At 42.5% G+C, this 141426-nt stretch overlaps 28 protein-coding genes across 28 annotated transcripts in view; 19 read left to right on the forward strand and 9 right to left on the reverse strand.

Moving 5' to 3' along the window:
* Positions 1-409: 409 nt before the first annotated feature.
* VFPPC_12558 (reverse transcriptase) lies at positions 410-2260 on the reverse strand (the record flags this gene model as incomplete). The annotated part of the gene is made up of 1 exon (XM_022428838.1): positions 410-2260. The coding sequence occupies one exon, from the start codon at positions 2258-2260 to the stop codon at positions 410-412; it is 1851 nt and encodes a 616-aa protein (XP_022283971.1).
* A 513-nt stretch (positions 2261-2773) lies between these two features.
* VFPPC_18341 (reverse transcriptase) lies at positions 2774-5458 on the forward strand (the record flags this gene model as incomplete). The annotated part of the gene is made up of 3 exons (XM_022429965.1): positions 2774-4605; positions 4662-4957; positions 5403-5458. 3 exons carry the CDS (start codon positions 2774-2776, stop codon positions 5456-5458), a joined length of 2184 nt encoding a protein of 727 aa, XP_022285021.1.
* A 3948-nt stretch (positions 5459-9406) lies between these two features.
* VFPPC_11880 (hypothetical protein) lies at positions 9407-10092 on the forward strand (the record flags this gene model as incomplete). The annotated part of the gene is made up of 2 exons (XM_022428792.1): positions 9407-9464; positions 9548-10092. 2 exons carry the CDS (start codon positions 9407-9409, stop codon positions 10090-10092), a joined length of 603 nt encoding a protein of 200 aa, XP_022283987.1.
* Positions 10093-13957: 3865 nt separating this feature from the next.
* Positions 13958-14812, forward strand: VFPPC_18342 (transposase-like protein; the record flags this gene model as incomplete). The annotated part of the gene is made up of 1 exon (XM_022429966.1): positions 13958-14812. One exon carries the CDS (start codon positions 13958-13960, stop codon positions 14810-14812), a length of 855 nt encoding a protein of 284 aa, XP_022285022.1.
* Positions 14813-14835: 23 nt separating this feature from the next.
* Positions 14836-15285, forward strand: VFPPC_18343 (transposase-like protein; the record flags this gene model as incomplete). Its single annotated transcript, XM_022429967.1, has 1 exon — positions 14836-15285. One exon carries the CDS (start codon positions 14836-14838, stop codon positions 15283-15285), a length of 450 nt encoding a protein of 149 aa, XP_022285023.1.
* A 9938-nt stretch (positions 15286-25223) lies between these two features.
* Positions 25224-25454, reverse strand: VFPPC_16938 (hypothetical protein; the record flags this gene model as incomplete). Its single annotated transcript, XM_018294690.1, has 1 exon — positions 25224-25454. One exon carries the CDS (start codon positions 25452-25454, stop codon positions 25224-25226), a length of 231 nt encoding a protein of 76 aa, XP_018136783.1.
* Positions 25455-26209: 755 nt separating this feature from the next.
* On the forward strand, positions 26210-26764 carry VFPPC_10900 (hypothetical protein; the record flags this gene model as incomplete). The annotated part of the gene is made up of 2 exons (XM_018289196.1): positions 26210-26214; positions 26296-26764. 2 exons carry the CDS (start codon positions 26210-26212, stop codon positions 26762-26764), a joined length of 474 nt encoding a protein of 157 aa, XP_018136784.1.
* Positions 26765-27512: 748 nt separating this feature from the next.
* On the forward strand, positions 27513-28331 carry VFPPC_10901 (hypothetical protein; the record flags this gene model as incomplete). Its single annotated transcript, XM_018289197.1, has 1 exon — positions 27513-28331. One exon carries the CDS (start codon positions 27513-27515, stop codon positions 28329-28331), a length of 819 nt encoding a protein of 272 aa, XP_018136785.1.
* A 1117-nt stretch (positions 28332-29448) lies between these two features.
* VFPPC_14846 (hypothetical protein) lies at positions 29449-29871 on the forward strand (the record flags this gene model as incomplete). Its single annotated transcript, XM_018292614.1, has 2 exons — positions 29449-29549; positions 29607-29871. 2 exons carry the CDS (start codon positions 29449-29451, stop codon positions 29869-29871), a joined length of 366 nt encoding a protein of 121 aa, XP_018136786.1.
* A 3466-nt stretch (positions 29872-33337) lies between these two features.
* VFPPC_18344 (hypothetical protein) lies at positions 33338-33636 on the reverse strand (the record flags this gene model as incomplete). The annotated part of the gene is made up of 2 exons (XM_022429968.1): positions 33338-33395; positions 33443-33636. 2 exons carry the CDS (start codon positions 33634-33636, stop codon positions 33338-33340), a joined length of 252 nt encoding a protein of 83 aa, XP_022285024.1.
* A 533-nt stretch (positions 33637-34169) lies between these two features.
* Positions 34170-35161, forward strand: VFPPC_10903 (ankyrin repeats (many copies) domain-containing protein; the record flags this gene model as incomplete). Its single annotated transcript, XM_018289198.1, has 3 exons — positions 34170-34418; positions 34540-35100; positions 35156-35161. The coding sequence occupies 3 exons, from the start codon at positions 34170-34172 to the stop codon at positions 35159-35161; spliced, it is 816 nt and encodes a 271-aa protein (XP_018136787.1).
* A 4018-nt stretch (positions 35162-39179) lies between these two features.
* Positions 39180-39974, reverse strand: VFPPC_10904 (hypothetical protein; the record flags this gene model as incomplete). Its single annotated transcript, XM_018289199.1, has 1 exon — positions 39180-39974. The coding sequence occupies one exon, from the start codon at positions 39972-39974 to the stop codon at positions 39180-39182; it is 795 nt and encodes a 264-aa protein (XP_018136788.1).
* A 356-nt stretch (positions 39975-40330) lies between these two features.
* VFPPC_10905 (transcription factor Zn, C2H2) lies at positions 40331-42696 on the forward strand (the record flags this gene model as incomplete). Its single annotated transcript, XM_018289200.1, has 2 exons — positions 40331-40778; positions 40850-42696. The coding sequence occupies 2 exons, from the start codon at positions 40331-40333 to the stop codon at positions 42694-42696; spliced, it is 2295 nt and encodes a 764-aa protein (XP_018136789.1).
* A 4308-nt stretch (positions 42697-47004) lies between these two features.
* VFPPC_10906 (hypothetical protein) lies at positions 47005-47346 on the reverse strand (the record flags this gene model as incomplete). The annotated part of the gene is made up of 1 exon (XM_018289201.1): positions 47005-47346. One exon carries the CDS (start codon positions 47344-47346, stop codon positions 47005-47007), a length of 342 nt encoding a protein of 113 aa, XP_018136790.1.
* A 1814-nt stretch (positions 47347-49160) lies between these two features.
* On the forward strand, positions 49161-49554 carry VFPPC_16939 (hypothetical protein; the record flags this gene model as incomplete). The annotated part of the gene is made up of 2 exons (XM_018294691.1): positions 49161-49240; positions 49281-49554. 2 exons carry the CDS (start codon positions 49161-49163, stop codon positions 49552-49554), a joined length of 354 nt encoding a protein of 117 aa, XP_018136791.1.
* Positions 49555-51412: 1858 nt separating this feature from the next.
* On the reverse strand, positions 51413-52540 carry VFPPC_14847 (hypothetical protein; the record flags this gene model as incomplete). Its single annotated transcript, XM_018292615.2, has 3 exons — positions 51413-51914; positions 51971-52188; positions 52301-52540. The coding sequence occupies 3 exons, from the start codon at positions 52538-52540 to the stop codon at positions 51413-51415; spliced, it is 960 nt and encodes a 319-aa protein (XP_018136792.2).
* Positions 52541-57233: 4693 nt separating this feature from the next.
* On the forward strand, positions 57234-58253 carry VFPPC_10908 (hypothetical protein; the record flags this gene model as incomplete). Its single annotated transcript, XM_018289202.2, has 2 exons — positions 57234-57330; positions 57385-58253. 2 exons carry the CDS (start codon positions 57234-57236, stop codon positions 58251-58253), a joined length of 966 nt encoding a protein of 321 aa, XP_018136793.2.
* A 1671-nt stretch (positions 58254-59924) lies between these two features.
* VFPPC_10910 (chromate transport protein) lies at positions 59925-61576 on the forward strand (the record flags this gene model as incomplete). The annotated part of the gene is made up of 4 exons (XM_018289204.2): positions 59925-60455; positions 60516-60640; positions 60733-61234; positions 61301-61576. 4 exons carry the CDS (start codon positions 59925-59927, stop codon positions 61574-61576), a joined length of 1434 nt encoding a protein of 477 aa, XP_018136795.2.
* Positions 61577-61657: 81 nt separating this feature from the next.
* On the reverse strand, positions 61658-72389 carry VFPPC_16940 (LysM domain-containing protein; the record flags this gene model as incomplete). The annotated part of the gene is made up of 17 exons (XM_018294692.2): positions 61658-61851; positions 61909-61989; positions 67195-68450; positions 68509-68927; positions 69019-69131; positions 69188-69409; positions 69481-69652; positions 69714-69773; positions 69842-69957; positions 70030-70572; positions 70631-70699; positions 70791-70950; positions 71032-71145; positions 71210-71267; positions 71337-71455; positions 71519-72213; positions 72308-72389. The coding sequence occupies 17 exons, from the start codon at positions 72387-72389 to the stop codon at positions 61658-61660; spliced, it is 4473 nt and encodes a 1490-aa protein (XP_018136796.2).
* Positions 72390-73405: 1016 nt separating this feature from the next.
* On the forward strand, positions 73406-74398 carry VFPPC_10912 (hypothetical protein; the record flags this gene model as incomplete). The annotated part of the gene is made up of 1 exon (XM_018289205.1): positions 73406-74398. One exon carries the CDS (start codon positions 73406-73408, stop codon positions 74396-74398), a length of 993 nt encoding a protein of 330 aa, XP_018136797.1.
* A 426-nt stretch (positions 74399-74824) lies between these two features.
* On the forward strand, positions 74825-75778 carry VFPPC_14848 (hypothetical protein; the record flags this gene model as incomplete). The annotated part of the gene is made up of 1 exon (XM_018292616.1): positions 74825-75778. One exon carries the CDS (start codon positions 74825-74827, stop codon positions 75776-75778), a length of 954 nt encoding a protein of 317 aa, XP_018136798.1.
* Positions 75779-80434: 4656 nt separating this feature from the next.
* VFPPC_10913 (GLEYA domain-containing protein) lies at positions 80435-81049 on the forward strand (the record flags this gene model as incomplete). Its single annotated transcript, XM_018289206.1, has 1 exon — positions 80435-81049. The coding sequence occupies one exon, from the start codon at positions 80435-80437 to the stop codon at positions 81047-81049; it is 615 nt and encodes a 204-aa protein (XP_018136799.1).
* Positions 81050-86133: 5084 nt separating this feature from the next.
* Positions 86134-87762, forward strand: VFPPC_10914 (exonuclease III; the record flags this gene model as incomplete). Its single annotated transcript, XM_018289207.1, has 1 exon — positions 86134-87762. The coding sequence occupies one exon, from the start codon at positions 86134-86136 to the stop codon at positions 87760-87762; it is 1629 nt and encodes a 542-aa protein (XP_018136800.1).
* Positions 87763-94641: 6879 nt separating this feature from the next.
* VFPPC_14849 (hypothetical protein) lies at positions 94642-95027 on the forward strand (the record flags this gene model as incomplete). Its single annotated transcript, XM_018292617.1, has 2 exons — positions 94642-94916; positions 94991-95027. The coding sequence occupies 2 exons, from the start codon at positions 94642-94644 to the stop codon at positions 95025-95027; spliced, it is 312 nt and encodes a 103-aa protein (XP_018136801.1).
* Positions 95028-121695: 26668 nt separating this feature from the next.
* On the reverse strand, positions 121696-131583 carry VFPPC_14850 (hypothetical protein; the record flags this gene model as incomplete). The annotated part of the gene is made up of 2 exons (XM_022428936.1): positions 121696-121700; positions 131181-131583. The coding sequence occupies 2 exons, from the start codon at positions 131581-131583 to the stop codon at positions 121696-121698; spliced, it is 408 nt and encodes a 135-aa protein (XP_022283972.1).
* A 1000-nt stretch (positions 131584-132583) lies between these two features.
* VFPPC_10916 (subtilase family domain-containing protein) lies at positions 132584-135432 on the forward strand (the record flags this gene model as incomplete). The annotated part of the gene is made up of 5 exons (XM_018289208.1): positions 132584-132700; positions 132755-134095; positions 134153-134310; positions 134370-134727; positions 134779-135432. 5 exons carry the CDS (start codon positions 132584-132586, stop codon positions 135430-135432), a joined length of 2628 nt encoding a protein of 875 aa, XP_018136803.1.
* Positions 135433-137961: 2529 nt separating this feature from the next.
* On the forward strand, positions 137962-139887 carry VFPPC_10918 (cytochrome P450; the record flags this gene model as incomplete). Its single annotated transcript, XM_018289209.1, has 6 exons — positions 137962-138225; positions 138297-138422; positions 138486-138570; positions 138634-138702; positions 138774-139358; positions 139415-139887. 6 exons carry the CDS (start codon positions 137962-137964, stop codon positions 139885-139887), a joined length of 1602 nt encoding a protein of 533 aa, XP_018136804.1.
* A 236-nt stretch (positions 139888-140123) lies between these two features.
* The window catches only part of VFPPC_10919 (transferase family protein), a gene marked incomplete at both ends in the record, with an annotated part of 1646 nt that continues 343 nt past the window's right edge, over positions 140124-141426 (reverse strand). Inside the window, 3 exons of the mRNA XM_018289210.1 lie at positions 140124-140795; positions 140838-141116; positions 141179-141426. The exon at positions 141179-141426 is cut by the window's right edge and continues 343 nt beyond it. Coding sequence (XP_018136805.1) covers positions 140124-140795; positions 140838-141116; positions 141179-141426 — 1199 coding nt within the window. The remainder of the gene's footprint in view (positions 140796-140837; positions 141117-141178) is intronic.

Consider the following 141426-nt stretch of genomic DNA (forward strand, 5'->3'; position numbering starts at 1 on the left):
CCATGGCTATCGCTTGTAGCTCCGCTGTGTATGGATTCTGGTCGTCTCGCGACCCGAAAGTGACTGAATAGCGGGCCAGCACTTCTTGCTCGCCGTTAGTTCTCGTGTCTCGTACGCAGCCTCCCATGCCAACCATGCCTCGCCTCTGCGAAGAGCAGGTAGCGATCAGGATGCCGTGCGCCCTCACCGCCGCTTCAGTCGCTACGTCGTGATCTGCGTCCCAGAGCACCTGGATGCGTTCTTCCCACGGCGCCACCGTGTACTCCCTAATAACTTCCAGCTTTTGACCTGTTGCTTCCCCATATACCTGCGCCATCTTCTGCATGGGTGATGTGAATCGTCGGCATGTGTAAGGGGCTGCGCCGCTGTTTGTTCAACATCAGGGTGCCGTATGATTGTCTATCTAAAGCTAGGGAGAAAGAAAGGAGAAGAGCAAGCTCGAGGCTCGCCTCGAGCTTGCACAGTTAAGTTGCAGTGGCAACTTAGGCGAAATTAATCCAATTACACAACCGACCGTCTGCACGGCGCCAAAGCTCCGGGCCCGGCAGAGCCGGGTCCACAGCATCGGGCATAGCCCGTGACAGCATGCTCTGGTTCTCAACCTGGCGAGAGGATGCGCTCGTGGGAGAGTGCGCGTGTTGACCCAGAACTTGGCCACTGCCCGAGCGTGCCGCTCGACGACCGGTTCAATATTCGCCTCTGCTTCCGCTACGGCTGTCGACACCGTCCGGAATGCCCCGGTTACCGCCTGTGCCCCTAGCATTTGTGCTCGATTCAGCCAGTATACTTCTCTTACTCCGCAGGAGTGTGTCCAGACAGCCGAGGCGTAATCCATGGCAGGCGCTACGGTGGCGGTGAAAAGCTGTCTGGCTGCGCGCGGTGATAATCCATGAAGTCTCTTCAGATGCATGGCAGCCGTCAAACCCTTTGCGGCTGCCCTGGCCATATGTTCTTTGTACCGTAACCTCGCATCCAGTACCACTCCAAGCACCTTGGTGCTCTCCTGAGGCTGGATAGTCTTCCCCTTAACCACAAATGGCGGCTCGCTAGACCGCTCAGCAATTCGCGTGAAGTGAATGATGTCCGTCTTGTCGCTCTCGAACGTAGCCCCGCTCCGTCTCTCCCATTCAAGAGCGCGATCTATAATTGCCTGGATGGCCTCCCGGTTCGCCTCCGCCGTCCATCCCGTTACCCAGGCCGAGTAGTCATCCACAAACGCAATTGAACCACCTGACGTGCTGATCGTGGTTTGTACTAGGTCTGCATTGAAGAAGAGAAAGAGAATCGGTGATAGAGGGGATCCCTGAGGGAGGCCAGCTTGCGGGAGCTCTTGCTGAGTGGAGCAATGTCCATTGACCACAATGCTGGCGGTCCGCTCGGAGCAGAACGCGTCTATCCACCTCACCAGTTCTTCCGGCAGTCCCCTTGTCGCAAGCCTCTGTAGCAGTCTGTCTTTAAACACTCCGTTGTACGCACCTTTGACGTCGAAACTGACGAGACTGAGAACCTTGCCCATTCTCCATGCCCTGTATATATTCTCTTGCAGGAGCACGAGTGCTTGCTCTGCCGAACGTCTCTTCCTGGCCCCAAAATGGTTTGCTGGCAGCAAGCCATACGTTTCCACAGCGTATGATATCCGCTCCGCTATCACGGCCTCCAAGATCTTACCCAGCGTTGACAGTAACGATATTGGCCGCCAAGTCCTGGCTGCGGTGTAGTCATCCCTGTTCGGTTTCTTTAGTGGGATGATCTTTGCACTCCTCCACTGCCTCGGCAGGTCACCATCCTTGACAGACAGCCGGAACAGGTGCAGCACTCGCTCCTTGACGACTGGCCATAGCTGTTTCCAGACCATTGCCGGTAATCCGTCAACGCCTGGAGCCTTCCATGGCTTGGCTGCCATGACCTTCCTTTCCACCTCTTCCATGGTTAGTTCTGGCATCGACACCGGTGCTCGGTGCGGTCTGACTTGTTGTTCATCATCAATGTCATCTGGTAGGGGTGGGAAGAAGGCGCCGAGCAACTCTCCCATCTGCTCCTGCTTGTCCCTCGTTACCGTACCATCCTGTCTCTTCAGTGGGGGGATCTTGTCATCCGCGTCTCCCGTCCCTGCCTTGAGGTACTTGGCCGCCTTCCAAATGTTGCAGTCTTCTGCCAGAAAATCATCCCAATGCTGCCGCTTCTGCCCGCAGACGGCGTCGTGATACTCCTTGCTTGCCTCTTTCGCCCGCCTTTCTAGATCTGATGCTGGTTGGCCCATCCGTCTCTGCGACCTGGCCTGATTCCGCCAGAAAGTGTAGACCTGCCGTAGCCTAGTCAAGTCTGTCGTCCACCATCTCTAGTTGGAAGCTCTGAGCTAAGAACAAGTGTGTTTCTATTCTCTATCTATGAGGAGAACACAACTACTTATAGTTGTGATATCCCCTCCATCTGCCTAATGCCATACAGCGCTACTGACTGCCTGCCTGGCAGGCAGTCTCCCAGTGGCGCTCCTGCCTACAGGCAGATATACGTGATCATGGGATTCAACTAACGCTGGTGGACAAAGGACTTAACACGCCTTCGTCAGATTTACACGTTCTGGCGAAACCAAGCAAGAACACAACGGCGAACAGGTAGGGCAAGTCCCGACCTGGAAGTTCGAGCTAAAGACGCATCCAAAGAATACCACGATGGGATTCGGAAACAGAAGAAAGCTCACTGGGAGGGATTCCTGGCAGAAGATGCCAATATTTGGAAGGCGGCCAGGTACCTCCAAGCAGGCAAGGACACCATGGAGGACAAGGTGCCACCGTTGAGGAAGGAAGACGGATCGATAGCTAAAGAAAATACAGAACAGGCCCAGGAGCTGCTTGAAACCTTTTTCCCGCCACTGCCAGCACGGATTGATGCAGAAGATCGACGACCGCAACGCGACGCCCTGTCAATGCCAGACCTCACGCTGGAAGAAGTTGAGGAGAAGGTACTGGCGGCGAAACCTTGGAAGGCTCCAGGTGAGGATGGTTTGCCGGCCATGGTGTGGAAGCGCCTGTGGCCAGTAGTGAAGCATCGAGTTTGGACTCTTTTCGACCGCTCGCTCCGAGATAGCGTGGTACCGCATCAGTGGAGGAGTGCCAAGATCATCCCGCTCAAGAAGTCAGACAATGGAGACTACACGGTAGCGAAAGCCTGGCGACCAATATCTCTCCTGTCAACACTAGGCAAAATAATGGAAGCAGTTGTGGCGGAACGGATCTCATACGCGGTTGAGACCAGCGGGCTCCTGCCCGCGAACCACTTCGGAGCGAGGAAGAGACGATCAGCTGAACAAGCGCTCTTGCTGCTTCAGGAACATATATACAAGGCATGGAGGGCTGGCAAGGTGCTCAGCCTCATAAGCTTTGACGTGAAAGGCGCTTACAACGGAGTGTGCAAAGAACGGCTGCTGCAAAGGATGTTGGCAAGAGGCATACCAGTCGGTCTGGTCAGATGGACGGACGCCTTCTGTTCCGGCAGGACAGCTTGCGTGGTAGTAAATGGGCACACGTCGGAACGAAGAGAGTTGTCTCAGTCCGGTCTGCCTCAGGGATCACCACTTTCGCCGATCTTGTTCCTGTTCTTCAACGCAGACTTGGTGCAAAGAAAAATCAACGCTAATGGTGGCTCGATCGCCTTTGTGGACGATTATACGGCTTGGGTGACCGGGCCAACGGCAGAGGATAACCGGGTTGGCATTCAATCAGTCATTGGTGATGCCCTCAAATGGGAGGCACGCAGCGGCGCAACATTTGAAGCAGACAAGACGGCAGTAATTCATTTCACAAGGACTGCTGCTCGGTCCAGTGACGAACCATATCTGATCAAAGGAAAGGAAGTAAACCCACAAAATAGTGTAAAGATCTTGGGGGTAACAATGGACGCAAACCTGCGGTACAAAGAACACATGACTAGAGCAGCTGCCAAAGGCCTCACGGCTGCCATGGGTCTGAGAAGATTGAAGATGCTTTCACCTCGAACGGCTAGACAACTCTTTATGTCGACAGTCGCACCTGTTATGGACTACGCGTCGAATGTGTGGATGCACTCCTGCGGTGCGCAGGAACTGGCATGGCTAAATAGAGTGCAGATGGTGGGTGCACAGGCGATTACAGGAGCTTTCAGCAAAGTGGCCACAGCAGTGGCCGAAGCAGAGGCCAGTATTCAAACAGTGCAGGAGCGACACACTCAAGCAGCAACAAGGCTCTGGGTCAACGTTTGCACACTTCCGCAGACACATCCACTGACAAGATCGAAATACAAAGCTAAACGGCGTTTTGTGTCGCCAATGCAGAAAATCGCCATAACGATGGCAAAGACCAACACGGAACGCTTGGAGACAATCCACGAGTATACTATACCACCTTGGAGTGATCGCATACCCGTAGTGGGCGAGCATTATGACTATGTGGAAACAGACCAGGCACCAAACGACGTGGAAGGTATCATCATCGCCACTGCCTCCTCGCAAAAAGGTGACACAGTGGGAATGGGAGGTGTTGTGCGTGACACAACGATCAATAGTGCTGGCGAGGTGCTGGCTAGCTACTCCGTCACCATCGGAACACGGAACTGGCAGCCATTGCGATGGTGCTTAAATGCATGCCTGCAGGGCTCCATCGTCGGGATCTGACTGTCATGACAAGCAACCGATCGGCACTACAAGTTATCCGACGACCACGGCAACAATCCGGCCAGTGCACTATACGCCAGATATACGAACGTACCCAGTATCTTCAAAGGAGAGGCTGCTCTGTTTCACTCATGTGGGTGCCGGCGGAGAACGAAGATTTTACACTAAAAGCGCTCGCCAAGGCAGCAGCGAAGAGAGCGGCAATGTGTGGTGAGACACCAGATGAACGACCATACCAAGCTAGGTCGACAAAGCTACGACTGGCCAAAGTGGCCCAACAGCAACTAGGAGAGCTCCCGGAGGGAGTGGGTAAGTACTCGAAACGAGTTGATGCTGCACTTCCGGGTAGGCACACACGAGCATTGTACGACCAGCTGGAGAGAAGAGAATCGGACATTCTGGTGCAATTACGTACCGGCATGGCAAGACTGAATGGCTTCCTCCATAGAATCGGGGTGGTGGAATCAGACTTATGCGAATGTGGCAAAGCACCTGAAACAATGGAACACTTTCTGTTTCGATGCAGAAGGGTGGACAGCGCAACGGGAGATCTTCCTCGATTGCTCATCGGGGAAGATAGGGAATCTCTCATATTTCTTGGGAGGGAAAGCACCGTCTGATGATGACAAGTGGAAGCCGGCCACACGAGCAGTGAAGGCAGTGATCAAATTCGCAATGGCAACGGGAAGACTCGCTCGAGAGCAGCGGCCATAGGACTAGGGAACCTACATGCAACCATACTAACAATAAACAGCCTCGACATTGGCGGACCGTGCTTCAGCTGCTGAGGATAGGACGCTGAACACTTGAGGAATTGGCCTTCAAGCAGGCCTGTCAAGGATCATACAAGCGATGAGGCGGAACCAAGCTGTGTAAGAGAAAACGTGGGGCTTGAGGTGTCATGTATCAAATGTATTGAACCGTATAATAGCTTTCCGACCTGGCCCTCTAGGGTTCTCCCTCCGGGCGTAATAAAATCTGTATCTGTATTGGCCGCCGACGAGATCCATAGGCTTATGGAATCAAGCCAAGCATCCAAGAAGATGCTGCCACCTTGCACAGGCTCCATGAAAGCACAATATGGCTTGCCTTGTGCCCACAGACTCTTGGAGTTAGCTAGTCAAGATGAGCCACTGAAGAAGGAAGACTTGGATCCATTTTGGCATATCAAACCCATCGCGAGAAATTCACGATCCTCTTCTTCAAATACAACGTCCTCCAATGGGAGTACCTAAGGGTCGGCCACGAAACAACGAGCCATTTGGCAACGAACGCGCAATCCCAGAACAACCACTTGCTCCTCAATGCTCCACACGAAGTGGTGTCCAGAGCTCAGCGCGTTGAAATTACTGTCAATTCGAACTGGGACCAACTCTTGACGAGGAAGATGCAGCAGACTCACCAGACCAACAACCACGACGAAAAAGGAGAAAGACTGCCGTTTCAGTAACAACTCGAGTTACCCGTCAGCAGGCAAAGACTCAGAAACAAGGGTATATCACAACTAAGCAGCATAATATTCTAAAAGTGGAAAATGATATGGAAGTAACAAATCCGCTGCTTACAATAAGGAAGGGAATCGAAAAGGTTGGTGACAGTATTACAGTTGCGTTGGATTAGGACGTAACTTTGGGAGAAGGAGCAGGGAAGGTAGCTCAACACTGTACTTTAGGTTAGGAATGGTCTCATATTTTATTTTCCATGACTGTGGACGCACTAGTTATTGGATATATTCGCAACGATTTGCCCAGTTGGCCGATGACGGAGCGCACTGTGGCTGAATGTGGGGGGTGCGTACGAATTGAGAGTTGGATGCGTATCAATAGAGACTGTCTTGAGAAGGACGTTGGAGTTGATATGGTGAATACATATTTGTTGCTGATTTTCGGGGTACTGGTTCTCCAATGCTGCCTTCATCTGCTTGTCAAAGTCCGTGATGATCACGTCAGGTGACTGGATATCATGCCTTGCAGTCAGCTGCCTAATTCCTTCAGCGAGGAACTGGGAACCTTCTCGTCTCTCATTATCAATCAAGCCAAAAGCGGCATTATACACAGACTTAAAACAGGTCTGACCGGTTCCCTGGAAGACAGGAAGCTTGAATCGATTCGTGCTGTACGTCTTATCAAAGCTTAATACTTCCGGAAATCGTTTCCACATGCGAAGACAGTATGGAAAGGTCCAGATCAGGCCAACAACTCGATCTGGCTCTATCTCTGACCACTTGACGAAATATGGAATGCTTCTCTCATCGAAGAGCTTAATCAAGGCTGCTGTTGGGCCTAAGCCCCCGGGCTTCTCGCGGCACAGGACTGCCCTAGCGTTGTATATGTCCTTTCTGGTGTAGACTGAATGAGGATGTTTGTCTTTCACTATCCCACGTGCATCGCGGGCCCGTATCCCAACTCGCCGGCTGGTAGCTTCAATCGTTGCCTTGACAGTGTCAGTCAACCGTCGATGAATTGGATGTGCTGAGAGGCTCAGGCTTCGACAGTGGTTGTGTTGGCTGTGTTTGGGATCAGCAAACTCGCGCAGAGTCCACATATAACTGTTCTGTTCTAAGGCTTCCCCGATCACCTTCCACTTGCAACCGCACTTGCGAAAGCGTTTCTTGCGAAGACCTGTACCTCTTGGCGGCCGCGGCTGGCCGTATCGGTCACATTCGAAAACATATCAGGTCTTCCGCACACTGCTCCCTGAGCCATTGCGCCTGACCACACCAAATCCGTTTTCCTTTGCAAATTCATTGACTTGAGTTTGAAGAGCCTCAATTGATAAAGCCGCGGGGCCGGGAATCGGCGGATTGGGAATAGGCAAGGGTTGACCATGACTGCTCGAGCCCGTGTCAGATACATCACTGCGCTCCTCATGCTCTGGCAAAGCTCGTCTCGGTCGGGATGACAGAGATGAAGATGAGCGCGAAGAGGATGGACTGTTTCGGTCCACTTGCGGCGAACTAGGTACTTGGCTATGCTTAGACAACTCGACAGCTAGCGAGGAGTCGAACTTTGCTTGCTCCCTGGCATATTCCAGGGCAGATTCAAAACTAGCTTTGGCTTGTGTACAGCCACCAGCTCCCTCCATCTGCACTTGCTCGCGAAGTCGCTTTCTTTCTAGCTTGTCTGGACTTGGAATAGCTGTGATGTATAAACGTCGCACGCCGTGGCCAGAGTGGCGCATCTATTATTATCAATCATTGTGACCAAGACAATGAATTGGAATGATTGATTATTAAGCAATGTCATAATGATAATGATCATTGAGCAGAACAAAATATAATGATAATGATTGAAAGGTAGTAATGAACGGAACTTCCCGTCCAACAAACTTACGTCTCCGTTGCCCTGTGAATAAGGCAAGTGTTTCTGGTCGCCCACGACTAGAGCTATCAACAACTTATCGTAGTATTTCGACTGGAAAGGGGGCAAAACAAGAGGATATCTTCTCGAACTGCTAGGTATCGTTCAGTTCACCAAGCATGTTTGCTTTTTACGGGAACGGCTATGCTCAATCAGGGAAACAGGATCCACTCTGCCTATCATTTCATTAAGTTTCATTTCATTGACCTTCTTTCAATGCAATGATCATTATTTAGGGTACGTATCAATGAAATGATTGACAATGATACGTATCAATCATTGAGTTTCATTTCAATCATTATTAATGAATGATGCGCCACTCTGGCCGTGGCCGGAAACAGTCATCTAAAAGTATTGGGCACTGTCTCAATTCCCAATAAGGTTCATCAATACCGCGGTTGCCGAGTGGCTTGGGAAGACTGCTGAAAAAGCTCTCTGGCGATGTTGCAAAAATGTTATATAAAGCATTGTTGTCGCCGGCGCCGTAATGTAGCTCAGGGTCGAATGTGTCTTGAAGTTGGCAGTTGGGCGGCTTGGACTTGTCAAGATCCATTTGCTTCTCCTTGTGTCGGTGAATGTGACTATGGTTCCCTGCATTCTTACGATACATTACTCGGTTAAGTTCAAGAGTCTTATTTGAAATTTAAGTCTGGTTACATGCGTATCTTTCGGCTCAGTGACCCTGTGCAGAACCTGGCATCCACTGGAATCATACTTATTGGAACGCATCGACTACCAAACTTGGAACATCAGCCACACGGCCCCCGTAAGACGGCCCCGTAGCAAAGTGGTTCGGCCCGCATAGTAATTGCCATATATTAATAGGGCTGCCGTACAGCATCTTGCATTGTTTGTGCCATGGGAGGCATTTCTGCCCGTATCTACTGGGGATATCAATGACATTTGGAACCACCAAAAGAAGGGATTGCAGCAAAGGCTTTTATTTCTCTATAGTTATAGATGACTAACTACCTATCTATTTTAGGGGTGCCTGAACCCTAGCCACTGACGGTACTGAATCCCTGAAATAGCGCAAGATGTGAAACGAGTGGCTCGCCAATCGCATCTAGTGGCATCAAGAGGCAGGGTAACTTAAGCAACAGGTCGTGGCTTACTGTGTTAACCACGCCGCAGCCTGCACTACGGCCCAGTATTTTGTCGGGAAACGCCATTTCCGACATGGCAAGTACGAACTGCGTGGAGCAGGTTGTGTTCCTTGCTATAGTTTATATACCGGTACAGATACCACGTCGAACAATCCTGTTCCTCTTCCCGAATATTGCCTAACCTCTGGATCGACAATGACGAGCTTGCAGACTGTCATTGTTAGTATCAAAGCAAGGAACGACCAGAAAGTGCCATTCAGCTCGGAGATAAATTCATTTTCGATTCTCTGAAGATGTCTCAACCACCCTCAGGCCTTGCAGGAGTTGCAGCCAATGTCCCAAAGGGCAAAGGTCAGACTATCGGCCACTCTACCAACCCGCCACTGCAGCCTGCCCAGCCAGTTTTGATGGATCCTAACCGGTATCTGATGCAGGTATCCGACGCGTCTCTGCATCATCTCCAGCTCCGTTAGCTCGTAAGCGAATCCATGACCGAGAGGCTCAAAGGGCCACCCGCAAGAGAACCAGAGAATATATGGACCGGCTACAGCGCGAAGTGGATGAGCTCAGAAGCAAAAGCTGTGCCGGAGCAAGCATGCGCAACACGACCCTTGAACGGCTTTCTCAGCGTAACAGGGATCTCGAGAATGAGCTGGCTGAGCTCAAAATGAGGTTGTCATCTGCCAGTCCTCGACCCGGCAGACCGTTCGAGATTGTGGCAGGCATCCACATCACTTCTCACGCTCACCGATGCCACAGGATGTTTGCAAATGGGCTCTCGCTTCGCTATAATGGAGCGAAAACTGGAGTAAGCGCTTTCGAAGGTTTAAGAAGACCTCCACCAGAGGAGCGCAACAACGTTGCTGGAAGTGAATATGCAAACCAGCGTGGCTTTGAGCCACCTAGCAGAGGAATTTGGGCCACAATATGCCTTGATTATCCTTCACACTTCCAACCATTACCAGCAAAGTTTGTTTGATACTTGATGGAGGTCTTCAATGTTACGAATCGGGGCGAAGGTTGGCTCCCAGTAAAGCAGGACGTTTCCGAAGCTCCTCGTTACTGGCGACAGGGCAAGTAAACCTTTGTCTGGAATGAAGCCGGCCTGCTTCCTAGCATCTCGACTGTCTCGGCGTTTATAGCAGGCGTTAAATGATTCGAAATATCTGCTAAACTGTGAAAATCTCTCTATACTCAGCTCTTCCAGCGAAGTCCCTCAAATTCAAAGTGTTCCAAAATGAGTAATTCGTCTACTCACCCCCTCCTTCCCCCGCATGGATCATGTACTCCCTTCCGACTCCACATGTTCAAGAACCTGACGAGCACCGGGTATTTCATGTTTACAGTTCCATTACCACACTAATGAATGCTCCAGGTGTGTGCGCTGATCGGCATTTCCGTGTTGTTGTCCGTGAACATTGTCGTACCGGAAATCTCAGCCGATGGTGATAGACTGTTAAATGCGGATGCATTGCTAGGTCCACTGACCTGCTGATATGTCCATGGACCAGGAAGTGCCGATACCGCAGGACCGGGAAACTGGAGGCGTTTTTCGACATGGTATAACTCTTGGAACGGTGTCCACGACATGACAGCATTTTTAAATGTTAGACAAGTTCGAAGGTAGACAATCTCAGCGGTCAATGCTTGGTTTCTCAAGGTCAATTCTTTTACCGCTTGGTCACTGGCAGTTTGCGATTCCAGCTCTCTGACCGCGGATTCAAGTTGTGCGATATGTTGCTTGGTTCTCTGACGAGCCGCGCGCTGGGCTATTCGATCCCGAGCTCGTTTGCGTTCTAACTTATCCGGAGTTAATTTAGCGGTCCGGCGAGATTCTTGCGGAAGATTAGCAACAAATGAGCCTTGCACACCGTTTCATTATACAAAATCAGGGTGAGCGCAAAAGCATTGTTACAGAGTTGCAAATTCTTACTTTTACGCTGAGGAGTGCAGCTTGCTGGCGTAGGTGACATGCTGAGGGAATGCCAGGAAGTAATATCTGTGGTTTGTTCAAAGACATGCATATCTCTCTTTGTCGTTGTTGTTTTACGTCCGCAATCACTTTGGAGCTACGGGTACGACTTAACCCAACCATGATATCCATCTGGTTCAAGGACAACATTTATCACCAAGCTATGGGTCAGGCTTTCTATCCATACTCGTATGGAATAAGGTATTCCATACAAAAGTATTCCATACACTTAATCCATACTCCATATCGCTCGCTAGTATTCCATACGTATGGAATACAGGAGAAAGTGGGTCCATGCAAATTCTCCTGGGCAATTTCAAGGGCTAGAATGTCTTCCTTCGCAGGCCAGGCGGTCCAACTCATTTTGGCCGCATGAACGGCCTACCATGGTCGCCTCCAGCCATTTTTGGTGGACCAGACTGTCCAGGTTGAGCTGGTAGACAACCTGAACCGCCTGGACCACCTTGCCACGAAATCAGTGTAGACGATCAAATGATAAGGCGGCAAACCCTGACAACTGGCTCACCGTGGAATATATGACGTCATTGTTTTGTATTCCATACGTATGGAATACTTTCCATACAAGGTATATTCCATATTCCATATTCCATACGGGTCTGTATGGAGTATGGAGTATGGATAGAAAGCCTGCTATGGGTGTCGCAGGTAGGAAAAAGGAACAAGCAAGGGCGGCCCAGGGTTAGCTCAGTAACCATTTGTTGTATCGAGACGGTAACTATCAAACGCTAATGCGGCACCTATGGCTCCAGCACGAGACTGAGATACCTACGTGCCTGGCCATGCCGGTGACTAGTTGAGATAAGGACAAGCCTACCGCACCATGGCGGGCAGCGGCGTGGATTGTCCCGAGATGGATGGGAGACCATCGCGAGTACAGGGAAATCGCAGTTCAACTCTTCGCTTCAGCAAATCAAAGGTCCTGTCCTTGAGGCCTGCAGTGCAGCTTTGTTGCCAGGCCGCTCTTGCCTTCGTCGCCAGATACTCCTAACCACGCTCTCCAATATACGGAGTTGCATCAATGCATCGATTCAAGCCACTACATATTATGCTAGCGAGACGTCACATTGCCTTAAACAGAGTGGCGGCGCAGATCGTTTGACGTTTTAGTCCTTGCCTCAACACGCGATGCTACTTCAGTCAAATTGTTCCACTCTAGGGATGCCAAGTGGTGGGTCAAAACGTGTCAACATTTTGGGGCTGAGTGTTCCCACTAGTGACCTCTGCTGAGCACCCCGATTCGGTCCTTTGTCCATTGCTCTACCTTGTGTGGTGACTCGTGTTGTGCATGTTTCGGGAGGTAATTTAGTTTCAATGTTTGAGTTGTCTGGCGTCACGTACATACCCCTCTGCGGTACATCATGTCATAAATGCGTCATTCCGAACAGGCTGCCTGTCTCATGCCAAGATAATCAGGGGTGGCTTCTTGGTACCTTGTGGACGATTACGTTGTAGAGTACCGGTATTACGCTGCAGATGACAGGCAGATACTTACTAGGTCTTGCATCCATCAAAGCTCGCCATTCCCGTGCAATCCTCGCCTCTTCGCCTGGCAAACATTGTTCGCCTCTTTCAAGGGCAAGTGCAGCATGGCTTTGGGAAGAATGTAAATTTTTGACTATGAGTGAACTTGGTGTGCCTTTTTGTACTATGAAGGCAGATATTGTTACATTATGAGAGTCATAGTTAGCCAAATTTAATATCGTGGCGCACAGGCAATTACTGATGATGAATTCATTGTTGTTCTTGTTCGTTTTCCTTCTCTTGGCAGATGGGTTCACGTCATTTATCTGAGTTCAGAAGCATAACTACCAGCCTTCTGATAAAATTCCAGGTGGTTGGCCAGCCTCTCATCTCCTGATATCTATGATTTTATGACATCTAGCAATTACTCCAAGTCTGCTTGTTCAATTAACAGAGGCAGTTTTATCCGACAGATATATGCCTATATTCTGCTTTGTTGGGCCATTGATGAAACCCAATAGTTTCAACGCATTAGGTGTCCCAGTTCGTACTCGCCTGTTAGTGATGCCACAAGGCTTGACCCCAGCCAGGGACCCCGGTGGGGGGGGAACACAGGATACGTTGTGGCTGTGATTCCGCGGACTTCTGTGGCTCCGCTCCATGAAATATTGACAGCTGGCTGTTGTGGGGAACCTTCGCGATACCTGGCAAGGCACCTACCTGCCCTTTGAGGCATGACCATCGTACAACCGTGGATCACTCACGTTTCGGTGGGTTCGGCGGTTGCCCCACTTCTAGGGCGTTCAATCAGCATGGCCAGCCCTGGCACGTGGCTGGAGCGGAACTGGACCCTCGTCTTCCGACTTTTTGAGTATTTGATTCGGCATAGTAGCCGAATTACCTGTTTCATCGTACGGATCCTAATTCGGTTCAACCAAATAATATGACGGAGAGGCGGGTAAATATGAATTCAGCGCCACAGCCGGTTCAACAAGACCTTCTCCAGTTATTGAGAGTGCTCGAGAAATGGTGGTCATATCGGGACTCGGTGTGGCCACACACAGGGGAATAGCAAGCGGTAAGGTCCAGTGTGGCTAACAGACAGACCGTCTGACAGACCGATTGAGTCCGTCTGGCAGACCGCAGACCGACAGACCGGCCATTCTCGTCAGACCGTCAGACCGGCGAGGCCAGTCGGTCTGGGGTGGTCTGAGTCGGTCTGGGTGTTGTGCCTAATTGGGCAATTGTCTCAGTGCCACCACCACTGGCCAGCTCGGCCGTGGAAATATATATGCTCAAACTGACGCGTCTACGCACTGACGCGTCTGCACTTGCAGGAAACTATTGCAAAATGAATGTCGTGCTCCGTACATTACGTTGATACCGAATTATGATATCTTCTAGCAGAGCGTCGAGCCCCGTGTCATCTACACCCCAGTCTCTTGTGTTCGATCTACCTCAGACTCCGACCAGTACCACCCCAGAGGCTGCAGCAGACGATACATCCCAATGCGAGTTCCATATTGACTGGGGGAACATATGGCACTGCGGTAGAAGACTCATTGGCGCCAAAAAGAGACCGCGTCACAGACGGGTTGTCGGCACGAATATGAAAGAGTCCTGGATATATCGACATGGAGCCAATTTAGAGCACGGGGGAGTACGCTACTGGCTTTGCAGGCTCTGCCACGAAAAAAGGAGTTATTCGACGGCTTTGTACGCCTCCTCTGGGACAGCTCATGCCGCGAGACACCTAGTCCGTCAGCACCAGATCGTTGAATTTGGTGACAGGAGTCCATGCTTGGCGACTCCGTTCACCATAGCGGCCAAATCCGCGTCCTCTTCTGTACGCCCTTTGCCGCGACAGACTAGTCTAGGCTTTCAGCTCGCCTCCCACTTTGACGAAAGGTCATGGAAATCTCGTTTCGTGGACTGGGTCATCCTAGAGGATGTCACCTTCCGACAAGCATCAAGCGAGCGGCTACGGTGGTTGATTACGAACGGCGGGGAGGTTGCGAGTCAGCTACTTCCCGAGCATCACACAACAGTTTGTTCGTGGATCCGTCAAGCCTTCGAATCTCGGCGGCAGATTATCTTTAATCTCGTCAAGGACGCAAAGAGTTGCGTCCACCTTAGCTTTGATCTCTGGACTGCTTCCAACGGGTTCCACTACATTGGCGTTCTTGGCCACTTTGTGGATAGCCAGGGCAAAAACGTGATGTCCTTCTTGGACTGCCGCGCCTAGTTGGGCCACACTCTGGTGAGAATATGGCCTCGTATATCAAGGAGGTAATCGAGAAATACGAAATAGGTTCCAAACTCGGATATTTCATGCTTGATAATGCCGAAAGTAACGACACTTGCCTAGAGACGCTTGCGAGGTGGTTCCCAATGGACACGAGCCGGCGTCGACTGCGTTGCGTAGGCCACATTATCAATCTGGTTGTCCGCGCTGTCATCTTTGGGTCAAACGTCAGTAAGTTCGAGGCGGAGCTTCGTGGGGCTACGGACGAATTTAGTTTCGAGATTTGGGCCAGGAAGGGGGCTATCGGCAGACTCCACAACCTTTCCACCTATATCCGACGGACGGACCAGCGACGACAGGTGCTTCGGCGTTTACAGACCGAGCTCGCCGGGGACGACGCAATATTTACATTGGAGATTGTTGTTGATGGCAAGACACGCTGGAACTCCATTTACGATATATCATCGCCCTAACCCTAACCCTAACCCTAACCCTAACCCTAACCCTAACCCTAACCCTAACCCTAACCCTAACCCTAACCCTAACCCTAACCCTAACCCAAAAATTTTATAATACTATATAGGACTATCTTATATTTAAGCAAAATATATACTTATCTATATAAACTAGCAATTTATAATTATAAAATTATTAGCTATAGAGCTATAATTAGCTTTAGTATATTAAAAAAATATATATATAACCCTAAGATATAACCTATTCTGCTAGCTCTTATTATTCTTATATATATAGCATACCTCTTACCTTTTACCTTTTATTTAATAACTAAGTAGCTACTCTTTATATTTAAGCTAGACTAACTAAATTAGTAGGAAATTAACTTAAATATACTAGTGCTAATACTATCTATTAATAGCTACCTATAACTACTATATTTAATGTTTATAGCTAGATATTACGTCTAATCTCTATAAGGGTTTTAGGCGCTTAGATACGCATTAATAATATTCTTATATTTATATCTATCTTATATTGCCTAGCTAGCAATAGAACTCTACTATTTATTATACTTTATTTAGGCTATAAATGTTTAAAATTTAGTGATAATAGCATAAAAAGTAATAGTAATAGTAGCTAGAGCTAAGGCAGAATATCCTATAATAATATAGTTAATACTGCTAGACTTAGCTTGCAACTAGGAGAATATATTAGAAGATTAATATATTTATTATAGTTTTCTGCTGCTAGTTTAATAAGTTATTTTATCTTATTAGTCTACCTAGCTATATTTTCTATAAAGGCTAGATAATTACTAAGTGCTATCTAGTACTACCTTATAGCCTATTTTATAACTTACTTATTAATTGCTTCTACTAACTCTACTGCTACTTCTTTACTATTAAGTGCTAGATTTCCTACTACTTCTAGCACTATTATAATATAACTATAGAAGTATTACATTAAGGTAGATATTATAATTCCCTTCTTACCTTAGCATAGATCTACTATATTTATACTCTACTAAGAATAAAATATTAGTCTAATAAAGGTAGAGATAATATTAAGAAGTCTAATCTAAAACTCCTATATAAAATGCTCTATATAGGCTATATTAGTTACTACTACTCTCCCTATAGGCTCTTTTATTAAAGTCTCTCCTATGCCTTCCTTTAGATTCTTAGTTTTCTGTATTACTAGAAGGATATCTAGGTAATTCTTAGCCTCTAGTTATATTAACTTACTAATCCTATTACGTGTAAAATTAAGAACCTTTCTTTCTAGCAAGATAGATCTTTTCTCTATAGTTTTTATATTTCTACTAGGTAAAGCACCTAGATATACTAGTATAGTTACTAGATCTTCTTATAAAAGTAGCTTATTCTTCTTATTTTAACTGTAAAGCACAGTTAGCTGCTAGTTAAGCTATAGCATAATATGCTCTAGCACTCTTATTATTATATAGCTATTACTCTTTCCTATCTTTAGAAGTTTACTAATATCTATAAAGGAGATCTTAAACTTATTCTTAATTAGAAACTAGTAAATATTATGATAGCTATAGTTAGGAACCCCCTTAAGGAGACCTTTCTGCTAATATATTACTATCTTAACTTAGCTAGAATTATCCTATAGCTTCTTTTGCTTTATTATATAAAAGAATTTACATATTTTCTTATCTATTAGTATACCTTTATTGCTTTTTTTATCTGGTAGCAGCTTTACTAGTATGCTCTAGTTAGTCTTACCTATATTATTTATATAGTAGTCTTCTAGTAGAGCATTAAGAGTCTCTAAAGCTTAGTTTAAGGTGTAAAATTAGTACTAGATATATTATTAGAAATTATTAAGCTAACTAAATATCTTTATAAGACTCCCTATAGAATCCTAACTGCTAGGAGTAATATATATTAATATATATTATTAATCTAATAACTAGCTATCTACTCCTAAGTTAATATGTTAAATATATCTCTTCTAACTGCTATCTTATACTATTATAAGATTATTAGTTACTACTAGTTATTATCCCACAATATAAGCATATAGCTAATTAGGAATTATAGTATATCTCTTAGCTCTAGGATATCTAGTATGTAGCCTTTATCCTTTACTTTCTTCCCACTTAGTAAAGATTTATCTTACTAAGTTACTAACTTAAACTATCTCTATATTTAGCTATAGCTATCTAGTAATAATAATTTATAATAGTTTACCTATAATTATATAATTAGAGAATATAGCATTAAATCTATAAAGCAAAAAAAGGACTATTAGTGCCTATATATAATATTTCTTACCCTAGGTTGCTATTCTAGTAAGACTAACCTTTATTATATATTTTGTAGATCTACTAGAGCGCTTTTGCTAGTAAACCCTCCTGCTATCTAAGTTCTTTAAGAGCAGCTATATAATGCTACTCTACCTATAACTAGAGCTACTTCTTACTATTAACTTGCTCCTACTTATTAAATAAGAGCAGCTAGTTATTAAGTAACTCTTTAAACTCCCTAAATTAGCTAGCTCTCTGCTCCTTTATTCTCTAGATAGAATTAGGCTTTCTAGCTATAAAAAGATAATTATTATAAGATATATGCTTTAAGGCTTTATTCTTAAATATAGCATATAGGTTTTATATATGCTATAAGTTAATTAATCTATTCTTACTAACCTTCTATTTTATTATAAGAACCTTAATTAGGATTTAGGCTATAGTAAGTAGGTATAGTCTAGCTTTTTATTGTGCTAACTCTATCTCCTATATAGCGCTAGTGCTTTCTAACTATTAGTTTGTATATCCTACCTTTATTAATAGGTTTTAGGGTCTCTTTCTAAGCTATTTACTTATAGGCTTTATAGAATATTTTATGGTAAACTAGAAGCTAACTTAGCTATATTTAGTGAAAGAAAAGGATGCTTTACTTAAGTAGCAGACAGGCAGACAAGCAGATAGGTACTTATATAATAAAGGTTCCCCTATAGAGACTATAGCTAGAGGACTAGGCGCGTATAGCACAGGCTAGTCTAAGATTTTTACCCCTAGGAGCAAAAATTAGTAGGGGACTAAAGCTAAATTAGCAGCTTAGTCTTGCTATATCTCTATATATTATTTACACACTTAAGAATTTGTGTAAGTCTTATATTATATCTATATAGTAAGGTAATTAGGAAATAATAATAATAAAATAATAATAATTAATTAAACTTATTAAAATAGACCTTAGATGTATAGTTTAGAGGGGTTCTCCTGCTCCTGCCCTTTAGCTTATAATTTTACCCCTAGGGGTAAAAAATAGGTAGGAAACCATAAGTAAGACTAATAACCTTACGGCAAGTTTTACCCCTAGGAGCAAAACTCTAGGTGTGGTATGGTATATATGGTATATTCTAGCTCTAACCCGCAAGCTAAGGTCCGGAAAACGCTTTACTATTATTATGCATCCTCTAGCATAAAGTACCTTAGCATAATATTTAGCTATCTTATTTGGGAATAGCTGGTGATATGCCTTAAGTTAAGTAAGAAATCCTTAGAGTGCGCTTAGGGCTCTATTATATAGTCCTAGCGACTTAGGCTTAATAACTTCTCCTAAGTCTTTCTCTCTTTCTCCCTATCCCCTAGTCTCCTATTAAGCCTAGTATAGTTATTAGACTTACTAGTATAGTTACATGACTTTATTTATTATATCCTAGGCGCTTATTATAGGCCTAGATAAGGTTAATCCTTCGCGTGATGCTATTATAGATAAGTATTAAGGTATTACTTAGAGTAACGCGGTATTATTCTAAATAAGAGCTTTTAACGTGTAACAACTAGGGTTCCTAAGGGATAAACCAGACAGGGTTTATATTAGCAGATATAATAGGGCAGTTAATCTAAGCAGTTAAATGTACGTTAGTAATAGGTTGTAGACTGTAACTAGTAATTAGTGCAGTTACTTGAAGTGTAAACTTAGGATTATGCTAATAATTATGTTAAAAGCTAAGGACTAGTAACTATCTAGAGAGAAAATTTAGGGTGCCTATATACTATGCAGTTTACTAGGTATTTGCGTGAATACCTGGTAAACCTAATTAACTGTTAGCCTGGGAGTTTACTTATACCCAAGGTAAACTCCACCCTTATTAGTTTGTCGTGCTGACTGTTATTCCGTGTCTGCCTGTTGCTGCCGTGGGGTGGCTTATACAGCCGGCCCATTCTGCAGCCTACGAGCTGGGGTCGTAACATGCCGTGATCGAGGTATTCGATTAATGCTAACATTGCAGATATAGAACCAGGGCCTGGTATTCGAAGCTTCAAGTACGGAAATCTCTGCCCATGAATCACTGGACGCTCGTGCATTCTTGGGATCAATCATGAAAAGGGTTTGGCCTGGCCCATTGAGTGCCGGGATCGGTCCAAATGTAGCATTGAAGCCATCGGCGATGGTAATGTTTTGCTGTAGCCCATCGCCACCACTTGTGACTTTCCAGCTTTGACATGTTGTTGACGCCGAAACATGCCGCCGAGTAGCCACCCTAGCCCGGTCTCTAGCTAGAGACACTTCCGCGAATACATATCGACATACAGTGGTCTCCCTTTCGCAGAAGATCGGGTAGTCACGATCGTCAATCCTTTTACCAGGTCGCGGCAAGACTTGCTCTAGGGGCTTCGTTTTGCTATGGAGCCGAACCCGTCGCCAGGTTACCATTGATCCAAATCTTGGAGGGAATTAGTAAAAGAAACTTCTACAGTAAGTGGCCATACGCAAAAGGGGACAAAATTTTATCACTTAGTCTTATATATGCGTACGTGTTTGCCGTACTTCTCATGGCAATAACGGCCTGAGAGTCGGACAGATCTACGAAATCCTCTGCAGCCTCTAGCCGCGGCAGATTATCTATGGTAACCAGCCCCGGCTGAGTGATCCAAAATTCGGTGGAATCACTTGTATTGTAAGTTAAACCGAGTAATGCGACGGCAATTTGAGAGATCTAGAGTGTTAACAATTTGTCAAACCAAGTCACAACGGACGTACGAGTATGGAGAGTCATTCACAAACAATCCCTAGCAAATGACCCGCATAGTTGTCTTATCATGCAGATATCCATCGGTGTGTGCGATGCGGGATGACTCGTCGTGGAATAGTGTTTTGCCCCATGATACCATCCATATATGTGACCTACTGCATGCTTCAGGCAGTTGTCTGTTGAGTAAACTCCAGTCGAGGCCCTCGGACTTTTGAGGGGCTTAAGCTTCCTTTTTTGCGAGTTTCAGCTGCTGCAGCTATATGTAGCTTTCAGCGCTGCTGGCATTAAAGCTGCCGTGGTTCTCTCCATACTGGCAACCGTGTCACTCCCCGATATCGAAGCACTGAGCGGCCCGTCCCGGGTCTAGACTTCATTCCACATGACATGCCCAAGTGGAACAATATGGGGCCAATCCACGTCCGCAACCTGCCACACTCATGGTCAAGCCGAGATACGACGCACGCCCTGTCCGTGACCTTCTTTTTCGTAGAAACCAATCCAAGTCGTCATACTATATTCACGAGGGGACCGCTAGACTGTTTTGTCGTTCCTCGGGATGAGCAAGGTTGCACACGCGATCCGGGAACTACTTTTACCCCTGTTTTCAGTCTATGCAACCTGCTGCGCCACACGGCAAGCAAGCCACCGACACCCGAATAATTGTCCAATGCAGGACTAATTTGCCCCCCCCCCCCGATCTCTCTTTTTGCAGACTTCGTTCCTCAAGGCTCGTTATTAGGTAGACAAGGTACATCATCTATCGTGCCAACCTTGTATCGTATTGCCGGCACGATGGTTGAGTGGTGCTCGCTGCCCATGGATCGTCTTCCTTCAATTTTTTGGACAAGGGTGCGAACCACTCAACGCTATTCAACCGGGTTGACCAAATTGACGAAAGTCATCAATTCAACTCAACCAATATCACGTCCGATTACCTAACACATCAACCCATTTTGATGTATTGTTGATTGACTAGTTGACATTGTTGATTTAGGGTAAGACGTCTGCCCTGAATGCCCATGACGACATGATCTGGGTGCCACAAATCTAACCCGATCCCACCCAAACTAAGCCCGATCTAGTCAAGACCAAACCCTGAACGTAGTGACCTTACACTTTACCTCAAACAGAGGCAAACAGAGGCACCCCACCGCGACGCGACCATGCCTCATCAGATCACGAACACTATGTTATGACACAGACGAAATGGCATCTGCCTCGGCTTCTAACGGTAATAGAACTGGAATGCCGTCCCGCTGAACGACACCCATGTCCACTTTCCTAGCAACGCCTGCTCTTGTTGGCTGACTGCGTCTCTGGTTAAGCTGACTTGGGACTGTTCTAGGCTCTAGCATTGGCTGTGGTTGAAATATATCTCGCTTCAAGTGCCAATGGGGATGAAAATGCATTCAAGGTGCCCAGTGGCAACTGAGGCGAAATCAATCTAAATACACGAGAATGGTCCAAGTCTAGTGCTAAAAGTCCAGGCCTAGAAGAGCGGAGTCCACGCAAACCGGTATAGCCCGCGATACTAAGGACCAACGTATACCTCGACAGTGTTACCACTGAAACTTTGGTCTGCAATGTTGAGCAAAGCAGCACAGTTTCTAGCGAAGTTGTTATGAACTGTAATAGTAATATCACCTTGAGCAGTGATTCTGACCCTCTCAGCATTGAGATTGGCGCTTCCTCCACCAGGAGTGGCCTGGGTGTCATGTCTAATGCTCCCATGAACCGAGTGCAGCTGCGAGTTGGCAAGATTGGACACGACCCCAAAACTAACCGGGCCTATATCGCAGCCGTTTCTTTTAAACTGTCCATCAACCTTCACATAGCAACGCGCAGAGCAAGCGCGTGCTGTTAGATCTCCTGCAGGCACCAGACCGGAAGAAACCTCGCTAGCGTCATCAGGAATGGCGAGTGCAGAAGTGCCGGAACCCATATTGTGGGCAAGCAAGACTGCTAGAGCCGTTTGTGGGTGGTTGAACTTCATATTGGCCTGTTGAATGATGTAAGTTAGTTTTCAACATTCTTAGAAATGCCATAGCAACGTCAAATATAGCAAGTGCACGCATGGTGTGATAGTGCCGGATTAGCGCTATGATAATTACATGTGGCAAAATGTGGAAGAAAAGTAAAGATGTTGGAAACGCACCGAGAGCGTATTGAATACCTGCGGAATACCAGGTTGAAGTCGTACTCCTTATTTCAGAGTCGTGGAATGGATTGCAGTTACGTGCTAAGAATTCAAAACAAAGTGACCCGATGGTATGTTTCGCGATATATATTACTTTTACTCTAACAAGATGGAGGTTCCCACGTGCCTGTGAAGCTGATGCCACACAGCAATAGTCTAAAGTCTGACACGACTTCACATACGATACCTCTACCAGACTCCATTCTAGACCCAAGATCTCATCGATATCAGATGTCAAGATACCCTTACAGCTTCGCCACTGGCCGGTAGTATTTCGTATATATCCCACCTATCATCCATGTCGTGCGCTGCAGTCAGCGATCGGAATGGTCTGGTCTGTCTTGGTCCCGGTCTGGTCTAGAGCGCCAAGATTTGGTCTGGTCTGAGGATTTCTCGAGTCTACCATGGTCGGACCGGTCGGACCGGTCGGACCATTAACTGCCAAAATAGATGCGGCTAGCAATTCGGGTGGCTGAAATCCCCACCGTCCACGTTAAGGATGATAATGAAAGCGAGGATAGTGAGAATGACAACGATAGGATCAATGAATAGTATAAAAGTATATTTCCTTTCCTTTCCTGTACTACCTTAGCCTCACTCTTGGTAGGGACTTCAATACACTTAGAGGGATATTTCCTAAACGGGTTAGTCTTAGTGGTCTTGTTGGTCTAACTGGTCTGATGGACTGCTTAGACCATTCCGATCACTGGCAGCCTGTAGTCGTGTGAGATTTTAGTACGGCGTTCAAGTCTGAGTCGTCTTTCAGGCAGTTCCAAACTTCCAGCTCCACGCGGTGGAATTTGCATCATGATTATGCCGCTAACTCTTCTAGAAGAGGACCGGGTTAGTCTCCTATTATTGATAGGAATGCTAACGCCATCCAGATCTCGCCTACGACGGCATATTGTGGCCATGGCTCAGTGCCTTCGTTCGTGGAGTAAGGCGGTATTTATCAACCCACTCTTCCTCCTAGTCTCCTTGAAGGGGACAATTGGAGGCAAGTTCTTCAACTGGCAGGCAGGATCAACATAGATATGGATAATGAGGACTAGTTTTGATCAATTTGATCGTCGATCGATATCGATCGATTCCGAAGCCTGGGTATGTGTAACGGGCTGAGCCCGATGGTGGCTCGGCTTGCACTCTCGCCTTTGTCTTCAGCCTTGTCGCTGGTAACCCCCAGTGTTGCGATTGAACTTGTTCTATTCAATTCTGGCTGACAGCTCTCATACATATATATACCTAGTGGCACGGCCTGTGCCACCAGGTAGTGACTCATCTGCCTAAAAATGTCTTGGGCACATGTCTCACACCAAGTCAACATCTTGCAATTTTACTACTTTCGGCACATCTGGCATCAACCATTACAGCAATATTACACGAAGCATCTCCGAACCCTTCTAAAGAGCTGCTTACGATCGATACGAATATGGTTTCCTAAATAACCCTAGACATGGGGACCTGAATCCCACTGAAAGTTATACCCATCATGTACGGAGCTTTGGCGGGGAGTTTCATCGATACCCAGTACCAATCTGGTTCTTCTGTCCGCGTCCCTACTTGTAGCGTATGGTTCGCCGGGAGTGCGCTGAGAGCAGTCGTAGTATCATTGCCACTGATCTCTTCAGCGTGTAGGGGACTTATGTGCTCACCTGTGTTGAGGGGGAAGACGGAAGTTAGCTCACTCGGTCTAATCGCGGCATCAAACGCACAAATTAGGTCCGAAATCGACGAACGCAAATCAGCATCAGGACTAATCGTTTGGTTCTAACTAAGGCGAGCTGCTGAAGCCCATGGTCTATTTCCTGTGGTACTCTGGTTCTGGCATCCAATGCTAGACGTGCTATAGAACGGGCGGTCTGTCTGTTGCTCGTCAGCTTCTGCTGTATCGACATAAGTTACTAGATCCTGGTATATATCGTCAACCGATCGTCCATCGTGGAGCCATTAAACGATTTGTAGAGCGTGTGATGTGTTGGCAAGTTCGGACAAGACGCGGTCACTCCTCTGGACTTGGCTTTGTAGTCGCTAGGCTTCCGATACCAGGTTTCTCTTTGGCTCCTATTGCCGCTCTACATATTGGCAGGCAATGTCCCGCCCAACACAAACTAAGCAGGGCCAAACGCCGTCACACTTTATTCTTTTCGCTCGACATAAAACGCAAGCATTTTAAGTCAGCTTCCTCCTTTCGCGCATGATCGGATATTTACTCATTGCAAATGTGAGTACCGTTGTAAATTCGATTTAGTATTAAGCAATAAAGATCAAGTTGGAACGGGAGATGATCTGTTTCTGTTATACACAAAAGGAAGCCGTAGAAGCGCACCGTTTGGCAAGGGTAATTGGACGAGCACAGTGGTGCTAGATCATTCTATGGGGCCACAGCCACACCAGCACAACCCTCTGACTCTGCGTGAGAGAGCAACTCGCTCCCGGTAGCATGTTGGGGGGTCCTGCCGAGCTCTCCTTGCGCACTAGACAGGGCCCCTGTAAGTTAGTCAGTTCATATACGACCGCAACTTCTGGCTCCCCTACCACGTTGAGCCACCCGGGATGTGCAGAAAGTGCAGCTGGATCGTCAGCTTGCAGGTATGTATCCACTGTGGGTGGTGATCTTGTGACAAACCGTATCAAATCCACTCTCTGATCTCACTGCATCTGAACACCTAAAACTGGCTGAGCAAACCACCATTCCAGCTCCTAAACCCCAGGCGCGCGTAAGGTTTCCCGGTCAGGGTGTGTCAAAGATCAATCAGGTTCCCCCCTAACCCTGGTTCCTGCCTGCATGTTCCATTCCCACAAAACTTCTCGCTTTTGGGCAGCATATCGGGGTAAAATGGGCCACCTTACCCGTGCGATGTTTTGAACATGTACCTCGATATCTCCATCCGCTATCAAGCATCTGCTATCAAGCATCTGCTGAGTCCGCTTTTCCCCAGCGGGCTCTTGACAGGTACGACGAACTGAAGTGCCCGACATGAATCCCGCGGATGCCTCTTAAATACCTAGTCGAAGCCCTGCCGAGGCCCCAGTCTTTGCCTTAAACAGGGGTGACTGTTTTGCCTACAGGGGCCCATGTTAGCAGTAGCTAAGTCGACGAAAGCCGCCTACGTATAGCGTTGTTACAAACCAACTACGACTCCAAGAGACGGGGAGCTACAGCTGCAAGGCAGCCCAGTAGGGGCGGATAACCAGGCGCTTAAGGAACCGTCAGCAGAGGCACCACGTGACTAGGCACGTGACGGATAGGAGCGCTAGGATCACCTTGGTAATCCAAGCGAGTTAGAACGCTAGGAGCGTTAGACGCTCTAGAGCGCTCTAAGGGATTAATAAAGAGATAGGACAAGTATATATAGGACAGTCATTATTAAGATATCTAGTTAGTCTAGATCTTTAGTGATTAATCTAAGCATTTAATTCACAATTAATTGGGATAAACTCCTAATAATCCAAGCTTGCTGTTTAATAGCCTGTGAAGGTCTTATTCACGCACAACCTAAGTTACCTACCCTAAGCGACAGAACAACTATTGATTGCCTTACTTGACCTTGTTAATAAGCCGATCGTTACAAGCGTACGATTGCGCCGCAGGGTACGCTTTTAATGTAACTTACCCTACACCTTTTACCCTAGGGCTTTGTCATTTAAGCCGACTTGTGACTGGGATAACGGAATTAATTAATGAAGCAGAAACTTTAAAATTAGAATCCTATAGTAACATATACAGTTTAAATATGGCGCTTCTTGTGAAATCATGAGAGATACTGGTGTTATTCAATACCCGAAATTATTTACCCGCCAAACGAGTTCTTATGTGAAGGACTTTCCTTGTCTGCTCCGCACTCTACAGTTCTGTCAAAGCAGGGAAACATCGGGCTTATAGGACGTCGACATTGCCAGGCAGAACTTCATCTCAAGGCTCCCTAAACGCAGATCGCGACGAGTATGACCACTGGCTCTCGAACCCTGATGCCAAAAACGATGCACTGGTCACCGGCCCCCTCCAATATTGGTGGGAGAGACGAGATGATTATCCGCGGCTGTCACGAATGGCCCTCGACCTCCTTTCTACCCCTCCCATGTCGGCAGAGTGTGAAAGACTGTTCAGCGTTACTGGACAAATAATGTTACCTCTACGGACTCGATTGGAAGCCAGCACAATTGGGATTACGCAGACATTGAGATCCTGGGTGCGGAATGGGCTAATTGAAGCGGCCGACGCGTTAGTTGACGTGTCGGAAGAGGTTGTGGACAGTATAATATGGGATGGTGAGGAGGAAAGAAGTTAGGCGGCCGTGTGCTTACACGGTGTGTCCCTGGACAGGCGGTGGATGATTTAACGTCTTTAACTTGATAAAATTAACTCAATTTGCTCGTGACATTGATCAACTTTTTTAACTCCATTAGCAAAATGCTGAGAAAGCAGTCAACGTAACTCAATTGCGCTGTCAAATTGATGGAATGGAATTGATGACCACCCTGCTCGCACGGAAAGCATCGGTAAACAGTTGCAAACCTGGCCGAGTGGTACAGCCATGGCTGGCTCGCGGCAAGGGGTTTCGACACAAGAGCTTTTCGCACGTGGCAAACGAGGAATATCTGATTCACACTACCCAAACTTGCCCACAGAAGCGGCTCCTCTTTCAAGCAGCCCTGTTGGCACCCAACCAAGGTCAGCGAACCAACAAAGTTTGTCGATGACTCTATCGAGTTGGCTTTTTCAACCAGAGATCAACATGATGCGGGCATGAGCTCTTCGTCGTGCTCTCCAAGGCAAATGATTTCTGTGGAGCCCGCCCCCGGTCAGCGTCTCTTTGAAGAAACCGCACCTTCACAATATCAAGGTGATGAAGGCCGGCATCATCAACATACGCATTCTGATACCGCTCCTGCGTGTATGATTAAATCATCCTGTCCTCCGAGACCGCAAAATCCGAGCATGGTGTCGTCGAATCACTGCATTCCCAGCCATATCGGTGACACAGACCACAGCCACGGGGTCGTACCACACCACGAAGTGACACCAACCTCGGCGAAATGATTCGATCCGCATCTACCCAAGTATCTAGGGCGGAACACACTAATAGAGCCCTTGATCCAGAAGACTCGGTTGACGGTAACCAGCAACAATCATCGCGTGATGGCTCCCCATTCACTGTTTATCCAAGCTCGTCGAGTGGTCAGAGACAGGAGGAGAATCGCCGGGCAACCATCAACGTGGACAACATAGCGAGTCAACTTGACGCGCCCGGCGACAATCTTCAGAGTCAACTGTACGGTCACCGCACCCCTGGGAGTGGCTACAACCTTCGCCCTTCGCCAGTCAAGAGACAATACGGCGGAGAAGGATTGGTGATCCGCAAAGACACAAGTTCTTTGCCACCCGGGAAGCGGCGCAAACCTGAAGGTTGTGCTTCTCCCAGGCAGCATAGTGTGCACCAGAAGACTGGACTGTCACAAGATCAGATAGATGTTTTGACGAAACAGAACAAAAGCATCAGAGACGGCAGCCCGTTTACTAGAAGACCTACGCAGCCTACCAACACAAGTTTCGAGGGATTGCCGATTGAAAATGCCATCCTCAAGTGCGTCCGCGAGGATGGCTTAGCAACTTTCCAGCTACAACTTACTTGGACCGCATCGAGCAGGACGGGTAATGCCCAATACCAACCAAGGGCGAAACGCGGCTTACCTTTCAGCACACTTCGAGAGCACTCGCTCAAAGCCGGAAAAGGCTCATTCAAACACCACGCAGAAACCGACGCTAGCGTTTGCCAAATGGATTCCTTGCTTGTCCGGTGGATAAGTATCGAGATGTACTTCAAAGTACTTTGGTCGGTAATGTACAGTCCGTAAGTTCAGGACTCGGCTTCCTAGGAAGATATGCGACATAAACGACCTTTCTAGTAACTACTTAATGACTACGAAGGGTCGAGCAGCTTTCGTCGCTCGTTACAAAAGCTGGAACTCGCTGCAAGTAACATCCCTGTAAAGGCGCCAAAAATGGGTTAGTCCTACTTAATATGAACTTGGTAAGTTTTGGGCATAGCAACAGCCTCCGGCTGCTGTTGGAAACCTGCGAGACATGCGGCTACGCTGAATTTTTTGCAGAGCATATCCCCGCGATTTAGTCTATTATTCCCGCACAGAATCTGTCAGTATGATCAGAATGTACAGAGGAAACCCTTGGAGTACTTCAGCATGCTTTTAGGCAATGCAAGCTATTATTTGCGCCTTTTTTTGGGTTGTAGGAAGAGATGGGGCATATGCAATTACCCCATCAGCAGAAAGTGCTACGTGACACTTGTGAATGACAACGCCAATCTATGCAAATTTAAGTCCCGTGAGAACAATGCCAGTCGTATTGTAATGGCAAGCTAATAATCAAGGATTGTAACGTTCGTGTTAGAATTTAGCGTCGGTCGTAAGTTACGTGAGCTGCCTCCGTTTTCTTGCATGCCGGTGTCTCACATCGGACAAAACTCGTTGCCATTACTCCGCCCAATGTAGTGAGATTGATGGGACTTCAATTGCCCGGTCGCCGGATGGTGGCTGAGTACCAACTCTCTCCAGACTCTAATGCTCTTTGAATACCCTGTCTGCAGTCAACTCGGATATACGGTTGGTACTTTTGTCTTTCAACATCTGCCAAGGCATGCGTGACGGAAGAACAGATGCAGCATCGGACCACCTTGACTCCACTCGGGCCTTACAAGACCTAATCTTAGGCAGTTCTCAAACCAGCACTAAGAGATGGAGAAATCTACAGCGGAAAATAGTTCTAGTTGACCATTATTCTGGTATCCAACGGCGCAATAGACTAACCGAGGCGGACGATACATGAACGAAATCTGAGCGGATATATAAATCAGAGCAATATCCTCTCTCGGTTGCTTCTTGGAGTCCCCATCATCGAGCCTCTAGGAAGATTTCCAACATAGCCCAGCACATTATAACAGTCTTTAACTACAAGATGTTGAATCAGGCGTCTATTTCTCTACTGCTAGGCGTTGCTTCATTGACCAACGCCCAGAGCTGCGGCGGCGGTGGCAGTTTCACCGTCAACAATGTGCAGTACAACATCACGATCACATGGCACCTTTGTGAGACGTATTTCTGACCTGACTGTAGGGAAAATTTCGGTAGCTTGAGTCTGCAACCCAGATCGGCATCGCTATTTCATCAAGGCAATGCCCAGATCTGTATTGTCAACCGAGCTCCGAATACTGTTGTTACCATTTCTGGCACTCAAATCAATGGGGCTATTTCCGCCGTGCTGAATAAATGCTGCACAAATGCTGGCAACTGCGGCGGTGGTCAGCAGAAGATTACCGGGCCGAACGGAAATGTGATCGATCTCTCCGTTCAGGCTCAGGGACAGAACTGCACCCCATAAATGTCCAAGTAAGTAAGACTTCAAATTACATGTCCCACCCGTCAAGCCAACTTGTTTTCAGCGCTATGATTTTGGTCTGAAACATTTAGCGGCAGGTTTACCAACGGAGCAATGGAAACTAATATTAATCAAGGCTCGAAGATTATAGTCGATTTACGGGCTCATGTTGTAGCGTAGCTGTGGTGTTTGACTACTACATGATATCGGGGGCTTCATTGCGATTGGAGCTTGGATAATTACATGGGTTGCTAGTGTATTTGAAGTGGGAACTATAGAGTAGTTATTCAACATAGCATCAGATAGTATCTCGAATCAAACCCTATATTTCTGGCCATTCCCTGCTGTTGACTCTTGCCACTCTAACGTATGAGATTGCAGTCATTCATAATCGTTGGTACCGTTTCATAAGTTATTTAGATGCGCCTTATTTCCTCACTCAACAATCACATGTGCTATACCATCACAAGTAGAAGGCAAACATCAACATTAATGCTCCACTAGCGGCTATGTCAAGCCTGTCTCTGAAGCCTTGTTCGAACAAATCGCATGGCTGCTAATAGTCCGCTTTCCGACGTTGAATGTTACATGGCCAAGAATCAGCTGGGTTAAAGTTTTGTTTCAACGAGTTAACCAAACCATTGTCTGTAACTTAGCACTTCCCCCTTCCAACAAGTCCTTGTGGGGTCTCCACCAACTAGCTACAAGCTTGCAATCGTTTTATCCAGATACTCTCTTCCCTTTCTAAATTACTGGGTATCTCTAAATATTGCCGCGCTATGTCCTATAATTCTTTAAAACCTGTAGTCTCCTTAAATAAGCAATCATCATAAACCTTTACCAGGCAAGAAAACCGTAGAGTATAATACCCTATATTTAACGGTTTGTTAAAACTAGCTCCCATAAGTTCTATAATAAACAGCTATATAAATAATATTTTTGGACGTAAGTTATAACTGGGATCTAGGACCACATTAAAATAAGGCGTAGACGCGGCATAAGATATTTCTAAGATATATCTATGGCGATTAAGATGCACTATATAGTGCTTAGAAATGCTGTATCTATTAATAATATTAATAATGTAAAATCTTAGTTTCACATTAAAGTAGCGTATTTTATCCTTATTATCTACGTATCTAATATAGAATAAGGTCTACTAGAGTTTGCTAATCCTAATCTTTTATTTATCTTTAGCGCTATAATTTCCGCTAATAAGGATAAAGTCTATAGAGTCTCTAAGGCTAGTAATATAGTTCTTCTTAAGTTTAATAGCTAATTTAGTGCAATTATAAGATATATAAGGATTATTATAACCCTTTAGTACTAAGCCTTCCTACTATTATATAATAGCTATTATAAAAGCTTTAGCGAGTTATTTAGCTGCATTGCTTAAAGAGAACGCTATTACTTTGCGATATCTAATTGCTATACGCTCTAGGATCTAATAAACCAGAGATTATAGTTACTTTCTCCTCTTATTATATGCCTCTAGAGCGTAGACTCTATTATTAAGCAAAAGAATATCATAGAATATAATTATAAGGTGTTTATTTGCTTCTATAGGGTAATCTTAAGCTGCTTTAAGCGGAAATTCTAACTGTCTAACGTGTTTTTAAATCTTGTGGAATAGCTTAATTCTCCCACACGCGTTATTATACACTAGTAGCTTACCTTTAAGAATATATTATTTCTTAATCCTACAGTCTGCTATACTAAGTAGGAGACTGTCTTGTATTGCGCTGTGCAGTCTAATATAATCTTAGGTTAAGTCTCTGCCACTCTTTAAAAATATCTTAAGGTAGTTTTAAGGGTTATTAAGGTCTATATAGACCTAATAGTATTTACTATTATATTTCCGCTCTATACTTATTTGTCTTAAACTAGCTAATAGGTAATAGTATTTAATGCTTCTTGCTTTTTTATAGTCTAAGCGCCTAATTATAACTCTAACTTGCGGCCTAAACACTTTACTTAAGTTATCGCTAGAATATTTAGCAGAAATAGTAAGAACTTGCGAAAGGTTTACTTCTTCTAGTTATTTTATAGCCCTAGGAATTAAATTCTAAAAGCAGAGAAGATAATATAGAAGAGAGTAGAATCTAGTTATTACTAGTTCTTCTAGGATACAAACTAGACTAGAGTCCTTTAATAACATATAGATTAGCTATTTAACCTTACTGCTCTGTAACTTTTAGAATGTAATTAGAAGAATATCGCTTACTCTAGTTAATAGGCTATAATTTTAATAAATTAGCTGTTAGATATCTATTACAGAGAATAGAGATAGAGCTGCAATCTAATTAAGAATATTATTAAGTTTGCCTAGCAACATTCTGGGACTTCCTTTGTGTTTATAGTCTATAATAGCTATTAGACTCTCAGCATACGTTGTAAAATTAGGGTTATTACTAATTTGCTATCTTTATAACTCTTTTAATTAGGATATCCCAAGACATTAAGCCTGCTAGATAATACATTTAAGCTGTCTTTTTAACAACCTAAAGACTTAATCTAGTCTGCGTTCTAGGAAAAGGCAAGACAGAAATACCACAGCTTCTAGGCCTTAACGTGGGATAATAAATTTGTGTGTGTTAAACCAAGAAATAAGGCTTTAGGTGGTAGCTTCCTGGATTGTCTTAGCACTAGAATTCCTCGCTTGGATTCTTTTAAGGCTAGATAGCAGGTCGCATAGGAGATAGAATGGAAAAGACATATTAATCGAAGGATTTATTTTAGAGGATTGCCAAAACAAAAAGAAACTAGGGGATGGGACATCATACATTATGGAACACAATCCCTTCCATTTTAAAATAGGGGTATCAGGCGCTTATATATACCAAGATACACCTTACACGCTCACTTATATTATAAGCTCTAATAGGGATACATCAGACACAAATATAATAGACTTTGCCATAAGCTACCTTGCCATCATGATTGCGTAATAAAGTCTGCCTGCTATACCTACAATTTTAAAGCCGCATGTATGGCATGTTCACTCTGCTACAGCCTACATGGGATATTCTCTTAAACGTACGCTACAGATCAGCTTATTCCGCCTCCACACAACTAAGTGTACTAAAGTCTGCCTTGCCTTTCTGCAAGAAGCTGGAAGACTCATTATCACAAAGTCACAAGCTAACTATTTTAGACACAGACCACAAAGAGCTCTAGCCTGTCTCAAAGGCCAGGTAACCAGCAAGCCAACCACAGTGACCTGGTCTAGGCACGTAACCGAAAGTGCCTTCATGCCCCTCCAGATTCGTTATTGGCAACGTCATCTAAACCTCCCGATGAACTGGACGTTTGAGGCCTTGGTGCGAGCTTTGTTCGCATTCGCCTTGTCGACCATGTCCTATTACGCTCTATTAGACGGACATTCGACTCTATTTGCAGGCTGAGATATTGTGTGCATGCACCTTGTTCATGTCAACTCCGATGGCCCTGCCTGTAGGTCCAACTCTCCTTACAGCAGTAAACACATCGAACCCAGCGCCAGTTCCAAAATCGACAACAGTTTCGCCCTTTTGACGGTCAGTAAAATGGTACGACGCAGGGTGTGGACACACACGCCTCTCTCAGCGCTGCAAGTGCGATTGGGTTACCGCAACTCAATCCCAGATTCGCACCCTCAGGAATGCCAGCAAGCTCTTCTTCTGTGTATCCAAAAGCCTTCGCGACTGTGTGCTCGTACTGGCCGGTGCTGCTCTTGGCGATTGAGCCGTACCGCCTGTTAACTTGGTCGTAGATCTCTTTAGGCTCCATTGAGCGTATCAGGGGTTGTTCGGTTGGGACGGAGCGAACCTTGGATTAATTCGTCGTGGTGGAGTTATGGAGCAGTTGTGCTCGCGAGTATACACATATATATAGTCCTTGCGAGCGTGCCGATATGTCACCACTTAGACGGAGGCTTTCCTTCACAGGTGAGATCTACTGTCATCCATACTCGCGTGCTGGAGATTTCCGTGCATTCAGCATTCACACAACTGTTGGCGCACATGGCAGCCTGCAGTGGCGTATGGTGTTTGTGGTTGCTGGTGGGAATCGATGTGTCACCGTTTTAAGACTAATAAAATAAGCTGGGAGTGTGTACTGTGTATTCCCCATCGTTCAGCAAAGTGGCCACAGCAGTGGCCGAAGCAGAGGCCAGTATTCAAACAGTGCAGGAGCGACACACTCAAGCAGCAACAAGGCTCTGGGTCAACGTTTGCACACTTCCGCAGACACATCCACTGACAAGATCGAAATACAAAGCTAAACGACGTTTTGTGTCGCCAATGCAGAAAATCGCCATAACGATGGCAAAGACCAACACGGAACGCTTGGAGACAATCCACGAGTACACTATACCACCTTGGAGTGATCGCATACCCGTAGTGGGCGAGCATTATGACTATGTGGAAACAAACAAGGCCCAAACGACGTGGAAGGTATCATCATCGCCACTGCCTCCTCGCAAAAAGGTGACACAGTGGGAATGGGAAAAGTGTATTATAGCAGGCGCCAAGGGCGAAATTGGACTACTAGCGGCCGATTCAGACTCGACGGTTCGCATAAATCGGTTAACGACTGGGCGCTGTACCCCACTAACGCAAGCGAGTCGAAAAGGCCATGCAGAGATAGTCAAGCTACTCCTGGATTCGGAATCAGTTGACGCCAACACCCTAGATGCCTCTGGGAGGGCCGCCATTCACTGGGCAGTTGATTCGGAGCACAGCTGTGGTCGATCTGCTTCTTACATCCGACAAGGTTCAGCCGAATGTGGCAAACGGCGATGGAGACACTGCTTTCTCTTTTGCCGTTCAGTGCTGTGTTGAGGTCAGCGAGGTTGTAAGGTTGCTTATGAAGTCAGATAAGATTGACATCGATAGGCAGGGGTCACTCGGCAAGACAACGTTGTCATACGCTGCAGAAACCGGCAATGCAGAACTTGTTCAATTATTGCTGAATTCAAAAAGAGTCAACCCGAACCACTGTGATTATGGGGGTTTGACACCGCTCTTGCTTGCGATCAAGGCGGTAAATCTAGCGACTTTCAAAGTCCTCTGGGATTCTGATCAAGTCGACCGTCATCACAAAGATCCTGACGGCCAAACTGCACTCCATATTGCAGTGAATGCGTTCAGTGAGCGACAAGGTTACAACGAAATACTCGGTCTGCTTATGGACTTTAGCGATATCAATGTCAACGCTAAAGATGGCGGAGGAAGCACGGCACTTACACAGGCTGTACGACAGCATAACGAAGCTGCGGTCAGGCTACTCCTGCTATGTAATAATATAGATGTGAACTGTCGGTACAGTTACACCGGGGACACACCACTACATCTAGCTGCTGCGAGTGGGGACCACATCATTTGCGGGTTGCTACTCGGGCACGGAAACATAGACACTAATATCACCAACTACAATAGCTGTACTGCCTTGTCAATGCTATACAGTATCAGTGCCCCAGTGTCATATAGGCATTAGATATTAAAGACTAAGCCGAAATATTAGTCGTGACGGACCTAGTTTTCATTCTTGAAAGAGTTATTGTGGTCTGGGTACTAACCTGAGCGGTATCCAAGCCTCAGTAAGCCACCCTGCGGTTATTTGCAAGTTTGCGGAGACATCTCACAAATAGAACTCGATTTAGCTGCTAGAACGCCTGACTGTGTTAACTTAGAAGGGCGATATTCTACTTTTATTCACATTAATTACGGTTTATTTCTAATAAGCTAGAATAACAGTCTTTATAGATTTAGAATTATAGATCTCCCTTTTATGCCTAATATAGTCTAACAGTACTTATTATTATAGCTTGTATTTATAATATATAAGCTATATTAGAAACTAATCCCTAGATTATTCTATCTAATTAAGAGCAAAACTAGCAGATTAGTCTAATATAAAACTAAAATAATTCTGCTTGTTTTAACTTCTCTTTTACTTTAAAATTAAAAACTACTAAGTTTTATTTATTTGTAAATAAATAGTAGTAAGAGCTACTAGTTGCTTAAGGCCTATATTATTATTAGAATTAAATAACGCTAATATAATATATTAACTTTTACCTATTATAATAGCGTCTATTAGTTCCACAGTAGGGATATCCTAGTGGGCAATAGACTATAGGGCAGCACTAAGAATAGGCTTAAGCATAATAATCCCCATTAGAACAGGTAAGTTCTAGATAAGAGGCAGTAGAGTTAAGTCTAAGGTAACTATTATTAACTTGCTAATTACCATTAATACTACTCTTATCTAGGCTAATATTCTTAGTAATTTAGCCTTGCTTTACAAGTAATTTAGCGGCCTGTACGCCTAAGCTAGAGGCATAAAGGGTAAGTACTAAGATAGAAATATGCATATTAATTGTAACGTGCACAGCGTATTAGAAGATAAAGCTAGGTAGCAGCAAGAGGGTACGTTGTATTCAAGACTTAAGCTTGCCCTCGCACATCTAGATGTGCGAGGTGCTGGCTAAATGGCAGCAATTATGTGTTGACACGTGAGTGGTAGCAAAGCGGGGTCTGTGCGCTCGCGCACCTTACATTAATAGTACTTAAAATTTAGATAAAAAATAAGAAGGCTAGTTAAAAGGGTTTAGTTTATATTAGGCTCTTATTAGGCAGCTTAGCAACTTATTTATAAGGAAAAGTAATGCCCTTTTAAAGATAATCTTCTTAAATAGATATTAGTCTATACTTTACTAAAATTAGTAAAGTAAGGCTCTTAGATAATTTATTAAATATTCTAGAGGCACCTTATCTTGCTAAAGAAAATAAAGATTAATAGGGCAGACTAGAAAACCCTTATATGTCTTAATAATGCTATAGAGTATAGCAAATTACTTTTCCTAAGATATATAATAGCTAACTATAGACACAAGAAAGGAAAGGCAAGTAGAAGATTAGTTAGTACTTATTTACGCTTATACTAGCACACCTTTATTCTAATTTTTATTTAGTATAGGGAGAATTTAAGAAGATATATAATTATACTATTATATACTATAGATAACCTTTAACTTTATCTAATTTAACTCTATAACTAGGAGCTCTTACTATCTAAATTATATACCTCCTATTATTAATGCGTTTTTAAATGTTACTAGCAAATTATAATAAGGTTAGCATTTAGAAGTGTCTTCTTTTTAATTCTATTAGTTGCCTGCCGCAAAAGAGTAGCTATAACCTCTATAAGGCTAAGAATAGTAAAAGCCTATAACCCTAGTACTAGCAATCTGTATAGCCTTCTTAAGCGGATTATTCTTAAAGAATTCAAAGAAAAGGCAACTTGTGGAGAATTATCTGGTTTATCCATAACCGTTTAGACAACGGATTACTGCTGTACGTTATAGGCTGATGCCTAGCCTAGGCTCTAGGGCAAGAGCTATGCAGCACGGCAAGCGGATATAGGGGTTAAGGCTCCAGGGCAATTTAATATTAGCTAGAGTCTAAGTGAGGCTGTTAGCATATAATGTGCAGCAAACTGCGGTTAGACTAAAGACTAGATGCTTGTGCTGCACAACTACCTCATAGAAGGTCACAGCCTGCATAAATTATCAGAGCATCTTAACATATATTAGAGCGCGATATTAACTTAATAAGTTAGAGTACTTCTAGCGATAAAATAACACTAATTTTTTAGGTTAGGGGTCTAGTCTTTATCCAGTTGCTTCTTGCTTTGCTTTAAGGTCGTCAGTACCAGTATAAAGTTTACACTAATCTAGTCGCAAGAAATGTAGTAATCCTTGCCTGTACTAAACCGAGCCTCGTTCTAAAGTCAGCCTACGCTACGGCTGAATTGATGTAACATTAACTAAGGGTCCTTGTGGGTCACATGCAGCCGCGTCTCCCTGCTCACCTGGACACAGCTGCTGGCTCCGGCCATGTCGGCAATGTTCCGTACTTGCAGCTCTGTCTTGCCTGCGTCTATGTGATAGTCTCGCAGTTCTGAGGCAAGGCGGGAAAAAAAAGAACCAAGCGAGTGAGTCCGCTAGAAGTCGGGAGGCTCGAAAAGCGAGAGGTCAGGACGAAGACTGGGTGGTGATGTGGCAAGCCATCAGTGGCCAGTGTCTCAGGTAGAGCAGAAAAATAGTTCAGACTCTGTAACTACTCATAACAAGACAACCGGATCCAGCATCAGAAGAAACTCGAAGCTCACAGTTCTGTTCTCCGTTCCATTTAAACGCTCTGCTAGCTTCACAAAGTTCATACCACCGCACACGCCGTTTTATACATGAAACGAAGAATACCTGGGTTGAAGCTGAGTTGCTGAGCGAGATAGCACAGCGGTCGAGGAAGGGGGAGTCATGCAATATGACGTGGGAAAGGCGGAGGCAGGGCCTCACTGACACAAGGCTGGAAGAAAACCTCCGCCGCTCGTCTCTGCAGGTGACAGCCATTGCCACCCTTTTTCTTGCCAACCAGATGGAGACGTTGGAATCCCGTCAGCTCTCTCAGAGTCAAGTTGGCAAAGTGCCGGGACGGGACCAGCGAACACCAGTCGTTGTATGTCTCCTAGTTCTCTTCTTTGCCTGTTCTCTTTGCAAAAACTCGCAATTCTTAGGTAATGTCTGTAGGAGACAGAGTGTTCTCCGGCATCTTACCCTGGTCGTCTTCTTCTGCCTTCCCCGCTTCAAGAAGCATCTTGGCGAGCCATTTGACTATTACCTCAATATGTTGTTCAGATCGTCCCGCCGCCCGTCAGCCCAATCCAGTCCACTTCCAGACACAGTATACGTGTCTTACTCTACCCCCCCGATTTGCGATAGCTTAGCCAGTGCGCATTCCATAGAGCCACCTTACGGCTATGCAACCTATAACTAACAGCACCGACATAGAGAGTAGAGTAAGCACGTTAATCACAATATATACAAGTTGATCTCTAAATAGACTGTTTCTTAAAGATGAAGGTCTTGCATAGTCCACGATCCACATTGCCAAAATTACGAAGAATAAGGCGCACATAAGGATAGCTGGGGTAACTAGTCCAATCAGTTGCTTTTGAAAAGACACTCTCATTTTGACAAGAATGCATGTTGTAATAATGAAGCTCACCCACAGAGGAGGAACCAAGAGATGTAAGACGTAAGACCTGGGTGGTGGACTCTCTTTTGTTAGTAACGGCTCACTTGACAAGTTCTCGCTCAATATTGGTCAAGTCAACTCACATATTGAAAGGTTCACTGGAATTTCTGGCTTCACGGTATTGAGACACTTGAAGATAAATATGAACGATGGAGACTATTCCCAGAAAACTCAGATTGAATGCAACGGTTTTAGGCTTCAGCTTCGTACTCCAGAAGACGAGAGTAGGGCTCAGATGCGCCATATTCGTTTGACCTGTCTTTCCAAGCATCTGTTAGCAACACTACTACGAACTATACTTTCTGAGTGTTCTCTTACTGGCATGACGATGTCCACATGTTCCGAGACCAGCTCTCTTCTTTCTTGGATAACATAGGTCAAAGACTGCCGATCATTGTTGTCAGGGGATTGTTGCGACCGATATAGTCTCGCTAGTTGACCTCCGCGTTCTGAAACGTCTGTATTATCAACCTCAGTGTCAATTGGGACGTGGACGGGATTGACGACATTCAATACAGGTTCATATGGCGTTCGCGATCTGATCCCAGGAAGGAATGTGTAGTATAACCATCCCAACGTAATCAGTAATTGCTCAGCAGTGGTGCATCCCAGGAGCCACAAGGCAAACATCGCTGCACCTGGCCCGGATAAGAAGTCAGGTCGGTCTACCGTCGCCAGATACACCCATGCGACATGGAACGAGATTGAGCCAATGGCTATTGCTGGAGTTGCCCAGAACAGTTGCATCATCAGCCATTGCCGCACCCCCCGTAAGTGCGGCCACCTGTCGACAGTATAGAGGAAGTACGGAACCCAATCTGTGATACTGAGTAGCACAGCAACCCAATGAAGGGCAACCTGTCGACGATGTGCCTCCTCCGTCACATGCTTACCGCTAGCTGCGGCACTGAAAAAAGCAACCGGGACTCGAACGAATACTATCCAACGAGCATAGCGACGAACTTTCTCATTTGGCTTTCCGAGCCCCTTCAGCTTGGTTCCGCAGCTATCGCGAAAGCTGGCCATAAATGAAATGTTTTCTTGTTCTTTGGCAACTCACATGTGTTGGAGCTGAAGTGGTGCAAGTTCACTTGTATGTGGTAGTGAACTCCATCGGATGAATGGTTGCCTGGGAAGTTACAGCTTTCAAATAGATTTGTGGAAGCGAGCATTGACCGAAGATCAGCAATGACCTGCCTATTTTGGGCCAGAGCTGTGTCTTGAGTCAGCCGTTCAAGTAGCCTCGCCTGGGGCTGAGAGGGCTTAGAGGGGAGGGCTTGGTGTTATGTTATGACTTGACTTTGTTACCCAAGAATCGCATCTGAAATATCAAGAGCTTTAGGATACCTTGATTATTTCTGTTTTATTATTGCAACTCAGCGATGGACCAAGACTCGACGGAATCTGGATATCCCATGAACGCCTTGAGGCAATTGAGATTTGGGGATTCCTGCAATACGTGCAACAAGTTCGACCTGTACAGCTTCGACAGCGACCCGTACGGCCTTCGAGGATACAAATTCTGCAACGCAGAGGAGGCTGCTTCTAAGGGGTGTCCATTCTGCTCTCTACTTGTCGGTGCCTTCAAAGCCAAACTGCGGACTTCACCACGACAGCTTACACCCAATTGGGAACAAACCTGGTGGATTCATCTTAGTCTGGGAGTGAACAGCGGCCCACCGCCGCAAGACATCGAGAGCTGCGGGTCTGGGCTTGGAGTGTACACGATGAAGGCAGCTCTGGCTCCTGAGGACGTTAACGAGTTCCACGGGCCGAAACTACCTCATGGCACATATCCGTTACTGGAATTTCACATCGCCGCGGATCCAAGTAAGTGCGGCAGAGTATTCGAGATTTGGAGGGCTACCAGAACTAATATGAACGCGTCATTGCTCTTTCAGATAGCCAAGCTGCCAGGAGCGGAGATATTCGGGGACGATACATTGGCAGAAATGACCAGTCAGAAGACTCGGTAGATATGATTCAAAATTGGCTGAAGATCTGTCTTGCACATCCCAAATGCTGCCGGACCATGTCAGGCAAACGAGTTATCGATGCTCAAAAGGCGCCTTTACCAACCAGGTGTATGGAGGTAGGAGAGAGAGGGTTTTGGCTGACAGAAACAAGCTCCAAGTTAGGCAAATACGTCACCATCTCTCACCGGTGGACGTCAGCGACTGCACATTGTTCCACGACAGTTTCGAATATCAATCGTAGGAAACGAAAGGACAGCACCTGGTGGAGGAGACTTCCAAAAGTATTTCTCGACGTACTAGAACTTGCCCGCCGCCTTGACGTCAGATATGTCTGGATAGACTCCTTGTGCATTATTCAGAGAGGAGATGAGGGTGCGGATTGGCAACGTGAGGCTACCAAAATGGCTGGCTACTACCAGTACTCCCTGTTTACAGTTGCCGCTACGTCTGCAACAAAGGAGCTTGGCCTGTTTCCTCCAACAATAGCTAATACGCCTCGAATTGCACGTCTTCCGTACTCTGATAAAGACGGCTGCCGCCATGGCCACTTCTACATCTACTCATACAACTGGGAAGTAGATAAGCAATATATATCATTTATCCAGGACAGCGAACTTCTTTCCCGAGGATGGGTCTTCCAGGAATGGCTTCTCAGTCGAAGGATAGTGTATTTCACTCCAGCAGGTGTCTTTTGGGAATGTGCCGAACAGCGACCTCATAATGACCGCGGTGAAGTCTCCCAAACACGGTCTTCAGACGACAAACTGGCAGATAATCAGCCGGCGGTAAAGCATTCTTTTTCATTGGACGATGCCAGCATTGACCCCATTTGGTATCGCATAATTGCGGCCTATTCAGCTTTGTCCTTGACCAAGCCAGATACGGACCGTGTCGTGGCCCTCGCGGGTATTTCCAAAGAATTTAAAACAGCGTTGATGAGTAAAGGACTGAGACGAGGCAATATAGCCTCGACGGTGCGATCCGGCCTGGAGTTCGTCTCGGGACTTTGGTTGCCTGACCTGCACCATGGCTTACTATGGGAATGTCAATCTTCTGGTAACAAGCTTCAACGCATCCCTGGTTTTCCAAGTTGGTCATGGACATCCATTTTATGCGCTGTGGAGTGGGACGAAAGACAGAAGCCTCGGTCTTGGACGTCTATTTTACACGATGTGCTGTTGGACGGAAAGCGGAAGTCTCGCGTCAAACCTGAAGCCGAATTGACTGCATTGGGAACATCTGAAGGTGGCACCTTCTCTATGGAATTTTTGATGAATTCGACTGAAGAACTCGTACACTCCCCTCCGAAATTGTTTGATGTTGATAACTGTTTCGTGTCTCTTCACATGAAGGCCAAGATTATACAGGTTTTAGTAAGGGGCCGCTTGCACAGCGAACATGATGCTGAAATTATCTCTGCAACGTCAGGCTATCAGAAAAAGTCGAATACGTCTACCTGGAGGGCTGTTTCATCTACTCTCCGGCCGACCGAGATAGCTGGTTGGGCTTCAGTTGAAGACATTGACTACCAAGCCGACGCATTATTTGAGGGAGGGCGCGAGATGTGTGCCCTACATATTTCGACAGCCCCTAGGGTCCCTGGTGGCTATGGTCTTGGCTATCTTACTCTTTGGCATCGAGTATTCAACGTTCTCTTTGTGAGGAAAATACACGGGCGAAGATATGAGCGACTTGGCGTTGGAAGGCTTTTTGGAAAGGAATTTGAGAAGCAGCTCCATGAGACAACGACCTGCGACGTTGAGCTCTTTTAGTCAATTATCCTCTTCCTCCGTATTGTAGACATTACCCCGTCCCAGCTTGCAGTTTTCGTGTAGCATTGCAGAGATAGCAGGCTCCGGTACTTAAATGGGACTACATAATGAGCTTCTATGCTAGGAGTACTGATGCTAGCGGTACTGATGTTAGTAGCACTTATGTTAGGAGTACTTATCCAAAGCTGGATCTCATACTAATGCTAGGAGCACTGATGCCGAGGGACAAAAAAGAGATGACGATGGACTAAAAGTAAAAACGAAGGGAGGCATTACCTTTGCCAGGTTCTTGATGCCCGGCTCACCTTCCGAATAGAAGGGGGATATGCCATACACTGTGTATTCGTGACGAGGCAGGAACTTCGCGGTTGGCCAAAGAAGAAGTTCCCTAGGGAACCCGGGTCTTGAGAAAACAGCTGCTGAGATGGAGACCCAAACGATTGGGCTGAACTTCACATTCACTGATCAATGACCTGGACAAATATGATGCACCACCCCAAAAGTCAGATTTACTCCTTAGCCACTAACATAGTGTCTGCCGACCCGACCTAAGGTGTATGAGTTCGTATCTGTGCTGTCTTGCTCATCCAAGATCCCGAAATCCTCATCGAGCATCTGCTTGGCTGCGGCGACCTCAATAGGCAAGGCACATATCCAACCGACCTGGTGCGCGTCGAGTCCTGGGGGGGCCATAATGTTTCAGCTCCTAGGTCGACATAGACATACCACTTCCAGTTGGTGCTTGCCCTCTCAAAACTTTCAATTTCTGATCAACGACAAGCAACAAGCATAAGAATTTTTCAGAAACGACGCAATGCCTTCCGCCGGGAGGCAATCTAGGGTCGTGGAATAGGCAAGAAACTGACCGTGATCGCCGTATGATTTACGACGAGACCAACAAGGCATTCCTCAGCCATCACAAACGTATTGCAACATGATTTAGCCAATGGCCGCCCGAATGTCTCCCGGTGAGGGGAGGAGGCACGGCAGCGAGGCTGTGGTTGCCCACCATAGCAGTATTGGAATCTGCCTTCCCGTCAGTCCATCATTCCCATAGTGGCATTAAGGCAGTTTAGTGGTCAGTGGAAGTATTCACAATTCAAGCCGCGATAGCAGATGTAATTCACAGACCTCGGGCCACAATCTATGGTAGGCAATCCGTCGCAGCTATGCTATGCTGTGTGATGAGGTGTTAGCATCGGTGACCGCAGGTAACACTGGCTCTCCATTTGAAGGTCCGTTTGCTTCAAAATGGAGAGCGGATGGATATGGAATTTTACTCCAGTCCAAGTCGCCTCCGTTTTGGGGATCACTCGCCCCTCAATATTGTGCAAAGTTGGATGGCCGTGACTTTGGTGGCCGTGATTGCTTCAATGCCAACTAAGAAGTCCAACAAACCTCCGTGTGAAACGCGCAGCCAGGGGGCAGGGCTAGCGCTGAGGGGCGGCCCGCCGCGTCCCTAGTTGTCGCAACACTCCTAGCCTGCTTCTTGGTTGATTGGCCACTGCAATTTGAACGAGGCTGAGACTTGTGAATCAGATAGAAAGCTGAGTAGTATCAACAAAAGCTTATTTTCTGTGCCGATCAGGGTAGCTTTTAGGACAGCTGCATCCAAGGCTGCCAGCAACTCAGCATTAGTCAATATTAAAGCTTAACGCGCTTGTCCAAATAAGATCGGTGGCAAAAACACATGTCTTGTTAGCTGGAGGCCTATTGTTAGACGCGCAGAATGTGACACAGGACTAAGCTGAGCAGACAGGCGCTAATCTATTAAGTGTAAGTTTAGTAGAGAGAGAAGCCATAAGGGTGCACACCTAGGATTTATTTAACCGTACTGTCCACTAAGCCGTTATATTTAATGGCCTGTCGGTGAAGGTCTAATTTCTTACGTAACCTACACAACGCAAGTTCGCGAGCTTTGTTAGATGCTCTTTCCCAGCTAACCTTACATGAGTAGTATACGTAACCATAGATTCGTGAGAACCCACGTAGACCCTGTTCTAAGAAGACACAGGACGCCAATAACAGGACCGGAGGACTTAGCATTAGATGCAATAGCTCCTAGCGTTTTGGCAATCTTGTTCTATTGCCTCCCAACCTATAGCATGTTATAAACTTTCTAATTAATGTTTTGCCTATTTCTAACAGAGTGTTAGATCCGCTTAACAATAGGCTTAATAGGGGTCCCTTTTAGATAAAGCTGGGCCAGTACAAAGCAATAAAGTCGTTTAATTAGCTGGTTTAAAGCAATAACCTGGTTAGACTGCTCCACTGCAAGGAAAATGCAAACGTAAACGTCAGTTTAAGAAGCCAGGTCTAGGAGCCAGTTTTCTATACCGCTTCCGTCTAAAACTTGCTGTGTGTTTGGGCAAGGATATATTTTCTCTAATTTATTAACTTTTTGCGAGTGGTATAGCTAGACTTTATTGTTGCTTTGTTCAGAGCGTCTCTTTTGGGATTAAGGCAATATCGGTAAAAAAAGCTAAGGAGCCTTACTAAATAGCCTATTTAAAAGTTCTCTCTTTAGCTAGGTTAGCCTGGGCAAATCAGTACGAAAGGAAGTTAGACCTCTTGGTTTGTTAGGGCCGCGAAATCTTCGCGGCGAAGCTTATCGCACACTTACCTGCATGCCCGCCTGAGTCGCAAGATAAAAATGCTTTATCGATGTGAATAAAACTCATACACAAAACCGACGGCTTTCCAGACCATAGAGGCATAAAGGCAAGGAAAATGCGCAAGTATTCCTAGGAAGCTGTCTCAAAAAGTGAGGACAAGAGGGCGGTGACGCTTCGACTAACTTAATATCAGCCATTTCCCGTGTACTATTGGTTGTGCCGACGTCTAAAACTTCCCACACTTCAGGTAAGCTATTTTTGGCTCCTGCAGGGGTAACATAGACTCACTTTGGGAAAAGCAACGGAACCAACTCTACAGCCAACAGCCGATCAACCAATGATCAGAAGCCTTTTATGGCATTTATTTATCTTTCTTGAATGCCAAATTGGCCCATAACCAATCTAAATCGGCAAATCCCCCTACATTGCATCTATGAGGCATCAGAAAAAGGTTATTTTTGGCGCTTTTATAGGGGTACTACGTTGAGCCAGTTCCAGCTCATCGAGGGACCAACCGCATCATATCCGTCAATGAATCAACTTAACATTTGAAAAGTCATTTGAGGCCACACATTCCACCACCTGAGCGCAACCTGAGTTCGGACCAGTAGACAACTGTAGGGACGTAAGCAATATTTTCGTTCTGCCGTATTTACAGTATCTCTTTTGCGCTACAAAGGAATAGTTAGGGTGGGTTTCAAATAGTGTCACCCTACTCTACGATGAGCACAACAGAATAAATGCTGAGAAGACATAAGTGGGAGTTGGGAATAGTTTTAGCATCATTTAGTATCGTGGCATTTCTCGCCTCGAGAAATTTCGATGGCAACTGTACACACTAACCAGAGATTGAATTTAGTTTTAATATTTCAAAACACGAGGCAGGGTGTCAAGATCAGGTCGCTCATTCAAAGCAAGCACAATATGCTATTGTCAAATAAATGCTGCCTCAGTCAAGCAAACATGCGAGTGTGGCAAAGTGGCAATAGGAAATCGTAATACTGCTGCGTAAGCAGCAGTATTCCAATAAGTATATAATTTCGTATGATTCCATTCTTTTAGATAGAAAATCAAGAGTCTCTCGTTGCCCGATTCACAGGGGATCTTCTGCCCGATCGTCGTCCAGTTATGCAAACGAGTCGTGAAGTGTGACACAGGGTGACCTAAGGTCAATAAGCCATCGATATTTAGCTCTCCCTCTTCTGTGCCTTCCGGTAAAGATATGCTCAGAGGTTTAAACTTTTAGAGACGCGTTTATAAATGTAACGGTCCAAGCGAGTATATTGACAGCTGGCTAGGCGACTATGAACAAGTATCCGAAGGTGAAGCAGAAAGCAGAGCTCAAGGAGCTCTTGAGCTCCTGAGCTTGACAACCTAATCTTGCTTGCTGACAGGGACGGAGGCGCGAGCGCAAGCCAAGCCACCATGGGGCTCAGCCCGTTACAACGAATTACCCTTACCCTTACCCTTACCCGCCTGGCCCCAACCCACCGTTCCAGATCGCACCGGACTATGCCGTCAATGAGTGGTGCCTAGGCTGGTCTAGCTGGCTTTAAATACTCAATAACTTTCGTTCGTCCGAACTCTTACCCCTCTTAACTGGTTTCCTTCGCTGTCTTTGTTCCGTAGTTACAGACGTAACGACAGCGAGCAAGTACGCCAAAATCTGCTTGCTCAATCAAGAGGTGTAGCCTTAACGGACAACAGTAACCCGGACCGGATCGAGATCGGCGACCGAAACAGGACTGGGGACTGAAACGGAAATGGGATTCGCATTGGCCACAGAAACAGAAATCGGATCCCGGGCATTAATAATGAGAGCCTTCACAGGACCATCATCTAGCAGAGAATAAATCTTAGAGATCTTTCCAAAAAGAAGACCGAGTAGCACAACGATAGCGAGATTAGTACAGAGAAGAAGGCCGACGCATAGCGAGGTGACCCTCGACGCTTTGGTCGTCTTGACTTTGCCTTGGTCCAAGTTGCCAGCTATTGGAGGTATCGTTGCAGTGCCGTCTGTATTGGGACCAGACATCTTAGGCGGTAGATGAGACTTAGGCACGCTTAGTTGCCAAAGGATGGTTCACTGAGTTTCGCTTGAAGTATCCAAATGGTGAGGTTTGCAAGAAAATCATTTAGTATACAGCCAGTATATACTAGTGTCTCCAGCCCTCTTTATATGAACAACCAAACAAATCACGTGGTTCTCGACTTCAAGCATGGCTCCGGTTGCACAAGTAGTGGACAGATGATCTTGCCTCTTACGGGGCAAAATGGTGCTTTCCACATCTCAGCCGCACTCCACTGCTGTGCATTGGCCCCTTGCCAGCGACCAGGGTTATTACTCCCAATTGATGGCATTTTTCAGGCACACTTTTTGGTACTCGTGCCGCACCTCGAAATTTGCAAATTTTAACTTGATCTGGCGCAGATCGACAGCGACGTAGATGGCTGCCGGTGCGTGCATGTCCCTGCCTATTTGGAGCTACCAGCTCACTCATTATCCCCATCACAAGCGAGATCGCTTCTCATTGCTTCTTAAACTCACGAGGTCTCCTTTTCCCTGTCTCGTTTTCTCTTTCTTCCTTACCTTTGGATGCTTGTTCATAGTCGCCTAGCCAGTTGCCAATATTACTCGCTTGGACCGTTACAAGACAGAAGGGTTCCCATTGCTAAATATAGCTGGACGCTAGCTTGATGTGTGCCCCCAGATCTATAGGTTTGTAGGTGGTTAGAGCCTAATCGGTTAGGTGTCTGGCACCTTGCTCTGGCTGTCCATCTTCCAATATAAGGTGACCTCAAATTTGCCTTTATCGCACTCTCGCACTGGACAAAAGAAGAAATGATGGCGTATCTTGACTGAGACAGCGAAGAAAACGAACGTATTAATGCAAAAGTAGTAGTTACACGATGTTCAAAATTGTCGATTTAAAGTTGGAAGGAGAGGTATGGCTGAAGTTTGGAGAAAAGCAGAGGAAGACAGCGCAGAGTAGCAACTTCTGTATGAGGCTCAACAAGAGGAAAGTTGCATCATAGTTCAGCCATAAATTATACAGGAAAGGAAATAATATCATTCCTGTGTCATTACTTAGCATATTACCGTGTACCATGTTTTGCAAAACAACGCAGCCCAGACAACACTGTCGTCTCTGAGTGACAGATCTGTATTGCTGTAAAGCTGATGAGCAAGAAGGCCGACAGCGGCAATGGTTATACCTGATGCAGGAATTGGGACGGATCCTCTCCATTTTAGAGGGATGTGGCCTCGTCCACCTATTACGTGCCGACCTTGACGACGAGGCCGGGCATTTTTTGGGGAACGGCTGTACTGTACCAGCAAGGGTTAAATTGTCCTAACTCGTCAGGAGGCGCGTTTACTCTTTATGACAGGGAGACATCGTAGGAGCACAAAACCCTTTATACTTAAGCGACTGGTATTTCTATCACAACCAGACACCCTTGGACTTCATTGGCTGACTCCACCTGCCAAGCACGGGGTTGGGGGTTGAGTTGTGTGTTTGCACCGACCTACGAGTTGACAACCAGAGATTACTTATAAAGGGCCTTACCCCACCCCTCTACCTAGGTGATTTTGCCGACCTAGTATCTGCACGCCCCAAACGGATGATCCCCACCATGACCATGCTAATTTTTCCGGATTGCATGTCGGGGACAACTGGAGGTTGAGAGTAAGGCAGATTCAAGTAATAGTTGATCACCAATATCCGCCAGCTTTGGCTTACGACAGACCAAATGACGGGAGGGTGAACCCTGCTGCCTGTGTGGGGTTCTTTGCCAACTGGGTCTCTACCCGTGTTCCCCTTGACATCCAACAACAAATCCTTGGGAATGAGCGGGGCTACCATAGCTATCGCACTCGTGATCCACGTTGAAAGCAAATCGTGCTGCAGTTCGGCAACGTCTCTCTTGCCAATATAGACTACGGAGACGACCGCCTTAATTCACGAGGTCAGACGGACTGCAGCAAAATGCTGGCAAGCCACCGTCTGGGACGTTGTTCAGAGCGTTATCGTCGACTTGGATAACGAGGCGTAGTACAGGCATTTGGTGGCTCGACTTCAGCGTGGCATGGTCAGTACACGGCAGTCTTGGGAATCATTGGGAGGGAACGTACGGGATTCTAGAATGGAATCAGAGACCGAATGAACGCATGGACCTTGGCCCATGCCACATGATAGTCATGCTGAAAATACGATCGACACGGCTTTTGGGATCTCAATAATTCGAAGTTTGTTGATTAATAGGTCTTCTCTCACGAAAGCCGGTGTCAATATAGCCCCTTTGCCGAAGCCGTTCAAGCACCGGGTATTTGCCTCTCTCCCGGAGAGCCTGGGTGACTGCTAATCCTTGGTTGGCGAAACTGGGATCAACGCGAGGAATCTAAAGCCAATAACCCAAGCACATACCCGCTTATGGAAAACCTTGCCGCTGCTGCACGCTGTAGGACAGTTTTGCCGCTTTTGTCGAGCAAGTTGGGATTGACACCTCTCATTCCCAATAACAGAGAGATTACCGGTTTATAGCCTGTAAATACTGCGTGGCAAAGTGCAGTAGACCCATCAGAACCAATATAATTGGGGTCTATCTCGTAATCAACCAATAACAACGTAACGACCAATTTAGACCTTTGCCTGATTGCAATGATGAGCACTTCTAGATTAATTCTTGCACCATATTTGACAAGTTCGTCTATCGATAAGCGTACTATTTCTGGTACGTCACAGCGTGTCGCGACTGTCAACAGCTGCTTATAATCAACGTCCTTCATCATTTTAAGCACGCTCGCAATTATTCTTAGATTACGCCCACGTACGTTAATGTAATAATTAATCATTATTTCTGTTTGGTACTTAGTTTTTATGGCCATTACCGAGATTGTACTTCTATACGATCGCGATCCGAACGCAGTTTTCAAATTGTGGGAGACTAATTGCGCCCGTAATAGTGCACAATTGTGCTTGTAATATGCTAGGCTGTAGGTGATTTAGGAGATGTTAAGGAAGCTGGCTACACCGCCTTTGCTGAGAAGTACTTAAAATTTGGGCGAATCAAAAGTGGTTCATGCCGGTGTAGCCAAAGTGTCATGCCGGTATAGCAATTCCCGCACCCAGTTGCCGTACACCGAGTCGATCGTCAGACACTGATGAGCGTGGAGAAACGTTTTGTACCATCGACATCTGATCACGGGGAGACAAATAGCTACAGAGATATCAATGGACGCTGCTGCCTGAAACACCATGATTAGTGGTCTACGGTCAGCCGCCAAGCATCGAACTAGACTCACTAAGATTGCCCATTTGTTCTCAGCATTTACAATAGCGAATGGAGCCTGTGAAAACGCAAACACAACGATGTGAAAGACGAGTAATAATCCCGTCACTTTGAACTTTCCATGGCGACAAAGCCCGCAGCGTTTCAGCATCCAGAACGCTGTTGTCGCCAAATATAACGGCGCCGTGGATCTCTGCGAATGCGCCATCATTCCGGATATTCCTTTCGCCCCAGCCCATCTTGCTTAACATTTCCCCCGGCACAGACGAACAAAGTTGCTGCACACGGTTGGGAAAGAAGTGCACCGAGACCCTGTGAGAACCTTCCAATGGTCTAATATCCTAACCCACGTGTATGTCGGGTAGCCTCGCCGTTGGTGTCGGTAATCAGAGTCTTACTCACATTTAAAGATTGGACGCAGAACATGGTTCTTCCACATACGTGAGGATTTGTGAGAAGCAACCCAAGACCTGCACAGACTCTGAGCCTTTCACAACATCGTTTTGTTCAGCAGCTTCCTAGAAAAATCGAGAAAGCCCAAGAGCAGTCAGTCAAGCTTTCTCGCCGACCAAAGCTCGCGAGAACGGAATTATAGGGCAGTATCGGGTTGGTTGTTGGTTTTGATGGTGCCCACCCAGAGTGCGGAAGTTTCTTGCGGCACATTCCAATCTAACCAAGGGATAGTAACTCCCTGGGTCGACTGAATCAAAGATGTACCGCAATAATGTAATTTCCTGAACTACTATAGGATCAAGGCTATTTATACTATGTAAAAGAGGGCCAGTACATGCTGGCTATGAGAAGCTAACTCAAGACTGTGGCCTGGTAGGAAGCTCGACCGGCGACTGACTAACGCCGCCATGATACGAGAACGGTGACGCTGGTGAAATCGTTTCAGACAACTCAGCTGTCCGGTCTTGCTCAGCTAATTCTCTCGTTTGGACGGAATGAGGATTAAGCTCGGGTTTAGAAATCCATTCGCTGAGCCCTAGTGTCGCTTTTCCATCCATTTCTCTGGCCTGGATTACCTGAGGTTCAAGTTCATGTCCAAACTCCCGTTCGGCGTTTTCTGTCGGACTTTGCATCGATTGCGGATTCGCAGGGCTTCGGACTTCAAATTCAGGTTTTCTGGTCGTCGTTTGAGTGCCATCTTGATAGTAGCTAAATCCGGGGTGACGAGCTTGTGTTTGCATATATGGCTGCATGTTCGGCTGCTGAGTCGGGTATTGCTGGAATTGCACCCCTTGGTCAAGTCTTCGTAGGCGATGAATAGCAATACTATCGCCTATTATGCCCACAGCAAAAAGTATACTATCATCCAAGTTTAGCGAGTCTGGGAAGAGTAGTAAAAAGAATACTTTACTCACAGATCTATCCCAGCAATGCCTGCAGATGCTTCATAAATGGAACCGAACAGGCCATGTATGGGCAGGTTGACCGCTGAGGCTGCCATCCACCCAACAGTCGCGATCCAGAGTACCAGGACTAAAAAGTCGAGGGGAAGGGCTACCATGGGCTTGAGGGACTGTGGTGCGCAAGAGTGAGCGCAAATGAGCCAGATAGAGATGCCAATTGAGAATACCGACTAGAGTGACGACGAACAGTTAGCACATGTCAGCCTTCTTAGAGTCCGCCGTCAGGGTTTCATGATGAGCATCCCATTGCGCGGATATTCTGTATTACGTTTCGCAACTCACGGCGCAAGTTATAAGGACAACTCGAACGGCTATCCCTGTTGCCAGGAAGTATGCTGGAGCGCCAGCACTGATGAGGGCAAAAATGAGCTGCAGAATGGGAACCGTAATCCAGCCAGGGGGGTATAATTGTTCGGCTGGAGATTTCATCATGCCGTAGTTCATTGGTACTGCCATGGCGGCTACTTGACGGCCCGGAGGTCCCCATGTTGGTGGTTCTTGTTCAGCGTATGGCGAAGCCATCACGATGACAGTTCGCGCGGAGGGCTTGGCTTTCTTGGCTGTACTTTGGAATCGAATCGATGGCTGATCTTAGCAGTTCGAATGCGTGGTGGAGGCAAGTTTTGGAGATGTTCCGAATGAGTCGACATTCAACAAAGAAAGTTCACAACCAGTGATATGAACAAATACAGTCAAAGAAACTGGGATAGTGGCCATTGCTTGCCACACTGACGAAGATGAGGCGGAGGCAGGCTGTCACAAGTGATTTTGTGTAGGAGGATACTTCATGAGCCAGGTATTCGGACATCGTGTTGATCTCTACCGAATGCAGGTGAGGTTCAGCCGCGTTGCGTTATGACTTGACTGGGGTCGTGATGTCACACGGTGAGAAGGCTTATGCAGGGACGGGTCGCATTCAATACGAACAGGGTATCAAGCGACCAACGACGGTCACGGTGATTTGGGAAAACTGCGATTTGGGGCCGGCCTGAACTGCGACAGATTGATGCCGTACTGGGGTTGTAAGTTAAGAACCAAAAAGGGGGCGACAGGACACCTCTTCTCTGTAAGGTATTTCCGACCATCATCACCCTTCTACAGATCTTTGCTCGGAAGTACCTGTGGGCCAGGAAAGGTTGGGCGAATCAAAAGTGGTAAAAGTCAGGCTTGCGTAAGAGTCAGACCCCTCAAGCAATTCCCTACTCTTATCTTGCTCATTGTTCCTTTCCATTCTCGTCGAAGGGGATGACAGTATGGAAGTCCAGAATATCCTGGCTTGGACGAGACACGACCATCTCAGCGATCGGAGCCGCATTAAAGGAAAACTGAGCCGCCCTGTGCCTAGGGGGATTAGTGGCCGTTTTACGTCTAGATGTAAGCTAATATATAATAATGGCATTCACAATAACTGTAAGTTAGGGCATTAGCTAATATATATATAGGTACTTGCTATAAAAACTTTAAAAGCTAAGGCTGGTAATCTCACTATTATATCTATAGGTTATGTGGTATACCCAGCTTAGCTTAGCTCTAATAATTACGCTTGCGGTAAGATTTCTATTTTATATTAGCTATCCTCCTATAAAAATTTATAAAATATAAGAAATGCGTATAAAGTTATAGTTACTAGTATAATATAAGCGCCTAGAAATATTCTCTATGCAAGATAACCTAAGTACAGGCTAGACTCTATACAGAGAGCAGAAAGTTTAATAGGTATACTTCCCAGTAAGCATGCTAGTCTACGCTATTATACCTTAAAACTATATAACTCTAAGGCTTAAGTTAGATAAGTATTATAAGGAACTTATAGGACTTAGATGCTTACTTAGTAGAGGAATAAGAAATAAAAGCGTAAGATATACCTTTAAAGATATTAGCACTATTAAAATTATTAAATTCCTTAAAAAGTTTACTAATATTAATAATAACTTTAGTAATAGCAAGTAGAATAAAGTACATTAAATAAAGTGTAATTCTATATATTCTATTATTAACTAATTTAATATAACTAGGGTAATATAAGTAGATATAATAGAGACTTATTTAAGAGAGATTCCCTCACAAGATAAATAACAGCACAGTAAAGATAATATAGACTCCTAGATATAGAAATTAGCACGCAGTAGCTTTAAGTTATAGGTAATGCTTACCTATTATACTAAATAAGTTAAATATGTAGAGCTTTAACTTTAGCTAAGAGCGTAGAGTAGATCTAATAATGTGCTAGGCTTCTTATTAGAAGAGACTGCTAAATAATAGCTTTTAGGCGGGATCCTGCTTCTTAGGAGGGAAAGGGGAAGGAGTTTCTTATAGAGGATACTTACTGCGCGGTTAACAAGAAAAAGATATACTAACTAGAAGAAGATAGAGTTAATATAGACCTATAATACATGCTATTTTGCCCTTTGTCTAATTTGCTAGTAACTTACCCCCTTACATCTAAAGTAGCCTAAGAGGCAAATAAGATATAATGCCAGATAAGCTAACCTGCTTAGGTATATATTAATGCTGCTAAATAGTAAGACAGAAGAGGTAATAGTATAGAGAAAGAGAATAATATAGATTAGAAGTAGAACTGTAAGTATAGTATTAGTAGTCCCTATTATGCTATATTATTTGCTAGAGGGGTAGATTTATAAACCTACTTAAGGTAATATAGAATACTCTTTGCTAGCTTTATACTGTATATAACTACTATGCTAATAATAAAATATTAGTTAATTAAGCTATAGCTAGAGCAATAGCAAGAAGTTTATTAAGAAAGGAAACTAAGACGCTTATTCCCACAATTACTTCCATAATGTTAATAAGTTTTATGTAATAAGGTGGTTTAATGGGAAGTCCTAAGAGTGTAAACTAAGCTGTGCTATTAGCTATAGCTAAGGTGCGACATTTAAAGCGGCTTGGGTCTGCCGGGACAATACAGTAGTTGTTATCCGCAGTATTTAGTGGTGTCTAGAGTCTACCGGAAATTTGGTTTGACGTGGGAAACTTGAGGACGGCTGGTCGGATGTGGCGAAATGGGGTGCTCTGGACTAACGTTGGAGCGGCTTGGCGTGTTAAAGTTAAAAGGCTGTAGGAGGAAACAGCGCGTTTACAAAGCAATCTAAGCGGCCTGGGAGAAATGTGCTGTGGATTATTCTTATACGTTTTTGTCTATTCCATATTGCAATCTTTCTAGCGAGACTTAGTGACAATCTCTCCTCCAGAGCTAATAACCTAGTCCCAGTTAACAACTTACTTTAAAGTCTTCCCGCGCTAGCTGCTAGTTAAGCTGCGCTTTATCCGCCTGCTATAGTCTTCATGTGGCGTTTGCTGGCGTATAAGTCTGCGCTAATTAATAGGACTAAAATTAGGCTGCGAGAAACTAAGGTGCTAGGGCTATAAACACAGGGTGTTGCGACTTAAGCTAGATAAGACAGAGTACGCCACTAAACATCACAACGCTACCCCCCAATTGCACTTATTGTAATGCTATACCTTAACCACGGTATAATTCGATGGATTATCGCTAGCTTAATTCACAAGTGAGCTATAAGGGGCTAAGCTCACGTACCTGCATTTCCCAAACGCTTAGCGGATATTAGAACCTTAATCGTTAAGCCCAGGAAACCCTTCCTACTACTCGTTTAACAAATTTGGCCAGTCTGCTAGGTAGGAAGGCCAAGACAGTTATAAGAAAGGTATAGAGGGACTAGAGCCTCGCATAGTCCTCATTTAACTTCCCTGCGGTGTCTTATCCTTGCAGTGGAATGCACATAGTTTCCAAAATGTTATCCCAAAGTGATAACTTCCTGGGTCTAACAGCCGGGAAATCGTCAACAGGTTAAGCAACCATGCCCACGCGAACTTTAGGCAGGCGTGGCACTTGCGCCCGAAACCAGACAACATTTCGAATGCTATACCCGTTATAGGTTAGACCTAATGAGTATGCCGTACTTCGCGGCTCCATGTCACAACATGCGGCCAACAATCTGGGGTAGGATTCTACAAAGCACCATTTAGCTCCAACCCGAATGTGGAGCTCGCCACGGCATCCGTGCCATTTTGACACTTCATCGATGATCTCCATGGCTCGCAGCTGCGGGTTATCAGGTGATGGGGCGGGGAAAATGCCGGGGAGAGGGTGTTTATGTACCATTCACGGTGGGATTAATGTAATGGATTATTGAGCAAACCTTCGTCATATTACCGACTGGTTTTCTCAGCCAATCGCTCAACGCGCCAGAGCCGCCAACCCCTGTAACTCTCCTCCAGTCGTGACCAATACCACCAGCATGACAGGTCATATAGTCATGCAGAACCAAACAGTTTGAAATCTCCGGATACTCTCTAACATTTCATAGACGCACTGCCACATATTTCTGCCTGTTGCTCTGGCTACTGACGCTGGCTGGGGTTTCAGCGTCCAGAGCGCGGTATGTGACGATCTCAGCCTCCACATGCGCGTCCCCTGCCTAGGTCACCGCGAAGCCGCCTGTAGGTTCTGAGGTACTCAAGACTTTCTGGGTCTCCCGCCTTTTCACGGACATGGAGGAGGTTCTATACCCCTTCTGATACGCCTTTATTACCAGCCGTTAATAATTGGTTTATTAAACACATGGATCAGCATGCAGCCCTGCACACGAAACTCTGTTAAGTGGAGGTCGAACTCCCAACTTCTCTCTGTACTGGTCCCTATTCCGTAGCAAGCCGTTTCGTCAGCCAGCCTCTTGGTATGCCCCAGCAAAACTCTGTCGGCGCTTGGGCTGCCGCTGTCCGGCTCATCTACGTAGGGTCGCTTTCCTTTCGGCCCTTAGTTGCATACGTCATCCCACCTAGGGATGCAGATGAACAACTAGGGCTGTGCTAGGTCTTGAAATAACCACAAAGCTTTTGTTTCCCAATTCCTGTGGTGCAGACAAGTTGCGTCGAAACGTGGCGTCGAAAGTCGCTCACAGTGCGTGTAGTTGACGTGAATTTGACGTGTAATGCATAGCCCATGGCAGTTCAGGAACGCATTATCAAACTCATTGGAATGACTCGACTACAGCCTCTTGTGATGCTAATGTTGCGGCACGCAGTACATTCAGGCTTCTCAGATAGGATACTTAAGCAGTCTTTCGCCCTCGTCAGGCTGCGTTACCCGATTCCCGTCTGCACCTTGCTTTCATACTGCGTTTAAGTTGCTAAATTTATTAAAGAAGCCGCAAAACTGCTATTCTAAGACAGAATGAAATTCAACAAGTCGTTCCAGCTCGTTCTCATCCTTTGTTCGGCATACGCCGTATTGTCAACTCCACGAGGCGTTGCTATGAAGGTAGCAAAAGGTACAGTTGAACCCCTCCGCCTGATCTGCATTGGCTGACTCTGCTAATTCATAGGGCGCAGAGGAGTTCTGCCATCGAGAGACGTGTCCTCTGAAGCCCAGGTGAGCTGGACTCAGGTTGACCAGGTTCTAGGCAGAACCGCGGCTACGCCGGTTGATGGAGTTCATCGTTACAGCTTCCCGAGAGCCGACATGAACGTCACCGTCGGCAGCACGCACGTTAACGCTGGGTTCGCGTTAGGGAGCTTCGCAGCCTTTATGCTATCAGATGATGACGCCATAGTGATGGGCGACCTGGTTCTTAGCGAAGAAGAGGTTAACCCTGTCATGTCGGCGCTGCAGAAGGGGGGGATCCAGACGACAGCAATACACAACCACCTTCTGTTTGAGAAACCAGCGGTGAAATATGTCCACTATAAGGGGCAAAAGGATCTCGCGTCGCTGGCGAGGACTCTTCGCACTGCCCTTGGCCTAACGAAAACTCCTCTCACGGCTCCTGCCCCAAACAATGGAACCAGTCCACTGCCATTCAATACCACGGCCCTTGACTCCATCATAGGTTATCCTGGGAAGGCAAACAATGGAGTATACCAATACAGCATCCCCCGGGCAGAGACCATCATGGATGGAGAAATGACAATACCACCTGCAATGGGTGTTGCCACTGCCATCAATTTCCAGCCAACCGGCCGCACGACTGCGGCTATTACCGGCGACTTCGTCCTTCTTGCATCTGAAGTTCCGCTAGTTCTCCAAGTCTTGAGCGAGAGCGGCATTCAGGTTAACGCCCTATATAATCACATGCTAACTGATTCTTCCCGACTATTCTATATCCATTTCTGGGCAGTCGACGAAGTTGTAAAATTAGGAAATGCGCTGAGGAGCGCTCTAGCTCGCACGAATAGCAAGAAGCCAGGTGCCTGAGAATCAAGCTGCAAAGTCTTCCATAAGACAGCTCAATGGCGGAGAAGTTGAACATTTCATATCACCTGCTGGCAAAGGAGTTATGAGGGTTGCAACGTAAAGCCTACAGATCGGATTTCTTCGTGTACTTAGTTATAAAACCTATGTTCCTAAGGGTAGTTGGCTGACCACCACGATCGTTGTTAACATTAGGAGTGTGCCAGATCTTTTATCCAAACTTTTCCCAATGCTCATGACATTCTTTTTTTAACGGCCTGCATCGGTTGTATGGACAAATATTTGGACAACACAGATAAATTAGTCAATTAGTCACAATAACGATCCAGAACTTTCCAAATGACATCATTTTTCACCTGACAACCCTTACCTGATCCATCCTTAACACAACCCTTCTCTAGAGCAGTAGCAATGTCATCAAGCTTGGCCTCCGTGGTAGCAAAGCGCATCAGCATCTTTCGGGCTTGCAAACACTCCATGCCACCTGGCTCTTCACTTTCCTCCTGCTCGTCTGCCGCACCTGGCACCTGCGTGATGTCGGCATTGGGATTGCTTGCGAGAATTGTAAGGAGCTTGCAAGGCGGAGTGCGCGCACCATTGTGTGATGCTTGCTCAGTACATGCTGTCCGTGAGGAAGACAAAATATGCCTGGCGTTGGGATTTCCCGATGGGCTGCTGTTAGGCGTTGTGTGGCTGTAATCTATGTTTTCGGCGATGGCATCGCATGATTTCTCAATTACTTCCTTTTCAGCGAGTGAGCCTGGTTGACTCCGTCCCTGTGAGTTACATCGTACATCTTCTTCCCTTATAAGACAGGAGCCTATAGTTGATGGGGATGCACGGCCGATTCGCGCATCCTTATATATCAAGGAATTGATTGCGTCGTTGTCTAGTCCTTGGCCATGGAGGATTTGTCTCAATCGCCAGTTCTCCCAGATAACTCGCAGTGCTGCAGCCTGGACTTCCTTTGTTGCATGGACACCACGTTCACGTGTTTCAGCCAGTCTCCGCTCGAGGTCGGCTACGTATTCTTTATGCCGTTGGCGATGCCTTCGCTTGTTTTCTCTCAGGCGGAGAGCACGCTTTTGGTCCTAAGCGATATGAGTCACTGTACTCCAGCACAATTACATGCCACGCACCTTTGCTTTGTTCATGCTTGGAGGCAGTTGGGAGGGTTGAATGTAGGAGTAGAGGAAGTGTGGCCACGACTGACGAAAGTCCCGGGACTCGGACAATATTATTGGCGCTGAAGCTGCAGCGCCAATCCATTTGGTTTGGGCGGGGATGTTTCGCCACGAGCTCACCTCAATGCCAGTTCAGCCAATGCGATCGGGCCAGTCTATCTCGGTATCACACATTAAGGCAAGGCTTCTTTTGTGGAGCATATTACTACTAGCCATTTTGGGTGTAGTCTCTGGTGAGGAGACCCGACTTTTGATGTTGTGATAGCCAAAGCCAATCACATCTAAGCTGTCCGTCTCATTTCCAATATGCAGACCAAGTCGGCTGGCCAATCAATGCTTCCCAGTCCGTCCATCCTCCTCTTGCACGAATGTCCGGTAAGCCAAACAGCAACGACCTCAGCATATATAAGAAACTGCTTCGAGCAACGGAAGCAGCTACAATCTCTCAGCATGATCACTTATCAATTGTTTGCAAATACAGACCTCTTCAATGGCGGCCGAATCCACACCTTCGGAACTGGCTGCAACTGCATCGCCAGCTGCCAAGAAAGCGGATGAGGAGTCCCGGGACATAAGCAGTACAGAACCAGTCTCTCCTGCGCCATATTACAATGATGACCGTGGACTCGAAGACAACTCTAACGTGCCTCACCTATCATACTTGAAGCTCTTCTGGTTCTTTTTCTACAACTTTGGGCTCTTCGCCTGGGGCGGTCCCGTCGCGCAGATCGCCTTGATCAAAGAAAGGCTAGTAGTTCAAGACAAGTGGATTAGCCTCCCACGCTTCCAACGCGTCTTCTCTGTCTATCAGATCCTCCCCGGACCCGAGGCTGCCGAGTTGTGTATGTTTTTCGGCTGCTTATCTGCGGGTAGGATGGGTGGGATAATTGCCGGCACTGCGTTCATCCTACCAGGGTTCATTTTAATGCTCCTGGCCAGCTACCTTTATTCGTTGGCGGGATTTGAGAACAAGTACTTTAATGCGTCATTTCGAGCCTTGCAACCCATCGTCGCGGCTATGGTATGTTCTCTATTCCGTTGTGTGGAGATGTCTGATCATCGGGCTCTAACTGTGGTCCAGATCCTGCGAGCAACCCACAAGATCGCAGATCACTCAGTGAGGAAGCATGACACCAAGAAAATCGACCCGTTTCTGGTAATTGCGGCTATCTGCACAGCAATCAACGGCGCACTTCGTATAAACATGTCAGTATTCCCACTCCACTGAGCCAACAACGAGCAAACGGTAGATGTTTCCCACCGGTATCCATTCGGACTGACTCGAGCAACCCTCACAGCTTCATTTCTCTCGGCCTCTATGGCGTTATCTATACCTTCATATCTCGACGCCTCTGGATCCCCGCGGCCGCGCTATTTGTCTTACAGTATGCTGGCTATGCACTCTACGTCGTATTCCGTGGTGTTCCATCGCCCGTATCCCTGGCCCTTGGCATCGCTCGGACACCATCATTGATCCATCTCTTCTTGCTTGGGCTGGTTGCTGGTACGCTGTCATTCGGCGGCGCGTACACTGCCATACCATTTGTGCAGGTTGAAGCTGTCCTGATGGGAGCGTGGCTGCCCCAGAGCGTGTTTATTGATGGAATTGCTATTGGAAATATCCTGCCAGCACCACTAGTTATTTTTGCAACCTTTGTGGGCTTCCAGGGTGCTTACACTAATGGTTCAGTTGGCAACGCCTTTGCAGGAGCTATTGTTATTACTCTGGGAATGTTCTTCCCTTGTTTTGTTTTTACCATTGCGGGCCATGAATTGTTAGAAAAATTAGTGCGAAATAAGGTCAGAAAAACCCGACTCCTTCAGGCTCTCATCAAAGTTCTTTGAAACCTCTCTGACTAGAAATAGTTCCTCGCCAGCTTCTTCGATGGCCTCTGTGGTTCAGTTATTGGTGTCATAGCAATTATCGCCGCGCAGATTCTGAGAGCCAGTATCGAAGGCTCCCTTGACAAAGTGAAGAACAAGCCCGTGGATGAAATGATTGTTACAACAGCGCAGGTCGGGCCGGCAGCAGTTTTGTACATGCTTGCCTTGGGGGTTCTGTATAAGTTTACCAACAAGTATACACCGCTGCTGCTGGTCATTATGGGCGCTGTTGCGGGGCAATTTCTTTTTGTAGACTAAATGATAAGACACCAGCTAGGCCTAAGCCAGCTGCGTGAGTTACCCTGCGACTGCCCAAGGATGCATGGAATAACAGTCAGATCAGTGGTTGGAATGAGCTATATGCCACGTCTCTTCGTTATATTCTTCCATTAGCTCAGTAAAGTCCTTGCTAGCGGTGGCCCAACCAAGGAGTCCTCCAAAAAGCGCATAGCTCTCGATGTCCGAATCACCCTTCTCTCTGACGAAGTCGTCGAACCATCCAGCTACACGGTTGCCTCGCTTGCGAGATGTGGCTGTGGAAAGTCAGCTTGCCTTTGCGGGGGCTCAGTATTTGGTGGAATTTCACATACTGCAGGTCCATATGACCTTCTTAACTCCTGCTGCCTTAAATAGCGTATACAAGCTTGGAATAGACGGGTATACGCTCTGCGCTGGGAGGTTGTTGGTAGCATTTGTGTGGCCTGTCTGCTATTGTGAAATAAGGTGGTTGCCTCTGTAGACTATATGGACAAGAGGAACGTCGCCAAACTGCAATGCGATATGCTTTTAAATAAATTATATTAAATGCGACAGTCTTGGGTAACCTTGCCTATTCACGAGCACTTGCTGTTAGGCATTATCTGAGATAAAATGCGGCTAGAGACCCCGCGCAGGCAGCAGGACTTAACATCTAATCACTTATTAGTCTGTTGTTGGCAAAGTTGACCTAGAGTTCCATAGTGTGAGTGACAGAGGGCTAGCTAACCTTATCTTTTAGCCTTAAGTTCTTCCTAAGCTTTAATCTAGAAAGTAGGTAATTGTTTGTCTAGCGAGCCTAGAGGTGGTCCTAGGCAGAGGATTTAGCAACCGTAGGAATAGTTCCGCAAATAACTGGGAAATTGTGGACTAACATAGAAAGTTAAATTGTTGGTTACGTCACAATAAAGTACTAATAAAAATTGGCAGTCAGAAAGCGGCGGCCATATTATTTGAATTTAGAGCTTAAGAATACTGACGCGCTAAGTGTGCTGCTGTTGTTAGGTCGGGGTGGGATGCCCCTCTTTTTTGGTTCTATATTGTGCTAATCCAGGGACAGGCTTATTTCTGGGCAAAAAAAAGCACATTTTATTTTAAATAAATAGATTCTAAACCTAAAACCCTATTCTAGAACTTTCATAAACTTTTAAATGAGAGTTTAAATAAGACTTTATATTAGTGAACTTAAATATAGGCACGTTTTTCTTTTGTTATAAGCCTCTACTAATAGATACTTTTGAAGGTAGTATAAGCTTAGCTAGAGTGTAAAGCCGCAGATAGTTAAGAATAGACATCACTATAATTATTATCTAGTAAATGCCACAATATGAATTTTGCCCTTTACTGTACCACTTAAATATTTTAATAGAGAAAAAGCGTGTCTTTTATATATGCGACCTTTCTAAAGACAATATAACAGAAAGAAACAAACCGCCTAATTAATACTAGCGATCTAAACTAATATAGAGCATATTAAATAGCATTATAAGTATTAGGGATAAATTGCCTGTTTATATAGGCCTTAACGTGTCTCTATTTTTTGTTTAACTTAGAAGCTATTAGTTGCTTGGGTAAGTTCCTCTGCTCCCCTTAGGCTAACTTAACTAATAAATTGTTTTAATACTTGGTGAACTAGTTAAATGTTACTCTAGGACTAGCGCCTTTATGGGTAGTTTAGCCTTATGACATCAATAAGATTTAGCAATTAAAGGTATTTCTGATCTACTAAAGAGTGCATATTAGCAAAATAGTAAAATAATCTCTAAACAAGAAACATAAGAGCTTAAGGAATAGGCATTAACGGAAAACTTTAACTTAACAGCTATAATAGGGTTTTGCCTAACGTTAGGGCTGCCTTATACGCAGGCAGTACATGGTATATATATTAGTATTATATAGGTTAGGATTTTCTGGAATCACAAATGTGATTGTTCCCCTAAATAAATTCCCCTACATTTAAAGATTATGTATAGGCTAAAGTCTCTTCTAATACCTATTCTGCATAGGCATAAAACCTAGTTTTAATTTTATTTCCTAAATAATATTCTTGTTAGACTTACAGGAGTGCCTCTCCTAGATTTAGGAGTATAAAAGTAGATCTAGTTAATCATGCAATAAGTTATAATAACACATAGAGCAATTAACTATTTATACGCTATTGGGGTTATTATGCTAATAGCTTGTAGTCTAGCGCTATCTAATATATATTAGCTTTACCTTATTATCCTCTTAAGTATTATCCTTTTTTAGTCTTCCTGGAATATCCTCTTGGAAGACTATTATTTAGATGTACGCCTATTAAGTTGCACCTATTAAGCTGCCGTTGCTAGCCGCGTTTAGAAGATGGGCAGGCTAGTTAAAAACTATTAGGGTTGCCTTATCGTCCTTACTGCTGCCGCCTATCAAGTTAGCGCCGCTATTAAAGGGTTTTTTTGGCCTAAGATATTTTAGGACCTAGCAGCTCTATTGCACATTTTGTTTCTCTATTTGAGCCCACAAGAGCTGCTGCTCTTTCAGTGAAATATAGTGAGTAGTAGAACTAATATATGTCTACAGGCTTGCTTATTTATCCCTGGCCGGGCATATTTATAATAGTGCACAAAGTACAATCTTGCTTTTTTTGATAAGGCTAATTTTTGTTAAATAAGTATCTTTATTATATGCGGTTTTTGGCTCCCTGCTGGAGTAATCCATGGCTACCACTAAATTAATCTGTAACTAGAAAGGCTATTTATGGCGCTTATTTGCTATCTTTATTTGCTAAATTAAGCTATAGTCGATCTAAACTGTTTTTCTGTGCAAAATCTCCCTTATTACATCTGTGAGGCATAAAGGTTAATTTTGGCGCTTTTATAGGGGTGTTACAAGGAGCTAGTTCTAGCTCGCTGTTAGACAAGAATCGCTTTATATCCGTCAGCTAATCAACTTTAACACTTGAAAAGTTATTTGTGGCCACACTCCGCCACTTGGGTGCATCCTGTATTTGCACCCACAGACAACTATAGGGACGTTGTATTTATAGGCAATATTTTCGGTTTGCCGTAGTTATCCCTTTTGCACGACAAAGGAGCATTATTTATATGGGTATTAAGCAATATAATATCACCCTGCTCTATAATAAGCACAACAAAATAAAATACTAAGATAACGTAAATAAGAATTAGAAATAGTTTTTAGCGTTATTTAATATTATTGCGTTTTCTTAGAATCATAGTTTCCTTTAAAAGTCATCCGCCTATGCACCATAGTGTCTCTTAGAACACACTTTAGCGTATAAGACGTATGCAATTATTAGGATCTTTATGAGAAAGTAAACCGCCATTAAATGCTCTATATAGTGATTAATTTATATTTGCATGACTAAATTAATTATAGTCTACCATCTAGCAGTATGGCTAACCTAAAGCAAACCTCTATAAGTCCTGCTCACAATAGGATCAGACGTAAGGATAGAGCGTTATAAATATCTAACGTGTTTTTAGAGAGCTAGGTTAATAACTATGCTCTACTAGAGGTATTATAAATCAGAGAAAGCAGTAAGAGCTATAGGTAAGAAGAGGACTTACATGGCCTTATAATTCCACGAGTTTCCATTATAACGATTAGGAGACTTATATAACTCTAATTTAGCGTTTTGTCACGAGATTAAGTCTAGGCAGCTATCAGAGACACTAAGGATTATTATAAATCTTATATAATAGAATAATTTCCAAGTAATTAATTAGTTATTCTACGGATTCTTATCTCACATAAAGCAGGTCACAAGAGGCATGTGCATAATAGCCGCGTAGAGTCCGCGTAATTATTCTTAAGTTAAAAGAGAGCATAATAATACCGGTACGGTATCACCAATAGCAAGTATCTTAGGGAAACTCCGGGAGTTGCTCAGGTTAGCTTAGGTTGGCTTAGGCCGGCTCAGGGGCGTGCTCAGGTAACTCAGTAAGACTCAGGGACTGCTCAGGTTAAAGCAGCCACAACTCAGAAACTCCTTTGAGAAAGGAAACTGGGTCCGTCGTGATTCCGGTTTTATACTCATCTGTTATCAATGCCCTGAGATCGAATGCGCGACAATTTCACTGTGCAGACCCTGACACTTCGGCGCTTGTCCCCTGTACTATGAAAGCCCTTTACCAGCCTTATAATCCTATATCGCAATGCATTTTACTAGCGCTGACAGAATCAACCGTCGGCCACTAGAATTGACATCTTGTTGCTGCACAATATTAACTGGAGCTGTTTTGACATTCGTTCCCAGTGAGCAGATGCCCCTTGTTATTAAACCCTAGATACAGCTATCATTCCACAGGAGCTCAATCCAAGCCGCTACAGATAGCTGCAGAACCTTCTTCAGGAAAAGCACTTTGCTTCACTCTAGATGCCTTTTTAGTTCAAGCAGACATTCTGGGCCAATGGTATCTACGGCGTCCTCCTGTTCCCGGTGGCTACCGCACAAAATTCAGTGGGCGGTTTGCTTCTCTGTGTTCAGCAATCATTCTACTTGAAAAACATTTCGCCCAGTATTATTTTTCGAGCTTCTATTGCATGCAATAACATGTATAAGGGGATTATGCTATTAAAGTCTGTTTCTAGAGATGATGTGTCAAACGACAGTAGATTATTAACGTCGTTGTTCATTGATGCACACTCGAGAACAGAACTCTGCGTATGCAAATGATTTCCGAGACTGCACGTATTAGCTGTTTAATCAAGCAAATGCGGCTTATGTTGCATACTAGTTAACCTTGGGAAATGAATATTCTGTATCGATCTCATTTACCTCATTTCAGTTCGAGGCATGAGCTGCGGCGGCGGGCTTTCCTAACATCGGTATGGAGGTTGCCGTTCGTAAAGTACGAGCTTTTTGGGAGAGGCGGATGGTGACGACTTTACAAGTTAAGCATCATGGTTTATTTTGTGCTCGCTGCCAGCCATGGGGGTCTTAGTATATTCTCATAGTCTCGTCACGTGAAGGTGGAAGAATAGCCGTTGAGACCGCGATATAGCCCTGATTTGTCTTCACTTGTAGAAACAGGTCTTCCATGATGCCTAATGCGCCGCTGTAAATGATTTCGACAACCATTTTTTATGAGGATTGTATTTAATCAATATATATTACATTTCACATTTTATGTTGGTCCGTTAGAGCAGACTTAAATGTGGCACTCCACCTGTTATAAATTCTTCCTAAGATTTTCGACTTCTAAGATATGTCAAACCACTGCTACACAAGTCGAACCACTGCCACATAAATCGAACCACCGTCCATGCCTCAACTGCTTATCTGCAGTGGTGCAACGAATCCCTTCGCTGGAATCAAGTTCCATTTGGTAGGATCTGACGCCACTTTTTCGCGCAAAATGCGGAGGAGCATATTCCTAACGGGGAGAAACATTGGCATGGCCATTTTCATTTTCAATATACTTGTGTTTTCATAAGTTTGTGAAAGCGTGGTATTAGACTTCAAGGAAGCGGCCTTACCATGCTAAAGATCAAAGCTTGCCAGCAAAGCAAAAATAGGCTCTATATACTCTACTTCCATCCATGTCACTGTCCCGCTCCGAGGCGAAATGCTTCAATGTTTTATTTCTCAGCTACTTCACTACCAAGTTGTCATAGCTTACATGAAGCCTGCATCTTTCGCATGGCAGTTACATCCTTAAGAAACGTATGTGGTAATTGTTCAATTTTCTCTTGCTTAAGACCCCTCCATTCTGCTGATGCCGCTGTGAAAGCCCCCTTTAAGGTTCCTGCGGCAAAGATAATGCCTAGCATATTAGTGAGCGCATTTTTGGGATCCTGGAGGGTATCGTAGATGCTATACCCTATGTCGGCAAAGGTACCAGCAAGGTCGATGATAGTGCGTAGTGTTGCCAAGCCAATAGCGCTGGCGGCTTCGCCAACAAACGGGATAAAGAAGAAGACGGCTGTAACTATAGCCGCGATGCCTTCTTTGCGCTCTTGCTCAATCTTCTGGTTGGCAATTTTGACAATGCCCTCCATGTTCTGGACAGCGGCACTCAGGGATATGGCTGGCAGAGCGAGCGTGTTGGCAATATCACTCCAAGAGGCAAAGTGAAAGCCTGCCATTGTCATTTGCACCTCGTTCTCCGCTAGCAGCGCTTTTGTTTTGTCATAAGCGTTCTTGATGACACTCGAGGGATCCGTGAGATTGAAATTATCCTTTAGCTTCGGGTAGTTGCGCCAAAAGACATCAGTATTCTTCCGGCACTGCGCGAGGTCATTTCCGCTCTCGTCGTGCTGATTCCAGACGCAGCCATAGTTGTAATAGACATCGTAATCCGTAAACTCGATCCAATCTTGAGGAATGCCATACCTTTCCTCTAGATTCTTGTAGAACTTGGCCGAGTCATCGAGAACCCACTTATAGGGCCCCGGAAAATCTCCGACATGATCTGGACAGGGTACTACTTTGTCTTCGCCGTTGCTACATTTCGTGGACGATCCCTTGTTGGATCCGGAGCAGTCTAGATGAAAGCAGATAGGATCCATGTAGTTGCCCCCGCTATCACTACACTCGTTACAGCATTTTCTTTTCTGCGGCTTGGCGCAGTGCCAACCAATGGCCTTGTCTTCGAGCATATACCGTTTGATCTGATCAATAACTTGGGTCTGGACGATGTCATGATAGATGACAAATTTAGAGTGGTAATCGTCTTTAATGATACTGTCATACTTTGTTATGCTGCTAGTAAGATTCTTCTGAAAGGACTTAGACAGATACTGGCTGAGACACTCTGGCAGGATGGAATCATAAGCATCCTGAATCTGTTCGAGTGTATCGTACAGACCATTGCAGTTGGCGAGTGTCCCGTAGTCGTCATCATCATCCAAGTCATCGTCATCTTCACTTGAGCCCCTGAAAAAGCCAATTAGTAAAAATGTGGGAAAGAAACAATTCGCTACAATGTACGTACTCTCCAGTTGAGGCAAGAAGCCAAGCATTGACGACGGATGTAAATGGGTGCCCATTCGTGTTGGTGTTTGCTTTGGCCAGGACAGGCTTATCGTCCCCATGATTGACCATTTCTACAGTGCCGATGGTGTATAAGTTGTATATCCAGACTTGGCCGCTGTTCTTGATATTGACTGCTCGCTGCTGACAGTCTTGCGTATCCACGCATGGCTGAACGTATCGCTGGAACCAGTTATACAACCCGGCTCCGTAGACGCGAACATTGGTAGAGCTGATGATGGAGAGACCCCAAGCTGCTGCACAATGGAGGTTGGAAGCGTCGCAATCTTTGAAATTCGGGTCACCGGCAAATCCGGAAATATTTGTGAAGGGCTCAGGAGCTTGCGGATCCGGAAGGTAATATGGACTTTCAGTTTGAATCTGCAACTATTGTGAGCCATGTGAACACATATGCCATCCAGAAAAGGAAGCAAGGTTAAAAGTAGATCAAATGCAAGTGGTGGCCACGTACCATTGACATGACGACATTGTTTGCCCCGTATACCATATATTGGTAGAGGACAGCATGTTCCGACGACGTACCATACAGCCAGACCGGGCCTTCCGTACTTTCAACCAGGATTCCTACACCAAGGTAAGTAAAATCCATAAAAAGACGTAATTTTTACAGGTTTATATACCTCTCGCTACGTAGATGTCAATTTGTGTCTGGCTGGGACCACCATCCAGTTCGTGATCAGCAGTCCAAGCCCAAACATTTTCGAAGTATCCTGACGATTTGGTGGTCATATGCAGCATCAAAGATCCAGCCACGCAATTGCGGTTGACGGACCCGGTCAATTTCGGGCAATTTGAGGCTTCTAGTTGTGAGCCGGCTGCCCCCCCGATACGGAAATGGACATCTTGATGGGTGGTTAGGTCATGAACGATGGATAATGACAAGACCTCAAAAGAAGAAAAAAGGTTGACTCACCCCACATAGCCGCAGATCCTTGTTTATCTTGCGCAATGTTCCACTCCATTTGGATAACGCCAGCAGTTGGCCCTTGGACGGTCAAGAGCAAGTCTTGAATCTCCATAGAACCGGTCTCACCAAAGTTTCCAACGGCAACGAGGGGCAGCGGGTTAGATGCGTCTTGAAAAGACTAAATAATGATCAGCACTCTCCCAGATTCAATTGAACCGAATACGAAAGTTATGACTTACTTTTCCTTTGGCTACAATCTGAGCCCAACATTCGCCTACAATAACGGAGCCAGGAGGGAACTAGAGGAAAAGGGAGAAGATCTAAAGTTAGCTGGAGAATGCTTTGAAGAGACAACAAGAATACTTACATAGATTGAGTTGGTGATAATGTAGGATCCCATTGGGATATAAAGAGCTTGACCTTTCCCTGAGGCAACGAAAGCGGCCAGTGCCAACCCGAATGTGTCGTCAGTAACGCCGTCGCCTAAATACAGCTGGGTTAGATCGCTCTCTTTCGTGGGGGGTACATGTCCGATTCACTGTGGAAAAGATTCACCTTTAGCCGCAAATCGGGCACTGAGGAAATAATCCGCTGACTTGTGCTCGTACTGAGGCTTGGGACGGATAAAGTATCCATCCTTGGCTATTCCATCTGTCATCACAAGAGACGGCTCCCTCTTCGCCAGTTTGGATGCTTTGCCCCTGACAAAGGAACCCTCTTTGTGGTCATCATCATAGACTCTGCCAAGAATCCAGGATTCGATGGTTGAAGAGCCTCCCTCGAGCACGGTATTAGAAGAATCATGGATCACCATGGTCTTTACGCCGCTCATGATGATATTCTCCAGCGTTATGGAGAATTGTTCTGCGTCCGTTGCTCCCCGTTGCGTTTTAATGTTGATTCCCGAGTTGACTGTCTCAAAATGACTATCCAGGATCACCATAGATCCGCCCCTATAGTCGCCTTTCATGTTGAAACCAACGTCTGTGTTAAAGATGTACATATTCTTCCACGTCCATCCCCAATCCCAGAGGAGGTCAACAGCAGTACCGACATTAACAAACGCTAGAGAGTGAGATGTGAACTGTTGGTTTCCGCCTAAAGATACTCCGTTAGCTCAAACAATAAAAATATGTCTCAATACACGATCACTTACATCGAATACCAATTGTTATGTCTGAGAAGATGAGGTCGCCCATAAAACCTCCACTGCCATTCTCGGCGACTAGATGAGTAAAGAACGAGGATAAGTAAGGGGCTACAGTATCCCATTTTACAGAGGACGGTAAGCGGGGGAAGGAGAAAGCAAAACTTACATATACCAATGTGTTCCTTATTTCTGTCTGTAGAACCCCAGAACTGAACATTATAAATACTGGTTGCTTGCGCTACCTGCCAATGAAGTCCAGCAATGCTCTTCATCTTCGCCTTGCTAGTGTCGATAATCAAGTTGCGAATTTGACGAAAGAAATTATTCTATTTCATTTCCTATCAGCGATATCGTTTCCTTTTTCACTTTCCTGGAATAGGAGAAATGGGGAGGTAGTTCAAACCTACCTGGTTGATGTACCACTCGTCAGCGCCGCCGTTGCCGCCGGTGTATTCATCAGACGAAAGAACACCCAACCCAACAAAGTTTTCGTCTGCCAAGATGACAGGCAAATCATTGACCTGGAAGAGTTTTATTAAATACTTTCCTCTAAAATTAGACCAATAGGGCCGATCGACGACATACGTTACCAATGACCTGCGTATTGTAGTACATGGGGACGGTTTGGCGAATGCGGTAGGTACTGTTGGAATAATATTAGCATTATGCCTGCTGAAGCATATTGGCCTGAACAAGGCTTCTTGGTACATACCCAGATGGAAAATACACAATGGCAGGCTTGATGGTTGAAGAACCGCAGTTGGCACCGCATCTGGCGCCATCAGACATGGCCTTGTTGATGGCATCTGTGTCATCTGTCTTGCCATCGCCCTTTGCAAATTCATATCAGCACGGCGAGCATCTCAACAGGAAACGATTTCATAGAGGACATACTACTGCACCATAATCCTTGACATTTCTAAAAACTTTGTATCCGTCATTGGCAGAACCGCCAAAGGGAACTTTACCTTCGCGGGCAATGGTCTCCATCCACCAGGTCCTGCCTGAGCCTGGAGGTGTTCGCTTGGCCAAATATGATTCGTGTTCGCCGTTTTGCGCAAGCTTAGCAGCGACTTGAGGCGGTAAAACATACTTGGCATGGTCAATAACGGTGGCGTTGGCGGCTGTGGCATCCGCAACGATGGCAGCAGCAGCCGTCACTGTCTCGTTGATGTGTAGGGACGCATTGTCTAGGGCACGAGCTTTGTTGGTGCCAGCACCGTGACGATCATAGTAGGTATTGATGCGAGGGTTAGCAAAGCGCTCCTTATTTCGGACGTCGGCTTCTCGCTGAGCCTGTCGAACGATTTCGAATGCTCGTTCCAGGGTCGAGTTGGCGCCATGTACGCCGCTCGTGCTGTTGCTCACGATCTTGCCAAAACGCGCCTTACCAGGTAGAGGAACATTCGTTGGCTTGCTCACAGGTACAGTGACACGTGGCGGAGGAAGTGGAGGGTTAATAAGGTTATCTTTCATCTGCTGCGCAGTGGCATGGATTTGCAAGACTTGCTGCTGGCTGAGAGAAGGGTGATCAAGCTTCCATTGTTCAACAAACTTGTCAATGAGGGAAAACGTCCCCTCCTGGGCCACTGAGACATTATGTTAGTTGATATCGTTATTGTCCCCCCTTCTTAGGCATTTTGTTTCTTCTCTGTCTTATTATGGACGAGTTCTGGGACATACCTGCATTGGTACCCCGCGATGAAACATGTCCATTTACATCTGCGGATAGCAGCAATAGTAAAAATGGAGTCAAGATCCTCATGATCAATGTAAAGCCCCAGACGATATGACAAAACACAGAAAAGAAGAGAATAGCCTAGAAAAGAGTGTGGACGATGGCAAAGAGCGTGTGAGAAGGAAATGAGAGGTATTGATCCCCGACATGATAACCTGCAATGAAAGAAAGGGAAAATAGGAATAACAAAGAGAAATTCACCAAGAAGTGCGGAACCCATCAATTGAGTAAACTTTCCCGTAACCTAACATTGACGTATGGCAAATGATACATGGCACGAGCAAGCGGTCCGGCTTGCTCGATTCACGATGGAGTCAACACCCGTCGTTGGTGGACCAACATTGTCTCGAAATGGAAACAAAAATTGGGACTTTAAAGCAGCGACCTTAATTTCGGCCAGCACGGCACGGCACGGCAGGCATGGAGGGACGGACAAGGTTAACGTTCAATGCTCGGGGCAGCGGCGAGAGAGATTCGGCTGAGCTCCATCACAGGCTCCAAGTAATATTGAATGGAGTATTTCCTTGAGCTTGAGGAGATGTACTCTCCTCACTTGACCTCACCTGGGTCAGGTTACTCTGTTGGTTGTAAGCGACGACCCTTGTATTCTGTGGCCTTGCATCCTTGCATATTGTATTAAGCCAAGCCGGAAAGGCCCGTCTCCTTTCATTGGCGGAAAACATTAGCACGGACCAAAGGGTCCTTCCAAGGTTGCTTTGAAGGTTCCTTTGAAGGTTCAAAGTTCCTTTAAAGATTCCTTTGACTGTAGGTACAGGCAGGCACACGGCACAATGTGGGTTCGATGTTGCGTCTAGTCAAGTCTGTTCACGTGCATAAAACTGGCATCAAATGTCTGGTCGAAGCAGAATTTTGCCGGCCTTACCGTTTCTTCTCTATTATACCTAGGTATTTGACACTTTTACTTGTCCAGACTCTTTCTTCTCCAACCCCATCACATGCCAAGCTGTGCTTTGCAATCTCCACTTAACACCAGACGCCGTTTTTGGCCAAGGATACGGCGGTATACGGCGAGGCAGGCGAAAATGTTTCCACTATTTCTTCAATTGCCCAGCGAAATCCGACGCAAAATATGGCTGGCCACACTCGGCCCCATGACCCTTACGTTTACCCAAAAGGAACCAGAACTCGAGGTGGACCAAGAGTCTGATGTAAATGCAGAATTATGGGGAGATTGGGAACCGGGTCCGCATGAGCATGAGTGGAATGCAGATGAGGACGTTGACACTGATGAAACCCCTGAACCACCTTCATCCGAATACACGGACCCGAAGAAATTATTTGCGAATTATACTCGATACTTTGGTCATGTGGCGCTTGCGGATGGCAGCTCCCGTCTACAATTTGTCGTCGAGCCATCCGCAGCGTACCTTGCGTGCAAAGAGTCACGCGCCTTTCTCCGATTCATCTTTGCCGAGCAAGTAAGGCCAAACGGAGGACTGCCGAGTTGGTTTCGCTTCGACATGGACACTATCCGATGTACAAATTTCGTCTTCTACATTATTCGCAACCATTCGTGGTTTAAGCAGACGCAGCACCTGATTATCGCCGTGGTGTTTGAGAGCTTTTTCTATTTTGAGTTTGGTGACTGGGATGAAGAACCCAATGGGGACGAGTGGGATGCTGATTGGATTGGAAATAATCTTCCCTTGCTAACCAATATTACGTTTGAAATGTTGAGGGCCAAGATGCATGGAACGAGAAATACTTATAGATGGTTGGATGGGTGGTTTGATGTTTTTGAGGAGTGGTATAATTGCAAGTATGGCTCCGAACCGGTATCTTTCCATGCCCGAGTTATTAGCCACGAAATATCCGAGGAGGAATGGCTCACCCCAACCAATTACCTCCGCGTGTATAAGCTTGTAAGCCAGAAGCGTAATAAAGTGTTTTTCCCAGACGATGATTGGAAACCACATATGAGGAGGAAAATGTTAGATATTCTTGAGGCTACAGACGAGCAATTAGAGAATCTCACTGAGTTTCTCGAAAAGCATCGCCCGTTGTGGGACGACTAACTTACCACGTCTGTAGCATGTTAAATGACCTTTTGTAAAGAAAGAATGCAATATAAACATTTCAGTGTTAGGTTCTTTATCCCATTTGTCCAGGCCCACCGTAGTCAATCCAGGTACGGAATGCAAGGGTCTGCATATATGGACCAAGAGTCTGGCCGGTAAGCCATCCGAATCTGGCAAGGGAAGGGATATTAGTATTACGACGAAAATTTGTCGTTGCGATGCATATTTAGTGACTTTTTCGCCTGGGAAATTTGCCCGTTTATATCACTCAAGTGTGGTATGTCCTTCCTTCCCACCTACGTCGCCCTTACGTCTTCCTTCACTGTCTCTCCTAGTTTATTTTTTCAGTGACACTTTATATTCCTCTTTGTTCCAACCCTTCTTTTCTATACTATTACTTCCCCTCGATTCTTCGTCGTCAATATGCGCGTGTGTCTCCTTCTCTTCGTAACAACGATCTTCCTCGGCATAGCCAAAGCTGACCTGCGACATGCCAAACAAAATATTGTTTATTTCCTGGCTTACCGATTGGAACTATATATGGATGAGGCAGATCGCATAATCGGGGTTAAGTGCGCGTCCGCCGATTACTCAACACATAGGTGCTTGGATCCTCCTGATGGCAAGCCCAAATATAAGCACTGCAAGGGGACAGTTTCCACCGTCATTAGGGGCAGGACAATTCCATACACTTGCAATTTGCGAGAGTTCCTTAGCCACATCAGCGGGAACAAAGGTTATCGAAAGGGCGACCCCTTGGATGGAGGTGAAAAGAAGAACTATAGAGACGAGACTCTTCTTGGGAGACGAGTTGGGGAGAACACGCTGGACTTTGACGTTGACTATGCGGCCCACAACATGAACAATAAAGGTATCGGTAATTTAAAGACCGAAGAATATTGCATGGTGAAAGATGGTCAGGAATTCCTCCCATCCATTGACAAAATCGCCAGGAGAGTTGGCGAGGTCAAAGAAGGCATGTCTGCCTCCGAGATTAATGAGCACGGCCCTACATTCAAGGGACTAGATGCCGCCGTGGATGGCATAGTTATTGAACGCAGGGGCGATCATGAGAAAGCACTCATTCAACAGTTGAACAAGGTTTCGCCAGAGTTTAAAGTCTCTGTCAAAAACCTTTCTCCAGGTCGCCAGGTGCTTGAGTATGAGTTAACCATGGACCGAGTAAAGGCCGGCGCCCCAAACACTGCGACATACGAGCTTAGAAAAAGGTTGCTCGACAACGTCATCGCCGCTTACGAGGCCGCACCTGAGTCACAAAAGCACGTGGCACCTATAAAGAAATGGCAACTTACGAAAGATCTTATGGTGCCTGTAAAAGGATGCGCGCTGCGCCCCCCACCAAAGAACATCTCCTAGGATGAAAACAGATGAGAGGTTAATATCACTGTGGGATAGTGTTAAGTTTTACCTATCAATTTGTTTCTATCGCAATAATACAAGTGGTCGAGATACGGGTTATATCATAATAGTTATATCTAGTGCTACGTCCTTATGATAACCCTATAACCTAGGTGCAAAGTAGGTGCTACAGCATCGTAAGTGCTGGGCTAAATACTGCTATCTTGCAGCTACTATACAAAATCACAATTTAGTAGACTATAGAGTTAGAGCAACTCGATTCTCGCCACTTTCGCCTGGCATATCTGAGAATGGAATACATTGCAATCAAAGGCGAAATGTTGCGAAACCACTTGGGGTGTGGCACCCACTATGCACCTACATATGTACATTGGTAATGAATAACCGGACCAATAATTGCTCGAAGTGCGATTATTAGTCTACCAGACCCTTGTGTTGTCCCGTGGTGTCACAGCTGGGTGCACCGTAACATCCACTTCCCGGTTCAACTGTTAGCTACTCAAGAAAAAAATTGACAAACGTTCCCTAACAAGAGAGAAAAAGACCCCGGGTTATCCGATGTAGCGGGAAACCCGCCAAATATTGCTCTAGGTTCCCCTCTTTGCCCCTGACAGGCCTTATTAGCACTATGCAGGTTACAGTTACTGCATGTTATGTTGCGATTCCAGACTGCGAAAACTACTCGGCTTACATGTGGGCATTTGCGGTGAGAGCGCTTAAGTTTAATTAACCTCCAAATCTACTCCGCTTGAGCACCCTATAACGAGACAGCGCCAAAGAAGGACCGGGGGGGGGGGGGGGGGGGGTATGGGCTAACAATTCAAATGTTCCAACGCCGCTTTTATGGTACACTCTTCCCGTTCCCTCTGCACATGTGGCTTATTTCCTTTTTCGGCATCCCCAGAGCCAGGATGTCTGGTATGATAAAGTCGGAAGCGTCGAGAGTTAATCAACAAGAAAAATCCCTGTAGTCAGTACAGGAACTTAAGAGAAATGAATTGTTATTCTGATATTCTGCTCCTTTTCAAATTATTCTGGTTATCTGTCGCCTTCGTCTTCCGTCTTGATGTTTATCAAGTTGTCCCTGAACGCAGACACATACTCCCATTGCTCTCCTTGACTCATAGTCTAATCGTATTGCGTGTTGTTTGTCTCTCCTTCTTTACCAACTTCATGTCCATTTCATTCTACTTTCACGTTCAAGCCTGATTTTCATATTCCAAAATGAAATTAGAGCCAATCCTCTCCTCTGTGTGGCTTGTCGGCCTTGCACACCTGGTTGTCGCCGATACAGAGCCAGTTCTAAGCTACGACATCCACACCATCAAGGGCTGCAGCTTCTGGTACGATAATGACGGCAACCGGACCTGCGAGTCGATTCGCGAGACTTGGCGAGTCTCCCCGGAGACTTTTTCTCGCTGGAATCCCTCCATCTCCCTCGACTGCAAGGGCTGGGGCGAGCATGCGTATTGTGTTGCTGTCAAGGCGGAACTGACCAGCTCATCGACAACCACCCCGTCTTCCACATCCAGCTCCATCTCGACCACAAGTCGAGCTCCTCCTCCTCTTTGGACGGATCACGGTTGCTATAAAGACGCGTCAATCCATCCGTTTCAAACCCAACTGCCTTATCCTGGTGGCGATGGCCTCACCCGCCTGGATTGTGAAAGCACATGTTGGGCCGCCGGCTTTCCATACGTTGGTTTCAAGGCTGGGGTTGAATGTTGGTGTGGAAAATACGTCCAGGGAGATCTAAGTCCATCGCCCACGGACTGCAATGTCCCATGTGCGGGCAATATCTCCGAAACATGTGGCGGGAAAGATGTCTTTAATGTTATAGAAGGCAATGAGGCTCCATACAGTCACACCACAACTCAAACCTTGGCAACCTCCGTGTACTCTGCAACTTCCTCCGCAACAGCATCTGCCGTGTCATCACTCCTGCCTGTGCTCCCTCTAGTTGCCCTTCATTTCATATCACACTACAATGGAGATTGTACAGGAGAAACAAACAATGCTGTTACTGTACAATCTAATACAGGTGGCATGTGTGTAAACACAAATTGCCGAGTGGCAAGTCTCGATATCGCTAGTACTGGTAATTGTCCAAGCGGTCAGGTGCAAATTAGCTACTGGCAGAATGATGACTGTTCTGGCGAATGGTATGGCTATGGCTATGCAAGTAGAGATACTTGCAGGGCTCTATGGTCAGATGGCTTGAATTTCAAGTCCCTCTGGGTCGGATGTATGGATGAAAGTCAAGACTGCGTGCACAAGGGAACATGCAAACCGGATGCAGAGCCGACAAAGGGTATTTGCTCAGGGTCACATAATTCCCTGGCATTCCAAGCAAAAAGCCGCTACCATGCGGATTGTACAGGTGATATACATAACAATGTCACAATACAAGCTAACACCGACGGCATGTGCGTAGATACAAACTGTCAGGTTGCAAGTCTTGATATTGCTAGTGCTGGCAACTGTCCGAATGGTCAGGTGCAGATTAGCTATTGGCAACAGCCTGGCTGCTCTGGTAAATGGTACGGCTATGGCTACACAAGCAGAGGTACTTGCAGGTCATTATGGTCCGAGGGTTGGAAGTTCAAGTCTTTGTGGCTAAGATGCGCTGAACAAAGCAAAGACTGCGTTAATAAGAAGACTTGCGTTCCTGATGCAGAGCCTGCGAGCAATGTATGCTAGTCTATATACAATAATAAGGGCTCAAAGTTGTTGCAATTGGTTGTTCTACATAAGCGATCCTAGTTTATCGCCTTGCGGTGACATTCGTGAGCGAGGGTGTGTTGGTTAAATGAGTTTAAATTATTTCTGTATAAAGCATACTTATATCATCGCACCCACAGCGATTATATAAGCAGTTTTAGCCCTGCTCTCTATTATATACTAAACGTCTAAAAATAAATCCCTGTCCTAGCGTACACCCTATAGATAAACAGAAATTTTTGACGTTAAGGCACAGACGCTTTCGCTTTATAAATACGCCCTAGTAATACTTTAAAACTCCTCCTCAGCAAAGTGCTTTAGAACTACCTAACCCTTATTAAATGCCTTCTTCTCTAAGCGCATAATAATAGCTGTATAGCTGTGCCTATAAATATAAATCTAAATAGGATACTTTCTCTATTTTAAGGTGTCTAATAATTAAATTATCTCAAACTAATGCGGTATTAAAGCTAGAGTTAGCTATATTAGTATAGAGAGCCTCCTCTCGCGCTATATTAGATTTCTATTCTCTATACTTATAGCATTAGCATTATCCTTATCCTTGGTAGCTAGGTACTCTTAGTTTTAGGAGCCATTAAGTGCCTTATATATGTTTTTAACTTCTTCGCGAAGTTCTTTAATAAAGACAGAGACATGGTAGCTATTAATGCTAATACCTGCTTAGCTTTGCTTGTATAGGCGGATTTCTTTTAAACTGCAGATATTTTGGATAACGGAGTTACAGAGATAGGCCAGGACACTAATAGAAATAAACACAGCAATAGAGATTATAAATAGGATTCGCTTGATCCAGTTAATAATAGACCTAGTTACGAATGAAATGGTGGCTAGGCTGCGCAGCTTAGAGGATAGCTAGACAGGGTTAATAGGATCGAGGATAGCGCTATTATAGCGCTTAAGGTAGTTTACCTTGACGGTGGCTATTTGGCGATATGGGTTAGTTTTAGTGATGCTAGTGGTGTAGTAGACAGCGCTTCTATTGTTAATAATATTAGTGTATAGTGTATAACGCTTAAATTTACAAAGACCTTACATGAAGATAGAGGAAGGTTTAGCCAGAATAGAGAGTAGCAAGCGACTAGTATCTTAAAAGTTATTAATGGTGAATAGTTATCGTCCAGACATAGATAAGGTGTGAGCGCTTATAACGTTCTAGATGTGATTATGCTAGCCTTTAAGTGGTGTTCTCACGCTAAGATGTAGTAAGGCAAATGTGGTGAAGTTCTGTAAGTTATCAGGTGGTATCCTCATAAAACTTTAATAACAAAGTGAGAAGAATATAGCATACCATGCATTCCAGCTGGTCCAAGATATCTTTCGCATAGAGTAAGCCTATAGCATAGCGACAAACTAAGCCGCCAAGTGAGTATCCAATAATGCTAATCTTGGTAATCTTGGCACCACTCTCCTTAACAGCCTATAGCTCTTCCTTAATCTCAGAGCAGATGCGCTAATCGTTCCACCTTTAACCGAAGAGACATAGTCCTTAGAGCCTACCAACAAGCCTGACATGGGTCGTATACCTTGACTGAGCCCTGACACTACACCCCAGTGCCGCAAGTCTCTTCACAATTATGGAAATATGAGCGTGAGTTGACTGAGCCGACCCCTCCCCCTACAACGGCCCACAGCAAATCTCTGTCGCCTAGCACGCTTGGACAACATGCATGCTCATGTCAAAGTTCATGTCAAGGTTGTCGAACCGGATTAATGTGGTTGGCGGGAGCATTTTGACAACAATAAACTGCTTAACATATTATTAACTACTTATATAAAGGACATTCGTTAGCCTCAGTTCAATCGCACTCCCACCTTATTATCCTTTTTAATTATCTACACTCTTTTCAATTTCCGTTCCACACAGTAACCACTTTCTTTATTCTTTGTACTATAACACAAATCTTGTCAACTATGACGCCAATTTATCTCACAATCATTGCCTTCTTGGCCCTGATTAACTTGAGCGACGCTACCGCATGCTGTGCTCACCCGAGATGCGGGGAACCGGGGTTCAAGTTTGCTCAATACAACAATCCCTTCCTCAGCGACCACAGCCCTACGTACGACAAGTTGAACTTGACCTACTTCTCAACTCAGCAGCCTATTCGTGCCGGTATTTCAAGCGCGGCCAATAACCAGCAAGTGACAGGCGATAAGGTCGGCAACTGGCTCTTGAATTACCGTGCCTTCCTGTATACCTGCCATTCGGGAAATTACACCTTTGCCTCCCCGGCAGCCGATGATGTAACCCTGGTGTGGCTAGGCAAAGAAAATGTGGACAAGGCGACCCAAGAAGCTGCAAGTCTTCGCCAGTACTTCTACGGAGATAACTCACCAAAGACAGTCCACAAAGAACTTGAGGCAGGCGTGTACTACCCTATTCGTATTGTGTCGGCTAACGGGGGTGGGCCTATGGTGCACGGGATTACTATCTTGGACCCGAAGGGCCGAAAGGTGGACGGTGCCACTAGCCATGGATCAAGCTTCCTACTTACGGAAGCATGCGGCAAAAAAATAGGAAACTAAGGCCACTTTTGAAACAATACTGGGCTAATATAATCCCTTCTGTGGCTTGTGTGTCTTTGTGTAGCTGCAAAAAAAAAAAGAGTGGCAGCGTATGGAACACTCCGCTAGACAGTAGTTGGAGCTACGCTTTAAAGTCTGATTCTACTTCTTGTCTTTTTGTTCCCATATTTTATTTTATTCCCTTTGCAATTGCCTTATTTAACCAGAGACCGTTGGTACATAAACACGTTAGCAAAAATATGGTTCAAGCAAATGGTATTTAGTTTACCTCACGGCTTTGGAACCAAGTAGCACAGTTGAGAGAAGTAGATTGTCTTTGTACAGGGTCGTAGTCAACACCAGTCGATAGTCAATTCAATTATCAGCGGTTTCTCTGACAGTTTTGCCAACCTGAGTGTGCCGTATGGTGAAGGGACATGACTCTGCTGCTGTTTGCCCATAGCATGGGTGTCGCGTATGGTAATCCGGCAATTCTGCCATTGCTTAGGTGAGACTAACAACTCGCTTAAGGATCGTCTTGTCCGTCGCTCGCTCCCAACTAGCGGCGCCACAGTATCCGGTGTTGTGTCATTTTAGCCGAGAACTTCAAGTGGCTTGACAGGGAGCTGCCAACCAATGAAGTCGCCACTGTGGCTCCAAGACCAGCATTTTGTATGACTCGGACAGCCGTAAGCTAGGACCCTGGCGCATAGGACATTACAAGCTTAAATCCCCAGATACCCAGATACCAAGGGAACTGAATGTTATTTCTTGAAATTGCGTGCGGAGCCGGCATGTACACAGGTGCACAGACAAATACGGGGTATTTTGTATTCCACAGTTAACACTCAGAGTAGTAGTAGTAGTAGTCAGCTTTGTGCATGCAGGGCCCATTTGCCAATCAATCTTCGCATTGCACCAGTGACAAAATGTCCGCATTCGAGTTACAGTCGACCAATCCAGCAGATTGGTCTTGCGCTTTCCGTCTCCAACGGGTGTCCCAATGGCACCATGTGGCTGGATAACCTTAGCTGGAGTGGCACACCACGCCGATCTTTAAAGCGACCCTTTAACGGGCCGGGCAATTTTTGGCATCGAGCTTGGATCCAAGGTGTAGATCATTTCTTTCTTCAATGCCCTTCCAACGACATTTATATCGGACATAACCATGGCGAGGGCATCTTGGTCTACGATACTCTTGAGTGGATCTACTACCTAGTCTCTAATATGTCGAAGCTACACATTTCAACTGTTTTAAGCATAACGAGACAATCTAGCCTGCCAAAATTTTGTCTGCCTTACTATAACTGCGGAAATTTTGTCGGATATTTTGGAGAGATTATCGACGTAAACCTATGTTTGAAGTGGAGGCGTCTGCGCTGCAGCCCACTGCGATCTCTCGTCGCTTGAACTCTAATGGACGCAAAAACCACTTGCCCAGATAGGTCAATGCTGTAACTGGGCGAAACGGACAACCTCTACTAGCCGAACAGGCAATCTTAGAGGTCGCCGGTATAGGCTGGCTCATTTTGACGACAGAATCTAAGAAACCATTGCTTGTTTCTCAACAGCGGCTTGTCACACTACCTGCTAGAGAGATGGCTGGCCGAAGCGACGTCTCAACAGTTCGACCACCCATTTAAGGCAATGGTGCCAGCTGGCCGGCTCTTTGTGGTACCAGTGGAAGCACGAGGGAACTGTCAAGCGCTAAAAGCGGGCTTGACCTCGTACCCGGTCTCCAGGGTCTAATCTCGGCAGAAGCGTCCGAGAAAGCAATCCGGCCAAAGTGACACAATAAAGCCCGTTAAACTTTAATTTGCGATCAAGATCATCCTAGTTTTCACGTGCAGCTGCGAAAGGACAGACTGGTATTGACTGGTGGGAAGTAATCCTGCCAGCGGCGTCACAGCAGCCACCACAAAACTTGTCCCTATCCACTACTAAAGAAAGCGTCCGGGGATAGCCGAAGTTTTGGGAGCTCGGTTGGACTTGAAAATTGCCGACCGTTTATTGGGCCGTATGCCAATATTAAACACCGGGATAGTTATACTGTGGCATATGTCGAACATAGCGCAGAAAGTGTAGCTATGTGTATATTGCGAGGATCTAAATTGTAAGTCGCGTGACAAGAACTTTTAAAATCAACAACCTCTATATAGTAAGTATCTTTAATAGTTAATTCCGTATAATGGTGCCTAAGGGTTTTCCAATCTAATAAATGCAAAGCATCTGAATTCCAAGCTCCACCAGGATGCTAATGTTCCCTGTCCATTCTGTAACATCTGATCTTGATAGAATCGTTTGACATGCCAGACATCAAACGCCTTTTTGGAGTTGTCTAAGTGTATTAGTATTTGTTTCGTCTTGGATTCGCTTGTGGGATATATGCTAACCTTGGACAGGAATATCTTTCGTGGCGGTTAAGGGCGTCACAACTGCCAGATACAAAAGGCTGCAATTCTCTACCCAACCAAACTAGCCTTTAAGCATAACAACGGCCATTTCATCTGCTTAAACGCTTCTAAGTAGACTTAAGCTTAAAAGCTTTTCGCGTACCCACGTATCATCTTTAGACGGGCAGCTATGCTAATGGAAAAGGCATTAGCGCTTTCTAGCTCTTAATTAGGCTTCTAAAATATTTACACCTGCATTAAAACCTAACTAACTTGCCTTAAATTCTCTGAGAATTTTCTTGTCTATAATGTGTTTTCTTGGCTTCTAGGTTATAGTAGCACTAGACTATTTCACCAAGAAAGTGTGTTGCCTCTACCGAGCAAGTAAATAATCCATTGAGTAAATATTAGATAGACACTTAGGTAGGCTACTTAGATAGACTGCTTTGCTAAATTTTCCTTACGTTAATTAATTGCTTTCTTTTAGTTTTAATTTTCCGATTTTTGACCTTGTTTAGTGGTTAATAATCTTTTGAGGCTAGGTTATCCCAGGCAGTTAGTGCCTTCCACAGAGTATTACTGGTAAACTGTAATAAGAATATCGCAGTTCTATTCTCTCTGGTGCACTTAAAGATAGTATAGTTAAGTAACTATTCCGTACAGCTTATAACACTGGAATACGTAGGTATTGTGTTTAACCCAGACGCATTATCGATGTCTTTCGTTGTATTCTTCCTTAATAAGCGTTATTTTCTATTTTGTGATAGCTCTAACTTGTCTTGCTGTAAGGTACGCTTTTTCGGTTAAGGGAATATAACCTTGCGATGTTTGTGTTGTGCCACACACGCCCGGTCGCGGTTTTGTTCCCTAATGAGTTGCTTTTAACCAGAAGAGAACAAAGATTATTCGCTTTTCTGTAGCTAAGATAACAAGATAACCGCTTTACTATTTCTTTGCAGATTCCATTAATCTGTCTCGCTTTATGCTAAGCATTAGTGCTTGTGTGGCGCTCATTGCGACGGGTTTAAAGGCGAACTTGATATGTCGAACTCTCCTGGCGGATCCGAGATCTTTTAGTACCCTACTTTCGTTGGGCACTCTTGTCCGTTTTCCTTTCTATCTCCGAACGTGTACTCGGGGTCTTGGCGAAATGCTACGTCGTCCTGGTCTAAGAGGGTTCAACAAAGGTGGAGGAGACTAAATGGGGAAGAACAGAAATGTCAGGACGGGAGCGATACGAACAGGCACACGAGCAAAAGAGAGAGCAGCGCCGAATAATTAAGTATCGTGTGACCATGGTTGCATGAGCAGCAAAATGCCAACTTAAGCGCAGACGACCATGCTGGCTACGAAAGGTGTGGTTAACCTCCTGGATACAGTACGATATATTGTGAGCCACAACAGAGCCCTGACCTTCAACATCAACAGCACAAGAAGTACGGACGTATGCATCCTGGCTTGAAATCCGCACGTGGCAATTCCGGCTAAACGGGGCACCGCAAAAGTTCAAAGCGCCACCACGCAGCATCCCATCGTGACTGGGGGCAAACGAGGTGCATCCATCCCTTCGTTGCAAGGATGCGTCTGGGGATAATCTCTCAACCTCATGGGGTAATTCAGCCCTACTACCCTCTGGCGTCACACTACAAGTAAGTAGTTCCAATACATCTAACGCTAATTGGTTCTCTTATTTAGCAGACTATAAGTGCACTCTACGCGACGAATATTTACCGGGCTCTCAGGCTCTGTACCATATTATCCTATCGGATGGCGTTTTATAGTGGGTCAATAGTTCTGATAAGCACCTGTCTATCGCTGATTTCTTCGTTTATATAGCAGACTATAAGGTACCGGTACCGGTACTTAAGCACCACGAACACTAAGAGTCAACCCTGACTAGGACATACATAAGTCGTCGGTGATACGATTGTCAGAACGACGAAAACTACTCTATATGTTGGCGTTGCTCTTATGGTAAAATTGGTAAATAGTTCCAATTTGCACCTATCGCTAATTGGTTCTCTTATATTGCAGAGTTTGATGGCGCTGACCCTACGTATGTTGCATTAGCTAGTTTTATTAGACATGCGGTAGATGCTGTAGAGTGACCCGTGAGCTACTTGCCACGTAATTTACCCGGTTAGACCAAACTGACTTACCAGTTCTGTCTATTGGAGTCGGCTAGATTAGGCTGCTACTGTTGGGCTTTCTTGCATTGCTGAAGGCAGGAGTAGGGTTCAAGGTTACTACACTCCCACTACAGATCCGAGGATATGGAATAGATGTGGTCTCGAAGATGTGGGCCACCAATTTTTCCGTGACGGTTGAAGGAAGTATATTAACAACAGGGTAGCTAACTATAATGAGTCTGGTATCCAAAAGTGAAGAAGAGAAGGAGGGAAGCAAGGGGAAGTGGAGTAGTTGTGGCTTAAGTAGATTGCTACGTTGCGTTATCTTTTGGCTCAGAGGCAACCAAAGCTGATTACTGGCGTCACGCTACATTTCGGTAAATATAATATATAACAGTGAGCTTCTAATATACCTACTACCTACTCGCGAGGATTTCTTATAAAAAGGAGGGTTAAGTACGGCAGTTAAATATGTTGCTTATTGTGTAGTTTGGTGACAAATGTTGTATATTATTTCAAGAGACTCACTCATCAGAGACTGGGTTTAATTAAGATGCACCTTGCTTTAATCCTCTCGACAGCCATGGCTGCGGCTGTGGCCTTGGGCACAAACCCCGGCGCAGCGAGTACCGTTCCAAGTCTAAGTGGATATACTGGCTCACTTGCATTCGTTCCCGACGAGCCAGATTTCACTTTCAAGTATACCACGAATAAGCCAAGTAATGGCTACAACTGGATTGGTATCTGGAAAACCGATGGTCCAGATGATGGACACTACCACTCTAAACACATAAACTATAAATATGCTCCTGGGACAGAAGGATCGGTGACGATTGATCTCTATGGTCAACCGCCCGGCACTTACAAGGCCTACTTTCTCGCTTACGATGGATACGAATTAATCACGGATCCTATTGAATTTAGTATCACACCTGGTACTGGCTCACTTGCATACGCTCCCGACAAACTACGTTACACTTTTGACTATACCTCGAATCACGAAAATAGAGGTTACAACTGGATTGGTATCTGGGGAGCTGAAGGTGGTCCGTCTAATGGAAATAAAAACTCTGGAGCAATAGCCTGGAAATACGCTCCTGGGAGAAAAGGATCGCTGCAGTTTGATTTCTCCCGTCTCCAGCACGGCACCTACAAGGCCTACTTTCTCGCTTTTGATGGATATGGGTGGATCGCGGATCCTATTGAATTTACTGTCCTTGCATTTCTTATCGAGGGCTTTACTACGCAGAATGCAAGGCAAGGTGATCTCTTTGAGGCTAAAATTGGAGGCTTGCTCGTTGGCCCTGACAACAGCCTGACGAAGTTGGCCATTGATTCTGCAACCCCTGGCTGGGTGTCTCTCTCAGAGGACGGTACTCTGAGAGGTACCCCTAACACCAGCGGCATCGCCAAGTTCAACGTCATAGCTGCCTCTACTGACGGCACCAAGCATCGACTAGCCGTCACGATACCCGTTATGGCTTCCGGGACTCCCCTCGTCGACAATTTAAAGGTCCTCTCCTTTAACATCTGGCTAAGCGGCCAGAAGGTCAATGACTACCACCGCAAGCAAATCAACGCCATAGCCTCTAGCGGCGCAGACATTGTCGGCATGCAGGAGTGTTACGAGGATACTGCTCCCCGCTTGGCCAAAGCCCTCGGCTGGTACGAATGGCACGACGATTATAGAAACTTCGGGGAGAAAGTAAGACACTTCTTTCTTGGGATAAACGGATGGAATGGAAACCAGTATTATGATGTGTGCATACTTTCGCGCTACCCCATTGTTGAGCGTTTGTACGACAGGACATTTTACGCTGCTGCGTGCGGAGTCCGCATCGCTCTTGATGGCGACGACAGCCAGGTTACCATGTTCAATGCGCACTTGGGCTATGACCCCTATGGTCCAGAAGACTTCTGCAAGAAGGGGAAGACCAAGGATGAAGTTACGCAGCGCGAGGCTGACTCCCAGCGCACCCCAGAAATTCATGAGGTTGTGGACAAGATAAAGCCCCAAATCGCCAACTACAGGGAGATCCCCGTCATACTGACTGGTGATTTCAACGCCCCGTCTCACTTAGACTGGACCAGTGCCACGGCTAATCAGCATTGCGGAGTTGGCGCATACAACTGGCCCACTTCGATCTACCCTACTCAAGCAGGTCTCATGTGTTACGAACCAACAAGAGCAAGAGCGGGCAAGGCAGAATAATTAGTCTTGGGACGAGACCTAAGGCCTAGCTACATAAGATAGCCGCCATAGGTAAAGGAGGTCACGTGATAAGACACGGGAACTATAAGGTGCTTAGTTAGATCACTAGTGCTTAGGATAATTAGACTAAGCATAACTAAGCAAGAAAAGTAGAACTAATTAATAAAGAGATAGGGACAAATATATATAGGACAGTTATTATTAAGATATCTAGTTAGTCTAGATCTTTAGTAATTAATCTAAGCATTTAATTCACAATTAATTAGGATAAACTCCTAATAATCTAAGCTTACTGTTTAATAGCCTGTGAAGGTCTTATTTACCTATAACCTAAGTTACCTACCCTAAGCAATAGAATAACTATTAATTGCCTTACTTAACCTTATTAATAAGCTAATTATTATATTTTAATTACTCCTATTTAGTAAGTTACCTTATACTATTAAATAGCTAATAAGATGTCTACCTGATCTAGAAATACCGCGTCTAAGGAGGATATACTTAGCATAATCTAGTAACTCTAGGCGCATATCTATTCCCTTAAAGCTAAGAAGTTAGGAGAAACCTCTAAGGTTCTACAGCCTACTTCCTTTAATAGGAAAAAGGATAATATGCAAGCCTTTCTCACTTAAGCTAGGTCTTACTTACATGCTAACTGTACTACTATTACTAAAGACTATAAGAAAGTACTATACATTAGAGGAATGCTCTTAGGAAGGGCTGCTAAATAGTAGGAGCCTACCTTAAGAGACTACCTTATAAACCTAGAACATACAGATAATATAGAGGATCTTACTAAGTAAATCTTTAGCAAGTATACCAACTTTAAGAAGAAACTCTATATTACCTTTAGAAACCCAGATAAAAAACGCACTGCTATAAGATAAATTTACTCTCTTAAATAATAAGGATTAGCAGGATTCTATATAACTAAATTCTACTAAATCTCTATAAAGCTTAATTGGGAAGAAGAGGCTCTAGTTAAATAATACTATATTAGGCTTAAGAAAGAAGTTAAGGATAAAATTGCCAAAGAAAAACAACCTAAGACTCTCGCAAAGATAGCAGATCTTGCTATTAGAATTAATAACTAACTATATAAGTAACATGCAGAAAAGAAAGGACATTTTATGCTCTAGGTATAGCCCTAGTTTACAGCAAACTATAGCAGAGGCGGAAAGCGTAATTATCCTACTTTAAGTAGAACACACATGGGACTAATAGATTTAGACGCTATACGCTATAACAGCCAAAAGAAGAAAGGCACAGGTAAGTGCTTTAATTATGGACAGCTAGGCTACTATGCAAATAAATGCCTAAAACCTAAGAAATCCTAGAAGCCTATACCAGAATAACAAGCAAATATTGCGGAAAGAGAGGATCAATTGCATACTACCCCAGAAATTAGGATTATACCTACTATAGAGAAAGTAGACTATAAATCTCTCTCTTAGACCGCATGCTATAATAATAATTGCTTTACCCACAAATTAGATAAGGATAGAGCGGGATATTATCTAAAGAAGCCTAAGAATTAGAAAAATAAAAAGACACCAGAATAGTAGGTATTAATAGCTTTAAAAGAACCAGAGGATTGGGAACATAGGACCTAACCAGACTGGGAAACAATAGGTACGTAACGCTCCACCTAGTTAAATTAGATACCAGAAGCAGAAGAATCTGTGGACAACACATTATCAGAAGAAGTAGATAAAGAAATCACTAGACATAAGCTTAAGGCTTAACGCTAGCATAAACTTAAATATAATACCTCCAAAGAATTAATATACAGGAAGGGATATAGCGTAGAAAACCTAAAAATACTCTAAGATCTTATTATTAATACATAGCAAGATAATAAACTAAGAATAAAGAATAAGTTTAGAGACTATTATACTCTAAACCCATATTATAGTACACATAGAGATATCTCTTAGTTCTTATGTATATACTACCTATATTAATACTATATATAGGAAAAACTAGACTAAAAGTGGTTCCTATGCTAATAAAGTTAAGCACCCTATAGCATGGTATTCTATAAAGGACAGTTAGCAAACTAGACCGTAATAGAACGTGATAATAAAGGAGGCATTTACCTTGCTAAACTAGGATATAAAATATATAATAATAACTTAGTTAAGTTAGAACAATTAGATAGCCTACTACCTTATTAAGGTAAGGTTCTATAGGACGCTTCTAAACTATAGCTACTATTCTACTAAACTACTAATATAGGCTTAGAAAGGGTATCTAAAGGAACAAGCTAAATAAGCTATTTAAGCTTCTAATAAACACAAAAGGACTAACGCAAAGAAATGTAAGAATATTAGAAATCTGTATAGCACCCAAAAAATAGATTTCGCTAGAGAAAGTAGGGGCATCTACCTAGCAAACTAATAAGTCCCTTATGAGTATAACAGGCAATACTACTAGTTACCTAGTACTAGACATTTTTATATTAGGAAGACTAACTAAGATAATAATTAATAGTAGAGCACAAGGAAACTATATCTCGCTAAATCTTATTAATAAATTATAATTACCTTAGAAAGCAAAAGACAAGCCCTACTAACTTAGAACTGTGGAAGGAGAGCTAGTAGCATATAGCTAAGAATCTATAGATATAGAGACCGCGCTACTCCCTATAGATATTAGCAGAAAGCGCTACCACTTAAAACTTAATATTATAGAGATCTTAAAACATGAAATTATATTAGGAATACCCTAGTTGCAAGCAAGCAATCCTAGAGTTAACTAGAGAAATAATTAACTCTATTAGAATACACTAGAAAGCAGATTAGTTACTAAGAAGCGCCTTAGTAGCACCTTAAACAAACCAAAAAGGACACTTAGGATTTTTGTGATAACTAAGAAGTCTAAGTTATTACTAAAATAAGTAATTCTAGAAGAATACTAACAGTATAACAAACTATTTAGTAACAAGCTAGAAATAGGATTACTAGAATATAGCTAATAGGACTATAAGATTACCCTTTAGCCTAGAAAAGAACTAGGATTCCACAAGACGTACCCTCTAAATAAAACGCAATAAAAAGCATTAGACAAATATCTTAATAAGAATCTTAGGAAAGGATATATTAGACTATTAGTATTACTAGCAGGATACCTAATCCTATTTATACTAAAGAAAAACGGAAAATTACAATTATGTGTGGATTACTAACAACTAAATAAAATCACAATTAAGAATTAATATCTATTACCACTTATTTTAGAACTCTACAATTAACTATATAGAGCTAAGTAGTTTACTACTCTTAATTTAAAAGGAGCATATAACCTTATATAAATAAAGGAGAGAGAGAAATAGAAAACCGCATTTAGAACTAGAAGAGGATATTTTAAGTACCTTATTATGCCCTTTAGACTTACTAATACACCAGCAATATTTTAAACTATAATTAATAACGTTCTATGAGAGTACCTAGACAAGTTTGTGGTTATGTATCTTAATAATATTCTTATCTTCTCTAAAGATCTTAAAGAATATAAGTAATATATATATATAGTTCTAAGGAAACTATAAGAAGCTAAATTACTAGTTAAAGCTAAAAAATACAAGTTCTACTAAGAAACAGTCTAATTCCTTGGATATAAAATCTCTCCCAGACAAATTAAGATAGACCCAGATAAGATTAAAGCAGTAAAAGATTAGCTATAACTAACCTTAACAAAGAAAGCCTAAGCTTTTATTGGATTTATTAACTTCTATTAACGCTTTATTAATAAGTTTAGTAGCATTGCTATACTCTTAACTAATTTAACCCAAAAAGATAAACTATTCTAATAGACAGAAAAGAAAGAGGAGGCCTTCTAGGACCTTAAGAGAAGGGTCCTAGCAGACCCTATACTGCAACTAGCTAATCTAGAGAAACCTTTTAAAGTTAAAACTAATACGTTAGACTTTGCCTTAGGAGGACAGTTAGGATAAAGAGACAAGCAAGAAAGACTACACCCTATAGCCTTCTACTCAAAAAAGCTTAATAGACCTAAGCTAAATTACGCAATACTAGATAAAGAACTAATAGCAATTATTAAAGCTTTTAAAGAATAGAAGTATTACCTAAGTGGGACTACCTATAAGGTTAAGGTCTATATGGACCACAAGAACCTTACTTTCTTTACCATAACTAAAGACCTAAATAAATAACAAATCAGATAGTATAAATTCCTGTTGGAATTTAACTTTAAAATTATCTATAAGAAAGAAAGCAAGAATAGCAGGGCAGACGCTCTAAGCTAAAGAGAAGACCTTAAACCTAAAAAACAGGTTTACTTAGCTAATATGCTTAGAGAAACTAAGAATAGAATACTTAAGCTAGGATTTAAGGAAATAGATGCTACGTAGAAAGTCTAGCCTAATACCACATAGGAAAAACGCATTACAAAAGAATTTCCTAATAATCTGCTTATAGTAAATAACGGAAAGAAGCTCCAAAGGGAAGGCTTCCTGCAAGAAAACTAATACCATAAATAACTCTATATTCTAGCAAAACTATAATAGGAACTAGTCAAAGAAATCTATAAATACCCGCTATATAGACACTAGGGTGTACACAAAATACTTACTAGGTTAAGATAAACTTATAATTTTCCTAAATTAAGAAAGATAGTATAAGAGGTAGTTTAGAACTATAATATATGTAATAAAGCTAAAGCAGCCTAACACGCACCATATAGAGAACTATAGCTAATCTTACTACTAGAACAAGCATAGGAAGTTATTGCTATAGACTAGATTATTAAGCTACTAGAGTCTAAGAAACCTATGACTAATGCTGTCTATAATAGCATCCTAGTTATCACGGACAAACTTACTAAATACGCTCACTTTCTCCCGTATAAAGAAGCAAGTACTGCTTTAGACCTTATATATACTTTTATAAGGACTATTATAAGCTAATATAGCTTACCAAAGGAAATCATCTTAGATTAAGATAAGGTTTTAACCTTAAAGTTCTAGAAGAGTCTAACAGAATAACTAGGATTAAAATATAAGTTATTAATAGCATTTTATTCTTAGACTAATAGACAGATAGAAAGATTAAACCAAACACTTAAGCAATACCTCTAAAGTTTTGTAAACTTTAAATAAGACAACTAGGTTTAACTATTACTAATAGCATAATAGGCATATAATAGCTCTAATAATAAATCTATAGAATTATCACCTTTTAGAGCAAATTATGGATTTAACCTAATAATTATTACACCAAATAATAGCGCAGTTAACGCACCTAAGGCAACTATCTTAGTAGAAAATCTCACAGAACTACAAAAATATCTCTAGGAAGAATAGATATTCCTTTAGAATAGAATAAAATACTATGCTAATAAAACTAGATTGCTAGCGCTAATCCTAAGGGAGGGAGATAAAGTCTATCTTTTACAAAGAAACATTAAGAGCTAATAACTATTTAACAAACTAGATTAGAAGAAAATTAGACTATTTAAAATCACAAAGAAATTATTAGACATTTATTACAAACTTAACATACTATTAAAATAACATCTAATATTTTATGTGTTATTACTAGAACTAGCACTAGAAAATATTCCTATGGATAATAAGGTCTAAGGAATAAAACTAATAGATAGCAAATATAAAGTTAAGTAAGTACTAAGCGTACAGAAAGGCAAAAAGAAAAACAAGCTTAAATATCTTATTAAATAGAAAGGCTATAATCATATAGAAAATACATAGAAACCTAAGTTACACTTTAAAAACTCTAAGTGGATGCTAGACTAGTACTACTAATAGGCATAGAAGGGTCCCCCCTTAAAATAGCCTCCTAACTTAGATCACTAAAATCCTCCTACAGGAAATTATTAACCGTAACTTGCTAACCCTCTGCCTTATCTAAATCGTCTAAAGCCCTTAATTCCTAACAAAGCATTTAGGACTATGTCTTAGTGTACCAATTAATTTTAGAGGAGAGATTAACCTCCTCCTGCTAGGCCTTTGCGAGAGTAGCATAAGTAGTAGCTGCTGTAAAAGCTAGCCAACTAACTTCCTAACGCTTTAACTAAGCTTCTTAACGTAAGCGCTCTTTCTAGGATTTAATAGCATTAAACTTCTCCGTTAAAAAGTTCCTATTATAACTGCAAATACCTTTCTTAGTATAAGAAGAGCATTTTAAATAGCTCTTTAAAACAAAATAAAGCAAACCGCTTTACTAGCAAGAAGTATATTAACCTATATTAAGTAGTTAGATTCCTATCGCTTTAATATAACTTATAATGTCCTTATAGCGTTATATAGAAGTATAGGGCTACTTAGAGATATAGTTAGATATAGCGATACTCTATAACGGAAATAGAGAACTCATAAAACCTTAATAAAGCTAGGGAAGAATAACCTATTTAAAGACCTCTTAGGATAAGAGGATAAAGAGGAGGAGGATTGTGTTACAAACTAATAAGAGCAAGAGCGGGCAAGGCAGAATAATTAGTCTTAGGATAAGACCTAAGGCCTAGCTGCATAAGATAGCCGCTATGGGTAAAGGAGGTCACGTGATAAGACACAGGAACTATAAGGTGCTTAGTTAGATTACTAGTGCTTAGGATAATTAGACTAAGCACAACTAAGCAAGAAAAGCAGAACTAATTAATAAAGAGATAGGGATAAATATATATAGGATAGTTATTATTAAGATATCTAGTTAGTCTAGATCTTTAGTAATTAATCTAAGCATTTAATTTACAATTAATTAGGATAAACTCCTAACAATCTAAGCTTGCTGTTTAATAGCCTATAAAGGTCTTATTCACCTGTAACCTAAGTTACCTACCCTAAGCAACAGAATAACTGTTAATTGCCTTACTTGACCTTGTTAATAAGCCGATCGTTACATCATGGACTCATTCCGCGAGATGCACCCTAACCCTGTCGCTGTGCCCGGAAACACCTGGTCCCCTATCTACGAGGACGACAAGAGCGAGCCTATGGATCGCATCGACTTTATCTACCACAAGGGCATGACAACCGTCGCCTCAGAGGTTATGGTTTTGGGCAAGCCCAAGGGGGGCCAGGATAATGAGTGGCCTTCGGACCATGCGGCAGTTTTGAGTACATTCAAAGTGCCTAGCAAGAGATCTAGGCGTGAGGCAGCTGAGCGACCATTCAGAGCGTGACTATCGGAATAACGGCTTATATAAGTACCAGCCTTGTGTGGGCGACGCTGCTAACACATAAGGGTTTCAGTTGCGAGTTCATTGATCAATTCGCTAGCTACAATTAATTTCGCGTTTCCCGGTCCTAATATGTTCTTTTTTTTTGTTTCTACAAATAGAGACACAGCACTAAAGAATAGCTTGGAATAGCGTGGAAATTGCGTGTGTGTGTGTCCTTAATTGTTTTGTGCCCTTCCAACAGTCTGTTTCTGTTGCTTCCACCGCCGTCTTTGGCGGCGGAGCCAGCAGCCTGCGAATGGCTTCAAACGGTGGCTGAAACAGACCTCACGTGAGGAGGCCTCAACACCAACACAGGGGCACGTTATCTATAGCTAGATGAATTCAACAAGCATCAATCAACCAGTTACGAGTACCCCAAACCGCGTGATAATTATCACCCAAATTGAAGCCTTGCGCTTCCAACAATATCCTTTCGGGGTAATTCCCGTCTCTGCACACATTATGCTGCAAACAATATATTTTAAGCTCGCTCTACGAAATGCTGCGACACAATTCTAATTATTAACAAAGCATATAGAGCTAGCATCTAGTTATCTTGTAAGAGTTTTATAACAAATTTAAATAAGCTAAGTAAGAAAGTATATAAGAGTAAAAGTAGTATTTAGGCGGGAATATTTAAGGTAGCAGTTTATAAGTTAGGTAGCTAAACGCTTTATTTTACGTGCTCTAAGGCTTTATAATTTTGCTATTAATTATTAATAAAGTTATATATTTTAGTAAAGTATAGTATTACTATTAATAGATATAGAGAAAGGCTAAAAGGCAGCACTAAAGAGGCTAGTATTATATATTTAACTATTACTATTATTATTACTTATGTCTATTAAGCTTAACTTATCTTTAGGCTTAATATTATCTAAAATCTTATCTCTTCTATTACCTATACTTATTAATCTTTCTAGCGGGTTCTTTTAAGATAGAAACTACTATAATAATAATATAGAGTAGAAAATAGGCTTAACTACTTTTTATTTCTTATTAAGATAACTAAGTAGAGTGCACTATTGCCTACTATTATTAAGAGCTTCCTATATCTAGTAAATAAGTTTTAGGACTTCTACTCTAAGGCTAGTAAATAACTCTACTGCCTCTGCTAAAAAAGTAATATTATAATAAGTAGGCAAAATAATTATTAGATAACTAATCTTAATATTATAGTAGTCTCCTTTAATATATATTAGTAGAAGAGATAAATAAAGATAGTTATTATATAGCTCTTACTATTAACTTTAGTAAGATATCCCCTATAATAGTATACTTAGTAAATTATTAGTCTTATAGTTCTAGTATAACGTAGTCCACAAGCGAGCGATCCACACAAGCGAGCGGTCCACCCTAAAATCCCATACAAACTAGATTTCTAGAAAATGCTACCTAATAGGTAAAAAGAGCTATATTACTAAAAATAGAGTTTATTATAAAATAGTTAGATAGTATATTAAACTCTAGAGTAGCTTCTATCTATAGTTTATAGTTAAACTAAGGTTTTTACAGTGCGAATTAGGAATTTTTAGACTTTTAAATAACTAGCTACCCTAAAGCTTAGAAAATCTAGAATTAGGTTTATTTAGTAGTTAAATCCCCTGTATTAAAATTTTAGCTATTTTTAGCTATAAGTGCGATTTTTTGCAGGGATAAAAAAACTAGCTTTTTGGTGTAATTTAGGGTGGACCGCTCGCTTGTGTGGACCGCTCGCTTGTGGACTACGTTAGTCTAACTAGTGTAATTATATTTTATAGTGCTTTCTTACAGATATTATTCTTCTCTCTATAGCTACTCTTAAAAAGCTACTAGGAGCCTACTATTTATAGCTATAATTAAAAGTAGGCGCGCGCGTCGTGGTAGAAGTCCTTTGCCGTTGCTCCTATGTAAGAGAAAGAGCTTCTATAAGAGAAGAATACCGCAAGCAAATTCTACCAATTAGAATGCTTATATATTATTAATAAGCAGGATGTTTTTACTATATAAAGAAGGAATCCTCCTTCTAAAGATGAAATAGAACTTAATCCTTAATTAATTCTATAATATAATTCTAATATAACCTTATTCCTGTATTATTCCCGAATTATATTCTATGATAATAGCTTACATAATAACCTATTATCCTAAGCTATATATACTAAGGTTATATCCGTATTATACCCGTATAATAACCTTATTTTCGTCTTATTCCCGCGCATAACTAAACCTCCCTTTTACTAAAAAAGGCTCTACCTTTAACAGGTTATAAGCCCGGAGACGTATATATTATATAGTATAACTATATAACTAACCGATTATATGTTATATATATAATTATATAACTATATATAAAACGAACAAATAATTATAATAAAAAGGTGTATATTATATAGTATAACTATATAATTTATATCTTTACTAAAGAAAGCTATATAATATATAACTTATTAAAGTTATATCTATATAATATCTTTAGTATAAAAACTTATAACTATTTTAAGGAATACTAGCTATAATAATTACTTAAAATGGGTAATATTGATAGGCTAGATTTCCCTAAGCTAGAAGGCAGTAGTAATTATACTACTTGGGCGCTTAGAATGGAAGCCCTTCTAATTAAGGAAAAGCTAAAAATAGCTTTAGATTCTGATTTTAATAATAAATCAGAGGAAGCTTTAGCTTTAATAAGACTTAAATTAGAAGACGGGCCTTTATTGCAAATAAAGCACCTTAATACTGCTAAATTAGCTTGGGAATCCCTAAAAAATCTCTATAATAATACTGGTTTTACTAGTAACTTCCTTATTATAAAGGAGTTATTTAATACTAATCTAGCTAATTATTCTACTATAGAGGAATATCTTAATAAGATAAAAAGCCTTTATAACGAATTAGAAGCTAGAGAAATTATTATACCAGAAATAGTTATTATAGCTTGGGTTTTAAATAATCTTACAGAACCTTATAGTGGATTTATAACTAATATAAATTAAGCATTAAGGTCTAATCCTAATGCCTATAATTTAGAGGCATTAAATTCTAGCTTAATTGACGAAGAACGTCGATTAAACTCAAATGAATCTGTTTATTTACTAAAAAATAGATGGAAGAAGAATAAAATAGCTATAAAATGCACTTATTGTGATAAAAAGGAGCATTTAGCTAAAGACTATTTTATTCTACATCCTAATAAGGCTCCTAAGGGATATAAAGTCTCTAAAAAGTCTTTAAAGGATAAGAATTCCTATAAAAATAGTAAAAAACAGTTAAAAGATAATATCCTAAATACCCAAAATAGTAATAGTAGGACTAATAGTCCTATTACTACTATTTCTAGGACTTCTAGCCCTAGAAGTTGGGAAAATCAAGATCTAAAGGTATTATTAACCTCTATTTCTTCTAAAAGGGATAAAACGAATAATAATATCCTTCTAGGACCTATAAAAGATATAATTCCGTTATTAAAGGAAATATCAAATAAGGTAAAGAAGGATAAGCCTTATAACTATAAAAATAGGAATATAACTAGATTTATCTATGATACTGGTGCTACTAGGCATGTAATATTAACTAAAGATAATCTAATTAATTATAAACCTATTAATCAAAAAGTTATTTGGGGAAAAGCTTCCTTTATTATAGTTAAGGGATACAGTGATTTAATTATTTGATTTCTAAATAATAAGACTCAAAATCACTATATTTTGAGAAACTGTTTTTATATCCCAGAATTAGGAGTAAATATAATAAGTCAATCATATTTAAATAATACCCTATCTATAATAGGAAAAAATAGTGTTATTCTTTTAGATAATAAAGGTTCTAAAATTACTATAGGCTATAGAAATAATAACCTTTATTATATATTAGCTAGAATAACCTCTAGAAATAATACTATTACTACCTATTTATTACAAGCTTTAAAAGAAAAACCTAATAAGGGACCTAAATGCTCTAAAGAAATAGACTTATTTCTATGGCATAAAAGATTAGGCCACCTTAATTATAAGGCACTTTTAAAGCTATTAAAGAAATCTAATAATATCTTTAATATAAATAAAGAAGATATTATTAAAATTAAAACTTGTGATAGTTACTATAAGGCTAAAGCAACTAATAGAATTAATAGAAAGCCCACAAATAGAAAATATAGTTATTTAGAAAAGATAGCTATAGATATTTAGGGCCCTATTAAAGAGAAAACCTATAATAATAAAGCATACTTTCTTAGTATTCTAGATATATCTACTAGGCATCTAAAAACCTATCTATTAGAAAGGAAATCAGATGCTTTAAGATATTTTATAGAATATAAGGAAGAAGTAGAGAATAACCCTAATGTTAGAAGCTATCCCCAAAGGGGGCTAACTGTGAGTAGCAGACACCGCACTGCTACCCCGCTCCTAGTATAAAAGGAAGGGAAGAAGAGATCTTTAGGGTTTTAAAGGAGGTTAGAGATTAAGACTATTACTATTCTAACTGCAAGATATCTGCTATTTTGCTATAAATATAAGATTACTTCCCTTATCCCTCACTCTGCTTATTTAAATACCCTTCCTAACAATTTAATCTCTCTACCCTTTAGGGCAGCAGACTATTAGATAAGGCAGCAAGATAATAGATATAAATGCCCCTACTAAACTAACCCCATATAGCAAACACGTAGTAACTACTGCTAAAAGCTTAGCGCTCTCTAGGTCTACTAAGAACTTTCTCTAAGATACTCCCCTAAACTAGCAAGTAAGTATAACCATAGAAGTAGAAGATAAAATAGCAATTTAAGAGGCTATTAATAGAGTTACAAGAAAGCTATAACTCGCAAGAAAGCAAGTAGAGCTAGCCATACTAGAATTATAACTAAAGGATATTAAGAAGGAATAAAGGAGCAGTAAAGCGCCTCTACCACCTTAACCCTATACTAAGCTTGCAGTGCTATAGCTATAATATAGCATTGCAAAGGCATAGCTAAAGGCACCTATATATAAGGGGGATACCTATAAGAGCCTATAATACTTCCTCTTAGACCTTAATGCTGCCTTTACTATAGATTAGTATAGCTTTCCTAATAATGCTACTAAGGTTGCCTATGCTAGTAGCTGCCTTGCTAAAGATGTAAAGCAATAATAGATAAGATATACTGCAGTAGATAGACTTATCTAGTACTAAGACTACTTATAGGTTAGCTTTATTAAATAGTTAAAGAAAGGAACTATAGATAAAGACTTATGCTGCTTAGAAGCAATAAAGATGCTAATAGGCCTTTAATAGGAGGAAGGATAGACCTTCTAGGCATATAAGAAGGTCTAGGGCAAGGCAGAGGCTAAGCTTCCTAAGCCTATCCTAGAATAGTTATAAATCTATATATTTATTAATAGCCTAAATAACACTATAAGAAAGTAGGTACTTAGCTAGAAGTTTCTAAAGAGCTAGAATTATCTTATAGGGCAAGAAAAGAAGGTAGAGATCGCAATTAAACCCGCTAAAGGAGAACATAATAGGCAGAGAGACTAAAAACAAGATTGCTTGCAATTGCTAATAGCAATAAATAAATAGCAGGCAAGCAGCAAAGAAGCAGCATTCTTAATAGGGATATTACCCTTATAGGCGTCTAAAATAATATGCTATAAATATTAGAAACTAGAATATATCTTACCTAACTATAAGGAACCTAATTATAGAACTTATAGTAGTAGTTACTATACTACTTCTACCCACAGATAGAGTAGCAACTAAGCAGCAAGAAACCCAAATAAATTACCTATCTTAACTATATATAAGTAGGAAGCTAGGTCTGCCGCAAATAAACCTAAAGACCCACAGATATAGATATAGGTAATACTATAGCGGGATTATAGCTAGATAGCTATAAATATGCTATTTAACCTAGGCGCTATATATACTATTATTAAACTAGGCTTATTAAGTAAAACAAGCTAGAAGAATATGCAGCCTAACTAGTAGAGGTTAGAGAGCATAGTAGGAACCCCGCTATTATACCATAGGATTCTTAACTAAGTTATAAGAATTACTAATAGCACTAGCTATACAAGAATATACTAACTTAGCTGCTATATTGCTAATGCTAGAGAAGACCTTATTCTTAGAATAGACTAGACTTTAAGGTATAAGCTAGTGGTAATAAGTTAGGAATAAGAGTACTAGAGACACCTAATCCTAGCCCCTTAGCTCTTAATAGCACAAGAAAAGCAATAAGTATGCTATAAGGCAAACTAATTAGCAGTTATGCTAGTACTTTAATAGGGTTTCCACCTAGACTAAATTACTAGACCTAATAACCACCTTAATAGCAGCAAAGAAGTAGAGAAAGAGGTACCTAGTGCCTATACAGAATACTAAGATATATTCTCTAAGAAGAAAGCTGCTATACTACTCTCTCTTAAAGGCTAAATATATGCTATTAAACTAGAGGATAGGCAGATACCACCTTAGGGACCTATCTATAGCCTAGCAGAAAAAGAGCTATAAGTTCTCCGCGAGTACCTAGCTAGTATAGCGCAATAAGGCTAGATAAGAAGGTTAATAAGCCTAGCAGGAGCCCTAATCCTCTTTATGCCAAAGAAAGGGGGCTAGCTACGCCTATGTGTGGATTATAGGGGCCTTAATAAGGTTACAAGAAAGAATAAGGCGCTCTTGCTACTAATTACTAAGATTCTTAATAGGCTAAGGGATATAAAGGTATACACCAAACTAGACCTTAAAGATGCTTACCACTAGCTATATATTCGCAAGAGCAATAAGTAGAAGACTGCCTTTTAGTGCTAATATAGTCACTTTAAGTATCTTATAATGCTATTTAGCCTAGTTAACACCCTAGTAACCTTTTAGGAATATATTAATAATGCCTTAGAGGAGCTAATTAATACTATCTATATTATATACCTAGATAATATCCTAGTATATAGCAGTAATATCGCAGAGTATAAGCAGTATATTTGCTAAGTGCTAGAGAGGCTCTATAAGGTAAAGCTATACGCAAATATTAATAAATGTGACTTTTTAGTTATAAAGGTAGGGTTCCTTAGATTTATAGTAACTAATAAGGGAATTAAGATAGAACTAAAGCGCATCTAGGCTATTATTAACTGGCTGCTACCTTATAGCATGATAGATATAAGGTCCTTCTTAGGATTTACAGGATTCTATTAATAATTTATAAAAGGATATAGCAAGATAACTATCCTACTAATAGACCTCCTAAAGGGAGATAGTAAAGATAACTTCTAGCTAAATAGCAATATAATAGTAGCGTTCTAAGAGCTAAAATAATAGTTCTAAGAAGCGCCTATTCTAGCGCACTTTAATCTAGATATACTACTATAGCTAGAGACTAATACTTTAGGCTTTGCTATAGGAGCTATACTAGTATAGTTGCTACTAGATTACTAGCACCTAGTAGCATATATGTTAAGAAAGCTCTCACCTATTAAGCTATACTATACTACCTCTAATATAAAGCTACTAGCTATCTAGAAGGCATTTAGAACGTAGAGATATTATCTTGTATACTCTACGCACCTAATTCGCATTATTACAGATTATTTAAACCATAAGTATCTAGCATCTAAGCCCAAGCTAATAAGCAGGCAGGTTATAGCGCTAGATAAGCTATATCCCTTTAATTTTACAATATAATATTATCTAGGACTAGCTAACCTAGCAGATAGTCTATCTAGGCGGCTAGACTATTTTAATAATAAGGCAGTAGCACAGGCAAAGGCTTTATAGCTACCTCTTTTTCTAGTAAAGTTTGCAGAGAATAAGCAGCAAGAAAGCTATAGTGCTAGCTAGAGCATATAGCCCACCCTATAGCTATTAAAGCTATAGTCTATTGCTAGCAAAGAAAAGAGTAACACTTATACTGTAAGATATAAGGTTGCCTTTTATAAGCAGTAAGAGAGCTATAATGCTAAGCACGTAAAGCCTACCTTATAGCTATTAAAGCTGCGGTCTATTGCTAGCAAAGAAAAGAGTAACACTTATGCTGTAAGATATAAGGTTGCCTTTTATAAGCAGCAAGAGAGCTGTAATGCTAAGCACGTGAAGCCCACCCTATAGCTATTAAAGCTGCAGTCTATTGCTAGCAAAGAAAAGAGCAATACTTATGCTGCAAGATGTAAGGTTGCCTTTTATAAGCAGCAAGAGAGCTGTAATACTAAGCACGTGAAGCCTACCCTATAGCTATTAAAGCTATAGTCTATTGCTAGCAAAGAAGAGAGTAATACTTATGCTGCGAGATATAAGGTTGCCTTTTACAAGCAGCAAGAAAGCTATAATAGCCTATTAAAGCTATAGCCTATTGCTAGCAAGATATTAAAGCCGCAATATATTGCTAGTAAAGAAGAGAGTAACACTTATACTGTAAGATATAAGGTTACCTTTTATAAGCAGCAAGAAAGCTATAATAGCCTATTAAAGCTATAGCCTATTACTAGCAAGATATTAAAGCCACAATCTATTACTAGTAAAGAAGAGAGTAACACTTATACTATAAGATATAAGGTTGCCTTTTATAAGCAATAGAGCTCCTAGCTAGTAGAATTAGAACTAGCTATAGAGTAGCTAGTCTGCTAGAGCACTATAGCGCGACTTTTAGCTGTTAGGAGGGTCTCTGCTAAATTAAGCCCTATAACGGATAGTCTAGGTAGTAAGGGGCCTATAGGAGTCCCTACTATCCTAGAAGCACTATTAGAGGCGCAATAGAGGGACGCCTTTATTGCCTAATAACTAGAGTTACTTGCGAGTAACTTAGAAGTAGTAACCTAAAGGCATAGGCCTTAGAGAGTTAACATAAGTAGACTGCTCCTATATAAGAGCTATATTTATATTCTAGAAGGTCTATAAAAAGAGTTACTACTGCTAGTTTATAATAACCTAGCTACTAGGCATTATAAAGTAAGCAAGACTTTATATAGGCTTGCAGCTTAGTATTACTAGTAGAGCATAAAGAAGCAGGTTAAGAACCATATAGGCACCTGCCTAAACTATTAAGTCTTAAAACTAAGGCTATACTGCTTATATAGTAAACTTATAGCTCTCCCTATGCTAGATTGCCCCTTTTAGGAGATATTAATAGACTTTATTACTAGCCTACCCCCTATAAGCGTGTATAGGAATAAGGTTTATAACTCTATCTTAGTTATTATAGATTAATTCTCTAAGTATGCTATTTATAAACTAGTATCTAAGCAGATTACTAGTAATAGACTTGCTACTATCTTCTTAGACTAAATCTTTAAGAACTATAGCATGCCTAAGAGAATTATAATAGATTAAGGTATAACCTTTACTAGTAGCTTTTAGGGGACTTTCTGCTACCTCTTAGCAACTAAGTGGCAGCTTAGCACAGTATTTTACCCTTAAATAGATAGTTAAACTAAGCGCCTAAATTAAATCCTAGAGTACTATATTAGGGCTTTTAGAAGCATTAAGCAGATAGACTAGCTAGACTGCCTGCTAATAGCGCAATTTACTTATAATACTAGCTATTATATAGCATATAGCTACTCCCTAGCAAAGGCGCTATAAGAATTTACCTCTAGGGGACTAAGTTATGCTATTAAGCCTCTCGATATTATTAATAAGCAGGCTAAAAGTAGAGCACTAGAGCTATAAACCTACTACTAGTCTATTAAGTAACTACTTAGCAGCATGCAAGCTAAATACGCTAAATATTATAACCGCAAGCATATCCCTATAAAGTTCTAAGAAGGAGACTATATGCTATTATCTACTAAAAATATTAACCTATAGCATCCTAGTAGGAAGCTTATAGCTAAGTACCTAGGACCTTACTGTGTTATTTAGTTAATTAGGGACTGCTATATAGCATATTAGCTATAAATGCCTAAGGGCACCTAAATATATAGCGTCTTCTACGTCTCTAATTTAGAGCCTTTTTAAGGAAATATAAAGAAGGCCCTAGCTATAAGGCAGTTATAAGATAGCACCTTAGAGCCTATGCCTAAGTATAAGGTTAAATAGATAGTTGCTTATAAATATAATAGAAAAAGGCGCTACTACCTAGTAAAATAGGCAGGATATAATACCTTAGAAAATTCCTAGCTATTACGCTAAGATTTTAATACCTAAGAGCTTTTAAATAACTATAATAAATAGGTTTATAGCAAGTTAGCAGTAAGGTTATAATAGAATAGCTAAGTAGGGCTAAAAATAAAAATTTAATTCCTAGAGCAAAATATTAAAGATATAATTGTTAAAATAGCCCTCCTAGCTACTACCTAGCTGCTACCTAGCTACTTAAGCTTCCCCTTAGCATTCTCTACCTCTAACTAGTATATTAGCTTATCTAGCTTAGTTAGCACTAAGAGTAGTGCCACGCAAGCTAGAAGGAGCTTATAATATTTAGAGAACTAGCTATAAGTTAGCAGTAAGGCTATAGTTATAGACCTATACTATTAGACTTACTAGAGCGCTATTTTTGCACATATAGTAAAGGCAATTTGTAATTTCTAGGAAAGCCTATACCTAGGTTACCTCATATAGCTGCAAGATTATAGCGCATTTATTAATAACTGCCTTATAGGTAGCTACTACTTTAATCTAGGCATAGCAGGCCTATCCCTTCTTATCCTTATTTTTCTTCTTAGCTAAGGCGCAAACTAGCTCCTTATGAGCAGCAAGAAAGTTAGCATTGCTATAGTACTAATTCTCTTCTTTATTAATAGTATTCTTAGCTATAAAGGTAGCCTTATAGGCATAGCAGGCATAGGAACTAAGCTAGCTACTAGTTAGCAGCAAATAAGCTATAGTAGTATAGGTACTCATGGGAATATATAGCTTATTATTTTTAAAATAATAGGCACATTTTATAGTATTAGCTACCAGGCAGTTAGTAGGAGTAAGTAGCAACCTAGCAGCTAACTTATAGCCCTCTACTAGCGCATATATAACTAGGACGCCTAGATTTTTCGCCTTATATTTAGGCATGCTATTAGTAGTAATATTAGCAGGATAGAACTTCTAGTTAGCTATCCTGTAAGCATACTGCTAGCAGTATCCTACCTCTAAGCTAGCTGCTAGTTAGCACTATACATACAGTAAGAATAACAAAAAACCTACCTATAAGAGGTATATTTCTTAATTAGGGTAGGAGGCATCCCTATTATAGCTAGGGTGCTCCTAGGCACAGTCTTACAGAAAGTCTAGCAATAAGGCATAGTAATCTAGCAGCTAGTTAGCAGTAAACACGCTACTAGAACTATAAAGAGTACCTACTAGATTAATAAAATTTTTAGACAGGAAATTATAAAAATGTGGGAATTCTATTAAAAATTAAGGGGATTAGTACTGCTATATAGCTAACTTATAGCAAGAGCGCTAGCAAGCTACTACTATAGAAAGTACTCACAAGGATAAGAGGGGATAAAGGAGGAAAGAAGGAAAGGAAGGAAGGAAGGAGGGGAGGTCCTGCTTATATATCTAGGGGATTAGGATTAATAGCTAATAGCTGTAGAGTTAATAGCTGCCCTAGCAGCTATTAGCTTACAGCTGCTTAGGTACCTATTAGCAGCTAATTAGGCATCCTAGGGCTAGAAGCTATTTATAGCTGTAAGTTACCCGCAATATAGCTGTAACTAAGCACAGTTACAATAAAAGGAGGGTAACTCTATTAGAAGCTATCCCTAAAGAGAGCTAACTGTGAGTAGCAGACACCACACTACTACCTCGCTCCTAGTATAAAAGGAAGGAAAGAAGAGATCTTTGGGGTTTTAAAGGAGGTTAGAGATTAAGACTATTACCATTCTAACTATAAGATATCTGCTATTTTGCTACAAATATAAGATTACTTCCCTTGTCCCTCACTCTACTTATTTGAACACCCTTCCTGACACCTAATAAAATTAGGATAAAAGAAGTATTCTCAGATAATGCTAAGGAATTTATATTCTCTATTAAGCCTTATTGCCTTAAAAATGGTATTATATATAATACTAGCCCTAAATATACCCCTCAGGCAAATGGAAGAATAGAAAGAATAAATAGAACCTTATTAGAGAAAATAAGGGCTATATTATTTACTGCTAATCTTCCTAAATTCCTTTGGGGCAAGGCTTTAGAAGCAGCCACTTTTATATATAATAGGACCCCACATTCTAGCCTTAAATTTAAATGCCCTATAGAGAAAAAGGATTCTATAATCCTAAAAATAGAGGATTTATCCTTTATTAAGGTTTTTGGAAGCCTAGTTTATTATAAGAATAAAAACCCTTTAAATAAACTAGAACCTAGAGCATTTAAAGGTATTATTATAGGATATAATAGCTCTAATAGCTATAGAATCTAGGATCCTAAGCTTAAAAAGATTATAATTTCTAGAGATATTATTATACTAGAGAATAATTTCCTTAATATAACAAAGGAAAACTTTAATTTTAATACTATTCCAAATAAGGAATTATTAGCTATTCCTAAAAAGGCTAATATTAAAGTTCAATTGCCTAGAAAGTTAGAAAAAGAATTAAAGGAATTAGAGGAATATTCTAAGGTCTATTTAATAGATAATACTATTAAAGATAGTAATCTAAAAAGACCTATAGAACCTATTATACCTATAATTCCAAAAAGCTATAAAGAAGCTATAGAAGGGCCTAATAAGGCTAATTGGAATACTTCTATGCTAGCTGAAATAAATGAACTTATTAGCTAAAATACTTGGGTATTGCAAGAGCAAACAGATAATATAAAGCCTTTATTAGGCAAATGGGTTTATCGTTTAAAGACTATTAACTTAAGCACTATAAAAAGCCCTAATAAGGAAGCTATAAAAAGCCCTAATAAGGAAGCTATAAAAAGCCCTATTAAGGAAGCTATAAATAGTGCTAATTATAAATATAAGTCTAGATGGGTTGTGCAAGGTTTTAAACAAATCCAAGGTTTAGATTATAATGAAACCTTTGCTACTACTTCTAGACCTGAGTCTCTAAGGCTATTACTAATACTAGCTGTTCAAAATAACTATTATATACGTCAATTTAATATTAAAAATGCCTTTATACATGCTAATATAGATGAAAATATCTATATAAAGTTACCAATAGGGTATTATAATTATATAATAGAAAAGGAAGAATTAAAGCTTTTAAATAGGCTTAAATTCCTTGGTAATAATATAGGTTCTAATACTAATACTTCTAAAGAAGAAATAGATATTAGAAGGAAGCTAGCTACTATTACCAAGTATAAGCAAAATAAACAGCAATATAGTCTAATAGCTAAGCTACAAAAAGCTTTATATGGCCTAAAGCAAAGCTCTAGACTATAGTATAATTACCTATCTAATCTATTTAATAACCTTGGTTTTATTGCTATTCCCTATGATGAAGGGGTATTTATAAATAAATCATCTAAAATAGCAATAATTATACATGTAGATGATCTAATATTTATTGGGCCTAAATTAGATCATATAAATTCTATTATATCCCTTTTATCTAAAAATCTAAAGATACAAGAATTAGGGGAAATAAAAGACTTTCTAGGCTGTAATATTCTAATAAATTGGAATAATAAAGAGATTACTATCTCACAATATTCTTATTTAGCTAATAAGCTAAAAGAATATAATAAAGAAGATATAGGAACTTCTAAAACCCCTATAAAAGAAGGAACTAAGCTTAGAAAAGCAACTAATACTCCTTCTAATAATGAAATTCTGCAATATCAAAAGGAAATAGGCTCGCTATTATATCTAGCTTTAAAAACTAGGCTAGATATAGCATTTACAGTAGCTTTATGTGCTAGGTTTATGAGTAAACCTAATATAGAGCACTATAAAGCACTAGATACTATTTGGAAATATCTAAATAGATATCCTAGCTTATTTCTATTCTATAACTGTAATTTCTCTATTCCCTATAGCTTTATTAAAGGCTATACAGATGCAAGCTATGCAGACAGCTTAGATGATAGAAAATCTACATCTGGATACTGTTTTTATCTTTATAATAACCTTATTAGCTGGTCTTCTATCAAGCAGAAAACAGTTAGTCTAAGCACTTGTGAATCTGAATATATAGGATTAAGAGAGGCTACTAAAGAAGCTATATTCTTAAATAGGCTCTATAATTATCTAACAGATAACCTAGCTATTAAAATAGCTATAGAAATACCGCCTATTTTAACAGATAATATAGCTGCTATTAGATTAGCTGAAAATACAGAATTTCATAAGAAAACTAAACATATAGATATTGCATATCACTTTACTAGAGAGCATATAAGGAATAAAGATATAAAGATCTTCTTTATACGCTCTAATGATAATATAGCTGATATTTTCACTAAGCCTTTAGGGGCTATTAAATTCTATCAACTAAGAAAAGGATTAAGCTTACAAGAAAATAACTAAAATTCTTTCTCTATTATATTATAAAGATATACTATTATATATATATATTATATCTTTAAGAGAGGCTGTAAGAGAAAGAGCTTCTATAAGAGAAGAATACCGCAAGCAAATTCTACCAATTAGAATGCTTATATATTATTAATAAGCAGGATGTTTTTACTATATAAAGAAGGAATCCTCCTTCTAAAGATAAAATAGAACTTAATCCTTAATTAATTCTATAATATAATTCTAATATAACCTTATTCCCGTATTATTCCCGAATTATATTCTATGATAATAGCTTACATAATAACCTATTATCCTAAGCTATATATACTAAGGTTATATCCGTATTATACCCGTATAATAACCTTATTTTCGTCTTATTCCCGCGCATAACTAAACCTCCCTTTTACTAAAAAAGGCTCTACCTTTAACATCCTATTAGCCCTAATATAACCTGTATACCTAATTGCAGATTAATTAGAGGTGGTAAAAAGTAGGGTGCCTAGAACTAGATCTAAAAGAATAGTAGCTTTCTATTATACTAGCTTTCTTAGGTGTAAATAGTATTAACCTTCTTTATTAAAGAGTTATTAAAGGTAACTAGAATATAATTCCCTATTAGATAATAGAACTTATTATTAAAATTGCTATTTAACCTATTAATAGAGGGTTATTTAGAGGCTAAATCGCTTGTAAGCTCTTAGCGCTAAACTAAATACTATTAATATCCTATAGTCTTTTAATAGTTATCACGGATTCCAGCATAGGGCCTTGCGTTTTGCTAGATAAAAGCAGCTTAGCAGGTTAGTTAGAGAGAAAACTTTGCTATTAAGGAAAAGAAGCGCTTAGGTTATATAAGCTATAAGGACTATATACAGTTAAGATTAGAGGGAAATATTATTATAGGTATTAGACTCTCTCCTGTAGTATATAGGAGTTTTTAGCTTTATTACGTAGAGTCTCTAAGGAGCCTAGAGGGTAGAATATTAGAAGATTATTAGCCATGTGAATTAATACGGCAATAAAATACATATAGCAATAATAGATATTAAAGAAGGTTTAAAAGACCCTATTGTCTACTTTCTGTTGTGCGTTAAGAAAAATGTGGCTGCTGCCAGTTTCTTATGCAAAGATAGCTTGCAGGAAAGCTTAAAGCGTAATATTAGGATAGCGTAGAAGAAGTAATTAGGCGAGCGCTACTAAGGCTAAAGGCTTAGAAATAGTTAAAGCTATAGCTGGCAAGCTAGTTAGAAATAAGCGGGTTAATAAGTGGCTTAACGAGACGACTTTAGTACGCGATGTTAGAGGGGAACTAGTTAAGGAAGTGTGCCTTAGCAGGTTATATTCGGTACTAAGCTTAAAGTATTGCTATAGGTTATTAAGTTTATAGTGTAATAAGACGTCCACCTCACGATAGGATGGACATGGTTAGGGTTGCTAAAATGGGATTACCGCGTGCTTAAATGTTATCCATAAGGTTTGCAACGTCCTATGTAGTAGCAGAACTGCTTGCGCTTAGGATTCAGGTTTAGCATGATTCTTAAGGTCTGTCTAAGGACAATCAGGTATAGCGAGCAAGTGTTAATAGTATTGTGTGTCAACGGACGACAAGTTTAGCTCTGCGGCAGCTATTAGCGGATTTAGTGGCAGAATAAATAGTGATGTTAAGGCTAGGCTTAACGCATTGGTTGTTCTAATGCAGGCTGTGCTGCGAGTTGCTATTAGTTAACTAGATGCTACCAGGCTGTAATAGGGCGCGCCAAAGAGTTTTAATTTCACATATAGGGTAGCTTAAAAGTGGTAATATTAGTTATATATTAGTTTAATCTGCGATTTGCAAATACATGTGACAAATTTTGGGAATTTATAAGAATAAATGTGTTATTAATATATTACTAGATAATTAGATGTAATTATAGGTGTAGTGCATTCTAGGAAAGATAATGTGACACAAATAAGGATTTAGGCTCTTAAATACCTAACTTATAGTTCTAACCACTAGTATTTAGCGGGTCCTACTGTTAAGCTTTAATAAGCCGTACTATTAAATCATACGCCTATAGTTGCTAATATTTATTGTATACTTCCAGTCTTTTCTTTAGTTAACGTGCATAAGTATAGTCCCTTTTACGTTTTTGTTTTTCTTTAAGCGAAATAGCACAGCATAGCATGTTTAATTCGCTCTGTCTCTAGTGGTGTTATGCCGTGTAAGAGTAAAAAGTCTCTAGCATTAAGATATAACTAACTCCTAAATCTTACACTTTTAGAACTATTATTCTTAGTTGCTATAGCTACCCAGTAATAGGGGAAATGCCACTATACCAACTGCCAAAGTAGATTAGCACGTATTAACACGTATTCCATCATATAGTAGTGTAGGCATTAGCAACCCTTTAACCTGTTAGTTTAATTAAACACAACGCTACAGCCACGCTATAGCTTAGTAATAAAGTCCAAATTAATAATTGTTACATCGCTAAAAATTTGCTGGCAGGGATATTGCGCAACTTACACGTTACTTTATTAGCTACACGGTATAGGGATGCTCTGCTTTTTTCCCCTAATGCTATTAGCTAGCAATTAGCTCTGTGCACAAACCACTTCTATGTATCTTTAAGTTAATTTTACATCTTTTACAAGAGATAAAAGCAGTCACAATAGTTTATTATATACAGTTAAGTTTTCCATTTTACTAAACTTTAGTGTATTACCTAAAGTGTTGTGCTATGTAAAGAAATATCCTTTGTACCCTTACCACGATTTTCCACCAATTATCGCTGGTTTTCGCTGAGTTATTGCTCTTACCCGCACCCTCAACGCTCATCCGATATATCCTGTGCGAATTTTCGACAAATTCTTCATGCCGGTGGCAATTACCTTCATTAAATAATCCAAACGCACGAGACTGGATGACTCAGCAACTAAAATCAAATTCAAGGGGTCGAAGTTGTGCGTTTTGTTAATTGGCAGTGCCAGCGTTTCCCCCCCCTATGCTGCCCTGCTCGGCGGACGCGAGGCGTGAGGCGAGGATATCGATCCTGTGGGATAATTCCCGTCAGCATTAAATTTAGCTATTAATAATGCGGTTTTAAATAGAGGACAAACTCACAGCATAATAATAGGGAAAAAACACTCTAGCGTATACACAAACAGATCAAGCTGGCTAACCACGCCGTTCTCATTCCACTCCTTGTCTCGAATCGTATGGATCGAGAATGTTATGGCACGCGCGCTGCCAATAAGGGCTAGCGTGGCGATGCGGATCTGGGTGCTGAGTATGAGGTAGCGGAATAGTTTCCGACTACTCATCTCAGATAGTACTTCTAACTGGAGCGTCGAGCGAAATATCCTGAGCAAGAACACAGAGCTAAGGCATTCAGCTAATGCGACAGACACAAAGTAGCCTATATGTAGCGGATTGATGATAGCCACATTCGGGTCTAAGGAGCTATTAATAGGAAGGATAAAACGCGCGTCGAATATAATAATGCAGACTCGGACGACTGCGGCAGTAAATATGAACGCCCAGAAGAGGACCAGGAAGACGATGCGCTCGCTGCCACGAAGGATACCAAATAGAATCGCATAGCTATAAAAGGGGAGTCCAGCTTCTTGAATCTATCGGAGCAGGCCAAGGAAATCACCTCGTTAGTCAAATATACCATAGCCGGCAGGGTTTGGTGCAGAGTTGGAAAGGGAACAGAGGCAATATTGCGTCAAGACGCAGGGCCGCCAATACACTCACCAACCATGCAAGATCCATAAAAGTGCAAGCAATTGTCCTATTAACGACTGGATACTCGGTATAAAAGACGTAATAACATAGACCGTTGGCTACCGCACACGCAGCAGAGACAACAATAGGCACGAGGAGGATAATCGAGAACCTCCCAGTGATAGCACCGACCATAAGAGCGATGAGAACATTATTGATCCCAATGGCGCTAAGGATGCCCCAGCATAGATCGAAGAAGCCCGTACTTGATGTATAATGACTCATATGAACAGTCCCCAATTTCCGTCAAGAATGTATGTTATATAGTTTGGCACGAGGAATCTTGAGTCTCTTGGGTCTGGACTAAGAAAGGTCTTGGTGATACGAGAACCCAAGAAATCCTCCACGGTGGCCTACTTCCAGTCTCTGCAACGGGACAGCCGTTTTAACTAAACCTCTGGGTGCACGGGGAAGACACAACTTTGGTGGCAGGAGACTTTCGAGGCTGCTTCGCAGTCAGCCCATAAAAACGCCACCAGTAGCTGGGATGGGACGGCCTAGAACGTAGCAGGCGGAAGTAATAGAGTTTAATGGTTGCGATGTTGTTTCCAGTAATCAACAAGGCGGCAAATATGTTAACTAAGAGGTTACCAGCTAAAGCCCTGTTGCACTCTCGCAAGATTTGTCGTCAGAAGCCTCTTTTATGCATGTATGGAGTATATTAGAGAGTATAGAGTAGATGGGCTTTGGCTAAATAGAGGTGGCACCGCCTATGCTTGGCCAGCAAGAAGGGCGTGGGAGATCTCGTGTGGGCATGGTAAATAGCTATGCAGGATAATCAGCCCGAATCCGTGCACGCATTGAGCGGCGAGCCCGTCCAGTAGGTGGGTGCGTGGGTGGCTAACGTTACTATAAGTCCCCTGCCAGGCGCGTTGTAACAAGACCTTCGTGAAGAACTCGCCACCGCAGTCAAGCCTATTTGTGAGGTGCTCCTATGAACTGATAAAGTGTGTTTACAAGCTTAAGCATTATTTCCTCCTTTCCTAGCGCCTGTTTTAGACGTTTTTATAGTTTGCCTCTAGAAAGACGCTATTTATAGCCTTATATATCGCCTATTTATTTATAATTCTTACTCTTATACTTAATTTACAGTTGGAACCTAACCCGAACTACCATTCAATTTAGAGCCGGGCGGAGTCAGAAGTACGTGTGGCAGAGAAAGGCCAGCAAAGGTGGTCAGATAATCTTACAAGCAAGGTTACAGACGCAGAGTCTCATCTAGAGCATCTCAAACAGAAGCAGAATAAACACCAGGGCATTATCAAGCAGCTTTAGAACAATATAACAGCTAAACAAAACAGTTCTAAGGCCTTTAGGCGCGAGGAGGCTAAACTACAAGAGAGGCTCCATGGTTTTTGGGAACAGAAGCGGAGCAAATTATCAGACTTAAAACTCTCTAAAATAACCTGCAGGACAGACAGTCTTAAATCAGCAAACTCGGCAGGGGGCAAATGGATCTGGGCGAGGAGATACGGCTTGATCTTCTTTTAGCCGACCGTTAAAACTAGAGCGCTCAGGAAGAGGATCAAAGAATTCGATTACTGCAACCATTATTTCGCCATCCCGCACCCTGCTAGCCCAGGTGCAAATCCCATGAGCGCCTTCAACTTGCGAACCCGGTTCTTCGTTTCAACAAATAAGATATTGACGCTGAAGGTGAAGATTCTGGGTATCTGAACGTTTTCAGTAGTCGCGCTTGTCATTCATACTTGACAGAGTCGCCCATATTGACACTTCTGGAGGGCTGGTCTTATTGAGTATTGACCCTACTCTCTACACTGTACCATCCCCGTTGACAGCTCTCTGTTAAAAGCAAAGCCACTATTACAGGCCGCACAAGGTAATCGGGGGTTCTATATCGGATCTTGGCACTGGGGCGTAGAACTACGCTTAGATGCTAAGAGGGGATGTAAATACGCGATCTAGCATCTATGTATTTAAATACTACACAAATAACATGTGGATGCTACTATATAATTATTTTGTTATTTACCCAGATGTCTAGTAACTTCTGATGCTAGCGGTGATAATAACTGCTGTTAGTAACCCTTTACCGGGGCATTTTCGTCCTGCGGACCCCTTACTAATGCTGTGCTTTTACACCCCAAACTACCTAGCAATAATGCTTCTGCCTTATTCTTCTACAATTTACCTGCTCTAAGGTTCTTAAGAGGACTTTATAGATAAACTAGATATAGTTTCTAAAATAATCTAAATGCTTAAATGTTTTATTCCTATATTTAGGATGTTAACAAACTAGCACCTCCTCTTGCTGCTTTGCGGTTAGCTAGGTGCTAGTTATTAAAGTAATTATTTTGTATAGTTAGGCAATACTACTAAAAGGTATACTCTACTGCTATTAATTGCTTATCGCTAATACAATCTAGATATTACCTTATATCTATAAGAAGAGAAAAGAGATTAGGCTTATATTAGGCCTTAAATATAGGTAATTCTATTTTAATAAATTAATATACTTAGGGTTAGAATAGAGGCCTTAGCTAAGTTTTGCTAACTTTACTGGTATCTCTTTTATCGCAGAGCGTAACTATTAGGTTAACTGCCTCTATTTAGATGTAAGAGATTTATTCTTTTGTTAAGTTCTTAGGCTAAGAGTAAAGTAACTTAGCTAGCCTAGCGCGCTTGGGAATAATAAGGTTAATAATAGGCTCTTTATACTATTCTTCTATCTATCTGCAAGCCTAGGCCTTAATATTCTAGGTTAGATAATAATAGGAGTAATACTTATAATAGTTCTTAGTAATTTGCTTCTCTTACTTTGCCTTCTTTATTCTAATTTTATCTATAAGCTTCTATATTTTCTCCTTATTTTTACTGCTAGCAACTTAATACTAGCTCTATTTAAGTTACACGCGCTTTTCTTCTAGTTTTATAATATCTAGATTAGGTAGCACCTAAGCCTATACTTTATCTAACACTATATCGCGGGTTACTTAAGGGTCTTAGGTAAGGCTCACGTGAGAAAGCATATAAAATAACTAATCCTGCTTCTCCTCTTCTAGGAAGGCATTTTAGTGGTTAAACCTCGCAATCTTATTTAAGTACGCACTAAAGAAGGTAGAAAACCTAGGATTATGCTGCATTATCTGGCCACAAACTAAATCTAGCGTGTTACCTAGCAAGTAAATCTGCTTAGCATATATATACCGCAGGATAAACAGGAGACTAAAGGGAGAATAGTATAACTTTCCTACTATTAGCTATATTAGCAGCGCCTCTACGAGTAAATCTTAGTGTCTAAGCTTCTTTATGCCTAGAATTAAGACTTTACTGCTCTATATTATAACTTAGCTTTATTTATAATATAGCCTTAGTAGCAGAGAGATTATAACCTTAACTGCAGCAGAAAACTAGTACCTTTAGCATCTCCTCTCTCTACTAAAGCAGCATGCACTTAGTTAGACCCTAGACCTATAATTTAAACACATAGGATATATTAGTTAGGCTTAGTGCGTTAAAGGCGTAGTTATACAACGCAAGGGGAGAATAACTGTAATAGAGCAGAAGATTAACTTCTTACTTAGAGTAAAGAAAAAAATAGTCCTAAGATGCATTAGTAAGTTTACCGCTTAAAGGTATAATAGATTAGAATTATACAGCTTTAGCTTTTTATTAGCTCTCTTGTAATAAATAAACTTAATTGCTATAGTTAGAATAGGCAGTCCTATAATAGGATAACAGATAAGTATTATAAGAATATCTTTATAATAAAGAGCCTTTAGCTGTCTACGCTTTATTATTTCCATGGAAAGTAGCTCTCCTACACTCTATAACTCTTTATCTAAGGCATTTGCGGTATTATCTAAGGTATTCTCAGCTAACTAGACGACCTTTTACCCGAATAGCTTTTTAATAGAGCTGTCCTTAGGTATCTTCCTTTTACTATCTACTAGTTTAGCCTGCTAAGCTCTAGTATAGCAAAGAATTTAGTAGCAACCAGCTAGTTAAATATGATGCTGCTTGAGATTAAATGCGCTGGTATTATAAGCAATATTAAACGTAAGAATAACTCGCAGGCTATCGACGTTTAGGATAGCCTTTCCATTAATATTTAGCGCATAGGGGCTAAATCTAGGAACTAATACATTATAGTGGTACTAATTAACTGTTAGGAGGTAGTAGGTTAATAATGTGTGCCCAATATGGGAAGATGTTAGCAGCACCCTACACACCCCTCTACTGCCGCTCTAATTCACGTATTAGCTCGCAACTGTCGTGTAAAGTTGCTAGAACTAGCGCATATACTCCTCTAAAAACCCCTATAATTTAATGTTATAGTTACCGCATACAAAGAGGAAGAAGTCTATTGCTATTTCTCAAGTTAGAGACCAGATTATCTGCTCCTAGTTATTAACTTTATTCTTATTATAGTACCTATATTATCTTCTATTAGCAAGTTATATTCCTAATAGAAACTTTAATAAGGTGCTATAAACCTTTTCTACTTCCTACAAATGCTAGTAATATTAATTATAGTCTCTTCTAAGTACTTGGGCTTAATAAAGCGGATTTTGCTTAGTTGCTTCTAATTTACAGTATGCTTCTCTGCCGAGAGAGGTGCTAGCTTTAGAACCCTCTGCTGTGCCTCTTTAGCAGCAAAACGCTCGAGAAACTTTGTGTGGTAATTTGGCGAGCTATTTGCCCTAGAATAATATACTGCTATACTAGGCATTATAGGATGGGCGTAGGCGTTCTAGCGAAGGGAAGCAAGCATCTATTGCACTTGCGGTAGACGTGCAAAGGACAAAAAAGCTCACGAGAGGAACATTATTAGTGGTACCGCCCTTTATACATGGAAGATGGTCATGGCTAACCCGCCTGAGCCAGCCTGAGCGGCTGGCTATATTTGGCTTTTAGTGATAACGAAAGCGTTTAGGGACGACTTCTGCCCCTGATTACCCGTCGCACATTATTGGTCATAAAAGCAAGGGCGTGGGTTTCGGACAGGGTGAGTTGGTGCCTGGAAGGTATAGTGTTCCTAGTTTGCGTCAAGTTCCCTCATTGTCTGCTTATAAACCACTAGATTTAGCGGGCTCAGCAGCGCTTCTTGCATTTAAACAGTAGTATACTACTAGGTATAATATATAGTACTTATTATATTAAGAGAGATATCTATCTAGTACCTTGCTAGAGCAATTAGCCTCTAGTACTATTTTCTTATTAGGGTTCTATTAGGCTAGTATTAGGTATAATATAAAGGTATTAAGTGCCTTAAATGCTAACTAGTACTATAATATCTACTTAAAGAGAGTATTCTTCTTAAGAAGGTAGATAAGAGAGCTTATTATAGCTAAGAAGTTAGAAATAAATTTATAATAGAAGTTTATAAATCTGTTAGAAGCTATCCCCAAAGGGGGCTAACTGTGAGTAGCAGACACTGCACTGCTACCCCGCTTCTAGTATAAAAGGAAGGGAAGAAGAGATCTTTAGGGTTTTAAAGGAGGTTAGAGATTAAGACTGTTACCATTCTAACTGTAAGATATCCGCTATTTTGCTATAAATATAAGATTACTTCCCTTATCCCTTACTCTACTTATTTAAATACCCTTCCTAATAATTTAATCTCTCTACCCTTTAGGGCAGCAGACTATTAGATAAGGCAGTAAGATAATAGATATAAATGCTCCTACTAAACTAACCCCACGCGGCAAACACGTAGCAACTACTGCTAAAAGCTTAGCGCTCTCTAGGTCTACTAAGAACTTCCCCTAAGATACTCTCCTAGACCGGCAAGTAAGTGCAACCATAGAAGTAGAAGATAAAATAGCAATTTAAGAGGCTATTAATAGAGTTGCAAGAAAGCTGTAACTTGCAAGAAAGCAAGCAGAGCTAGCCACGCTAGAATTATAACTAAAGGATATTAAGAAGGAATAAAGGAGCAGTAAAGCGCCTTTGCCACCTTAACCCTGCACTAAGCTTGTAGCGCTACAGCCATAATATAGCATTGTAAAGGCACAGCTAAAGGCACCTATATATAAGGGGGATACCTATAAGAGCCTATAATACTTCCTCTTAGACCTTAATGCTGCCTTTACTATAGATTAGTATAGCTTTCCTAATAATACTACTAAGGTTGCCTATGCTAGCAGCTGCCTTGCTAAAGATATAAAGCAATAATAGATAAGATATACCGCAGTAGATAGACTTATCTAGTACTAAGACTACTTGTGGGTTAGCTTTATTAAATAGTTAAAGAAAGGAACTATAGATAAAGACTTATGCTGCTTAGAAGCAATAAAGACGCTAATAGGCCTTTAATAGGAGAAAGGATAGACCTTCTAGGCATACAAGAAGGTCTAGGGCAAGGCAGAGGCTAAGCTTTCTAAGCCTATCCTAGAACGGTTATAAATCTATATATTTATTAATAGCCTAAATAACGCTATAAGAAAGTAGGTACTTAGCTAGGAGTTTCTAAAGAGCTAGAATCATCTTATAGGGTAAGGAAAGAAGGTAGAGGTTACAATTAAACCTGCTAAAGAAGGACATAGTAGGCAGAGAGACTAAAAATAAGATCGCTTGCAATTGCTAATAGCAATAAATAAATAGCAGGCAAGCAGTAAAGAAGCAGCATCCTTAATAGGGATATTACCCTTATAGGCGTCTAAAATAATATACTATAAATGTTAGAAACTAGAATACATCTTACCTAACTATAAGAAACCTAATTATAGAACTTATAGTAGCAGTTGCTATACTACTTCCACCTATAGACAGAGTAGCAACTAAGCAGCAAGAAACCTAAATAAATTACCTATCTTAACCATATATAAGTAGAAAGCTAGGTCTGCCGCAGATAAACCTAAAGACCTATAGATATAGATATAGGTAATACTATAGCGGGATTACAGCTAGATAGCTGTAAATACGCTATTTAACCTAAGCGCTATACATACTATTATTAAACTAGGCTTATTAAGTAAAATAAGCTAGAAGAACGTGCGGCCTAACTAGTAGAGGTTAGAGGGCATAGTAGGAACCCCGCTATTACACTATAGGGTTCTTAACTAAGTTATAAGAATTACTAATAGCACTAGCTATATAAGAATATGCTAACTTAGCTGCTATATTGCTAATACTAGAGAAGACCTTATCCTTAGAATAGACTAGGCTTTAAGGTATAAGCTGGTAGTAATAAGTTAGGAATAAGAGTACTAGAGACACCTAATCCTAGCCCCTTAGCTCTTAATAGCACAAGAAAAGCAATAAGTGCGCTGTAAGGCAAACCAATTAGCAGTTATGCTAGTGCTTTAATAGGGTTTCTACCTAAACTAAATTACTAGACCTAATAACCACCTTAATAGCAGCAAAGAAGCAGAGAAAGAGGTACCTAGTACCTATACAGAATACTAAGATATATTCTCTAAGAAGGAAGCTGCTATACTACCCTCCCTTAAAGGCTAAACACATGCTATTAAACTAGAGAATAGGCAGACACTACCTTAGGAACCTATCTATAGCCTAGCAGAAAAAGAGCTATAAGTTCTCTGTAAGTACCTAGCTAGTACAGCGTAATAAGGCTAGATAAGAAGGTTAATAAGCCTAGTAGGGGCCCTAATCCTCTTTATGCCAAAGAAAGAGGGCTAGCTACGCTTATGTGTAGATTATAGGGGCCTTAATAAGGTTACAAGAAAGGATAAAGCGCTCTTGCTACTAATTACCAAGATTCTTAATAGGCTAAGGGACGCAAAGGTGTACACCAAACTAGACCTTAAAGATACTTACTACTAGCTATATATTCGCAAGAGCAATAAGTAGAAGACTGCCTTTTAGTGCTAATATAGTTACTTTAAGTATCTTATAATACTATTTAGCCTAGTTAACGCCCTAGTAACCTTTTAGGAATATATTAATAATGCCTTAGAGGAGCTAATTAATACTATCTATATTATATACCTAGATAATATCCTAGTATATAGCAGCAATATTATAGAGTATAAGCAGCATATTTGCCAAGTGCTAGAGAGGCTCTATAAGGCAAAGCTATACGTAAATGTTAATAAATGTGACTTTTTAGTTATAAAGGTAGGGTTTCTTAGATTTATAGTAACTAATAAGGGAATTAAGATAGAACTAGAGTGTATCTAGGCTATTATTAACTAGCTGCTACCTTATAGCGTGATAGATATAAGGTTCTTCTTAGGATTTATAAGATTCTATTAATAATTTATAAAAGGATATAGCAAGATAACTATCCTACTAATAGACCTTCTAAAGGGAGATAGTAAAGATAACTTCTAGCTAAATAGCAATATAATAGCAGCATTCTAAGAGCTAAAATAATAGTTCTAAGAAGCGCCTATTCTAGCGCACTTTAATCTAAATGCACTACTATAGCTAGAGACTAATACTTTAGGCTTTACTATAGGGGCTATACTAGCATAATTACTACTAGATTGCTAGCACCTAGTAGCGTATATATTAAGAAAGCTCTCACCTATTAAGCTATACTATACCACCCCTAATATAAAGCTGCTAGCTATCTAGAAGGCATTTAGGATATAGAGATATTATCTTGTATACTCTACACACCTAATCCGCATTATTATAAATCATTTAAACTATAAGTATCTAGCATCTAAGCCTAAGCTAACAAGCAGGCAGGTTATAGCGCTAGATAAGCTATATCCCTTTAATTTTACAATATAATATTATCTAGGACTAGCTAACCTAGCAGATAGTCTATCTAGGCAGCTAGACTATTTTAATAATAAGGCAGCAGCACAGGCAAAGGCTTTATAGCTACCTCTTTTTCTAGCAAAGTTCGCAGAGAATAAGCAGCAAGAAAGCTATAGTGCTAGCTAGAGCATATAGCCTACCCTATAGCTATTAAAGCTATAGTCTATTACTAGCAAAGAAAAGAGTAACACTTATGCTATAAGATGTAAGGTTGCCTTTTATAAGCAGCAAGAGAGCTATAATGCTAAGCACGTAAAGCCCACCCTATAGCTATTAAAGCTATAGTCTATTGCTAGCAAAGAAGAGAGCAATACTTATGCTGCAAGATATAAGGTTGCCTTTTACAAGCAGTAAGAAAGCTATAACAGCCTATTAAAGCTATAGCCTATTACTAGCAAGATATTAAAGCCGCAATATATTGCTAGCAAAGAAGAGAGTAATACTTATACTATAAGATATAAGGTTGCCTTTTACAAGTAGCAAGAAAGCTATAATAGCCTATTAAAGCCATAGCCTATCGCTAGCAAGATATTAAAGCCGCAATCTATTGCTAGCAAAGAAGAGAGTAATACTTATGCTGTAAGATGTGAGGTTGCCTTTTATAAGCAATAGAGCTCCTAGCTAGTAGAATTAGAACTAGCTATAAAGCAGCTAGTCCGCTAGAGCACTACAGCGCGACTTTTGGCCGTTAGAAGGGTCTCTGCTAAATTAAGCCCTATGATAGATAGTCTAGGTAGTAAGGGGCCTGTGGGAGTCCCTACTATCCTAGAAGTACTATTAGAGGCATAATAGAGGGACGCCTTTATTGCCTAATAACTAGAGTTACTTACAAGTAACTTAGAAGTAGCAACCTAAAGGCATAAGCCTTAGGGAGTTAACACAAGTAGACTACTCCTATATAAAGGCTATATTTATATTCTAGAAGGTCTATAGAAAGAGTTACTACTACTAGTTTATAATAACCTAGCTGCTAGGCATCACAGAGTAAGTAAGACTTTACATAGGCTTATAGCTTAGTATTACTAGTAGGGCATAAAGAAGCAGGTTAAGAACTATATAGGCACCTGCCTAAACTGTTAAGTCTTAAAACTAAGGCTATACTGCTTATACAGCAAACTTATAGCTCTCTCTATGCTAGATTGCTCCTTTTAGGAGATATTAATAGACTTTATTACTAGCCTACCCCCTATAAGCATGTATAGGAATAAGGTCTATAACTCTATCTTAGTTATTATAGATTAATTCTCTAAGTATGCTATTTATAAACTAGTATCTAAGCAGATTACTAGCAATAGACTTGCTACTATCTTCTTAGACTAAATCTTTAAGAACTATAGCATGCCTAAGAGAATTATAATAAATTAAGGCATAACCTTTACTAGTAGCTTTTAGGGGACTTTTTGCTACCTCTTAGCAACTAAGCAGCAGCTTAGCATAGCATTTTACCCTTAAATAGATAGTTAAACTAAGCGCCTAAATTAAATCCTAGAGCACTATATTAGGGCTTTTAAAAGCATTAAGCAGACAGACTGGCTAGACTGCCTGCTAATAGCGCAATTTACTTATAATACTAGCTATTATATAGCATATAGCTACTCTCTAGCAGAGGCGCTATAAGGATTTACCCCTAGGGGACTAAGTTACGCTATTAAGCCCCTTAATATTATTAATAAGCAGGCTAAAAGTAGAGCACTAGAGCTATAAACCTACTACTAGTCTATTAAGTAACTACTTAGTAGTATGTAAGCTAAATACGCTAAATATTATAACTGCAAGCATATCCCTATAAAGTTCTAAGAAGAAGACTATATGCTATTATCTACCAAAAATATTAACCTATAGCGTTCTAGTAGAAAGCTTACAGCTAAGTACCTAGGACCTTACTGTATTATTTAGTTAATTAGGGACTGCTATATAGCATATTAGCTATAAATGCCTAAGAGCACCTAAATATATAGCATCTTCTATGTCTCTAATTTAGAGCCTTTTTAAGAAAATATAAAGGAGGCCCTAGCTGCAAGGCAGTTGCAAGATAGCACCTTAGAGCCTACGCCTAAGTATAAGGTTAAACAGATAGTTACTCATAAATACAATAGAAAAAGGCACTGCTACCTAGTAAAATAGGCAGGATATAATACCTTAGAAAATTCCTAGCTATTATGCTAAGATTTTAATACCTAAGAGCTTTTAAATAACTATAATAAACAGGTTTGCAGCAAGTTAGCAGTAAGGTTATAATAGAATAGCTAAGTAGGGCTAAAAATAAAAATTTAATTCCTAGAGCAAAATATTAAAGATATAATTATTAAAATAGCCCTCCTAGCTACTACCTAGCTACTATCTAGCTACTTAAGCTCCCCCTTAGCATCCTTTACCTCTAACTAGTATATTAGCTTATCTAGCTTAGTTAGCACTAAGAGCAGTACTATACAAGCTAGAAGAAGCTTATAATATTTAGAGAACTAGCTATAAGTTAGTAGTAAGGCTATAGTTATAGACCTATACTATTAGACTTACTAGAGCGCTATTTTTGCACATATAGTAGAGGCAATTTACAATTTCCAGGGAAGCCTATACCTAGGTTACCTCGCATAGCTATAAGATTATAGTGCGTTTATTAATAACTGCCTTGTAAGCAGCCACTGCTTTAATCTAGGCATAGCAGGCCTATTCCTTCTTATTCTTATTTTTCTCCTTAGCTAAGGCGCAAACTAGCTTCTTATAAGCAGTAAGAAAGTTAGTATTGCTATAGTACTAATTCTCTTCTTTATTAATAGCATTCTTAGCTATAAAGGTAGCCTTATAGGCATAGCAAGCATAGGAACCAAGCTAGCTACTAGTTAGCAGTAAATAAGCTATAGTAGCATAGGTACTTACAGGAATATATAGCTTATTATTTTTAAAATAATAGGCATATTTTGCGGTATTAGCTACCAGGCAGTTAGCAGAAGTAAGCAGCAACCTAGTAGCTAACTTATAGCTCTCTACTAGCGCACATATAACTAGGACGCCTAGATTTTTCGCCTTATATTTAGGCATGCTATCAGTGGTAATATTAGCAGGATAGAACTTCTAGTTAGCTATCCTGTAAGCATACTGCTAGCAGCATCCTACCTCTAAGCTAGCTGCTAGTTAGCACTATATACACAGCAAGAATAATAAAAAACCTACCTATAAGAGGTATATTTCTTAATTAGGGTAGAAGGCATTCCTATTACAGCTAGAGTGCTCCTAGGTATAGTCTTATAGGAAGTCTAGCAATAAGGCATAGTAATCTAGCAGCTAGTTAGCAGCAAATACGCTACTAGAACTACAAAGAGTACCTACTAGATTAATAAAATTTTTAGACAGGAAATTGTAAAAATATGGGAATTCTATTAAAAATTAAGAGGATTAGCACTGCTATACAGCTAACTTATAGTAAGAGCGCTAGCAAGCTGCTACTATAGGAAGTACTCACAAGGATAAGAGGGGATAAAGGAGGAAAGAAGGAAAGAAAGAAAGGAAGAGAGGGAGGTCCTACTTATATATCTAGGGGATTAGGATTAACAGCTGATAGCTGTAGAGTTAATAGCTGCTCTAGCAGCTATTAGCTTGCAGCTGCTTAGGCACCTATTAGCAGCTAATTAGGCATCCTAGAGCTAGAAGCTATTTATAGCTGTAAGTTACCCGCAATATAGCTGTAACTAAGCACAATCACAACAAAAGGAGGGTAACTCTATTAGAAGCTATCCCTAAAGGGGGCTAACTGTGAGTAGCAGACACCACACTACTACCCTACTCCTAGTATAAAAGGAAGGGAAGAAGAGATCTTTAGGGTTTTAAAGGAGGTCAGAGATTAAGACCGTTACCATTCTAACTGCAAGATATCCGCTATTTTGCTATAAATACAAGATTACTTCCCTTATCCCTCACTCTGCTTATTTAAATACCCTCCCTGACAAAATCCTAGAAACCTATATACTCTCTAGACTCTAGTAGGGAGCTTTTAGTCTTAAATTACTACTACCTTTTCTAGGTCTAAGCGTACTAATTTTCTAGCTATAATAATAAAGCTAAGGTACTTTACCTTATTAACTCTAAAGCTATATTTATAGATATCTAAATTAAGGCTAGTATACTCTAGCCTTACTAGCATATTATAAACCTTCTTTATACAGTTCTTATATAAGCCTCCTAAATAGATTAGCATATTATCTAGATAGATAGTAGTAAAGTTACTAAGTATATTACTTAATACCCTATTAATATATTGCTAAAAGGTAGCTAGTACTTCTACTAAGCTAAATAGAGTAATAAGCTACTTAAATAAGCTAAACCTAGTCTAAAATACTATATAGTACTTATTGCCTTTAGCAATCTATATTTAATAGAATACTATATATATATCTAGCTTTATAAACTAGTATGCCTTAGATAGTAACTATAGTATTTTCTTTACTAGTAAAAGAGAGTAGTAGTCTTATTTTATAATCTTATTAAGTGCATAGTAGTCCACACAAAATTGCTATCTACCTTCTATCTTTCTTACTAGTAGTACTAGCGCTACTACTAATAAGAAGCTTACTCTAATTTATTCTTTATCTATTAAGTTAGTCACAGCGCTAGGGGAGACGGCAAAACGGACCGCAACAACGCTCTTCTTTTCGCCTGCAACCACAGCACTAATAATTGCCGCCCGTGTCTCACAATTAATTTCCTATTTAGGTTGACGATTGCCTGAAATAATAGTGCCAAAGGCATGCAAATTGGACTCCATTTGGAAAAGTTGTGGTGGTTGGAATGGAGAAGGTGTTTTGGAAAGTGTTGGGATTTGTGACGCGGAACGCGACTAAGTGGGGCTTTTTGACAGACTTTTGAAGTGGCACTGTATATAGTTCTTTGCCTGTTATTGCATTTAATAAAAATATTCTATAAACCTAAAGAAAAAGAGTCTTTACTTTTAAGGGATAGCTAATAGAAAGACTAAATTAAAATCAATATGGGCATAAGGTTAGTATTTATGGATGTCTGGTCGGCATTAAGTTAAACAGAGGCTCAGAAGTAGGTGCTGTGAGACGCAGCGCAGTCAGTTAGTCAACAGGTGCCTTTGGCGGACCTCTCTAGTGCTTGCATACCGGGCTGAAAATAGCATAATGTGCCAGAGGCCGTGGGTCCTTTTGGGGGTGTGCAGAAGGGCTGCCCTACCGGTTAAAGCCGCCAAAAGCGGCGTTAATTGTCGCCGAGTTTGGCGGCCGAAACCGCGACACTTGGCTTTATTCTATAATATTTCCCACGCCTATATATATATATTATAGTCTTTCTTATCTATAGTAGTAATAAATTATATTAATAGTATTTATCTATTAAAGCTAAAAAGAAAAATAAAGAGCGCTATACTATAGTAGCAGTATAGTAGTATATATAGTAGACCTATATACTCTATGTTAATTAGCTTTTATTAAATAAAAGACTTTAGTATCTCTATACTCTCTAAATAAAAGACTTTAGCATTTCTGCTAGCCTATCTAAATAGGTTTTCTGCTGCCTCTACCTATATAACCTAGTTTTACTCTACTTTTTCTTCTCTAACCGCCTGCTATATCCCTGCTAACCCTAACCCGAATAACCACTCCGATAATCTAAGTAGGCTAATTAGATAAAATTATTGGTAGGGCGTATAACCTAACTGTTGCTAACCCTAGCTGCGCTAGCCTCACTCTAACTCTAGCATACCGCGGCAGCATTGCTAGCACTGCTAACGTGCATAATACATAGTAGGTTAACGAAAGAGAAGTAATAATAAAGGTCCAGTCTGTTACCTAGCAGCTAAATAGCGTTCACGCAGTGTATTACTACTGCCTAGAAGCAAGGCATGTAAATGCGTGCTACTTTGCTAAACCTTGACCCTATTAACGGAGAAACTATTAATACTAATTTTGGTTTAATAGACTAACTAATTTAGACATTATAGTATGGACGGTTAGGAGAGTATTATTTAATAATGTAAGTCTAGGCTATTCTTTACCGTTTACTATAAAGATATTAAGTTATTCTCTTGCTAAAGTGTAAGCTCTATTAATTCTTTTACATAAGCAATCCTCTATAGAAGCGTTATTAGAGAATACTTTGGATAGTTAGCACATGTTTACTAAGATGGTAGATTAAGCCTACCTTCGCAATATTGCTCATGCGCGTTATAGAAATATTATTCTCCAAAAACACATCGCGTTAGACTCCTCTAGCTATTTAGCCTCTTCTTCCGCGATATTTAAGTTAGTTAACCGTTCTTATTTTTACGCGCTTGTTCTCCGTTTAACTGGGCACTAAGAGCCTATTTGCCGTTTAGTTTGTGGATAAGGGCGCTAACCTGCTAAAAGTAAAGTAGCTATTCGCTGGTAAATTTATATCTGCAGGCTTGCTCTTTCCCCTTTACCACGGCTTCATAATGTTTAGCAACGTGTTCTAAACACTTTTCCCACGAGTTATCCTCTGGGAAGGACGTTGCGCATCCGACCACAAAGCATTTATAAGCCTTAGGAGGTTGAGGGTTCTCTCCACGGTCTGCTTCTGACTGCTTGTCTTAAAGCCTACTCTTAAGTGCCTGCGAGTGTCTTTTACTCTTAAATGCCTCGGCCTCCCCTTTATCAGTATGTATCCGAATGTAATGCTGCTTAAAAAGATCCTTTTGGTTAAACTCTTTTGACTTGCAGTCCGGACAAATAAAACGCATTAATAGCAGGTGCTGTGTTTTAAGGTGTTGCATCCATTTATTCTTGCCCTTGCATCTGGATTTGCATCCAGCGAAGGAAAATAAACATGGCAGCCTCTTGCATTCCTTGTTATGCGCTTCTGCCTCCTCCGTTTTAACCGGGTTAGCATTAGCATTATTTAATAAGCCTTAGATCCGCTTCCGCTCTGCAAATGCTTCAGACCAAGAAATTCAACAGTATTCGCATCGTGCTCTCTAGCAGCTTGGACAGAAGACGTCCAGAGACACAGAGAACCAGCCAGAGCCGCAGCCGCACTGCTCAAAGTTAGTTTGTAATCAATAGAATCTCGCGAGGGTCGCTGATACATACACACTGCCAATAATTTGCTTCAGCTTGGTTGACAAGCCTAGTGGTTTCCAACTTGTTACCGATTTTTCCTGTTAATGCATTACTGCTTCTATCCCGAGCCTGTGCAATTGTGTTAGAATTACTCATTTCTACTCGATCTATTACTAACATAGGCTTGGCGTCTACAAGTGACAGTTTGGCTTTAAACTCCTTGGTTGCATCATCAAAATCCGAATTATCTACGTTGGCTCCACTAAGACTGATGGACGAAGCTTTATTATAGCTCGCAGAATTAGATTGCTAATTGGTTGTTATTGCTATGCTATTGTTGATGTCGTCTCGCCACGGCAATGCGAGAAGTAATATAGATTTTAGATGTTTTGCCATATGCTTTTCCAAAATTGGAGCTGTTGGCAGGTCCTCAAAGCAAACGGAGCATTGTTGGGGTAGTGCAGCGGGTTGCCTGGCTTCGCGAGATACATTGCTGACAGTTGAAGGGTCAAGCTTGGGATGGTGACTGCTTAAATGGTTGTGGAACTTGCGCAGTAAGCTAAATGAATGTGTCTGGATAGGAGACCCGTGAAGTTCCTCCAGATGTAGTGGGCATAGCCAGCTATAAGAGTGCGGCCGATGCAGGTGAGCACGCTAGTCCTTAAAAGAGGCATAAGATTTACCTTAAAGGTTACAGTTGGGGAACAGACAGATGTATGGCTGAAGGTCTTCGAGGAGGTGTCTCTTCCAAGCGGTTGTCTGACCCTAGGTGGAAAAGGTCCTAATGGGAAGCACAAGGCAGCAGTAAGGGCATGGCTTCTCTGTCTCCGTTTCTTCCACCTTTAGAGGAGGCGGTATCTCGAATGGACATGCCTTGCCAAACGCAGCATTAATGTTTAATGGGATCGTCGAAGAAGCAATAGACTTTGGTGGAGCAAGAGGGAATAATGCTAATTAGAGCTCCGAGCCAACGGTTTCACTTAAAGCTAGTAAATCCAGTAAACTAAGGAACGGATTTGTGGGCTTGTGCTTTAACGAGCCGTTAGTGCTTTCCGGTATTAACTTTAATTTCGAGGTACTTCTTTGTGAAAGCTTAAGTTAATAGCCTTAAAAGTAGACCAATTGCCGCCTCCTAGCGCCTATTGTCGTCACACATTAGTTAAGAAGCGTTTGGCGATAGCTCTTTTGATTGTTATCTAGCACCATACTGTCAGCCGACTTAAAGACTTAGGAGGTCAATACATCCCAAACATAGTCTTTAAACACCGAGCTTATTTCAAATTGTAACCGCTTGACAGGCTCCTGGAAGACTTCTGCGTCCTCCCTGCGCTCTTTAAGGACTTAATAACTATTATTAACATTAAAGAGCTTTAGAAGCTTAGTTAATACACCTCTATTACTAGCTTTTCTTATGGAAAGGGATATTTGGTGAAGAGCGCTGATAGTATCTTCCACGGTAAGGAGCTCTTTGGTTTGTAGCTTATTGTTTAAAGAATACTTTTGCAGAAGCTTATGCCTAAAATGCCAGATCTAAATAGGGGGAAGCTTATAAAGTTCCTCAAGTTTGTTATTAGAAAGATCTGACTTTCCCCTAAGAACTAAATGGGAACTGTCAGCAAGATTTCCATGGGAAGATAGCAGTTTCTAACCTAACAAAAGATTTCCATAAATGTTCTCTAAGTTCCCTTGAATTATTACTCTCACAGTTAGTGCCGTTTAGAGCCAATAGTCCAAAGAGGCATGACGGGCAGCAAAGACACTAATATTTAAAGCCTATAGATTAAATCTAACAAACTGAGCATTAATAACCTTGCTAACCTTCTTGGATGGAATTTCTCTACAGCATAAGAGCAGTTGTTGTGCTCTCTCTGCTGTTTCCGTAATAGACGCGAGCTAGCTATTAAGCTTAGTTAGCTAGCGATCGGTTAAAGGCGTTATTCGCGGAAGGTTATGATTTTAACCGGCATAAACTATGCACAAGTCTCTAGCTGCATTTATTTAAAGCAAATATCTTTCTTGATAGATCTCTCTAGGGCTCTAGGGCTGCAGTTAGGGGGCAGCTTATCTTTTTGATTTCGGTTAGAAGTTATCCGGCATTTGCCTAGCGGCACTAGTAGTTTAGCTTAACCCCGCTCTTTAGAGCTCTATCCCCACTAAACTTTTAGCCACGCTTAAATGCTGGCAGTTTAAAGCTGCTGATATTTACAGACTGCAAAAAAAAAAAAAAAAAAATTATAAGGCAAGAAAGGGCGTTAGGGGCTATAATGATTTTAATTAATTGTTTTACTACATATTTGTTTGTTATTGTTGTTAGAATTGTCATCTAAATTGTAGGGCAACACAACCAGACATCTATTACCTGTCTCATCCTCAAGTCCGGAAACAGCTTCAAAGCCAAAATCTTCCAACTCGTCCTCGTCCAGCTTATTACCAGCTGCTTCGACAGCGTCTTCAAAGTCATCTTGCTGGCCGAGCATTGCGCCCTTAACATACTCCTTGGTGAAACCACCGCCCTGCCTGTGAACCTGTAGCTTCTCCACCTCAAATGCAAAGACCATTGGCCCAGCGATTGTTGACGAATGCGTTTGGGACATGGTAGGTCGATAGTTTACTTTTGGCCCGATTGTGAGCTGAGCTGCAGGAATTTCGACTCCGATTTGGACTTTTGTTTCATTCGCCTTCTCCACTGTCGTTGTAATGGTCACATTCTGCACGGTTTTGATCGCTGTCACCAAAAACACTTTCGCACACGTCCCACCCATTTTTAGATAAGACTTGACCGCGCCATCATCCACAGCTTTCTGGATATAACTGCGAGATGGATTAAATCTATATGTGTTCATGACTTCGGCAGAATACGCTACCTCCGTCGTTGATGACGAAGAGTAAGACAGTTCTCCGCCAAGAGTAATAAAATGAATGAAAGAGGAGAACAACCCAATGGCCCATTCTTTCGATGACTTGGCTGTTCCCGAGCATGCTCTTTCTGTCCTACTTAATATTGGCGAGTCGATCGCGGAAGGCAACGTATTGGACGAGAGTGGCTTGTGTGGGTTGCTGAGATTGGGAATAACGCTCCCTAAACAATTTCTTCTGTCCCCATGCCCCACGAGGGTGTGAGGAAGTAGGTTTTGAGGGGCATAGCGGCTCGTGCGAGGAGGCGGGAGGCTAGAGAAGCTAGTCTTGCGGCGAGCGGGATCTAGGACCGGGCCGGGCCGACGCAGGGATAATGGTAATTGAGCGGCGTTATGGTGAAGTGTTCGTAACTTCACCAACGAAATCTGGGAAAGGACATTGGGTTGCGACAAAATTCGAAGCGACCGAGAGTAATGGTGTGATCTTTCGTGAACGTGACAGCTAAAGAGTGTCCGCAGCTGGTGGAGCGCCTCGCACGTGAGTTATTCATTCCACGCCCAACGACAGAACTCTGGCGACTTTGAGCCGCAATCGGAAGAAAACAGTCCCAGACCCCGCATCCCCGAGGATGTCATCACCCACAGTGATGAGCCACCAATGTCTTCATGAAAGCTTGAAGGTCACGCTGAGTGAAACGATCCGCCAACCATCGCCATGCCGGGGTCCTTCGGCAACCCATATCGTGCAGTAAGCGGCCGACAACATCGGAGCCGCCCGCTTGAGCGGCGGCTAAAGTTATTTATGACTATTCTTCCCTGCTTCACGCTCGCAATTTCCAGAGCATATTCAGCGTCAAAACGGGCCACCAGGCGATTCTGGATTGAGTTGTTGAGTCCATGCACCGAAATGGAAGTGGGAGACTCGCGCTTTGATCGGGTCGACTACAGATATGATTGCATTTTGAAGCTAATCTTGGCTAGTCTTGAGGATTTAGTTTGTTACAGAAAGTCTGAAACCAGTGAAGTAAGAGCTAATCAATTAATGACGAAATGCTAGCCGTTAATTTTTCGCCATTAGGATTCAACCGACTACCCTCGCCTAGAAACTATCCGCCAAGAGATACTTCGCCTAGAGGCACAGCGCCAGGAAAGGACCATCATAATTGCAGATGAATGCGACGACGAGTGTGATGATGAGCTCTGCATTGAACTCCGCAAGCCGGACACAGAAGCAGCATGCAAGGAGCTTATTAATTCACTGAAGGCATTGTCACGGATAGTGAAGGACGATTCAGAGCAACCCAGCCCCGAAGAGTTTCGCACAACAAGGAAAATCAGGCCGTCAATGGCTCTCTTCTTGCACACTCTCTTCTCCACCATCTCAGAGGCATGGCGCTGTGCTTGCATGCCTAATCATCAGGCGGCTCTGCTCCTCTTCGGCAACCGTGCCCTTGGAACTGTTGATTATCCCGTCACCTTTACGGTGCTCTTGAGTGATGGAGAGCCGCGCTCACCAACCAAACGATGGAAAGAGGCGGCAATAACCGTAGCCGATCCTTCAGAGAGGGTTAATGTCAACCCGCGTCCAAGAGTTCGATTTAATTCGCAATCTACAACCAGTAATGTTGGGAGCTCGACTCAGATTAACAACCTTTGTCCCCTAATTAAGACTAGCAAAGATCGCCTCAACCTGAACGTCAGCGGTGCCTCATTGTCAATCCGAGCCGAAACGCAACGCAGACTTATAAATTATGAAGACTGTGAGCCAGTCAGCTTCGTTGCCGGAATCTTGGAAAACGATGTGCTCTTCAACCATGACGCAAAGTTATGCCTTGCTCTGATACTGTCCTGTGCGTTCGTCGATTTCTGTGACGGACCTTGGTTTGCAGATGGGTGGACGAAGACGAACCTTTATTTTATGCAACGCGGTGATCGATTGTTTCTTCAACCATTTCTGGTCACAAACATGGCTGGAAACCGAAACAGACAAAACCCTCATTTGACGCCATCGATGTCGACTAGGTCAAAGAAGCTGTTACAACATGGAATTCTGCTGATGGAGATATTCCAGCAAGATTCCTTTCAACATTTCATCGGAGACGACAGAAAAGTCCACAGTTTGGAGGATTTGGCCTACGATTGGTTTCGCTCCATTGACTGGGATGTTTGCGAACGACTCGTCCAGATTGTAGAAACGTGTATCCGGGGCGAACTTATCGATATATGTTCACAACCCAATGAGATCTCGGACCAGGAGTTTATGCGATTGTTTTGGGAAAAGATACTGGAACCCTTACATGTAGATTTTGCAGTATTCCATGGGAGGGAAGATCCGGATCAGGTTATTTCCAAACTCTCGCTTCCTGGGGTTGAAATGAAGAGCCCGGTTGCGGCTACAGCCAAAACAACCGAGTTGAAGGTGTGTATTCGGCTGAAAATCAGGATGAATTCTACTGACAGCTACGTCCCTGGGTAGTCCGCCATACGTAAAGGTCCAATCTACAAGTTGCGAACATTACCACCGCTCTTGAATCCTCGTGCGAGTCACATGTTGCGAACTCCGTCTCCGTCTCCCCTCAATCACTCAAAATTGAGGTTCTTTTTTGATGTGGTGGACTGCCCAGATCCGCAGCAGTAAGTACATTTTCACTTCAATCTTGCTTCCTTTGCTCCGTTTCTGAAGCCAATACAAGAGCGAGAAATGCATTACAGTGGTTCAAGAGGGTCGATGAGGAGGTAATCCGGGAAAGGACGAAACGGCCGAAGGAAAAAGTGGCCGGAGAAAGGGGACGTAAATTTCTTCCTTCTCCGGGTCGGCAAGTCAGAATTGCTGTTTTGGACACTGGCATCGATTTGCAAAACACTTGGATTGATGGGGAATCCCGCCGGATCAGGTGTTGGCCAGCCGGTGAAGATCACAAAGATAATGACGGCCATGGAACTCATGTTGCATATTTGCTTCTTCGCCTGGCTCCCAATGCACTTCTCCGTGTCTGTAAAGTGAGCAATACAACTCTGCTAAAAGATGCTAAAGTCGATCAAATCACAAAGGTATTAAACAACACTGGCTATTCAGTCACAAAAATGCTCACTATTCACTAGGCAATAACGCACTTTTCCACGGGCGAGGCACGCGTGGACATCATCAACCTGTCCTTCGGCTTCGCCGAATACACAAAAGATCTAACTCCAGTGCTTGAAGCGATTCGCACCGCTCGCAAGAACGGCGTCGTCGTCTTCGCCGCGGCTGGCAACGATGGTGCCAACCAAGATGTCTTTTGGCCGGCAGCCCTGTATAGCGGCGGTGACGTTATCTGCATCAGCTCCTCCAACAGTTTTGGCGTTCAGTCTGGTTTCAACCCCGAAATTGAGACTGGCCGGCGAATTTGCACATTGGGTGAAGGTGTCCCGTCCTGCCAGCCGGATCTGTCTAACCCGCTGCAAGTTGTCCATCGGAGCGGTACTTCGTTTGCAACACCTATTGCGGCGGCGATTGCGGCGGTTGTGTTGGCTGTAATGGATAACGCGGACTACAATGGTTTTGAAGGAGATAAAGAGACACTCTTACCGAGGCTTCGCACTGCGAGGGGGATGGAAAGTGTACTCTGCAAGACATGCGTGGCGAGGTCTGGATCTAACAGCTCAGGGTTTTCATACATCGCGCCGTGGTTCTTTGTTGATGTCGGCGACAAGATTCTGGTTCCAAAGGTTCTCGACATTCTTGGAAGCATTCCAGAGTCGCCATTTTCTTACTGAACTAACCCTGAAAGAACTTGAGCAGCGTTCGGGAGAGCATTGAGCGCGAAGGCGTATCAGGTTTGCTTCAAAACAACACTGGAGATTCTTTTCGACGGACACGCTCTTTAATTGTTATATATTTGGACGATTTATGGCGCCATGGGACGCACGGGGCTCCGCAGAACCAGCAGCGGTAATCCCCTTGGCTGTGCGCAGGTGCAGGCAAAGTATTTGCCCCAGAGGACCCTAGTCAGGTATCTTCTACCTATATGTTGCGCTATCTAACAGCTCAAAAGAGGTACCTGGCAAAGATCAGTAATACCTCACTTTTAGTAGTAAGATAGGCAGATAATATGTACCTCTAAATTTATGGTGTGGTATTGGCTAACATCCCAGTTTGCGACTTTGGCTGCACCTGCGCACAGTCAAAGGGATAGGCCGCACATCCTTGTCCGCGGAAATGCGGACTCCAGCCTTGCTTCTTCCAGGCTGAACAAGGTGTTGAGCGGCTGAGAATATTAGACGCCACATCCCTCCCTGGCATGGCATTGCAGAGAATATTGCAGAGTTTGCTACAATGCATCGCCTAGGTGTTTACATTGATAACTACGATGATAACTCATTATATTTTAGTCCACTCTGTACCGATATCTGAGGGTTGTTACTGCCAGTGCGGTGCATATACTCTATGTGAGCGGGCAAAAAATAGCATCTCATGGCCCATGGGAGCAGAAATGGCATCGACCTACAGGCCTTCTAGTTTATTGCCCCTTTTCCTCTAAAACGCTAACCCATGCATAGACACATTATAAACTATTATACTTTACTCTATATAACGTGGGTGTATAGTGAGTGCCACAGTGATGGCTTCTCAACCCTCGTTGGCAATAGAGGTAGCCAGCTCAGTAGCGGGCAAAAGCAGCGTCTCACCCTGGCGCGTGCCCTCCTGAGAGACCCTCGCATCCTTCTTCTCGATGAAGCGCAACCTCGGCCGTAGACTCGCAATCAGAGTCGTTAATCCAAGAAGCTCTACAGGAGGCGTCAAAGGGACGCACAACTATTAGTATTGCTCATCGTCTCAGCACAGTAAGAGGTGCAGACAATATTTTCGGGTTGGAAGCGGGCAGGATTGTGGAATCTGGCACCCATAGCAATCTAATTGCCAAGAGAGGCAAGTATTGGGAGTTGTGGACCGCGGGTCAGTAGAAGCGAAGAGTCTAGCTCTGGAGGGAGTTCAGGAGACATTGGACCGGACTCCAGAGTCTCCGATGGGGTTTGTGCATTAACTACCGTTATTAGTTACGAAGCTACATATACTAGTCAGAAATGCGGCATTAGCCTTGTTACTCTCTACTATTCCGTTAGTGGTCTTTAAGCCTCTCATATCGAGGCGTCGGGCTCGCGTAGCTTTCTATGGATTTTCCAGTCCGAGTATACTTCAGAGGAGGGGGCACAGCCAGGATCTATCCCCACAAAGGGTGTCACATTTTCAAGAGATGGCGGAGTGTGGAGGAAGCTGGCGGTGTCTAGTAATCCTTTACAGGAAGAAAACAACACGGGATGTTAGAATAACATAACTATAAACTAAGAGTATCATGAGAGGCTCTCAAATATTTGGTGAATACCTATGACTTCATTATTATTAATAGTGTTATGCGAGGTGGCCTTGTGTCAAAAATCCAAAGTCAGCTGGATAAGATGGGTTGTGTTGATTACTAGCATGTTTTGTGCTCTTCTTGTTGCTTTTTTGTCTCCTTTTCTTTTGAAAGCAGTGTGATGATATTCTTTCCCTTGTTTTTCCTTTCCCTTACAGCCCGAATGGCCACTAGCAAAGGATATTTGACTCAACTGAGCCAAAGCAAATCGGCCCGCCAACTTAGTCCACCTATTCAGTCAACTTTGTCTGTTCAATGTTGGGATAGTCCTCATTGTCACTGGGGACATTTAGTTCCACATGCAAAAGAATCAAGATGAATGAGTTTCTTCAGCCAAGGTGAGCATCTCTACAGCAAATCCAGTTGCGTTCCTGGGATCGCGGTGTGAGCTAGGTATTAAATAGACGATTGACGAATGCCAAGCGTACCAGACGTTATCTATAGCTAGATAAATTTAACAAGCACTAATAAACTAGTAACGAGTACCCTAAATCCCGTGATAATTATCACCTAAATAGAAGCCTTGCGCTTCCAACAACAATGCAAAATTATATTGATATTATATTTTTTAGTAATGCTCTAAAAGTAGTATTAAAAGAAATAGCTATTGTCTTGTGCGCCTCAGTTGTGGTTTCGGGATTTACGTTTCCGTCACACCCGACAATTGTCTGTATTATTCTACGCCGAGTTTCCCAAAGAGGCAAAGACGGAGCAAGCAATAGAAACTCTATGTTACGGTTTCCCATGCCTATTACAGGTTTTTACTAGCGTGTAGTCGATAGTATTACCTTTAATATGCTATTATTTCCAAATTTATCTTCTTTTTTCCCCCCGAATCTTTCTATTTCCACTGCGCCGAGTGTAATGCTAAACTCTACACAGCGTCGACAATATGGCCGGAGGCAGCATAACAAGATCGCTTGTTACCAATGTCACCGAAACTTGGCATTCACTCAGCACGAACACCCAACGTGGGCTTCTATCTTTCGCGATAGTTGCTACGATTGTAGGACTATATTATCTTCTACCACGCCATAAGCAGAGACTGGTTCCTGGAATCCCAATAATTGGCGGGGAGGACGAGGCGTCAATTCGGAAAAGCCGGATTCGATTTCTGCACGATGGTATGCAGATGCTGCTCGAAGGCTATCAGCTCGTATGTTGCTCATCGTTGAAGTGGCATAATTCCATTTCCATGGCTGAATCTGATTCTCACTGCGTGCTAAGACAAAAGGTGGACTGTACTATGTCCCAAGCAAACTCGGTGAGCGTCTCATGCTGCCGACCAGATATCTTAAGGAGCTGAAGTCTGCTCCGATCCACAAGGTGGACTTTGTGGCCACATTTATTGAGGTTTGTTTGTCGATTCGGGGAGGAGGAGCCATATTATACTGACAGTTCACGTTCATGGCAAAGATGTTCGAAGGAAAGTACACGACGATGGGAAGCCGGTCAACTTTGCATCCTCGCGTAGTCCGCGGCCAGCTTAATCGAAACCTGTGTAAGCATCACTACTTGCGCCTTTGTTTCTCTCTATTTGCTGACTTATTCCTTTCTCTGCCAGGGACGGTCATCAGCGATGTCCAAGAAGAGATCAGTGATGCATTCGATGACGCATTTCCGGCCTGCGATGGTAAGCACACTCCGTCTCTGCCCTTCTCCCCGCCTCATCTGTAACCTGACAATTGCCTTTAATATTTTCAGACTGGACGGAAGTAGACGTAGTAGACCGGATCACGCAAATTGTCGCCCGTGTTTCCAGCCGTATGTTCGGCGGCACAACTCTTAGCCGCAACAAGAGATGGGTTAAGTCCTCCATCGACTTTGCCATTGACGGCTTCGTCGGCGCCCAAGCGCTCAAGAAGTACCCCGAGATCCTGAAGCCCATTGCCGCTCGCTTCATCCCCGCGATTCAAAACATCAAGAACCACTACGCTGCTGTGGAGGAAGCCGCCATCCCTCTCATAAAAGAGCGAGAAGCGACCGGCGCCACGGCGTCTGATTTTCTGTACTGGATGGACCAGGACGCCGAGGGGAGCGAGAAGGATCGCGCTTTTCTTGCCGGCATCTTGTTGAAGGTTAGCTTTGCTGCCATTCACACCAGCGCTGCCGCACCGACACAGCTCTTGTATGACTTGTGTGCGATGCCAGAGTACATCAAACCGTTGAGACAAGAGATTTTGGATAATACGGATGAAGATGGTCTCATCTCACGACACGGCTTCCAGGGCATGTCTAAGCTAGATAGCATCATGAAAGAAAGCCAGAGATTCAATCCCCTTCTTCTGAGTAAGTGCTTTGTCTTCAACGAAAAATGTTGCAATAGGCTAACAGATGGTCTACAGTTACATTTCAAAGAGTCGTCACGAAAGATTACCGTCTTTCTGACGGTTTGACGATCCCTGCAAACACAACTATCGGTATCCCAACACATGCCGTCTCCATGGATCCAGATCTCTACCCCGAGCCTAAAAAGTTCAAGGGCTTTCGATTCCACGAGCTACAAAAAAAGGCCCAGCCTTCGAAGAAGGGTCAGGACGCGGAAACCGGCGACAAGGAAAGAGCGGCGCCATCTAAAGCCTATGCTGCCTCCCATCCGTCCAGCATGGCTTTTGGATACGGCCGACATGCTTGCCCAGGCAGATTCTTTGCATCTGCTGAAATCAAAGCCATCATGGTGTATCTTCTGATGAACTATGATTTCAAGTTTCCAGAGGATCAGCCGGAGAGACCTCCCAGTTTACTGTTCGAGACGCAGAACTTGCCAAATCCGGGGGGGCGAATCATGTTTAGGAGGCGGGGGCTGGAGAGGAGCTAGATATGTAGATGGGGACTTTTGCCAACTCGGACATTTGCAAAATAGGAATTGCATATCTCTAGAAGATAGATTATATTGCGTCGTTTCTCTGACTCTATTATTTATATATGAGTGCAAGTAGAGTAGTTCCCAAGCAGAGCATCCTGTAGTAGGGTTATCACCCCCTGAATACACAAGTTACACGTGCAATTGCGATTTAGCTCTAGGTCCGAATCACCAACATATCCACGGCTAATTTAATCTATAGACGGAAGCAGCAAGGGGTCTTCCAAAAGTCGTTTCATATCTTCTGCACAAATGTGAATAGTCACATCCACACCATGATCCGTCCACTCCGGGGACTTGAGTTCTGTGCCACCACCCGAGTTTCTCAATCGTGGCGGCGCTTCCTTGATCACCACGTTTCCGTCCATGTACGGAACCACGCCATCCACATAGCGAAGCACCGCATCGAATCCAAAGTCGACGTCGTAGACGCCCGCGCGAGCCCAGCTCTTGACAAGAATATGTCGCTGTCCTAAGAAAGCCTGCCACAGCCGCTGGGGAGACTTTTCGTACGCTACGCTGTGCAGGTGATGGGCGATGGGTTCCGGCTGCGCGAACTGAGCGATGGTCTCGCGAATCCGAGATGCGATGGGTTGAAGACTGGCTGCTTTCTGTACACCACCAACCTCTGTCGCGGCCATTTCCACATTCATCATGATAATGGGTGATCCGATAAAGCTGTTGCCGAGACCAAGGGCTGGTCGGACACCATACACGAGGTCACAGTGTATTGGGCCAGCGTCGCCGCCGAGTTTTCGAGCACGAGCAATACACGACCAGATGTGTGCCAAGATGGCATCATGTTGGCTAAAACTTTGGGCGCTGTCTTTGTTAATTTCGGCCCACAGGAACTCGATCTGCTTCTAACTGAGGTAAACAACGTAACGCGATACTGGCATGCTCACGTCCCATTCAGACCAGGGCATCATGGCACCGGCGCTTTCTAGATTTTCTTTCCGGAAAGGCTCTGGGATGGGCATTGGGAATGGGCAGGTCGCCGCAGATAGCCACCAGTCATACCGGTGCAAGGGTAATTCCTTGGTATGCGCAAGCACCTCCGGACTTGGATCCTGGGAATTGATATCACCGGCGGCAAGATTGTCCAACTTAGAAGGGTCAAACACAGACTGTGCAACAGGCTCATCTAGTCCAGAAATAACCATTCGACTGATATTAGCCCAGTCCTTCACAAAATATGTTAGAGCTGTAATGTCGGCCAAGGGGTGAGTGGGTGAGTGCTCTTGACGGTCAGGACGAAGCCTCCGCAGGCAAGGTTGGTAAGTTGAATGGCCATCAGAGGCATCTGCAAACCGTCTTCTCCTTGCTCATCTGCCCCAAAGGGAGTTGCAATGTCTGCTGCAGAGATGAAGCTGTTCAGTCCGATCTTGTGCCCGTCCCAAAGTGGTTGGCTGTCCACCCGATCCGCGGGATGGAGCTCATCGACAGTACATGGGCTGGTTGCCGTGATAAAGTCAACACCCGGGTCCTCCTCGT

This window comes from Pochonia chlamydosporia, assembly GCF_001653235.2.
Source record: "Pochonia chlamydosporia 170 chromosome Unknown PCv3seq00014, whole genome shotgun sequence".
NCBI classification, from domain to species: domain Eukaryota; kingdom Fungi; phylum Ascomycota; class Sordariomycetes; order Hypocreales; family Clavicipitaceae; genus Pochonia; species Pochonia chlamydosporia.